A 114,195-nucleotide genomic window follows, 5' to 3' on the forward strand; every position below is an offset into this window, starting at 1 on the left:
TCCATGCCTGGGCTTTTCCATATAAAATAAGAAGATAATGGGAAGGAAGGGAATGCTAGTGTATAATTTAAAATGAACGAACATTTTGCCAGTATGGGCAGTATATTTACTCCAGCGGGCTATTTGAATTTGATTAATTTGAGAATTATTTATTTCAAAATTGCTCTTAGGGCTTCTAGCTTGCTGAAGAGCACAAATTATGGCCTCAAATAAGGTACTCCTGCAATACTCAAACCAGAATATGGGTGACCTATACCAGATTAGTTTGTGTTACTTCTTTGCTGCTGCCTATTTAATTGAATAGATGTATATTGTATATACAAGGAAGAAATGGTTTATACTTTATTACAATGGACACTTTGTGGTCTCCAACCTTGCAAGGGGGGAGATGATAAAGATTGAAAGGGCTTTTGCCCGAAACATCAATTTCGCTGCTCGTTAGATGCTGCCTGAACTGCTGTGCTCTTCCAGCACCACTAATCCAGAATTTGGTTTCCAGCATCTGCAGTTATTGTTTTTACCCAGCTGTGTGGACTTGCCATTGCCAGCATTGGTGGACAAGAAGGAACAGTTTAACTGTGCGATCCTGAGCAAACAGAGACTGTGTACCAACTCTGCAAGAAAGATGTCCTTGTGTGTGCCAAAAGACTAAATGTTGCCAAGAAAGACTTTTGCAGTAGTCAACTGCTTAAAAAATTAACAGTTAATTTACAGAACAAGTCTAAATGGTCTTTACCATGTAAAACTGTTGTGTGCCAATTTGATTACGTCTGTCCTATGGGCATCCCTGATTAAGCCTTATCCCCTTTCAGATAGATCACGTAGTAAAAGAGACAAAGGGGGATGTTTCTAGAAACCCATAATAAAAGTATTGACAGGGCATAATATCTTTTTAGTTATTACCTATCCCCACCTGCTACTTGTTTATGGACTTCCTCCAATAAATTTGCAATATCCTATCTAAATTACTACAAGGGTAAGGAATGGGGATGCGCTTATGTAAGAGTGCCTAATTTTTTTTCCTGTGCTATGATTAAATGTAATGGTCGCCACTGCTTTTCTGAAGGACCTTGCATCTCATTTATATGCCTTAATGAAAAATGTATTCCTTTTATCACTGGAATTCAAACTTTATGTGGAGAGGGTAACAACACCCACCTTCATTATGATACCCCTAACGGCACTAATATTTTCCCAATTATTGGAGGGGTATAACCATTTTGGGATGTTGACCCTGTTTCTCATCAAGAAACTCACCTCATTAGTACTGGACAATTTTCACCCTCTGCACTCAGGGCCAAATTATGTAATCATGGATTATCCACATACCCCAGGAAGTCACAAAGATAGGTCCACTTCTTACTGAGAAGGTCCCTCTATTGCCTATGCTAAACCTGGATATTTTTGGCAGTTATAATAAGGCAGCTAACTACCTTGTCCTGAATAGAGCAAGTAGTCCTCATGCCGTAACTGTAGGAACACTATTTCCAACTCCTGTTCCCTGTCCAATTACCTGGCAATGAGATCATTATTTCCTTTTTAAACATATAGTTTCTCCTGACTTCTGTGCAGAATGGAAGAATCCAAAGACCATACCAAGAAGTAAAACACACTTATATGCAGCTCTTAGTGTTCTTTCATTAGGAGAGTCCTTAAGAATTATTAGTGTTCAAGACCATAATTATCTCATTGGTGGACTCACAATTTTGGGAAATGAGACACCTGCTGCCTTAATAGAAATTAAAAGTGCTTTCAGAATTATGCCTATTTGCACAACAAAACCGATTACGTACTTGTGAAGGAAGGTGGATTTTGCATTATAGTTAAAGGAAAATGCATTATGAGGGTCACTGATCTTTTCGAAAACATTATTTGACATATTGATAATATTCACAGTTTTGTCAACCAAATGAACGAAGGTGCAGGATGGGAAGATTGAGGTTTTGGCTCATGGTACAACTGATTAATTAATATGTCTTTGTATGGTGCTATTGTTTTAATTTGTTTTTTTTTGTTGGTATTGCTATAGTTGAGAGTATTATTGTTAAATTATTAACTTCTATTGACAATATTGGTTCTTCTTTACTTAAATGCTTCTTCTTTACTTAAATCATGATGAGGAAACATCGTTGGCTGCCCGTGATTCCCTTCGGAGGAAGAGGTAGTATGGCAGTCTTTTGCTGCCATTGAATTGGATTAATTTGATCCATGCCTTTATGGTGGGGTCATCGAATGACCAAATGGGTGAATAAGGATCTAAAATTTGAATTTAGGCAACAATTATATGTAGATTTTTATTTACTCAAAATGGTTTCTCGATTTAAAAGAATACTATAAAATGGCCTGTGAACCTGTACTGCTGATTTGCAGAATTAAGCTGAAATTCAAAGATAAGAGGACAATAGAGTTTCCAAAAGCTGAATACTGACACATTAATTGACCATTTGAACTAACCTTGAACCAGTACATGGCATGACAATTTATGTAAATAAGATATCTTTTAACATAGAGCATCATTGGATTAGCCTGTCTTCAATCATGTCACCTTATTACGGTTGATTGGACCTTTCTTGGAATTAAGAACCCTTTCCCAGGAAATATCATTGGATTACCTTGCTGTAAATCATGTCACTTTATTATACGTGATTGGTCTTCCTTGTAATTAAGGCTGTACTATTTCTTAAAAAAAAAATAATGTGTAATTTTCAAATGTAATTGTGCAACTTCACCACGGAACACAGAAGCTTCAATCTCTGTGTTGCTGGATAGAATTGCTTCAAGGTACCTTAATTCAATAAACTAATGACCATTGCTTTTTGAATAGACCGCAACTGTCAATTCTTTTGACCGATCTCGAACCAAGAGGCCCCTCTTAAGGGGTCATAGATCGTCATCTGCAGTCCTCAGTTTTTTCTAGTTGCCTTAGAGTAGGTCTATCATTGCCAATCTCCAGTAGGATTAACTACACACTGGCACAAAAAGCTCTCCAGGATGCACTTTTAAAATTCCATCCTGTATAATCTTTTCACTCTAAGGTGCTCTCAGTTAGTGTTAGCAAAGTTAAAGTCCCCAACAACTATAACCCCATTTCTCTCATACCTTTCTATGATTTGCTTACACATCTGCTACTCCACCTCCCTCTGAATGTTGGAAGGCCCATAGTATAATCCCAGCGAAGTAACTGTCCCTTTTTTATTTCTAACCTCTAGCCAGATGGCTTCATTTGAAGAACTTTCAACAACATCCTTCCTCACCACTACAGTGATAGTTTCCTTTTGTCTGTAATACAATGCACCCATTTCCTTCTCTTTACTCCCTACCCTGCCTGAAACTTCAATAGCCTGGAATGTTGAGCTGCCAATCCTGTCCTTCTTTCAACTATATCTCAATGAATGCAACAATATCATATTCCTATGTGCTGATCAAGTTCATTGGCCTTACCAGTCAAGCTCCTTGCACTAAAAAAGAGACAGTTTGGTTTTCTTGACCTCCTATGTGCCATGATAAGTCATGCCCATGTCTTCTCCACCTGCTGGACCTTCCTGGCATTCCTTTTATATCTGATTGTACCTTGTTCCCAACTTGTCTACTCTGTGCTCCATCCCCCTGCTAAATCAGTTTAAAACCTCTCATCAAGGATATTGGACCCATTCCGGTTCAGGTGTAACCCATCCAGATTATACAGGTCCCACCTACCCCAGAATCTGTCCCAATGATGTAAATATCTGAAACCCTCCTTTCTACACCATCCCTTTCTACACCATCCCATTCATCTGACTCATTTTCCTATTGCCATACTCAACAGGATATGGCACTGGAAGTTTTTTTTTATTCATTCACAGGATAAGGCATCACTGGCTAGGCCAACATTTATTGCCCATCCCTAAATACCCAGTGGGCAGTTGAAGTCACATGGAGTTCAGACCAGATAAGGATGCCAGTTTCTTTCCTTAACAGACATGATGAACCAGATGGATTTTTCCTGACGATCAGTTTCATGGTTATAGGTATACTTTTAATTCCATATTTTTTATTGGATTCAAATTCCACTATCAACCATGGTTAGATTTGAACATACATTAGAACATTACTGGGACCTCTGGATTAAATAGTTTAGTCATAATGCCACTCTCCTTCCCCCTTCCATGGAGTTGAGTTCTCCTGCCATTGTGAACCGTATTAACTACAAACAATAAACTGGGAACCAATTATTCAATCTTACCCACCACTCACCAAATTAGATTTCTCTTTGTCTGTCTGTCTGTCTCTCTATTTTGAACAAACTACAAACTACAAACTATAAAAATAAGGATTTTGCGATTTCTCTCCCTCCGGACATTATTCAGTCTCTAAAGCTGGTTCCTCAGCAGCCAATTTTCTGAGTTGTGATATCACATCAGGAGCTCCAACTCTGGATTCAGCACCCTTTCACCCCCATATTCATTCCCACTCCCTCTCTCAATGTTCACCCCAGGTTCCCTCTCACTCCCTCTCCCACCACTCACCCCCCAGGGTCACCTCTCCCTTTTCCTCTCCCCCTATCACATCCCCAAGTCACTCCTCTCTCTCCCACCTCATTTACTCCCAGGGTCACTCCCCTCCTCTACCGCCCCTGCTTTGACACAGCTCGATCCAGGCCCAACTCCTGGCAGTGTGTTAAACAAGGGGTTGAAATGTTATTAGGGTTAGGTGAAAATGTGGACTTGTTGATTACAATCAGATCAGCTACAATCTTATTGAATGGTAAATTAATTTTAGTGATAGGTGTAAATGGAAGAAAACAGATCAACTCTGCTGAGAGCGAAGACAAGATACAAAAAAGACATGGAGTAGGGGAGGATGTGATTGAAATGGAGAGTAGTATTTATGTTGTGAAGTTGTTGAATTAATGTTGAACCATGAGGCCATAATGTGCGTAAGTGTAAGAAAATTCCAGGAACATCCAGGATTTCATTCATTGTGCAGGATGTGTTAATCATGGATTCTGAAGAAGGGTCACTGGATCCAAAATGTTAGCTTTGATTTCTGACTACAGATGCTGCCAGAGCAGTTGACCTTTTTCAGTAATTGCTGTTTTATTTCTGATTGCCAGCATCCGAGGTTCTTTTAGTTTATTTGTTTAGTATTTAACTCACTACCACATTTCTTCTAGGCATACCCACCTTGAAGAGGTTCTGCTCCTCTCTTGGACTAGATTTCCATTCCAATCTTTTATCTTGTTCACCATCATTAATTTTGCTGTCAGTCTTGGTGTTTGACAAGACATTTGCCAAAACCTGTTTCCAAAGCCACATCTCATTCCTCCATGACTGCCCCCAGCTCAGACTTACCCCACAAGGATTCCAACTGAAGCTTCATCCTTTGTGTTTCACATCCACCTGTGTTCTCTGTAATGTTCAACATTCCTCAGACAAATGTTCTTGCCACAACCTGAGATTGACAATTGTGCCATGTCTTGCCACTTGCACACTCTCGACCATGCTCTTCAACAGCACCACCTTGCGCTGTCCTGCCAATTCCCAGTTCCACTTCATCCTCCAGCTCACTCGATATTCTAACAAGAAACCTTTCCTTTCAGGCATTAAGAAACACAAGATGGAACAACACAATGCTAACAACAGCCCTCTGTAAATTTCCTATCCTCCCCTTCCCTCTGAACCCATTCCCTTTCCCAGCTCATAAATAAAAGCAAATTACTGCGAATGCTGGAATCTGAAACCAAAAGAGAAAATGCTGGAAAATCTCAGCAGGTCTGGTTGCATCTGTAAGGAGAGAAAAGAGTTGATGTTTCGAGTCTAACTGACCCTTTGTCAAAGTTTTATCCATCTGTGACCCCACCTCAATGAATTTTAGGCACAACATGATTAGAAGATTAGAATCCCTACAGTGTGGAAACAGGCCCTTTGGCCATACAAGTCCACACCGACCCTCCAAAGAGTAGCCCACTCATACCCGTTGCCCTCTGATAAATGCACCTAACACTACGGGCAATTTAGTATGGCCAATTCACCTGACCTGCACATCTTTGGACTGTGGGAGGAAATCGGAGCACCTGGAGGAAACCCACACAGACACGGGGAGAATGTGCAAACTCCATGCAGACAGTCATTCAGGCTGGGACCCTGGTGCTGTGAGGCAGCAGTGCTAACTACTGAGCCACCGTGCCACCCCCATCAAGATGATGTTGAACTCTTCTTTTGTTGCCTTTGCATCCGTACCCTTTTCTTTGGATAAGAATCCTCTCCCCATCCCACAGACCCCTTTACCCCCCTCCAATGCTCTCCCTCCACCTGGACCCCTCCCTCTGGCCTTTTATCTGCACTCATCATGTTAATTAAGAACTCTCGACATGACACTGGTCACCACCCCACAAGTTCCCTATGCTCACCCCTCACTCCTCTACCCTCAACCCTCAACCCCACTGTTTCGTCTGCTTCCAGGACCTACCTGCTCTCATTGCTTTTAACTTCACTGCTGTTACTCCCACGTCCCACACATGTTTGCCATTGGTTTACTTCTCTGCCAGGTTCTCCTTAACAGCTCCTCCCCTTGTTGCATAGCCATTTAAAATATCATGAAAAGGTACAGAAAATAATCAAAAGGACCAATGGAATAACAGTTGGTATATCTAGAGGACTTGAATATAAGAGGTAGAAGTCATAGTACAGCTGCTCAAAGCTCTGCTTAGACCACAAGTGGAGTACAGCAGACAATTCTGGGCTAAGACGGGTGCTCCGGTTTCCTCCCACAGTCCAAAGATGTGCAGGTCAGGTAAATTGGCCATACTAAATTGCCCGTAGTGTTAGGTAAGGGGTAAATGTATGGGTGGGTTGCGCTTCGGCGGGGCGGTGTGGACTTGTTGGGCCGAAGGGCCTGTTTCCACACTGTAAGTAATCTAATCTAATCTAAAAAACTTTGAAGGGAGAGTTTTATTGATTTAGCAAAATTATATCTGAACTCCAAAGAGTAAAGTTACAAAGGGAGATTACCCAAACTAGAAGTTGAAAGGGTAGGATTTCAAGACATTAAAGGAAACAAATAGGAGAGAGACTATTTCTAATGGTTGACAAGACTAGAAGAATTGAGCATCGTCTAAAAAGTAGAACTCACCCTTTCAGGACTCAGAAAGAAAAGCTTCTATACACAAAGGCAGTCAAAGTTTGAAAATCTCTTTCATAAGTGACTTGACTATGGATCAACTATTAATTTCAAGTTAATAACATCTCCTCCACTATCAACATACTGGTATTACCATTAACTAAAACTGAACTGAACTAGATATATAAGTACAGTGGTTACATGAGCAAATCAGAGGTTTGGAATACTGCGGCAAGTAAGTCACCTCCTGACTCCCAAAGCCTATCCATCATTTATAAAGCATAAGTCAGGAGTGTGATCGAATACTTCCCACTCTCCTGCATGAATGCAGTTCCAACAACACTCAAGAAGCTTGAGGACAAAGCAGCATCCACTAACATCCACTCTCTCTACCACCAATGCTCAGTAGCAGCAGTGAGTATGATCTACAAAATGCACAAAATTCATCAAGGATCCTAAGATAGCATCTTCCAAATCCATGACCACTTCCATCTAGAAGGACAAGGGCAGCAGATACATGTGAACACCATCACCTGCAAGTTCCACTCTAAGACACTCATTATCTTGACTTGGAAATATATTGCAATTCCTTCAGTGTCACTGGGTCAAAACCTTGGAATTCCTTCCCTTAGGACATTGTAAATCAACCTATAGCTTATGGGCTGCAGTGATTCAAGAAACAAGCTCACCACCTTCCCAAGGGCAACTAGGGACGGCAATAAATGCTGGCCAGCCAGCAATGCGCACTTCTGTCAACTAATTAAAAAAACAATGAAGGTATGTTTCTGACCAGCCATCGCCTTACAATTGGAGTACGCTCAGGGTTAGTATTGTGCGCCAACTGAGAGCACATAGGCTGCAGTGATTCAAGAAAAGGTTTCTTCTTGATCTTATTTGACTTATGAGTAATTAATTGGTTTGATATTATACATTGCACAATTATGCAGCTACCTAGATTTTCAGTAACAATTGCCTGGCTTTGTTATAATATCAATAAAAGAGCCCCATGCTCTCTTTATGAACAGCGAACATTACTAACAGGTTAAGCTGCAGCAAAGTGTACCAATCTCTCACAAACGAAAATAGAAATTGATGGAAAAGCTCAGTAGGTCTGGCAGCATCTGTGGAGAGAAATCAAAGGTAATGTTTCGGGTCCGTTGACTCTTCTTCATAGGGGTGCCAATCTCTCATTCGTCAGGAGAGGCCACAGGAGAATAATCAAACCGATTGCAAAACCAGCTTTAAATCAGTGACAGAAAAGCGGGCTAGCGTGGAAGCTTCTTTGAAACAGACCCATGTGTAAATGTTAATCAACCAATATTTGTCAGATGTGTAACCTTGGCTTCCCTTGTATTCTTAAACTTTGTTTAACCGCAAACGAATTTTCAGTTGCTCGTTGTACTGTATCAATCAGATGAGGTGACAGGTAAAGACTCAGTGGCCCTAGTATGCTGTACTTTGAGATGTGTTCTTCACAATTATTTGGAAGCTTAAATATATTCGTACCCATTTGGCGAGGGGCGACATAGAAGGGCAGAAGGAACGGGGGAGCTCTTGTGAGACCCGACACCTGATGCTGAACGATTTGGAAATTCTCTTTGTCGGAAGGCTGCAAACTGAATTGGTCGGTGAAGAGATTAATTTGAATTTGCGAGATGTTTTAACCAATAGCGCATTCTCCAGAACCACTGTTCTTATCCTTTGAAATTATCCTATTATTTGAGTTACCTATTATCTTTTAAAATTGCGTGGTGAAAATTAGTCAACAAAGTTCTTTCTTGCCAAATGACAAAATAAATACACCCGATCCGGAAATACACAGAGAAATACACCAGGGCTGTGATTGCGAACGCCCTAGTCTCCCTTGTGGTCTGAGCAGGAACTTCACCAGTTGGTGGCTGGTGTCACAACATCTAAAGGAAATCGAAACCGAAGATTAACCGGGAGAAGAAACCTCATCTTGGTCAGAGAAAATGATTTTCCAGGTGAGTTAAGATTTCATACCACATAATGTAAAACAGCGACAAGGGGGATTTTGCAGGGCGGTGGGGAAAGAGCAAAACAGGACATTGAGATTAAGGAAAATTCTATAAATAACTTGCATTTATTTAATACTTCGCAACATCTGAAGGTCTCAAAATACGTTAGAAGTAATTTTTGAAGGTGGAGTCACTGTTGAAATATAATGTGCCAGTCAAATTTGCACAAAGAGTAATGCGATAATGGTCTGATAATCTGTTTGATGTTGATTGAGAGTTAAATATTGTACAGAAGGAAAGTTCTCCTGCTCTTCTTCCATGAAGTGCCATTGGGCTTTTTACATTCATCCAAGAGGACAGATGTGAAATAAAAACAGAAAGTGCTGGAGAAACTCAGCAGGACTGACAGCACCCATGTCTCATATTACTGCTCTAATTGTCATGCCATTTAGCACAGAGACAAAGTCAGGAAGCTTGTCATGGTTGTCAACAGGCATCAGCCCAGATGACGGCAATAGCCTTTGCCCAAGGGATCTTAGCACAGAATGTCAGAAGCAACTCTGAACTAGTGTAGAGAATGTTTGGTGCAGTCAGAGCCAGGATCCTATGAAGAGCTGAGTGACGGTCAGTGCACCACCTGTCTTGACAGGTCATTCTCAATGATTGCTTTGCATCAGTGTTCAGTGAGGAATGGGAGATGATGAATGCTGAGATTAGACATAGTTTGTTTACTCTGGATCACGTTGGAATAAGGAGGGAAGATGTGTTGGGTAGGCTAAAGGATATTAAGGTGGACAAATCCCTAGGGCCGGATGGGATCTATCCCAGGTTGCTGAGGGACGTGAGAGAGGAAATAGCTGGGGCCCTGACAGATATCTTTGTAGCATCCTTAAACACAGGTGAGGTGCTGGAGGACTGGAGGGTTGCTCACGTTTATTTTAGATTGCTTACAGTGTGGAAACAGGCCCTTCGGCCCAACAAGTCCACACCAACCCACCGAAGCGTAACCCTCCCATTCCCGTACATTTACCCCTTTACCTAACACTACGGGCAATTTAGTATGGCCAATTTACCTGACGTGCACATCTTTGGACTGTGGGAGGAAACCGGAGCACCCGGAAGAAACCCGTGCAGACACGGGGAGAATGTGCAAACTCCACACAGTCAGTCGCCTGATTCGGGAATTGAACCCGGGTCTCTGGCGCTGTGAGGCAGCAGTGCTAACCACTGTGCCACCGTGCTGTTGTCCCCCTGTACAAGAAGGGTACTAGGGATATTCCAGGTAACCTGTGAGCCTGACGTCAGTGGTGGGAAAGTTGCTGGAGAAGGTACTGAGGAATAAAATCTATTTATATTTGGAAAAGAATGGGCTGATCAGTGATAAGCAACATGGTTTTGTGCAGGGGAGATTGTGCCGTACCAACTTAATTCTTTGAGGAAGTTACCAAGTTAATAGATGAAGGAAGGGCTGTTGATGTCACATACATGGACTTTAGTAAGGCATTTGATAAGGTTCCCCATGGTAAACTAATGGAGAAAGTGAAGTCACATGGTGTGCAGGGTGTTCTAGCTCGGTGGATAAAGAACTGGTTGAGCAACAGGAGGTAGAGAGTAGTAGTCAAAGGGAGTTTCTTGAAATGGAGAAAGGTGACCAGTGGTGTTCCACAGGGATCAGTATTGGGGCCACTGTTGTTTGTGATATACATAAATCATCTGGAAGAGGGCATTATTGGTCTGATCAGTAAGTTTGCAGATGACACGAAGATTGGTGGAGTAGCAGAAAGCTTAGGGGACTGTCAAAGAATACAGGAGAACATAGAGAGACTGGAGAGTTGGGTGGAGAATTGGCAGATAGAATTCAATCCAGGCAAATGTGAAGTGATGCATTTTGAGAAGTCTAATTCTAGAGTGAACTATACTGTAAACGGAAGAGCCTTGGGAAAGGTTGATGAGCAGAGAGATCTGGGAGTTCAGGTGCATTCTACCATGAAGGTTGCTGCACAGGTGAATAGAGTGGTCAAGAAGGCATATGGTATGCTTGCCTTCATCAGACAGGGTATTGAGTATAACAGTTGGCAGAGCATGTTAAAATTGTACAAGACATTAGTTCTGGTCACCACATTACCAAAAGGATGTGGGCGCTTTGGAGAGGGTGCAGAGAAGGTTTACGAGGATTTTGCCTGGCATAGAAGGTGCTAGCTATGAAGAGAGGTTGAGTAGGTTAGGCTTGTTTTCCTTAGAAAAAAGGAGATTGAGTGGGCCTGATTGAGGTCTACAAATCATGAAGGGTATAGACAGGGTGGATAGAGATAAACTTTTTCCCAGGGTGAGGGATTCAATAACAAGAGGTCACGCATTCAAGGTGAGAGGTGAAATGTTTAAGGGGGATATGCACAGCAAGTACTTTACACAGAGGGTGGTAAGTGCCTGGAATGCGTTGCCAGCAGATGTAGTAGAGGCAGGCACGTAGATTCATTTAACGTGCATCTAGTCAGATGCATGAGTGGGTGGGGAGTAGAGGGATACAGATGCTTAGGAATTGGGCAATAGGTTTAGAGAGTGGATTTGGATTGGCTCAGGCTTGGAGGGCCTGTTCCTGGGCTGTAAATTTTCTTTGTTCTTTGACTGGCTTTAGGAATTGGGGTGGGTGAGGGTTAGGGTGAGTGAGCAAAGATGGCACAGTTAATAGTGAGAGTGGGAAAGCATGAGTCCTGGTGGGAGATGGGTGCAGAAACTGAGAGGGTGTGAGGATGAGATATCAAAGATGGTGGCACTTATCCTGGCAGAGTGGAGAAGGACATTGACCTTCCTACAAGGTTGGGCATTCTCCCAGAAGTTAACGCTGCACCCTTAAATCAGGCCTGGATGGATCTGGTGCCATTCCTGGTCTTGGGGGAGGAGAAGTCCTGCCTCTGCCCACCCAATCCACAAGGAGCTCCAGGTCGTTGCCCACAAAGTGAGCACTGTTGTCCCTCCCATCTGCCATGTCCCAAGCAAATGTCAAGAACATTGCAGGGTAGCTCCAGACTGGCAGTGCTTACCCAGGTACACAATGGGATTTTAAAGATGGTGCGGGTACAATGGATGCTGGTGAATTCTGGGATATAATCGACAGGGCATTGCTCCAAGAACAGTGCCTGGTAAGATGGGTTAGAAATCAGATGTAAGATACAATGCCAAGGGGTTGCGTAGGAAATTTATGAAGCATGTTTGGTAAGGTCGGGTGAGAAAGTTCACAGGGTGTTGCAGCGAAAAATCTGATGCAAGCCCACTTAGCCAAAAAAAGTAAGGTTCATTGTGGTTCTGTTTGCCGAGCTGGAAATTTGTGTTGCAAACATTTCGTCCCCTGTCTAGGTGACATCCTCAGTGCTTGGGTGCCTCCTGTGAAGCCTGTATCGACGTCCCGCTCCAAGCCCATATCCCCTCCCCGCTCCAAACCCGTTTCCTCGCCCCGTTCCAAGTCCGTATCCACGCCCCACTCCAAGCCCGTACCCACGCCCCGCTCCAAACCCGTATCCACGCCCCGCTCCAAACCTGTATCCACGCCCCGCTCCAAACCCGTAACCCTGACCTGCTTCAAACCCATATCACCACCCCCCTCCAAGTCCGTATCCCATCCCTGCTCCAAGCCCGTATCCACTCCCCGCTCCAAGCCCGTATCCCCTCCCCCTCCCCCTCCAAGCCCGTATCTATGCCTCGCTCCAAGCCCGTATCCACACCCAGCTCCAAGCCTGTATCCCTGCCCCATTCCAAACCCGTATCCCTGCCCCATTCAAACCCGTATCCACATCCCGCTCCAAGCCCATATTCCCGCCCCGCTCCAAACACGTATCCACGCCCCGCTCCAAACACGTAACCCCGCCCTGCTCCAAACCTGTATCCCGGCCCCGCTCCGAGCCCGTATCCCGGCCCCACTCCGAGCCCATATCCCGGCCCCGCTCCAAGCCCGTATCCCGGCCCCGCTCCGAGCCCGTATCCCCGTCCCGCTCCGAGCCCGCATCCCCGCCCCGCTCAAAACCCGTATCCAAGCCCCGCTCAAAACCTGTATCCATGCCCCGCTCCAAACGCGTATCCCCACCCCTCTCCAAGCCCATATCCCCGCCCTGCTCCAAGCCGGTATCCCCGCCCTGCTCCAAGGCGGTATCCCCGCTCCAAGCCCTGTATCCCCGCCCCGCTCCAAGCCCGTATCCCTGCCCCCTCCAAGCCCGTATCCTTGCCCCACTCCAAGCCTGTATCGACGTCCCGCTCCAAGCCTGTATCTATGCCCCGCGCCAAACCTGTTTCCCCGCCCCGCTCCAAGTCCGTATCCACGCCCCGCTCCAAGCCCAAATCCACGCCCCGCTCCAAGCGCGTAACCCTGACCTGCTCCAAACCCGTATCCCCACCCCGCTCCAAGCCCGTATCCCCACCCCGCTCCAAGTCCGTATCCCATCCCTGCTCCAAGTCCGTATCTCATTCCTGCTCCAAGCCCGTATCCACTCTCCGCTCCAAGCCCATATCCCCTCCTCCTCCAAGCCCGTATCTACACCTCGCTCCAAGCCCGTATCCCTGCCCCATTCCAAACACGTATCCACATCCCGCTCCAAGCCCATAATCCTGGCCCGCTGCAAGCCCATATCCACACTGCTCCAAGCCTGTATCCCCTCCACGCTGCAATCCCATATCCCCGCCTCACACCAAGCCAGTGTCCACACCCCGCTCCAAGCCCATATCCCCTTCCCGCTCTAAGCCCGTATCCCCGCCCCGCTCCAAACCCGTATCCCGGCTCCGCTCCAAACCCGTATCCCAGCTCCACTCCAAACCCGGATCCCCGCCCCACTCCAAACCCGGATTCCTGCCCCACTCCAAACCCTGATCCCCTGCCCGCTCCAAACCCGTATGCCATCCCCGGTCCAAGCCCGAATCCACGCCCAGCTCCAAGCCCGAATCCACGCCCCGTTCCAAGCCCATGTCAACGCCCCACTCCAAGCCCATGTCAACGCCCCGCTCCAAACCTGTATCCACGCACCGCTCCAAGCCCATTTTCCCACCCCGCTCCAAACCCGTATCCACGCACCGCTCCAAGCCCGTATCCCATACCCGCTCCAAGCCCGTATGCCATCCCTGCTCCAAGCCCGTATCCACACCCCGCTCCAAGCTCGTATCCCCGTCCCGCTGCAAGCCCGTATCCAGTGCTCCAAGCCCATATCCCCGCCACGCTCCAAGCCGTGTCCACACCCCGCTCCAAGCCCATATCCCCTTCCTGCACCAAGACCATATCCCCGCTCTGTTCCAAGTCCGCGTCCCTGCCCCGCTCCAAGCCTGTATCCCCGCCACGCTCCAAGCCCGTAACACGCCTCACTCCAAGCCCATATCCCCGCCCCACTCCAAGTCCGTGTCCCCGCCCCGCTCCAAACATGAATCCATGCCCCGCTCCAAGCCCCATCCCCTCCCCGCTCCAAACCCGTACCCACGCCCCGCTCCAAGCCCGTACTCGCGCCCCACACCAAGCCCGTGTCCCCGCCCCACCCCTCTCTAAGCCCGTATCCACGCCCCACTCCAAACCCGTATCCATGCCCTGCTCCAAACGCGTATCCCCACCCCGCTCCAAGCCCATATCCCTGCCCTGCTCCAAGCCCGTATCCCCGCCCCACTCCAAGCCCCGTATCCACACCCCGCTCCAAACCCCTATCCCCGCCCCGCTGCAAGCCCGTATCCATGCCCCGCTCCAAGCCTGTATCCCCTCCCCGCTCCAATCCCGTCTCCCCGAACCCAAGTCCGTATCCACGCCCTGCTCCAAGCCCGTAACCCCGACCTGTTCCAAATCCGTATACCCACCCCCTCCAAGCCCGTATCCCCGCCCCACTCCAAGCCCCGTATCCACACCCCGCTCCAAGCCCGTATCCAAACCCCACTCCAAGCCCGCATTCCCGCCCCGCTCCAAGCCCGTATTCCCGGCCCGCTCCAAACCCGTATCCCCATCCCGCTCCAAGCCCATATCCACGCTCTGCTCCAAGCCCGTATCTCCGACCCCTCCAAGTCCGTATCCATGCCCCGCTCCAAGCCTGTATCCCCTCCCTGCTCCAAACCCGTTTCCCCACCCCGCTCCAAGCCCGTATCCCCACCCCGCTCCAAGCCCATTTCACCACCCCGCTCCAAGCCCGTAACCCCGACCTGCTCCAAACCCGTATCCCCACCCCGCTCCAAGCCCGTATCCCCACCTCGCTCCAAGCCCATATCCCCACCCTCCTCCAAGCCCGTATCCCTACCCCGCTCCAAGCCCGTATCCCCTCCCCCTCCAAGCCCGTATCTACGCCTCGCTCCAAGCCCGTATCCACACCCCGCTCCAAGTCCGTATCCCATCCCTGTTCCAAGCCCATATCCCCACCCCGCTCCAAGCCCGTATCCCCGCCCCGCTCCAAGCCTATATCCCCGCCCCGCTCAAAACCCGTATCCACTCCCCGCTCAAAACCATATCCACGCCCCGCTCCAAGCCTGTATCCCCCCTCCGCTCCAAACCCGTATCCCAGCTCCAGTCCAAACCCGGATCCACACCACGCTCCAAACCCGTAACCCCGCCCCACTCCAAACCCATATGCCATCCCCGTTCCAAGCCCGAATCCACGCCCAGCTCTAAACCCGTATCAACGCCCCGCTCCAAGCACATGTCAATGCCCCGCTCCAAATCCGTATCCCCGCCCCGCTCCAAGCCCGTATCCCCGCCCAGCTCCACACCCGTATCCCCGCCCCGCTCCAAGCCCGTATCCCCGCCCAGCACCACACCCGTATCCCTGCCCCGCTCCAAGCCTGTATCCCCTCCCCGCTCCAAACCCGTATCCCATTCCCGCTCCAAGCCCTTATCCCATCCCTGTTCCAACCCCGTATCCACGCCCCGCTCCAAGCCCGTATCCCATACCCGCTCCAAGCCCGTATCCCACCCCTGCTCCAAGCCCGTATCCACGCCCCACTCCAAGCCCGTATCTACACCACGCTCCAAGGCCGTATCCACATCCCGCTCCAAGCCCGTATCCCTGTCCCCTTCGAAACCCGCATCCACGTCCCGTATCCACGCCCCACTCCAAACCCGTATCCACGCCCCGCTCCAAGCCCGTATCCCATACCCGCTCCAAGCCCGTATCCCATCCCTGTTCCAAGCCCGTATCCCATACCCGCTCCAAGCCCGTATCCCATCCCTGCTCCAAGCCCGTATACCATCCCTGCTCCAAGCAGGTATCCCATCCCCGCGCCAAGCCCGTATCCCCTCCCCCCGAAGCCCATATCCCATACCCACTCCAAGCCCGTATCCCATCCCTTCTCCAAGCCCGTATCCACACCCCACTCCAAGCTCGTATCCCCGCCCCGCTCCAAGCCCGTATCCACGCCCCGCTCCAAGCCCGTATCCCCGCCCCGCTCCAAGCCCATATCCCCGCCCCGCTCCAAGCCCGTATCCACGCTCTGCTCCAAGCCTGTATCCATGCCCCGCTCCAAGCCCGTGTCGACTGCTCGCTCCAAGCCCGTATCGACTGCTCGCTCCAAGCCCGTAACCCCGACCTGCTCCAAACCCGTATCCCTACCCCGCTCCAAATCCGTATCCCCTCCCCCAAGCCTGTATCTATGCCTCGCTCCAAACCCGTATCTCTGCCCCGTTCCAAACCCGTATCCACATCCCGCTCCAAGGCCATTTCCCCGCCCTGCTGCAAGCCCATATCCCATACCCGCTCCAAGCCCGTATCCACACCCCACTCCAAGCCCGTATCCCCGCCCCGCTCCAAGCCCGTATCCATGCTCTGCTCCAAACCTGCATCCACCCCCCACCAAGCCCGTATCCATGCCCCGCTCCAAGCCTGTGTCGACTGCTCACTCCAAGCCCGTAACCCCGACCTGCTCCAAACCCATATCCCCATCCCGCTCCAAGCCCGTATCCCCACCCCGCTCCAAGCCTGTATCCCATCCCTGCTCCAAGCCCATATCCCTGCCCCATTCCAAACCCGTATCCACATCCCGCTCCAAGGCCGTATCCCCGCCCCGCTGCAAACCCGTCTCCAAACTGCTCCAAGCCTGTATCCCCTCCACGCTGCAATCCCGTATCCCTGCCTCACTCCAAGCCCATAATCCTGCCCTGCTCCAAACCCGTATCCACGCCCCGCTCCAAGCCCGTATCCTGGCCCTGCTCCAAACCCGTATCCACGCCCCGCACCAAACCCGTATCCACGCCCCGCTCCAAGCCCGTATCCCATCCCTGTTCCAAGCCCGTATCCCATACCCTCTCCAAGCCCGTATCCCATCCCTGCTCCAAGCACGTATCCCATCCCCGATCCAAGCAGGTATCCCATCCCCGCTCCAAGCAGGTATCCCCTCCCCAAGCCCATATCCCATCCCTGCTCCAAGCCCGTATCCCCGCCCCGCTCCAAGCCCGTATCCCCGCCCCGCTCCAAGACCGTATCCCTGTCCCCTTCGAAACCCGCATCCACGTCCTGCTCCAAACCCGTACCCACGCCCCACTCCAAGCCCGTGTCCCCGCCCCACTCCTAGCTCGTACTCCCCCCTGCTCCAAGCCCGTATCAACGCCCCACTCCAAACCCGTATCCATACCTCGCTCCAAACCCGTATCCGCGCTCCGCTTCAAGCCCATATCCCCACCCCGCTCCAAGTCCATATCCCATCCCTGCCCCAAGCCCGTATCCCATCCCTGCTCCAAGCCCGTATCCCATCCCCCAAGCCCGTATCCAAACCCCGCTCCAAGCCCATATCCCTGCCCCATTCCAAACCCGTATCCACATCCCGCTCCAAGGACGTATCCCCGCCCCGCTGCAAGCCCGTCTCCAAACTGCTCCAAGCCTGTATCCCCTCCACGCTGCAATCCCGTATCCCCGCCTCACTCCAAGTCCATAATCCTGCCCTGCTCCAAACCCGTATCCACGCCCCGCTCCAAGCCCGTATCCTGGCCCTGCTCCAAACCCATATCCAAGCCCCGCACCAAACCCGTATCCACGCCCTGCTCCAAGCCCGTATCCCATCCCTGTTCCAAGCCCATATCCACGCCCCGCTCCAAGCCCGTATCCCATACCCGCTCCAAGCCCGTATCCCATCCCTGCTCCAAGCACATATCCCATCCCTGCTCCAAGCAGGTATCCCATCCCCGCTCCAAGCGGGTATCCCCTCCCCCCCCAAGCCCGTATCCCCGCCCCGCTCCAAGCCCGTATCCACGCCCCGCTCCAAGCCCATATCCCCGCCCCGCTCCAAGCCCATATCCCCACCCGCTCCAAGCCCGTATCCACGCCCCGCTCCAAGCCCGTGTCGACTGCTCGCTCCAAGCCCGTATCGACTGCTCGCTCCAAGCCCGTATCGACTGCTCGCTCCAAGCCCGTATCGACTGCTCGCTCCAAGCCCGTAACCCCAACCTGCTCCAAACCCGTATCCCCACCCCGCTCCAAGCCCGCATACCCACCCCGCTCCAAGTCCGTATCCCATCCCTGCTCCAAGCCCGTATCCACGCCTCGCTCCAAGCCCGTATCTCTGCCCCGTTCCAAACCCGCATCCACATCCCGCTCCAAGGCCATTTCCCCGCCCTGCTGCAAGCCCGTCTCCAAACTGCTGCAAGCCTGTATCCCCTCCACGCTGCAATCCCGTATCCCGCCCTGCTCCAAACCCGTACCCTGCCCCGCTCCAAGCCCGTATCCCCGCCCCGCTCCAAGCCCGTATCCCCGCCCCGCTCCAAGCCCGTATCCCCGCCCCGCTCCAAGCCCGTATCCCCGCTCTGCTCCAAACCCGTATCCCCACCCCGCTCCAAGCCCGTATCCCCGCTCCGCTCCAAGCCCGTATCCCCGCTCTGCTCCAAGCCCGTTTTCCCGCCTTGCTCCAAGCCCGTATCCCCGCCCCGCTTGAAGCCTGTATCCACGCCCCGTCTCCTAGCCCATATCCCCGCCCTGCTCCAAACGCGTATCCACGCCCCACTCCAAGCCCGCATACAGCCCCCCTCCAAGCCCGTATCCATGCCCTGCTCCAAGATTGTACCCACGCCCCGCTCCAAGCCCGTATCAACGCCCCACTCCAAACCGGTATCCATACCTCGCTCCAAACCCGTATCCGCGCCCCGCTTCAAGCCCATGTCCCCGCCCTGCTCCAAACCCGTATCCCCGCTCCGCTCCAAGCCCGTTTTCCCGCCTTGCTCCAAGCCCGTATCCCCGCCCCGCTTGAAGCCTGTATCCACGCCCCATCTCCTAGCCCGTATCCCCGCCCTGCGCCAAACCCGTATCCCCGCTCCGCTCCAAGCCCGTTTTCCCGCCTTGCTCCAAGCCCGTATCCCTGCCCCGCTTGAAGCCTGTATCCACGCCCCGTCTCCTAGCCCGTATCCCCGCCCTGCTCCAAACCAGTATCCCCGCTCCGCTCCAAGCCCGTTTTCCCGCCTTGCTCCAAGCCCGTATCCCCGCCCCGCTTGAAGCCTGTATCCACGCCCCGTCTCCTAGCCCGTATCCCCGCCCTGCTCCAAACCCGTATCCACACCCCGCTCCAAACCCGCATACAGACCCCTCCAAACCCGTATCCACACCATGCTCCAAGCCTGTATCCACGCCCCGCTCCAAGATTGTACCCACGCCCCACTCCAAGCCCGTATCCCCGCCCCGCTCCACGTCTGTATCCCTGCCCCGCTCCAAGACCCTATCCCCATCCCGCTCCAAACCCGTATCCATGCCCTACTCCAAACGCGTATCCCCACCCCGCTCCAAGCCCATATCCCTGCCCTGCTCCAAGCCCGTATCCCCGCCCCACTCCGAGCCCCGTATCCACACCCCACTCCAAGCCCGTATCCACACCCCGCTCCAAACCCCTATCCCCGCCCCGCTGCAAGCCCGTCTCCAAACTGCTCCAAGCCTGTATCCCCTCCACGCTCCAATCCCGTTTCCCCGCCCCGCTCCAAGTCCGTATCCACGCCCCGCTCCAAGCCCGTAACCCCGACCTGCTCCAAACCCGTATAACCGCCCCCTCCAAGCCCGTATCCCCACCCCACTCCAAGCCCCGTATCCACACCCCGCTCCAAGCCCGTATTCCCACCCCACTCCAAGCCCGTATCCCCATCCCACTCCAAGCCCATATCCACACTCTGCTCCAAGCCCTCCAAACCCGTATCCATGCCCCGGTCCAAGCCTGTATCCCCTCCCCGCTCCAAACCCGTATCCCGACCCTGCTCCAAGCCTGAATCCCCACCCCGCTCCAAGCCCGTTTCCCCACCCCGCTCCAAGCCCGTAACCCCGACCTGCTCGAAACCCGTATCCCCTCCCCCTCCAAGCCCGTTTCCCCACCCCGCTCCAAGCCCGTAACCCCGACCTGCTCGAAACCCGTATCCCCTCCCCCTCCAAGACCCTATCCCCATCCCGCTCCAAACCCGTATCCATGCCCTACTCCAAACGCGTATCCCTGCCCCGCTCCAAGCCCGTATCCCCGCCCCGCTCCAAGCCCGTATCCCCGCCCCGCTCCAAGCCCGTATCCCCGCTCCGCTCCAAACCCGTATCCCCACCCCGCTCCAAGCCCGTATCCCCGCTCCGCTCCAAGCCCGTATCCCCGCTCTGCTCCAAGCCCGTTTTCCCGCCTTGCTCCAAGCCCGTATCCCCGCCCCGCTTGAAGCCTGTATCCACGCCCCGTCTCCTAGCCCATATCCCCGCCCTGCTCCAAACGCGTATCCACGCCCCACTCCAAGCCCGCATACAGCCCCCCTCCAAGCCCGTATCCATGCCCTGCTCCAAGATTGTACCCACGCCCCGCTCCAAGCCCGTATCAACGCCCCACTCCAAACCGGTATCCATACCTCGCTCCAAACCCGTATCCGCGCCCCGCTTCAAGCCCATGTCCCCGCCCTGCTCCAAACCCGTATCCCCGCTCCGCTCCAAGCCCGTTTTCCCGCCTTGCTCCAAGCCCGTATCCCCGCCCCGCTTGAAGCCTGTATCCACGCCCCATCTCCTAGCCCGTATCCCCGCCCTGCGCCAAACCCGTATCCCCGCTCCGCTCCAAGCCCGTTTTCCCCGCCTTGCTCCAAGCCCGTATCCCCGCCCCGCTTGAAGCCTGTATCCACGCCCCGTCTCCTAGCCCGTATCCCCGCCCTGCTCCAAACCCGTATCCCCGCTCCGCTCCAAGCCCGTTTTCCCGCCTTGCTCCAAGCCCGTATCCCCGCCCCGCTTGAAGCCTGTATCCACGCCCCGTCTCCTAGCCCGTATCCCCGCCCTGCTCCAAACCCGTATCCACACCCCGCTCCAAACCCGCATACAGACCCCTCCAAACCCGTATCCACACCATGCTCCAAGCCTGTATCCACGCCCCGCTCCAAGATTGTACCCACGCCCCACTCCAAGCCCGTGTCCCTGCCCCGCTCCTAGCTCGTATTCCCGCCCCACTCCAAGCCCGTATCAACTCCCCACTCCAAACCCGCATCCATACCTCGTTCCAAACCCGTATCTGCGCCCCGCTTCAAGCCCATGTCCCTGCCCTGCTCCAAACCCGTATCCGCGCCCCGTTTCAGGCCCATGTCCCCGCCCTGCTCCAAGCCCGTATCCACGCCCCAAGCCCGTATCCACGCTCTGCTCCAAACCTGTATCCACGCCCCTCTAAGCCCGTGTCCCAGCCCACTCCATGCACATGTCCCCGCCCCGTTCCAAGAACGTATCCCCGCCCCGCTCTAAACCCGTATCCATGCCCCGTTCCAAACCCATATCCCCTCCCTGCTCAAACTCGTATCCCCACCCCGCTCCAAGCCCGTATCCCCACCCTGCTCCATGCCCGAATCCCCGCCCCAAACCCGTATCCCCGCCCCGCTTGAAGCCTGTATCCACGCCCCGCTCCATGCCAGAATCCTCGCACCACTCCAAGCCCGTATCCATGGCCCGCTCCAAACCCGTACCCCACCCCGCTCCAAGCCCGTATCCCTGCTCTGCACCAAGCCCGTTTTCCCGCCTTGCTCCAAGCCCGTATCCATGCCCCGCTCCATGTCCATATCCCAGCTCTGCTCCAAACCCGTATCCCAGCCCCGCTGCAAGCCCGTATCCCAGCCCCGCTGCAAGCCCGTATCCCAGCCCCGCTGCAAGCCCGTATCCCCACCCCACTGCAAGCCCGTATCCCCACCCCACTGCAAGCCCGTATCCCCACCCCACTCCAATCCCGTATCCCCACCCCGCTTCAAGCCCGTATCACCTCACCCTCTGAGCCCATATCCCCGCCCCGCTCCAAACCTGTATTAGATTAGATTACTTACAGTGTGGAAACAGGCCCTTCGGCCCAACAAGTCCACACCGACCCGCCGAAGCGCAACCCACCCATACCCCTACATCTACCCCTTACCTAACACTAGGGGCAATTTAGCATGGCCAATTCACCTGACCTGCACATCTTTGGACTGTGGGAGGAAACCGGAGCACCCGGAGGAAACCCACGCAGACACGGGGAGAATGTGCAAACTCCACACAGTCAGTCGCCTGAGGCGGGAATTGAACCCAGGTCTCTGGCGCTGTGAGGCCCTGCTCAAAGCCCGTATCCATGACCCGCTCCAAGCCCGCATCCCCGCCCCGCTCCACGTCTGTATCCCTGCCCCGCTCCAAGACCCTATCCCCATCCCGCTCCAAACCCGTATCCATGCCCTACTCCAAACGCGTATCCCCACCCCGCTCCAAGCCCATATCCCTGCCCTGCTCCAAGCCCGTATCCCCGCCCCACTCCGAGCCCCGTATCCACACCCCACTCCAAGCCCGTATCCACACCCCGCTCCAAACCCCTATCCCCGCCCCGCTGCAAGCCCGTCTCCAAACTGCTCCAAGCCTGTATCCCCTCCACGCTCCAATCCCGTTTCCCCGCCCCGCTCCAAGTCCGTATCCACGCCCCGCTCCAAGCCCGTAACCCCGACCTGCTCCAAACCCGTATAACCGCCCCCTCCAAGCCCGTATCCCCACCCCACTCCAAGCCCCGTATCCACACCCCGCTCCAAGCCCGTATTCCCACCCCACTCCAAGCCCGTATCCCCATCCCACTCCAAGCCCATATCCACACTCTGCTCCAAGCCCTCCAAACCCGTATCCATGCCCCGGTCCAAGCCTGTATCCCCTCCCCGCTCCAAACCCGTATCCCGACCCTGCTCCAAGCCTGAATCCCCACCCCGCTCCAAGCCCGTTTCCCCACCCCGCTCCAAGCCCGTAACCCCGACCTGCTCGAAACCCGTATCCCCTCCCCCTCCAAGCCCGTATCCACACCCCGCTCCAAGCCCGTATCCCTACCCTGCTCCAAGCCCGTATCCCATCCCTATTCCAAGCCCGTATCCACTCCCCGCTCCAAGCCCGTATTCCCTCCCCCTCCAAGCCCGTATCCCTGCTCCATTCCAAACCCGTATCCACATCCTGCTCCAAGCCCGTATCCCCGCCCCGCTGCAAGCCCGTATCCCCTCCACGCTGCAATCCCATATCCCCGCCTCACTCCAAGTCCATGTCCACACCCCGCTCCAAGCCCATATCCCCTTCCCACCCTAAGCCCATAGCCCCGCCCTGCTCCAAACACATATCCATGCCCCGCTCCAAGCCCGTAACCCCGCCCTGCTCCAAACCCGTATCCCGGCCCCAATCCAAGCCCATATCCTCGCCCCACTCCAAGCCCGTATCCCCGTCCCGCTCCAAGCTCGTTTCCACGCCCCGCTCAAAACCCGTATCCATGCCCCGCTCCAAGCCCGTATTCCCCCTCCGCTCCAAACCCGTATCCCCGCTCCGCTCCAAACCCGTATCCCAGCTCCACTCCAAACCCGGATCCATGCCACGCTCCAAACCCGTAACCCCGCCCCACTCCAAACCCATATGCCATCCCTAGTCCAAGCCCGAATCCACGCCCAGCTCTAAACCCGTATCAACGCCCCGCTCCAAGCCCATGTCAATGCCCCGCTCCAAATACGTATCCCCGCCCTACTCCAAGCCCGTATCCCCGCCCAGCTCCACGCCCTGCCCCGCTCTAAGCCGGTATCCCCGCCCCTCCAAGCGCGTATCCCTGCCCCCTCCAAGCCTGTATCCACGCCCCACTCCAAGCCCATATTCCCGCCCTGCTCCAAATCCGTATCCACGCCCCGCTCCAAGCATGTATCCCCTCCCCGCTCCAAGCCCGTATCCCGGCCCTGCTCCAAGCCCGCATACAGCCCCGCTCCAAACCCGTATCCCCGCCCCGCTCCAAGCCCGTATCCACGCCCCGCTCCAAGCCCGTATCCCATCCCTGTTCCAACTCCGTATCCACGCCCCGCTCCAAGCCCATATCCCATACCCGCTCCAAGCCCGTATCCCATCCCTGCTCCAAGACCGTATCCATGCCCCACTCCAAGCCCATATCCCCTCCCCATCCAAGCCCGTAGCTACACCACGGTCCAAGCCTGTATCCACATCCCGCTCCAAGCCCGTATTCCTGCCCCCTTCAAAACCTGTATCCACGTCCCGCTCCAAGCCCGTATCCCATTCCCGCTCCAAGCCCGTATCCCATCCATGTTCCAACCCCGTATCCACGCCCCGCTCCAAGCCCGTGTCCCATACCCGCTCCAAGCCCATACCCACGCCCCACTCCAAGCCTGTACTCGCGCCCTACTCCAAGCTCATGTCCCCGCCCCGCTCTAAACCAGTATCCACGCCCCGCTTCAAACTCGTATCCATGCCCTGCTCCAAGCCCGTATCCACACCCTGCTCCAAGCCGGTATCCACGCCCCGCTCCAAGCCCGTATCCCATCCCTATTCCAATCCCGTATCCCATCCCTGTTCCAATCCCGTATCCACGCCCCGCTCCAAGCCCGTATCCCATCCCTGTTCCAATCCCGTATCCACGCCCCGCTCCAAGCCCGTATCCCATCCCTGTTCCAATCCCGTATCCATGCCCTGCTCCAAGCCCGTATCCACACCCTGCTCCAAGCCGGTATCCACGCCCCGCTCCAAGCCCGTATCCCATCCCTGTTCCAATCCCGTATCCACGCCCTGCTCCAAGCCCGTATCCCATACCTGCTCCAAGCCCGTATCCCATCCCCGCTCCAAGCCCGTATCCCATCCCCCCCAAGCCCATATCCCATACCCGCTCCAAGCCCATATCCCCTCCCCACTCCAAGCCCGTATCCACGCCCCTCACCCCTGACCCTGGAGTCCGAGCCTCTGGCCAAAAGAACAGTAAAATGCTGGGAGTCAGAAAGAATAATCGAAATTGTCAGTAAGTCTCGGCAGGTCTAAGGTCATGTGTCGACAGTGTTAATATTTTCAGGTGCAGTGACCCTGCAGATTAATTTTACTTTGGTCAAAGTGCATTCTGGGAACAATCGATTCCGACCAAACAAATTACCCATAGACCCGTGCGACATCATTCGTCCGCACCGGAAGTACTCTCTTCCCTGAATGCTGATTGGATATTTGTGTGGAGGTCAGGTGGTGCTGCTGCTCCTGCTGGGAAAACGCACGGGCCATTTCCGGTTAGTGTGGGTGCGAATCTGGAATTTTACCCAAAGGACGGACGAGTGGCCGCGGTCGCTGGAGACTGAGGAAAGTCCCAGGGTCGGCGGTGGTGTTGTGTGTGTCTTGTGTCGGTGAGTGTGCGGCGGACTCCCCTTCTCTTTCCAACAGGGTCCGGCTTATTGAAGCCCAGGGCTGTGTGAGCCGAAGCTCTGATTAACGCCGGGGTTTACGTGGAGTTTTGCGTTAGGCCGAGGCCGAAATTAACGCCGAGTTTTTGCACCAGGATCTACCCTCCGGGGCTGATCAGGCTGATTTTTCTGTTTGTGACGGCGCGAGTGCGCAACAATGTGGAAATATCTCTCTCCTGGCTGTCCTGAAAACTCCTCCTTGGTTTACATCCACGGAAAACGGATTTTGTGTTTGTACGGATCAGTCTGACCCTGAGTCTCTTCATTATTGGTAAATGCTGCTGGGTTTTCAGGTTAAACTCTTGGGTTTTCGGCAGATGATTTTTCTGTAAATCAACCTCACAGATAACTAACTTTGGCACATGGTTAATACACTGATTTTCAGCAAACGGGTTGTAACTGTGATACCTTTGGGACATTTCGATTAACCAAGTTCATTCCTTCCACAGAAGTGACATTTACCAGTCATGATCTCGATTCTGTGTAAATGATCTGTTACTGAGCAGAATGAGCATTTGGCCCATTGTGTGTCCCACCATTCAACCATGGCTGAGGTGTTTCCCAACATTTTCCTGTATTCTCTGTGTAACAAACCAAGAACCTATCTGTCTCTATCTTAAATCTGCTCCGTAGGCTGGTCTCCACAGTCTTCTGCGTCAATGAGTTTCCACAGATTTATCACCTTCTGGCAGAAGAAATCCTCTTCATTTCAGTTCTAAAGTGTCATCCCTTCACTCTGAGGTTAGTCTCAGTGTTCTGTAAGTTTCAATCAGAATCTGTCTCTTTCCCCCCCCCCCCCCAATATCTCATCGTCTTAATTTCGTCCTCTTATCGCAACTACTGCGAGGAGCCTGTACGTAACTCCATCAGGGTAATTTACCCCACAGATTCTACTTGTTTACAATTCTGTGACTTCTTTCTATCAATTTAATTTTACTTACTAACCAACAAGACAACCCTGTCCTTTCAATAGGATGCATATATCTGGACACAGACTATCCAAACAAGATTGCAAAGCCCCAATACCTAGCAAAACTGTGTTCTCCAGCATTCAATTATGCAAACATTCAATTATCTGAACAAAATACTCTCCACCTGTGTTATTTGGATAATCGAGATTCCTCTATTTGGTTCTCAGCCGTGATCCCCTTCAGACATGCCTTTGTGATACCTGCAATATCACACTTGCCAATTTCAATCTGTGCTGCCAGCTCATTCACCTTGTTTTGTGTATGGTCTGCATTTAAGTAGAACACCCTTGGTCCTATGTTGACTGTTCCCATCCTCATAGTTGAACCTTATCTGCTGAGCCTGAAGTTAGATTCCTGATCCTTTCTGTACTCTAACCCGGAAACTTTAATAACCTCTGCTGAAACCCACCCCACCCTTTTTCCATAATTTTCCATGCAACTGAACACACCAATCCACAATTTAGTTTGAAGCCCTATCCATAGCCTTAGTTATGTGATTCACCAGGACTTTGGTCCCAGCATGATTCTGGTGGAGCCCATCCTATCAGAGCAGCTCCCTTCTTCCCCAATATTGGCACCAGTGTCACATGAATTCAAACATGTTTCTCCCACATCAATCTCTGAGGTACAAGTTTCTTCTTGGACTTTGTGACCCTGTGGCAATTAGTTCATGGCTCAGGTAGTAATCCAGATATTATTTCCTTTTTGATTCTGCTTTTTAATCCTGCTCATATTCCCTCAGCAGAACTTCTCTCCTCTTTCTTCGTGTATCATTTGGTATCTATGTGGACTATGATAACTGGATCTTTCCTCTCCCAGTCCAGGTTCCTCTGCAGACCAGATGAGTTATTCTGAAGCTGGTCACCAGATCGGCAACACAGTCTTCAGAACTGTCAATTCTGAACTATCTATTCCCTTGATTATGCTATCTCCTCCATCTTGAATGGTTCCTTGGTCCATGGTGCTGTGGTCAGTTTGCTCCTGCACCCTATATCTCTGTTCTCATCCACTCTGGGAGTTGGATTGCTGGAAAAACTCAGCAAATCTGGCAGCGTCTGCAAAGAGAAAGCACAGTAAATGTTTCGGGTCCAGTCACTCTTCAGAACAAAAAATATAAAACCTATCTGCATCCACCTCTCACTGTTTTGTGTCATCTGCAAATTTGCTGATATTATGTTTAGTTCACTTATCTAAATCACCTTTTATTCATTCATCGGATGTGTACATCGCTGGTTTACCAGCATTGCCTGTCATAATTGCCTTTGAGAAGTTGGTGGTGAGTTGCCTTCTTGAACCTTTGCAGTTCCCATGTTGTGGGTTGATCCATTAGGCGAGGAAATTCCATGATTTTGACGCGGTGACAGCAAAGGAACAGTGATATATTTGCAAGTCAGGATGTTGAAGACTTGGAGGGTGGTGGTTGTTCCCATGTCTTTGTAGATGGGAATTGTTGTGGGCATGCTGTGTAAGGATCTTTTGAGTTTCTGCAGTGCATTTTGTGTATGGTATACACTACTGCTACTGAGTCTGTGTGGTGGAGTGAGTGGATGTTTGTGGATGTGGTGCCAATTGAGCAGGCTGCTTTGTCCTAGATAATGTCATGCTTCTTGAGTATTGTTGGAGCTGCATCTGGGAGGTTATGGCTAAGTAGTATTGTCACTGAACTATTAATGTGGAGGTCCAGGTAATGTTCTGGGGACCCAGATTTGAATTCTGCCACCCCAGATGGTGGAATATGAAATCAATAGCTATCTGAAATTAAGAGTCTAACGATGACCATGAATTGCTAATTGTCAGAAAACCCATCGGGTTCACTAATGTCCTTTAGGGAAGGAAACTGCCATTCTTACCTGGTCTGGCCTACATGTGACTCCCATACACACTGCATTGGGTGTTAATTGCTCTGTCAGTTAGGGGGTCTAGTCAGTCATGCCCTAATTTTGTTGATGAATAAAGCAAAAAATAGTGCTGAATATTGTGCAATTGTTGATGAACAGAACAACACACTTCTGACTTTATGATGGATGGAAGGTTATTGTTGAAGCAGCTGTAGACGATTGGGCCTTGATCGTGACCCGAGGAACTCCTGCAGAGATGACCTGGAAATGAGTTAACTGACCTCCCACAATCATGACCATCTAGTTAGCCAGATGTGACAACGACCAGTGGACATTTTTTCTTCCCCCTAATAAGCATTAATCCAGTTTTGCTAAGGCTCCTTGAAGCCATTCTTGGTCAAATGCCCTTGATGTCAAGGGCAGCTGCTCTCACCACAGCTCTTCTGTCCATGTTTGAACCAAGGCTGTAATGAAGTCAGGAGCTGATTGATCTTGTAGAACCCAAGCTGGGCGTAACTGAGTCTAGATTAGAGTGGTGCTGGAAAAGCACAGCAGTTCAGGCAGCATCCGAGGAGCAATAAAATCCCGTATTCCTGATGAAGGTTTCCAGCATCTGCAGTCATTGTTTTTACCAGGGCGTAACTGAGCATGTTGTTGCTGAGCTGATTCTACTTGATGAAAACTCTGACACCTTCCATCACTAGTGATTGAGGGTAGACTGATGGGGCCATAATTGCCTGGTTTGGATTTGTCCTGTTTTTTATGTACAGGACATTCCTGGGCAATTTTCCACATTACGATGTAGATGTTCGTGTTGTAACTGTACTGAAAGGTCTTGGCTAGGGGAGCACAGTCTTCATTACTATTGTCGGAATGTTGTCAGGGCCCATAGCTTTTTTGGTATCCACTGCCTCCGATTGTTCTTTTAATATCATATGGAGTGAATTGAATTGTCTGAAGGACTGGTATCTACAATGCTGGGGGCCACTGGAGGAGGCTGAGGTGGATCATCCACTTGGCTAAGAATGCTTCAGCCTTGTGTTTTGTGCTATTGTGCTGGGTTGTTCCTTCATTGAGGATGGGGATGTTTGTGGAGCCTCCTCCAACAGTGAGTTGTCTCATCATCCACTGCCACTTGTTACTGATTTTGGCAAGCATGCAGAGCGTAGATCTCATCCATTGGTTGTGGGATCACTTAACTGTGTCTATCACTTGCTACTTATGCTGTTTGAAATGCAAGTCATCCTACTGGTGGCTTCACCATTTTGGCACTTCATTTTCAGGTGTGCCTGGTGTTGCTCCTGGCATGCCCTCTGCACTTTACATTGAACCAGAGTTGATCCCTGGCTTGATTGTAATTGTTGAATTAATTAGATTAGATTACATTACAGTGTGGAAACAGGCCCTTCAGCCCAACCGCCCCGTCGAAGCGCAACCCACCCATACCCCTACATCTACCCCTTACCTAACACTACGGGCAATTTAGCATGGCCAATTCACCTGACCCGCACATTTTTTGGATTGTGGGAGGAAACCGGAGCACCTGGAGGAAACCCACGCAGACATGGGGGGGGGGGGGGGGGTATGCAATGCCATGAAGTTGTGCTAGAATGCAGTTCTGCTGTTGATGGCCCATACTGTCTCATGGATGCCAAGTCTTGAGTTGCTGGATCTGTTCATCGGTCTATTTAGCATGATAATAGTTCCACACATCACGATGGAAAGTATTCTTAATGTGAAGGAGGGACTTCCTTCCCACAAGGGTGATGTGATAATCATGGATATATCCATGTGCAGCCAGAAGATTGATATGGATGAGATGAAGTTTTTTTTCCCCTACCCTCACCAAGTGCTACAGACCCAGTCTAGCAGCTGTGTCATTAAAGTCACGACCACATTGATCAGTAGTGCTGCTGCTGAGCTGCTGTTTGTGGTGGACAATGAAATCTCCCACCCAGAGTGCATTTAGTATCCTTGCCATGTTCAGTGTCTCCTCCATTGCTCAACATGGAGTACTGATTCATCAGCCGAGAGAGAACATTACATGATAACGAGCAGGAGGCTTCCTTTATCCTGCCTATGTTTAACCTGAAGTCATGAGACTTTGTGGGATTCAGAGTCAATGTTGAGGGCTACCAATGCAACTCCCTGCTGACTGTGTATATTATTGTGCTGCTACTTCCACTGTATCTGTCCCAGCAGACAGCTGGGGTCCAAGCACTGATCCCTGTTGTGGAATAGGAAGGCTTTAAAAGGATATTGGCCAAATGCTGGCAAATGGGACTAGATCAGTTTAGGGTATCTGTTCGGCACAGACAAGTTGGACCGAAGGGTATGTTTGTGTTGTATAACTCTATGACTGTAAGAATAATCAGATGGTTATGGTAGGGGATTTTAACTTTCCAAACAAAGATTGGGACTGCCATAGTGTTGAGAGTTTAGATGGAGAGGAATTTGTTGAGCGTGTACAAGACAATTTTCTGATTCAGTATGTGGATGTACCTACTAGAGAAGGTGCAAAACTTAATCTACTCTTGGAAAATAAAGCAGGACAGGTGACTGCGGTGTCAGTGGGGGAAGACTTTGGGGCCAGCAACCATAATTCTATTCATTTTAAAATAGTGATGGAAAAGGATAGACTAGATGTAAAAGTTGAAGTCCTAAATGGGAGAAGGCCAAACTTGACAGTATTAGGCAAGAATTTTCAAAAGTCGATTGGGGACATATGTTTGCAGGTAAAGGGATGACTGGAAAATGGGAAGCCTTCACAAATGAGATATCTAGAGTCCAGAGACAGTATGTTCCTGTTAGGGTGAAAGGCAAGGCTGGTAGGTGTAGGTATACTGAATGACTAACGCAATTGGAGGTTTGGTTAAGAAAAAGCAGGAAGCATATGTCAGGTATAGACAGCAGAGATAGAGTGAGTCTTTAGAAGAATATAAAAGTAATACATAAGAGGGAAATCAGGAGGGCAAAAAGGGGACATGAGATACCTTTGGCAAATAGGGTTAAGGAGAATCCAAAGGGATTCTGTAAATGCACTAAGGACAAAAGAGTAACTAGGGAGAGAATAGGACCCCTCAAAGATCAGCAACGCAGCCTGTGTATGGAACCTCAGGAGATGTGTGTTTTGCATCAGCATTTACTGTGGAGAAGGACGCAGAAGGTACAGAATGTGGGGAAATAGATGGTGACATCTTGAAAAATGTCTATTACAGTGGAGGTGGAGCTGGATGTCTTAAAACACGAAGGTGGACAAATCCCCAGGACCTGATCAGGTGTACCCTACACCTTTTGCGGGAAGCAAGGGGAGTGATTACTGGGCTCCTTGCTGAGATACTTGTATATTCAATTGTAACAAGTGAGGTGCTGCAAAAAGTGGAGGTTGGCTAACGTGGTGCCATTATATAAGAAAGGTGATGAAGAAAAGCCAGTGATCGAAAGGTTGGTGAGCCTGACATTGGTGAAGGTTAAATTGTTGGAGAGAATCCTGTTTTACATCCTTTTGGGAAGGCGAGGACTGGTTAGGGGTAGTCAATACGGCTTTGTGCACGGGAAAGCATGTCTCATGTACTTGATTGTGCTTTTTGTAGAAGTAACAAAGAGGATCGATGAGGGCAGAGTGGTGGACGTGATCTATATGGACTTCAGCAAAACGTTTGACAAGGTTCCTCATGGTAGACTGGTTAGCAAGTTTAGATCACATGGAACTCAGGGACAACCATGTGGGACGAAATGTCACTACATCTTGGTTTGAGATTTTGTGAGGATAAAGCATCTCCTGAATGGTCTGGCCTTAATTCTCAGACTAAGCGCCCTAGATCTAGAATCCCCAACCAGTTGAAATAGTTTATCTTTATCTAACCTGCATCTTTCTGTTAACATCTTGAAGATTTCGATTAAATTATCCTTTAACCTACTGAATGCTAAAGAATACAGATCTAATGAATTTAATCTCTCCAAACAACCTAACCTCAGGAGTCCAGGTAACATTCTTGGTCATTATTGTTCATGGTATATATAAATGATACAGAAGAAAATGTAGTAAATGTAGTAAGGGGTTGTAGTAAGATTGCAGATGACATGAAGATTGACAACCACCCAGCCAATGAAAAGGAACGTCTTGGGTTACACAAGGATATGGACAGGTTAGCTCCATGGGCACAGCAATGGCAGATAGAATTTAACTCTGAAAAGTGTGAGGTGATGCATTTTGGAAAAAGTAGCAATACGAGGGTGTATACAATGAATGGCTGGATTCTAGGAAGTTCAGAGGAACGGAAAAGTTTTGGGTACTTATCCACAAATCCCCAAAGGTGGCAGGATAGGTTAATAGGGGAGGTCGTTGAGACATAAGGACACTTGTCTTTATCAGTTGCGGCATAGATTAGAAGTGCAGGGGGGTTATGTTGGAGCTGTACAGGACTTTGGTTAGGCCACAGGTGGAGTACTGTGCACTGTTCTGGTCGCCACACCATAGGAAGGATCGAGATGCACTGAAGGGGATGTAGATGAAATCCACCAGGGTGTTGCCTGGGATGGAGCATTTCGGAGAGGCTGCGTTAGCTCAGGCAGTTTCATTTGGAGCAGATTAGGCTGAGGGAGTACCTGACTGATGTGAATAAGATTTGAGGGGCATGGACAGGGTTGATAGAGAGCAACTGTTCCCCTTTAGTTGCAGGTTAAATTTCAAAGAGGCATTATTTTAGGTGAAAGGCAGGTATTTTAGAGGGGATTTGAGGAAAAATGTTTTCACCTAGAGGATGGTGAGAATCTGGAATGCACTGCTTAGGAGTGTAGTAGAGGCAGAAAACCGCTCAACCTTTAAAACTGACTTGAATGAACACTTGAAATGCCATAATAAGCAAGGAATTGGACCAAGTATTCAAAGTGGAAAGTGGAACTAGAGTAACTTTGACGTAGTTTTTGGTCATTACGTACTCAATGGACCAAAGAGTCTCTTCTGTACTGTATAATAAGGGAAGAAAAAAAGTTTATTTTTCTCCAGTGACCAAAGTATACTAAATCTTTGATAATCTCAGCTTCTACTGTATAGGCAACCTTTACAACTGTAACATTAATATTTAATAAAGGATAACTTTAGAATTAAAATTCCTCTTCAAACTATTCATTTCTCCATACAAAGGTACTTCTGCATAGTTATCAAAATGGCTGACTGAAATATTTGAAATAATTCAAATTTTAAAATGTAATTGAATTCTAGTGGGTAATTGCTTTTCCTTTTGTTTCTGTGTAGGTTTTTAACGTAAGCCATGAAGAATCAAGATTCTGAAAGTGGGTTCAGTCCACCTGCTGATGGTCATGAGGGTATAATGGTTGGTGGTTTATCAGCTGAAGGGGCAGATATTGTTGGCAGAGAGGATACTCTGGATGTTGCTCAATCTACTGGACCTGAAACCAATTATGAAATTTGCAAAAAATCAGATGATCAGAATGGGCTTGATCCAAACCATGATAATGCAAGCACCAGTGATGACATACTGAATGGAACAAATGCGGGAGATAGCAGTGAGTCATTAGTTGTTCAAAATCCTTCTGCTGTAAATGGCTTGCATAATCTCCCAACTGAACCTTCAACAGCTGATGTTTCAGATGAGCTTAGTAGACAGCTTGAAGACATACTGAACACATATTGCTGCAATCTGGCTGAACAGGGTTCTACTGTACAACCTGAGGAATCACCTGAAATGGAAGAAGCAGAAAAATGTGTTAATAGAGAGTCTCTGACAAATGGTGTGCGGGAGATTGTATGTGGGGGGATAAGTGAAGACATTGAAAAAGCTGTGAAGGCAGAGGCTCGTGTGGAAGATGTGAAAGAAAATGGAGATATTCCTAACAACAAGGATCAGAAAAAAGCTCCAGAAAAGAAGAAAGCCAAAGCATTAGGTAAGTCAGTCGAGGATAACAGCAACATGTTTAATTAGATTTCGTGACTTTTCTCTTTTCACTTTTCTGTAATTAGTTTAATACATTTTCTAGTATTTGTAGTAATCCAATCAATATTGTATTTCAAATAATCCTGAAATGTAGAATAACAAATAAGAGAATGAAATTAGGTGGCCCCATTGAAGACCCTTAGGACCAATAGACCTTACCACCTCTAGCGAATCAGGACAGGACTTGTACACTTAATGGTAAGGTCCTGGAGAGTGTTACCAAACAAAGAGATCATTGGTGCAACATTGAGGTCCTTGAAAATGGGACAGTGAAGGTATGCTTTTCTTTACAGGACATTGGTTAGGCCACTTTTAGAATAATGTGTGTTATTCTGGCCTCCCTGCATTGGAAAGATGTTGTGAAACTTGAAAGGGTTCAGAAAAGATTTACAAGGATGTTGCCAGGATTGGAGGATTTGAGTTTATAGGATGAGGCTGAAAAAGCTGGGGTTATTCTCCCTGGAATGTTGGAGTTTGAGAGGGGACTTATAGAGGTTTATAAAATCATGAAAAGAATGGACAGGGTAAATAGCCAAGAGCTTTTTCCCAGGGTAAAGGAGTTCAAAACTAGAGAGCATAGGTTTAAGATGTGTATATACTGTGGAAACTCACTAGCTATGACTTTTGCCATCTGTGGTCTTTCATTTGAGTCATGGGATGTGGGTGCTGTTGGCTAGACCAGCATTCTATTCTCCATCCCTAGTTACCTCTTCAGAAGGTAGTGGGGAATTGTTGCCTTGAACCACTGCAACCCATTTGGTGTAGGTAGTCTGCCAAAGCCGTTGGAGGGGCAGTTCAGATATTTGACCAGCAACACTGAGGAAAAGATGATATATTTCCAAGCGTGAACAGACAATTTCGCGCAAGGACAAATTCTCTTGTCTGAGGCTACAAGTGGAATCCACATGTATGGCTCCAGAGGATTCAGTTCTGAGAGTCAGCCAGCACCCACCCTCCTCCCCACCCCCTCCCGCCCCCCCCACAAAGCTGTGATGACCCCTCTCATTCTGTAAGAGGACAGGCATGCAATTGATACTGCAGTGAGTCCTTTTAGCAGTGAAATGTTTAACCCTTGGGTCCCCAGTATGTCAGGAAAAAGAAGTAAAAATGGGACTGACCCCAATGTGGCTTTCTGACTTCCTCATCACTGCATTGGAAACGCGCTGCTTCAGTATCTGTGCAATTATGAATGGTGCTAAATGTCTTGAAATCATCTGAATGTCCTAGCTCCTGACCTTGAATTGGTGGGAAGGTCATTAATGAAGCAGCTGAAGATGCCTGGGCTGAGAACATTACTCTGAGGAACTCCTGCAGTGATGTCCTGGAGCTCCAATGTTTGACCTCCAAAAACCACATGCAACTTCCTTTGTGCTCAGAGTCTAACTAGCAGAGAATTTAGCCCCTGATTCTGATTGATTCTCTTTTTTGCTGAGGATTCTTGATGCCACACTTATTCAAATGTAACCTCTATCAATGTAGTCACTCTGGAATTCAGCTCTTTTGTCCATATTTGAATTAAGGCTGTATTGAGGTTAGGAGCTGAGTGATCTTGGTGGAGCTTAAACTGCGCATCAGTAAGCAGTTTATTGCCAAGCAAGTGCTGTTTGATCGTGCTATTGATGACATGTCCTGTCACTTTTTATTGATAATCAAGAGTGGACTTATGAGGTGGTGATTGGTGATGCCGGATAATCTTGCTGCTTGTACATACCTGGCCAATTTTCCATATTGTCTCAGTGTCTTGAGAAGTGTCCACTCAACACTTCTGGCTGAAGATTTTTGCAAAACTTCACCCTTATCTCTTATACTGATATGCAGGGCTCCCGCATTGAGGATGGCGATATTTGTGGAATTTCTTCCTCCAGTGAGTTAGTTGTCCACCAATATTCAGGACTAGAATGTTTGGATCAGAATTGGTGTTTGTGAGATTGCTAAACCGTGTCTGTCACTTGCTACTTGTCTAGCTACACTGGCTTCATATCTCATTTAAATATACTTGCTACCACTTGCGTAAGAATGTGAGAAATAGGAGCAGGAGTGGAAGATCTTAAGGCTGCCTGCTATTCTCTAATATTATGGCTGTTGCAGACCTCAACAATTTCTTTCCAGCTCATCCTATACCTCGACTCATCTATTTCAAAAATTTGTCTGCATCCTCTTTAAATATTTTGTGATTTAGTTTCCACACACTCTTTTTGGTTTAGAGAATTTCAAAAATTCACAACCCTCTGGGAGAAAAAAACCTTTGCACCTCCTTTTTAAGTGAACATCTCTTTACTCTGTAACTTTGTCCCCGACATTGAGGTTCATCCACTAATAGAAACCTATTCTCAACGTAGCATGAGAGCAGAGATGAGGCCCTTCAGCCCATCGAGTGTGTACTGATCTATCTACACTAATCTCAACTCTCCAACACTTGGCCCATAGTCTTGAATAGTACTTTTCAAAAGCTGCTGAAGTTTCCTTTCTCTTACCCTTCCAGGCAGTGCATTCCAGATTCCCACCACCTTCTAAAAGATTTTTCCTCAAATCTCCTTGAAGCCTCCTGTCCTTCAGTCTAAAATTATGCCCCCTTGTTATTTACTCTTTCACTAATGTGGACAGCTGCTTCCTATCCACTCTGTCCATACCCTTCTTAATTCTATACACCTCCATCAGATCCCCCCTCAGCCTTCTCTGTTCTAAAGAAAACAACCTGAGCCTGTCTTCAGCTAAGCTGCTCTATCCCAGACGACATCCTGATGAACCTCTGAATCCCTCCAGCACATCCATCCTTTGGTGAGGTGATGAGAGCTACTTTATGGTTGTGGACGGAAATAGAGAAAGGGCTATTTTTTAAAAAGTGAGGATAGTGTAAGGGAATACTGCACATTTTACAAGTATGTTACTTATTTTTGTTCAAGTGGGGAAAGGTTAGTTGCAAATGAGCTGGCACCAGGTGGTGCATGTGAAGTAAGATTCAGCCAGCAGCAAGTAGCTGATTTGGTTTATGGAGTTGTGACCAATTGTCAATGACGAGGCCTTCTGTCTGCCAACAACTATGCGATTGGCTCTCAGCTGGCTGAGCAGCTTTTGTGTGTGAACAATATAGCCAGAGCATTCAGACTCCTGAAGCAGAGTTGATGTCCTTTGCAGTCTTTCCTTGTGACATAGAGTTGGTTAACTCATTTGGAGTTATACATCGCATCATCCTCCAATGTTTCTATCACCTACAAACAGACCCCACCACCAGAGAGATGTTTTCCTCCCCACCCCTATCACCTTTCCATAAAGACAGTTCTCTCTGTGACTACCTCATCAGGTCCATAACCCCCCGCCCCACCCCCTCTCTCTCAAAAACCCACTCCCCTCCTAGTACCTTCCCCTGCCACTGCAGTACCAATGCCCACACCTTCCCTCACCTCCATCCAAGGCCCCAAAGGAGCCTTTCACATCCATCAAAGTTTCACCTGCACTTGCACACGTCATTTGCTGTATCCGTTGCTCCCGATGCGGTCCCTTCTTCATTGGGCAAAACAGGACGCCTACTGGCAGAGCACTTCAGAAAACACCTCCGGGACACCCCCACAAATCAACCCCACTGACCCGTGGCCAAACACTTCAACTCCCCCTCCCAATCTACTGAGGACATTCAGGTCCTGGGCCGCCTCCATTGCCACTCCCTTACAACCCGAAGCTTGAAGAAAGAGAATGCCTCATCTTCTGCCTCAGGACCCTCCAACCCCAGGGCATCAATAAAGATTTCATCAGTTTCCTTATTTTCCCATCCCACACCTTACCCCAGTTCCAACCTTCCAGCTCAGCACTGTCCCCATGACCTGTTCCATTTGTCCATCTTCCTTCTCACCTATCCGCCCCACTCTCCCTTTTGATCTATCACGTCCATCCCCACCTCCATCCACCTATTGCGCTCTCAACTACCTTCTCCCCCCCCCCCCCCCCCCCTCCCATTTGTCTCTCCAACCCCGAGGCTCCCAGACTCATTCCTGTTGAAGGGCTTTTGCCCAAAACGTCGATTTTTCCTGCATCTCTGACGCTGCCTGACCTGCTGTGCTTTTCCAGCACCACACTCTTGATGCTAATTCATTTGGATGGATATCTGTTTTGTTAGGCAGTGATGCCAATAGCATGTGCTAAATTTTCATGCTGGCTCAGGTTGCCATAAAGGCATCTGCTTTTCAACCTCTGCACTCACCTAAACTGTGGTGACCCTCAGGGTAAACTGCTACAGTTGTCTGTTTAATTGGAGAACAACCCTATGGTATGCTTAGGTTATGACAACATCATTTGTTTACCTTTGTGCCATAGGTTTCCACATTTTCCTATTATTTGGTTAAACCCTGCCTTCCTGCACTAGTGTGGGCCATCTCATCTATCTATACAACCCCTATTTGACCCAGTACTGGAATGAATATGTGGATTATCAGATCAGCTATTGTGATAACTCAGGAAGCACAACTTGAAAAGAGCGTTGTTTATTGTTGAACCTCAAAGTAGGGCCACTACACATGGCAGACCCGTCCCTTTATATTTTTTGTTTATTTTTAATGTCTGGAAGTGTTATGCAATGGACTGGCTTTCCCACCACCAAATCACTGCAACATGATCTTAAACCATTAACAGCCACCAGTAAGTCTCTCTCTTAGCCAGTTAGAAACTTATATGCAAAACCCAGTACAGACAAGGCACCTGCATCTGCTTTATGGTTTATGGATACTTTCTAATCAGCCTGTTCAGTGATGTTATTGCACATCTCCGAAGCTGGTGGGACTTGAACCTGGGCTTCCTGATTCAGAGGCATGGAAACTGCTACCATGCCACAAGAGTCCCTACTGGGTCTGCTTTATAGATATTTTCTAATCAACCTGTTCAGAGATCTTGTGACACACTCCTGGAACAAGTGGGACTTGAACTTGAGCCTCCTGGTTGAAAGGTAGGGTTACTACCACTGTACTACACAAATGCGATCAAATGGCTTTCCCACCACCAAATCAGTGACTCTTTTTTTGTTTTAACTACTAATTGCCACCAGTAAATTACCCATGTAGCCAATTAGAAATTTACATGCAAAACCTATTACGGGCAATGTATATCATCAAAGTGTGGAGGCGGTAGAGTCAGAAGGGTCTAAATCAAAGTGAAGTAGGGGGAGGAAATATCTCCTGAGGTGCCACCTTTCTGTAAAGGCATCAGGAGCATTGGGCACTGCATGCTCCCCCTCCAGTGACACCAAAGCATGAGCATAACTTGTGCTGGGTCTGCTTTATTTTGTTTTCCTTTTTTTCCTTCTAGCTGGATATGTTATCACACACAACCAAGCAGCTTTCTCACTATCGAATCACCATGACTTAGTTTATTGTGTTTAACCAGTAGTCATCCGTGCAGCCAATTAGACATTTACATGCAAAGCCCATTATGGGCAGTGTAAACTATCAAGTGAGAGGGACAGGGTAGGGAGAGCAGAAAGAGTCTAAATCAAAATGGGGTTGGGTGGAGAGAATAAAGCTCTGTATGCCCCATGGTACCCATCTCTTTCGAAAGACATTGAGGGTATTAGTGGACACTGTAGGCTCCCTCTCCAGTGACTCCCAGACACAAACGTAACCTCAGGTATAGCCTTGGTATATTACCGGGCAGGCTATTGCTTGTTACCCAGGAAACCCATACTCAGTGAGTTTCAAAGAGAAATTAATTAGTAATGCCAAAGAACCTTGTCAGGGCTATTACAGTTGTGATCTAACTTTGTGGCAGAGCAGACTCAATGGGCCGATCGTCACGAGTGTGGTGCTGGAAAAGCACAGCAGGTCAGGCAGCTTCTAAAGAGCAGGAGAATTGATGTTTTGGGCATAAGCCGTGATGAAGGCTTTGTCCAACTGAGTCATACTTTTGGACATTAATCCAGTCGAAGATACCACATAAGATGCAAATTGCTTTGCTAGTGTGGACAAGAATGAGCAACAAAAATGTACAAGGAAGAGAACAGAGGTGTCATACAATCACTGGAGGTGACCCTTGACTATGATCTCCAGCATCTGCAGTCCTGCCTTTCTCCTCATTGGGACGAATGGCCTGGGTCTCCTTCCATGACTTATGGTATTCATCGCTCTAATTTTATGTACCTAATTACAATTTGCATGGGTTGCAGGTAGATTGTAATCTTCGCGGTTCTGCATCCTAATTTAGTTCCTAGCGTATGTAAGTTATTGTCCTATCCTTAATTTATTATTGAATTATATTATTCGGTTATTTATGCTGCCTTTTATATATTTTATGGACTTTACCGCCAATATATGTACTGTTAAAATCAGAGAAGACCTCAACCACTTAGAGACTAGCCAAACAGCTTGTTCCTTTACCTGTAGTAGAACTAGAACCAGTCCAATCACCTCCAGTGATTGTGTGACACTTCTCTGTTCTCTTCCTTATACTTTTCTTTTGCTCATTCTTGTCCTGGTACACTAGGAAAGCAATTTGTATTTTACGTGGTATCTTCAACTGGATTAATGTCCTAAAGTGCTACTCGTTTGGCCTCAGCATCCACCTTTGTCCAACTAAGGTAAGTATTGGCACGGATAACAAAACCTTTTGGTAAAGATAGTGGACTTTGTCAGAGAGGTTTAAGGAGAAAATTCTTATCTTTTGGATGAAATTGTTTCAAGACACTTGTGTTAGTAGAATTAGAAGAGGCCAGAGTCAACAGAATGCAGAATCGTCTGAAGACTGTAAGTTTAGAAAATTAGAGTTGCTAGGTGACAGAATTGGATGGGGAAAGACTGTGAAGGCATTTGAACATAAGGCAGAAAAGTTTCAACTTGAGGCATTTAGTAGATATAAAACTGATGTTGTTCAGTATAAGCGGGCCAGGAAAATGTTAGCAGAGTTTTAGTTGAGTTAAAAGTTTATGGAGATGATTGCTTTGTCAGACCTGGTGGTGACAAAATGTTTCTTTTTTTTAATTTAATTTTCTATTTTTGATTTTTACCAATGTAATGTTTTTCCTGGAACTTTAACTTGATTGTATCTATTTATTTTAGCCTTCTCTCCAAACGTAAGGCTAAGAATTAGTTTGCTTAAGGCCATAAATGTAGATGATAACGAGGGAATGAAGTGCTGATCCTTGCACAGTTTCACTGATTATCTTCTCCTTGTGATTACACTGTTGCCTATATACATATCTCACTCCAGTTACGTGTCTGTCTTTGCAACAGTCGTCAGTTTAGTGATTGCATGGAGGGAGGGTGAAGAGTAACAAAACTTTGTTTTGAGGAGGTCAGCTTGCCAAGGCTATACTCTCTCCAAAACATTACACTTTGTCAAAGTTTATTTTTGTTACTTTACTTTTGTAAATGATACATGCATGTAGTGCATTAGGTGTGTATGGTAGTTGCAAAGAACTCTTCTCCCCCTGCCCCCCAATCTTCACCTACTTGATGCAATGGTGAGTTTCCAAAGAGATGTATTCTGCCTCATTGCCTGTGTTTTGTATGGTTAATTGTGACATTATCACACCTGATCCAGAAGGAACTCTGAAACTAATGGATTCACCATGTGAGGTGTGCTTTCTGATTCAACAGTGACGTATGTTTGTACTTATGTTGCTTCCAGGATTTATTACAATGCTCATACTGTTAAGAACATGGAAAATAGGAACAGCAACAGCAATAAGCTAATTGGCCCCTCAAACCTGCTTGCCTGTTCAATAGGATCGTGGGAAATCTAACACTTCTCACGAGCACTTTGCTCATAAGCCTTAGATTCTTGTTGAGTAGGGAAACTATCTCTCTCAGCCATAAATATACACAAGGACTCTTTCTCCACCCCCCCTGCCCCCCCCCCCCCGCCCCCCACAGCTCTCTGTTCCAAGGAATTCTAAATATTCTCAACCCTCTGAGAAAGGACAGTGCTTCTCTTCTCATTGGTGCCCCTTTGTTCTGTGTCTGTTTTCTACAAGCCCGAGACACACTCTCGAAGGGAACACCCTTCAGCGTTTACAATGTAAAAGCCCCTTAAGAATCCAAGAATTCTTCTAAATTCCCATGAGTAGAGTCCCAACCTGTGTTTGTAAGGCAATCGTTCCATAATGGGGATTGTCTGAGTGAACTTTTCTTTTAATTCATCCACAGGATGAAGGTGACGCTGGCTAGACCAGCATTTATTGCCCATCCCTAATTGCCCAGAGGTCAGTTCAGAGTCAGACAGTGTTGTGGGGCTGGCTGTACATATCGGTCAGACCAGATAAGATGGCAATTTGCGAAAGGACTTTAGTGAATGGGTTTTCTGATCATCGACAATGAATTCATTGTCATGATTAGATAATGCCATCACCTCCCTTTTTCTGAAGTACCTCCAAGGAATTAATATCTTTCCTTAAATAAGCACACCAAAACTGCTCTCAGTACTCCAGATGTGGTCCCACCATCATTAAGATTGCCCTACTCTTATGCCTGAACTGCCTTGAAATAAGGACCAACATTCCTTTAGTCTCTTTGGCTATGGGCTTTCTTTCTTTTATGTACAATGTACTCCCAAGTCTCTTTGTGTTACAACTTTGTGCAGATTTTCTCCATTTAAATAACACTCTTTAGATTAGATTAGATTAGATTACTTACAGTGTGGAAACAGGCCCTTCAGCCCAACAAGTCCATACCGCCCCGTCGAAGCGCAACCCACCCATACCCCTACATCTACATCTTCCCCTTACCTCATACTACGGGCAATTTAGCATGGCCAATTCACCTGACCTGCACATCTTTGGACTGTGGGAGGAAACCTGAGCACCCAGAGGAAACCCACGCAGACACGGGGAGAATGTGCAAACTCCACACAGAGAGTCGCCTGAGGCGGGAATTGAACCCGGGTCTCTGGCGCTGTGAGGCAGCAGTGCTAACCACTGTGCCACCGTGCCGCCCACCCGGGTCTTCTTTAGTTCACCCATCCAAATTAAACAACTTCACATTTTCTCAAACATCCCTTTTGCCAACTTACTTAACCTTTCAATAACTCTCTGTAAAATCTTCGGTTCCCTTTCACAACTTGGCCTTTTCGTTATTTTTGTATTGTCTGCAAATTTGCCAACAGTACATTCACTTCCTTTCTCCAAGTCATTAATGCATATTGTAAACAGTTATAATCCCACACTGATCCCTGTGGACCCCAGTGGTTACAAGTTACAAGCCTGGGAAAAAACCCCTTAGCCCCACTTTGTTTCCTGCCCATGATCCAATTCTTGATCCATGCCAATACATTGCCTCCAACGCAATGGACAGCTATCTTGTGACTATGCATTTTGTGAAGTGCCTTGTCCTATGCCTCGTGGATGTGCAAATGCAACGCATCCAGTCACTCTTTCATCCCATTTCCCCCCTCAGTCAAAGCAAAATGCTCAGAGGCACAATTTAGCTTTACCTTCTTCATCTTTATTCTGGGCCCTGGAGGGAGAGAGAACGATCACCCATATGTGCAGGTTCATGAATTCACGGTTTCTCTGGATCAGCGGTTTCTCTGGATCAGCAGTTTCTCAATGAGCTATGTGGTTATTTTACAGGGAGGAATATCCAGATAAGGCAACATAAATATTAATTGGTTGACCATTACAATCAACAAGTGTCAATAGTAAAGATTAAGCCATCGGCGGTTACACAATGAATAACTGGCTTCACATAATGAATACTTTTCTCCTTGTTAAACTGACCTCAGACTGAATGCTTGCAATATTGTTAAATGGCTTGACAAAATGAATGCTTTTCCATCTTGTTAACCCATTACCCTTACCTGCAGCACCCCATTGTTAACTAAGTTCTTATCTGATCTGAGTCATGCTAAACTGAAACTCATGTTTCACAAAACTCAGAACTTAATTCTTTCCCTGCCTCCTTATACCCTATATTCATTCTCAACTCCAGTCCCTTGAAAAATAAATGAGTCAGACACTTTCATTTTCATGAAGCCCTGCTGACTCTGCTTCATTAGATTATGATTTTCCAAATATTCTGTTACTACTTCCTTAACACTTGGTCCTAGAGATGTACAGCTTGGAAACAGACCCTTTGGTCTGTCCTTGCTGACTAGACATCCTAAATTAATCTAGTCGCATTTTCCCACACTTGGCCCTTATTCCTCTAAACCCTTACTATTTATGTACCCATCCAGATGTCTTTTAAATGTTGTAATTGTACCAGCCTCCACTACTTCCTGTGGTAACTCATTCCCTACAAGCACCACCCTATGTGTGAAAAGATTGCTGCTTAGGTGGTTTTTAAATCCTTCCCCTCACGCTAAACCTATGCCTTCCAATTCTGGACTTACCCACCCTGAGGAAGTGACCTTGTCTATTTACCCTATCCATGCCCCTCATGATTTTATAAACCTTTATAAGGCCAGCCCTCAGCCTATTCAGCCCCTCTTTATAGCTCAAACCCTCCTACGCTGACAACATCCTTGTAAATTGTTTCTGAACCCCCCTCACAATATCCTTCCTATAGCAGGGAGTTGAGAATTGTACACAATATTCCAAAAGTGACCTAACCAATGTCCTGTACAGCTGCAACATGACCACTCAACTCCTATACTCAGTGCTCTAACCAGTAAAGGCAAGCATACTAAATGCCATCTTCGCTATCCTATTGACCTGCAACTCCACTTCCAAGGAACTCTGGACCTGCACTTCAAGGTCTCTTTATTCAGCAACACTTTGCCAGGATCAAGTGTATAAGTACTGATCTGATTTGCCTTTCCAAAATGCAGCACCTCACATTTATCTAAATCAGTCTGCCACTCCTGAGCCCATTGGCCCATCTGATCAAGATCCTGCTGTAATCTGAGGTAACCTTCTATGCTGTCCACAACACATCCACTTTTGGTGTGATCTGCAAACTTACTAACCATACTTCCAATGTTCACATCCAAATAATTTATATAAATGGCTAAAAGCATTGGACACAGCACCGATCCTTGTGGCACACCACTGGTCACAGGACTCCAGACTGAAAAGCAACCTTCCACCACCACTCTGTCTCCTACCTTTCAGCCAGTTCTGTATCCAAATGGCTAGTTCTCCCTATATTCCATGAGATCTAACTTTGTTAACCAGTTTCCCATGAGGAACCTTGTCGAACACCTTAATGAAGTCCGTATAGATCATGTTCTGCCACTCTGCCCTCGTCAGTCCTCTGTTACTTCAAAAAGCTCGATCAAGTTATTGAGACGTGATTTCCCATGCACAAAGCCATGTTGATTATTCCTAATCAGTCCTTGCCTATTCAAAAGCATATAAATCCTGTCCCTCAGGATTCTTCCAACAACTTGGCCACCATGGATGTCAGGCTTACCAGTCTTTAGTTCCCTGACTAATCCTTACTATCATTCGTAAATAATGGCACCACGTTAGCCGACCTCCAGTATACCAGCACCTCACCTGTGACTATCAATGATCCAAATATCTCAGCAAGAGGCCCAGCAATCCCTTCTCTAGCTTGCCACAGAGTTCGAGGGTACATCTGATCATGTCCTGAGGATTTATCCATCTTTGTGCATTTTAAGATATCTAACACCACCACTTCTATAATATGGACATTTTTCAAGATGTTACTGTCTATTTCTCCACATTCTGTATCTTCCATGTTCGTTTCCACAATAAAAACTGGTGCAAAATACCAGTGTAGTGTCTTCCTCGTTGTTGTGGTTCTGTTCGCCAAGCCGGGAATTTGTGTTGCAGACGTTTTGTCCCCTGTCTAGGTGACATCCTCAGTGCTTGGGACCCTCCTGTGAAGCGCTTCTGTGATCTTTCTTCCGGCATTTATAGTGGTTTGAATCTGCCGCTTCCGGTTGTCAGTTCCAGCTGTCTGTTGCAGTGGTCGGTATATTGGGTCCAGGTTGATGTGCTTATTGAATCTGTGGATGAGTGCTATGCCTCTAGGAATTCCCTGGCTGTTCTCTGTTTGGCTTGTCCTATAATAGTAGTGTTGTCCCAGTTGAAGTCAGGGATGACAAGCAACATGAATAAAATTGCACGCAATATTCCAACAGTGGCTGAACCAATGACCTGTATAGCTGCAACATGGATTAGTGGTGCTGGAAGAGCACAGCAGTTCAGGCAGCATCCAACGAGCAGCGAAATCGACGTTTCAGACAAAAGTCCTTCATCAGGAATAAAAGCAGTGAGCCTGAAGCGTGGAGAGATAAGCTAGGAGGGTGGGGGTGGGGACGGGGACAGAGTAGCATAGAGTACAATGGGTGAGTGGGGGAGGAGATGAAGGTGATAGGTCAAGGACAAGAGGGTGGAGTGGATAGGTGGAAAAGAAGATAGGTCAGACAAGTCCGGACAAGTCAAGGAGACAGTGCTGAGCTAGAAGTTTGAAACTAGGATGAGGTGGGGGAAGGGGAAATGAGGAAACTGTTGAAGTCCACATTGATGCCCTGGGGTTGAAGTGTTCCGAGGCGGAAGATGAGGCGTTCTTCCTCCAGGCGTCTGGTGGTGAGGGAGCGGCGGTGAAGGAGGCCCAGGACCTCCATGTCCTCGGCAGAGTGGGAGGGGGAGTTGAAATGTTGGGCCATGGGGTGGTTTGGTTGATTGGTGTGGGTGTCCCGGAGATGTTCCCTAAAGCGCTCTGCTAGGAGGCGCCCAGTCTCCCCAATGTAGAGGAGACCACATCGGGAGCAACGGATACAATAATTGACGTTTCAGGCAAAATGCCTTTATCAGGAATAGAGGCAGGGAGCCTCCAGGGTGGAGAGATAAATGGGGGGTGTGGGGCTGGGAGAAGGTAGCAAAGAGTACAGTAGATGAATGGGAATGGGGAAGGAGGTGATAGGTCAGAGGGGAGGGTGGAATGGATAGGTGGGGAGGGAGATTGGCAGATAGGACAGGTCATGAGGACAGTGCTGAGCTGGAAGGTTGGAACTGGGGTAAGGTGGGGGGGAGGGGAAATGAGGAAACTGGGAAGCACCTTAAATGAATCTACAGTGCCTACCTCTGCTAGCAACGCATTCCAGGCACCTACCACCCTCTGTGTAAAGTACCTTCCGCTTAAATCCCCCTTAAAGTTTTCACTTCTCACCTTGAACGCATGATCTTGTTATTGAATCCCTCACCCTAAGAAAAGGCTTATCGCTGTCTATCCTGTCTGTACCCTTCATGATTTGGAGATGCCACTGTTGACTGGGGTATACAAAGTTTAAAAATCACACAACGCTAGGTTCTAGTCCAACAGGTTTAATTGGAAGCACCACCTTTCGGAGGGCTGCTCCTTCAGGTAGTTGTGGAGTACACAATTGTAAGACACAGAATTTATAGCAAAAGTTTAGTGTGATGTAACTGAAATTATACATTGACAAATACATGGATTCTTTCGGTTTTTGAGCAATGTACAATGTAACTCTGCTAGTACAAATTCACCCTACAAACGTATGTATGTGTGTCTGGGGTCTGTGGGGGTGGGGGTGTTTGTGAGAATCAGTGTATGAGTGTAAAGGGGTCTAAGTGTATATGTGTCTCTGTAGGAGTGTGTCTGTGTGCCCCCGTGTGCGCGCATACCAGCATGTACGGGAGTGTCCGTGCGCACATGTAGTGCACTTGTGATCACTTGTAGTGTGACATGAAGCCAAAGTCCCGGTTGAGGCCTTCAGGACAGGCAGCAGTGAAAAGTGGCCGAGCAGAGGCTGATAGCTAAGATTGGTACCCATGGGGAGGGCCTCAACCGGGACCTTGGGTTCATGTCATACTACTGGTGAGCACCATTGCACTATACACACACAGACACTCCTAAAAAATATATATATCTCCTGCGCACGAGCATGCACATGTGCACATATATGTTCGTGGGTGAATTTGTACTTGCAGAGTTACATTGTACTTTGCTCAAAAAACACATGTATCCATGTAAAACTCTGTTAACTAATTTTTTAGATTAGAATCAGTCCAAACATTATGGCAAGACAACAGCACCAGGGGGCAAACACCGTCAACATATTATCTTGGCTGACACCAATTGTTAAAGTTAACCTGAGAATGTAACTTTTAAATAAAGTTTTGTAATTTACATATGAAAGGAGTGAAACTGACATGGTCATTCTAACAGATGAGAGACTTAACAAACAATCAAGGCATTTTTCAATGTATAATTTCAGTTAAATCACACTAAACTTTTGCTATAAATTCTGTGTTTTACAATCGTGTACTCCACAACCTTCTGATGAAGGAGCAGCTCTCCGAAAGGCAGTGCTTCCAATTAAACCTGTTGGACTGTGACCTGATGTTGTATGATTTTTAACTTTATACCCTTCATGATTTTGTCAGGTCTCCCCCCACCCCCCCCCCCCCATCTCCTTTTTTCTAATGAAAGTGATCCTAACCTATTCAACCTTTCTTCATAGCACCTTCCATAACATGCAGCATCCTCGCCTCAGGCGACTGACTGTGTGGAGTTTGCACGTTCTCCCCGTGTCTGCGTGGGTTTCCTCCGGGTGCTCCGGTTTCCTCCCACAGTCCAAAGATGTGCAGGCCAGGTGAATTGGCCATGCTAAATTGCCCATAGTGTTAGGTAAGGGGTAAATGTAGATGTAGGGGTATGGGTGGGTTACGCTTCGGCGGGGCGGTGTGGACTTGTTGGGCCGAAGGGCCTGTTTCCACACTGTACGTAATCTAATCTAATCCTCGTAAACCTTCTCTGCACTCTCTCCAAAGCATCCACATCCTTTTGGTAATGTGGCGACCAGAACTGTACACGGTATTCTAAATGTGGCTGAACCAATGTCTTGTACAATTTTAACATGACCTGCCAGTTCTTATACTCAACACCCCGTCCGATGAAGGCAAGCATACTATATGCCTTAACCATTCTATCCACCTGTGCAGCAACCTTCAGGGTACAGTGGACCTGAACACTCAGATCTTTCTGCTCATCAACTTTTCCCAAGGCTCTTCCGTTTCCAGTATAACTCGCTCTAGAATTAGACTTTCCAAAATGCATCACCTCACATTTGCCAGATTGAATTCCATCTGCCACTTTTCCGCCCAACTCTCCAGTCTTTCTATAGTCTCCTGTATTCTTTGACAATCCCCTATGCTTTCTGCTACTCCACCAATCTTCGTGTCATCTGCAAACTTACTGATCAGACTAATAATGCCCTCTTCTACATCATTTATTTATATTACAAATAACAGTGGCCCCAATACTGATCCCTGTGGAACACCACTGGTCACCTTTCTCCATTTCGAGAAACTCCTTTTGACTACTCTGTCTCCTGTTGCTCAACCAGTTCTTTATCCACCTAACTAGAATACCCTGGACACCATGTGACTTCACTTTCTCCATTAATTTACCATGGAGAACCTTATCAAACACCTTACTAAAGTTCATGTATATGACATCAACATTTTCCTTCATCCATCAACTTGGTCACTTTCTCAAAGAACTCTAAGTTGGTAAGGCACGATCTCCCCACACGGAACATGTTGCCTATCACTGATAAGCCCATTCTTCTCCAAACATAAATAGATTTTATCCCTCCGTACCTTCTTTAGCAACTTTCCTACCACTGACGTCAGTCTCACTGGTCTGTAGTTACCCGGAATGTCCCTACTACCCTTCTTGTACAGGGGGACAACATAATCAACCCTCCAGTCCTCCGGCCTTTCACCTTATTTAAGGATGCTACAAAGATATCTGCCAGGACCCCAGCTATTTCCTCCCTCAGCAACCTGGGATGGATCCTATCTAGTCCTGGGACCAACACATCTTCCCTCCTTATGTCAGCATGATCCAGAGTAAATAAACTTCTATCTATAATCTCAGCATTCTTCACCTCCTGTTCCTCAGTGAACACTGATGCCAAGTATACATTGAGAATCTCACTCATTTTCTCAGGTGCGACGCACAACCTTCCTTCCTTATCCTTTAATGGACCAACCCTTTCTCTGGTTACCCTCTTGCTTCTTATATAAGAATAAAAAGCCTTTGGATTTTCCTTAATTCTGCTCGCTAAAGTTATTTCATGACCCCTTTTACCATGCTTGATTCCTCGTTTAAGATTCGTCCTACTCTCCCGATATCCCTCCAGGGCCTGTTCTGTTCTTAGCTGCCTAGACCTTATGTACACTTCCCTTTTCCTTTTGGCTAGTCGCACAATTTCTCCTGTCATCTACGGTTCACAAATCTTTCCTATCCTTTTTTCAAAAGAACATGCCTATCCTGCACAATCTTTAATCTATCTTTGAAAGCCTCCCACATATCAAATGTAGACTTTCCTTCAAATAGCTGTGTCCAATTTACATTCCCCAGCTCCTGCCTAATTTTAATATAATTGGCCTTGGCCCAGTTTAGTACTTGTCCCTTAGGAGACACACTCATCTTTGTCTACAAGTATTCTAAAACCTACAGAATTGTGGTCACCATTGACAAAGAAATCCCCCACTGCAACTTCTACCACCTGGCCTGGCTCATTCCCCAACACCAGGTCCAATATGGCCCCTTCCCTCATCGAACTATTGGCATACTGCTATAGAAAACTTACCTGGAAGCTTCTTACAAATCCTGCCCATCCAGACCTCTGATACTAAGTGTATCCCAGTCAATGTTGAGAAAACTAAAATCTCCCATCACCACCACCCTGTTGCCTCTACATCGTTCCATAATCTGTTTACTTTTTTTGTCTTCGACCTCTCGCTCACTGCATCGGAGGCCTGTAATACAGCCCCACCAATGTAACTGCACACTTCTTATTTCTCAGCTCCACCCAGAACGCCTCACTGCTCAAGCCCTCCATAGTTTCCTCCTTTAGTACAGTCGTGATATCATCCCTGACCAGCAATGCAACTCCTCCCTCATAGTGCATAAGAAGTGCAAAGCATGCAATTTACAATGTAATAGAAGAATGATTAAATAGTAGACATTTTTCCAGCTTCAATTTGAAGTCATGCAAAGAATTTCAGATGGGAAAGAGTCCAATCATACTGCATTAAGGAGCTTGATTGTTTGGGGGAAGAAACTGTTACACAGTCTGGATGTGATAGACTAAGTGCTCCAGTATCTTCTGCCAGATGGCAGGAAAGAGTAGAGTTTGAATAAGGGGTGTGTGGGGTCTTCGACAATGCTGATGCCGAGATAAGAGGAATGAAAGGGTAGAGGAAGGGCTAGAAAGGGAGTCGGGTTTGGGAAGGGAGGTTATTTGAAATTGGAGAAATCACTGTTGAGACCTCTAGTCTATCAACTGTCCAGGCAGAAGATGAACTCATGTTCCTCCAATTTGTAGTCTGATTTGCTGTAGCAGCGGAGGAGGCCGAGGGTGGTCATGTTGGAGAGGGAATGGGAAGGGGAACTAAAATGGGCTGTGACTGGGAGGTCAGGTTGGCCCCTGTGGGCCCAGCTGAGTTGCTTGGTGAAACGCGCCATTTATGTTTGGCCTCACCGATTGTGACAATGCTGCTCCTTTTAACAAGGGGGTTGTGTTATCTTTGGGTTTCTTTAAAAAGGTTTGTATGAGTCAGAATTGCATAAATGTTTGCGTTTATCTACTTGAAAAGGCTTTCAGGTTTTAAAAAAACACTTGTACAATGAAAGAGGTGTGGCTAGTTCTCCCAGCTCAGCTTTTCTCTGGTTTGGTTTGTTTTGGTTTTAGCAGTCTGGCTATTCGGTGGTGTTGGTCAGTTGTTAGCTGGGAATCCAAAAGAAACAGCTACATGGAAGAAGGTGTTCCGTGCTGAATCTCTCTCTGCCCTCACTATCTCCTGTAAGACCGTGTTTGGTTTTACCATTTTCGCCAAGGGGTGTTGATGGTGATTTGGAACAGCATCGTTCGGTTGGAATAGTCTGTTGGGTTTTCAGATAGGTTACGTTATTCTGTATTCTACTCTTTTTTTTGTTTGTGTTTAATGCAGTACTCTGTAAATGAGTTTGGTTTTGTTTAAAACCAAGGGGTTTTGACCAGCTGCATCACTCCTCGAGTATCCATTTTACATCTCCTCGAAACAACTAGAAAAGTTAAGGGTCTGGGCTACCTTGAAATGTTTTGAGGGGTCTGGCGTGGTCCCTTACACTGTTGTAGAGAAGGCCACATCGGGAGCACTAGGTTGGAAGAGAGGCATGTGAACCTCTGTCTCACCTGGAAAACTTGTTTGGGGCCCTTTATGGAGATGAGGGGGTTGGTTTGCCAGCAGGTTTTGCATCTTTTATTGTTGCAGGGGAAGGTGCCTCTGGATTCTGGGGGTTGGTGGGGAGAGTGGCGTGAACCAAGGATTGGTGAAGGGAATGGTCTTTGCAGAAGGCAGAGAGAGGTGGGGGGGGGGGTGGTGTAGTGGTGTAGTGGACTGGGGAATGGAGGAGATGCAGAGGAGGGCTGTATGGATGACAGAAGGGGGGAAGCACGTTATTCAAAATAGGTGGACATCTGGGATGGCTCGGACATGGAATGTCTGAGCTGATGTGATGGAGGTGGAGGATTTGGGAAAAAATGATGGAGTTCTTACAGGATACGCAGAGAGTTGTGAATGCATGGAATGCGTTGCCAGCTGTGGTGGTGGAAGCAGAGTCATTAGGGACATTTAAGCGACTGCTGGACATGCACATGGATAGCAGAGAGTTGCGGGTGCGTAGGTTATGTTACTATATTCATGGGCCAAAGGGCCTGTCCTGTGCTGTCCAGATAGTTATAGGCACCAATAGGTTTACAGTAAATTTCCATCTGTAGACTGTCACCAGAGATGGAAACAAAGATTAGAGTGGTGCTGGAAAAGCACAGCAGGTCAAGCAGCATCGGAGGAACAGAAAAATTGACGTTTCAGGCAAAAGCCCTTCTTCGTTCCTGACCTGCTGTACTTTTCCAGCACCATTCTAATCTTGACTCTAATTTCCAGCAGCTGCAGTGCCCACTTTTGCCATAGAAACAAAGATGTTGAGCAAGGGGAGGGAGGTGTCTGAAATAGACCAAGTGAATTTAAGGGTGGGTTGGAAGTTGTGGGCGAAGTCAATGAACTGCTCCAGTTCAGCTTGGCTGCAGGATGCAGCACCGATGCAGTTATCGATGTAACGGCAGAAGAATTGGGGCACAGTGCTTGTGTAGGTACTGAAGAGGGACTGTTCGATGTAGCTGACAAAGACCCATCCAGTCCCCTTCCATCACTACCTCCTCTGCCTCACCAAACTGTCCTCACCCTCAATAACTTTAACTTTTCCTTCAACTTTTGCCATTTTCTCCAAATCCAGGAGTGGCCTTGGACATTTGGATTGGCCCTAGCTACACCTCCCTCTTTGTCGGGCGCTGCCTGACCTATTGTGATCTCCAGCATATTTTTGTTTCCAATACAGATTCTGCATCAGCAGTAACTTGCTTCTGTTTAGCAATGTGTTCCTCTGATGTATCCTGGTATTTCTTCTCTGACTAGTACATGGCACGGTTTATAATCCTGAGATCATTACATTTTGAGAACCTCCCTTTTAGCTTGCTTCCTAAATCCCTATATTCAACTTTTAGAACCATGCCCATTGTTAACCAATGTCATTGGTACCAATGTGTACCATGACCACTTTTCGCCCTCCCTTTTCAAAATGTCATGTTGTCGCTCTGAGACATCTTTAACCCTTGCATCAGGGAAACAGCATACCATCCTGGAATTTTGTCTGTGGCTACAGGGACACTTGTCTATTTCCTTACCTAATTGAATTTGCTACCTAATTGAATTTGCATATCATAAAGAAGCACTCAAAACAAAATGCCAGCATCTTCTAGAGTCTAGTTGCCTGTAGGAAGATCTTCAGTGAGCTGTAGGTGCCTTAACACTTTCAGGCATAGGAGCAGAAGTAGGCCAATCAGTCCATTGATTCTGTGCTACCATTTGGTGAGATCATGGCTGATCTGACAATCCTGTGACTAGTGGTGTGCCACAAGGATTGGTGCTGGGCCCACTGTTTTTTGTCATTTACATGAATTATTTGAAAGTGAATATAGGAGCTATGGTTAGTAAGTTTGCAGGTGACACTAAAATCGGAGGTGTTGTGGACAGCCAAGAAGGTTACCTCAGATTACAACAGGATCTTGACCAGATGGTCCAATGGGCTGAGAAGTGGCAGATGGAGTTTAATTCGGATAAATATGAGGTGCTGCATTTTGGGAAAGCAAATCTTAGTAGGACTTAGACACCTTAATGGTAAGGTCCTAGGGAATGTTGCTGAACAAAGAGACCTTGGAGTGCAGGTTCATAGCTCCTTGAAAGTGGAGCCACAGGTAGATAGGATAGTGAAGATGGTGTTTGATATGCTTTCTTTTATTGGTCAGAATATTGAGTACAGGAGTTGGGAGCTCATGGTGTAGTTGAACAGGACATTGGTTAGGCCACTGTTGGAATATTGCGTGCAACTCTGGTCTCCTTCCTATCGGAAAGATGTTGTGAAACTTGAAAGGGTTCAGAAAAGATTTACAAGGATGTTGCCAGGGTTGGAGGATCTGAGCTACAGGGAGAGGCTGAACAGGCTGGGGATGTTTTCCCTGGAGCGTTGGAAGCTGAGGAGTGACCTTGTAGAGGTTTACAAAATCATGAGGGGCATGGATAGGATAAATAGACAAAGCCTCCCCTGGGGTTGGGGCGTCCAGAACGAGAGGGCATAAGTTTAAGGTGAGATGGGAAAGATATAAAAGAGACCTAAGGGGCAACTTTTTCACAGAGGGTGGTAAAGTGTATGGAATGAGTTGCCAGAGGAAGTGGTAGAGACTGGTTCAATTGCAATATTTAAAAGGGTTTGGGTGGGTATATGAATAGGAAGGATTTGGAGGGATATGGGCCGGGTGCTGGTAGGAGGGACTAGATTGGGTTGGGATATCTGGTCGGCATGGATGGGTTGGACCGAACGGTCTGTTTTCATGCTGTACATCTCTATGACTCTATTGACTCTATTACCTCGAGTACAATGGGATCTTGGTCAGATGGGCCAGTGGGCCGAGGATTGGCAAATTGAGTTTAATTTAGTTAAATGTGAGGTACTGCATTTTGGCAAAGCAATTCGGGGCATGACTTATACTCTTAATGGTAAGGTCCTGTGGAATGTTGCTGAACAAAGAGACCTAGGAGTGCAGGTTCATAGCTCCTTGAAAGTGGAGTCGCAGATAGATAGGGTAGTGAAGAATGCGTTTGGTATGCTTTCCTTTATTGGTCAGTGTATTGAATACAGAAGTTGGGACTGTGCAGACATTGGTTAGACCACTTTTGGAATACAGTGTGCAATTTAGGTGTCCTTGCTATCAGAAGGATGTTGTGAAACTTGAAAGTGTCCAGTAAAGATTTACAAGGATATTGCCAGGACTGGAGAGTTTGAGCTATAGTGAGAGGCTGAATAGGCTGGGGTTGTTTTTCCTGGAGCGTCAGAGGCTGAGGGGTGACCTTGTAGAGGTTTATAGAATCATGAGGGGCATCGATACAGAAAATTGACAAGGTCTTTTCCCTGGGGTTGGGGCTCCAAAACCTAAAGGGCAGAGGTTTAAGGTGAGAGGAGAAAGATTTAAAAGTGATCTAAAGGACAACTTTTGCATGCAGAGGGTGGAATGAGCTGCCAGAAGATGTGGTGGAGGGTGGCACAATTACAGCATTTAAAAGGCATCTGGATGGGTATATGAATAGGAAGGGTTGAGAGAAATATGGACCAAGTGCTGGCAAATAGAACTAAATTAGGTTAGGATACCTGGTTAGCATGGACGAGTTGGACTAAGGGTCTGTGTCTGTGCTGAACGTCTCCATTGAGAAGAAGCTACTGATATCAAACTTTTTAGGTTCTTGCTCGTGTGTAAAAATTTGTAATACCATTTATGCCAAGACAAACGTCCAATCTTACTTATAAAACTTTAAATATATAGTAAACCACTGATAATTAAAAATAATATCTTTTAGGAATGTGCTGAATGCCTAATCATATGGTGGTTGTGCCTTGAATTAAAATAGCTGTAGCAGTTTTCTCTCCACAGATGCTGCCAGATCTGTCGACTTTCTCCTGCAATATCTGCTTTTGTTTATTTCAGCTTTAGCAAGCTCTGGACAGCTTATGGAACCTTACTTAGGAGCCATGTATCTGGGTTTTGGAAAAAGAAAAGTTGCATTAAAACAAACAGGGTATCTTGTCATTGAAATGAGACATGGAACAGGATTTTGTACTGTACTCGAATCAGCTCATTTAGTCTTGAAGTCACTTTGAACTAAGGCTAACGAAGAATATAAGCTTTTAGACAAAATCTAATCGGCCTACCTGGGCATGTTTTGACACCTCAGGTATGGTTTGAACCTAGACCTTCTGGACCAGGGGCAGGGGCTTTATTATTTCATCACTAGATTCTAAGAATACAGCGTTTATGCTGATTAGTCATGAAGTCCTATTATTATTAACACTAAGTAATGAAATGGGCAGATCACTTGACAGATCAACTGTAGCTCCTTTTCAGAACTGTAATTGTTGTTTGCTTTTATTTGTTTAAAAAAAGGTTGTTATTTAGTGCATTGGACACTGTAGCAGGTTAAAATGTACATAGACAATTCTGTTAATTGTGTCTTGTAGCAGAACTGTGTGTAAACGTTGTTTTGAAATGTCAGAGTAAGCAGTTTTAATATCCTTTCTAACAAATGTTTGCCTATTTGAACCTGTATTTGTGTATATATGAACAGAAATTGAAGGCTCTATCTCCAGGACTATACCACTTGTTCTTTTTAACCTGCACACTTCAGTGTGGGGTTTCAAACTTAAATGTTCTTTCTGACTTTTATATTTAATAACTTTATTGAAAAGCTTTTTCAGCAATGGTATTTCAGACTTCTTTTTACATCTGTTAAACTGAAATATTAAATTGCCTATTGGGGAATCATTGGAACAAAATTGTTTCCATTTCTGATTAGTTGGCACTTTCATAAAATGAAACTAACTTTATTAAATTCATTGATAACTTGTAATGTTTTTATTTCTATAAACTTTGTGTCTCTTTGTTTCACTGTATCAGATGTTGTAAAATAAACTCAAATTCAACACTCATTTCTGGAATGATTTTTGAGCAGTTTTCACTGTTGACTCTGGAAGAATGGCTTTCATCTAAATACAAGCATTTTTAAAATAGACCTCTGGGAAAACATGAATTCCTGCAGTAAGTCTTATGCATGTAGAAATACTCTTTCAGTATCTCTGCAGACCAGTTACAACAATTTCTTTATTTCTGGTTTCTCCATTTCAGTTTTCCTTTTTAATCTCTAACTCAAAACATTTTATTATTTTAAGCAAATCTGCTGTAACTTGTATGCTATTTAGTGTTTTGTGGAAATTTACTGAAACATTGCTCAGGATTGATCGGGTACAATTTAATTCCTAAAGAAAATATGATTTGTATTTCATCTAATGTTTTAAAGTTAGATCTTAAAAGGATAAATTAATAAAGTGCAAGATCATATAGTTCATACTAATCTTACCATGCATTTTTTTGAGTAGTATTAACATGGCTTTTGAAAAAGATTAGGAGAAAGTGAGGACTGCAGATGCTGGAGATCAGAACTGAAAAATGTGTTGCTGGAAAAGCGCAGCAGGTCAGGCAGCATCCAAGGAGCAGGAGAATCGACGTTTCGGGCAAAAGCCCTTCATCAAGCTTATGCCCGAAACGTCGATTCTCCTGCTCCTTGGATGCTGCCTGACCTGCTGCGCTTTTCCAGCAACACATTTTTGAAAAAAATTATTAGTTAACGGGTATATTAAGGGCAAAAGTGAGGACTGCAGATGCTGGAGATCAGAGTCTAGATTAGAGTAGGGCTGGAAAAGCACAGCAGGTCAGGCAGCATCCGAGGAGCAGGAAAATCAATGTTTCGGGCAAAAGCCCTTCATCAGGAACCACACCGAGTGCAGGAAGAAGAACGTGTTTGAAATTATTTTCGTTCATTGATTTGCTCTTGGAAAATATGTAGCGCTTTAATGATATGATTATCTTTTTGCAGGAAAGGAAATAACATTGCTGATGCAGACACTGAATACTTTGAGCACCCCAGAGGAGAAGCTTGCTGCACTTTGCAAGAAATATGCAGACATGGTCAGTTCAAAAGACTTATAAGAATTGAGACATGCAGCTCCTTGCAGAGTTAAAAGTAAAATTCTGTTCTGAAGTTTTTTGTTTTTGTTTAAAAGCATAATCTAAATCTGCATAACGGATAAAGATGACTTGGACATTTGTGTTCTCATATTACAAATAGTAGTTTGTGTACATTAGCCCCATTGTGCATTACCTGTGAAAAGTGCACTTTTGGTTTGTTAATCTTTGAGTAACCATGTTGTCATTGACAAATAATAGCTCATTCTAACAGGAATCACAGAAGTGTTATGGTGTATAACGAAGCTGTTCAGCCCATTATGCCTGCAGCAGCTGTTCAAACAAGCCTGATTACCAAGTGCTGATCTCCTGCTTTTTTCCCCATGTCCTTGCACACTATTTTCTTCCAGGGAATCATCTGATGCCATCTTGAATGTCTGAATTAAACCTTCATCACATAACTAGGCAGTACATTCCCTACCCTAACTACTCATAGAATCCTAGAGTTTACAGCACAGAAACAGATCTTTTGGTCCAACTTGCCCAAGCTGACCAGATATACTAAATTATTCTAGTTCCATTTGTGAGCATTTAGCCCTTAACCCTCTAAACCCTTTCTATTCAAGTACCTAACTTAGATGCCTTTTAAATGTTGTTATTGTACCAGCCTGCACCACTTCCACTAACAGCTTATTCCATGCATTCACCACCCTGTCCGTGAAAAGGTTGCCCCTTGGGTCTCTCTTATATCTTCCCCTTTCACCTTAAACCTATGCCCTTGAGTTTTCAACTCTCCTTCCATGGGGAGAAGATTTTGGCTTTTCACTGTATTCGTGCCCCAATGTCTCTTTGTTCTGCAATATTCCCCAGGACCCTACCATTAAGTGTATTAAATCCTTCCCTGATTTGCCTTACCAAATTGCAACACCTCACATTTATCTAAATTAAACTCAATCTGCTATTCTTCAGCCCATCTGATCAAGATCCCATTATGCTCTGAGGTAACCTTCCTCACTGTTCACTACACCACCAATTTTGGTGTCATCTGCAAACTTACTAACCATTCTTCCTATATTCACATCCAAATTATTTATGAAAGTGACAAAAAGCAGTGGACTCAGCACCAATCCTGCTCTGGTCACAGATCTTCAGTCTAAAACAACTCTCTACCACCACTATCTGTCTCCTACCTTCAAACCAATTTTGTATCCAAATGGCAAGCTCCCCCCTGATCACTTCACTCTTGCTTGTTATGCACATTATTTGAAGCGTTTGTGTCCGATGTCTGTTAGCTGGCAGTTTTGTGATGCACGTTCAATCTCTGCACTGGCTGTGGTCACCATAAAGGTTCGACCTTCTCAACTTCACCAGAGATGTGGTGACCCTTGCACCAGTTATCTCTCTCTAATGAAAGACTAGCCCTATGCTCCTCTGGGACTATGGCAAATTTACCTTTTAAATCTATGCTGTCTTGTTCTTTTTACATATGGGAACAATTTTTCTCCCTATGCTCCAACCAGTGATGTCTATCAGTCTGAGAGCTTGAGATAGATCCACCTCAGATTTTGAAAACCTATATCAAATATCCTCTTAGGTGCAATCTATCCAAAGAGAACAATCTCAAGTTCTTCAGTCTGTCCTCTGAACTGAACATCTTCGTTACTCATGTTCGTCATCCCCAGAACCATTCTTGTAAGATCACTTCAGCACTGTCTCCAATGCATTCACGTCCTTCCTATAATGTAGTTCCCTGGACTGAAGGCTTTCAACTTAATTTTTAATGAGTGCAAGATGCTAACAGATAACTGCTGTCCCTTTTTAGGCATGATTTGGAGATGCTGGTGTTTGACTGGGGTGTACAAGGTTAAAAATCACATAACACCAGGTTATAATCCAACAGGTTTAATTGGAAGCACCAGCTCTCGGAGCACTGCTCCTTCATCAGGGTGGTTGTGGAGTATAAGATTGTAAGCCCCAGAATTTGTAGCAAAAGTTTACAGTATGATGGATGTAACTGAAATTATATATTGAAAAAGACCTGGATTGTTTGTTAAGTCTCTCTCATCTGTTGGAATGATCACGTTGGTTTCAGGTTTTTCATATGTAAGTTGCAAAATTCTTTTTAAAAAAGTTACATTCTCAAGTGAACTTTAACAATTGGTGTCTGTCAGCCCAGATAATGTATTGAAGGAGTGATACTGTCTGTGCTACAACGTTTAGACTAATTCTAATTTAATAAATTAATTTACAGAATCTTACATGGATTCATGCAGTTTTTGAAAGATGTAAAATGTAAATCGGCAAGTACAAATTCACCCCACAAACTTGTGTGTGTGTGGCGGGAGGGGGCATGGTGTTGAGTGTCTGTGAGAGAGTGGGTGCATGTATGAGTGAGAGTATAAACGGATAGAAGTCTGTGAAAGGGTGCATGTGTTTCCGAGCAGAGGCTGATAGCCAAATTCGGTCCCCATGGGGATGGCCTCAGCTGGGACCTTGGGTTCATGTCACACTACAGGTGACCCCAAGTCCTATATATACACACACGTGCACAAACACTCAGATATGCAGAGACGTGCACTCTCTCTGACGTGCAGAGGCGTGCGCAGAGATTTAGACCCATTTATACTCACACGCACCCCTCTCTCACAGGCACTCTCAACACCCCCCCCCCCCCCCCCCCCCCCACCCCGTCACCACCACCACCACATGCGCATACGCACATATGCACGCATAAACTTAAAAGTTTGTGGGGTGAATTTGTACTTGTAGAGTTACATTTTACTTCTCTCAAAAACTGCATGAACCCATGTAAATTCTTTTTTTTAAGGTTAGAATCAGTCTAAACATTGTAGTACAGACAGTATCACACAGAGGAACTCACACCTTCAATACATTATCTGAGCTGACAGACACCAATTGTTAAAATTCACTTGAAAATGTAACTTTCTAAAAAAAGATTTTGCAATTTAGACATAAAAGATCTGAAACCAAAGTGGTGAATGTAACAGATGAGAGGCTTAACAAACAATCCAGGTCTCTTTTAATGTATAATTTCAATTACATCACACTGTAAACTTTTGCTATAAATTCTGGGGCTTACAATCTTATACTCCACAACTGCCAGATGAAGGAACAGTGTTCTGAGAGCTTATGCCTCCAATTAAATCTGTTGGATTATAACCTGTTGTTGTGATTTTTAACTTTGTATTCCCTTTTTAGAAAATCTTCAACAATGCGAATAGCTCTGTCAGCTTTGCATTGAATGTACCAAAAGTAACTGAAACATTGTCCATTTAAGCTGACAAATTTCTGTGTAGTTGTTCTCAGCCTCTGAATTTGTATACTGCAACAGCCCCAAATTATTATGATTGTTGTATATAATAACTTGGGGGAAAAAACTTGATTTCCCAATGATCAACTTTTAAAGAAGCACACAAGGTTTCAAGTTTTAAGCATCCTACTGTAGCAAACTAAAATCAACATCAGTTAGATGTCACTGAATAGACAACTTGCATTCTGTACTCCCCTTTACCTTCAGTTAAAGAAACCATATTAACTTGATCTATTTGCAATGGTTGTATACTTAACAACTGTATCTTTAGTAAACCGTCTTACTGCACTAGTCATGGTTAGGTTGGCTTATGTTGTGTAAAGCTGAAGTTGTAAGTACTTAAGCAAAATGGTATTTTAACAAATTGAATTGCAAAATTAGTCACTTTCTATTAAATTTATCCTAAGATTTGGCGTTTTTCAATTAACTCGTTTGAGCTTTCTGCAGCTTGAAGAGCACAGAAATACTCAAAAGCAAATGAGACTTCTACAAAAGAAGCAAACGCAGATCATCCAAGAGAAGGATCACCTTCGGAATGAGCACAGCAAAGCTATTCTGGCACGCAGCAAGCTAGAAAGTCTATGTCGTGAGCTGCAACGCCATAATCGAACTCTTAAGGTATTATAAATTCAGTTACTGTAAATTTGTGTACAGTTGATACCTTTTGGGTGCTGTGTGCGGATAGGCTCTGTGGCTAAAAACGTTGTTTTTTTGCTTAACTTAATATTTAAGTTTTGCAGTTTTGCCTAATTGCATCGTAATTGCAGTTCCCTCAGCTGTAACTCTTGCCCAGTGGTATACACCTGTCCCTTTCTATCACTATATTAAACATAACAGAATTGTGATTGCTATCACCAAAGTGCTCACCTACTTCCAAGTCTAACACTTGGCCGGGCTCATTACCCAGTACCAAATCTAATGTGGCTTTGCGGAAAAAGTGAGGACTGCACATACTGGAGATCAGAGCTGAAAATGTGTTGCTGGAAAAGCGCAGCAGGTCAGGCAGCATCCAAGGAGCAGGAGAATCGACTTTTCGGGCATGAGCCCTTCTTCAGGAAATCAGAGTAGGGGAATGAAGGTGAGGCCTCTGCCGAGGACTGACTTCAGACTCCCTACTTCAGATTTCCTGAAGAAGGGCTCCTGCCCAAAACGTCGATTCTCCTGCTCCTTGGATGCTGCCTGACCTGCTGCGCTTTTCCAGCAACACATTTTCAGCTCTGATGTGGCTTCGCCCCTTGTTGGCCTGTCTACATACTGGGTCAGGAAGCCCTCCTGCACACACTGTACAAAAACTGACCCATCTATAGTATTCTTACTGTAGTGTTCCCAGTCAATATTTGGAAAGTTGAACTCCCCCATGACAACTGCCCTGTCTCTCTCACTCCTATTGAGAATCATCTTTGCTATCCTTTCCTCTACATCTCTGGAACTATTTGGAGGCCTATAGAAAACTCCCAACAGGGTGACCTCTCCTTTCCTGTTTCTAACCTCAGCCCATGCTACCTCAGTTGACGAATCCCCAAACATCCTTTCTGCAACTGTAATACTGCCCCGGCCCCCACCCCCACCCCCTGTTTTACCATCTTCTCTGTTCTTACTGAAACATCTAAATTCTGGAACCTGCAACAACTATTCCTGTCCCTGCTCTATCCATGTCTCCAAAATGGCCACAACATCAAAGTCCCAGGTACCAACCCATGCTGCAAGTTCATCCACCTTATTCCGGATGCTCCTGGCGTTGAAGTAGACACACTTCAAACCAACTTCTTGCTTGCCGGTGCCATCTTGCGTCCCTGAAACTTGATTTCGGATGTCCCTGCTCTCAACCTTTTCTATACTTGAACTACAATTTTGGTTCCCATCCCCCTGCTGGATTAGTTTAAACCCACCCCAATAGCATTAGTGAATTTCCTCCCCAGGATATTGGTACCCCTCTGAATCAGATGAAGACCATCCTGCTTGTAAAGGTCCCACGTACCCCAGAAAGTGCCCCAATAAAGAATCCAAAACCCTCCCTCCTGCACCATCCCTGTAGTCAAGTGTTCAACTCCTCTCTCTCCCTATTCCTTGCCTCACTAGCACGTGGCACGGGCAACAAACCAGAGACAACAACTCTGTTTGTCCTAGCTCTAAGCTTCCATCCTAGCTCCCTGAATTTCTGCCTTAAATCCCCATCTCTGTTCCTACCTATGTCGTTGGTGCCTATGTGAACCACGACTTGGGGCTGCTCCCCCTTCCCCTTAAGGATCCCAAAAACATGATCAGAGACATCACGAACCCTGGCACCTGGGAGGCAACACGCCAACCGTAAGTATCTCTCGTCTTCACAGAACCTCCTATCTGTCCCCCCTAACGATGGAGCCCCCAATGACTACACGATGCAAGGAAATAGGTGTTTCCTTGCATCTTAACATTGCACTTTTGTAAACTGTTATTTCCAACTTTCCCCAATTGTGTTTGCAGTGTAGGTGTCAATTTTCACAGGCAATCTTTTGTTCTTAGACCCAGGTTCAAGTCCCGCCTCAGGCGACTGTCTGTGTGGAGTTTGCACATTCTCCCCGTGTCTGCATGGGTTTCCTCCTACAGTCCAAATATGTGCAGGTTAGGTGAATTGGCCATTCTAAATTGCCCATAGTGTAAGGTGAAGGGGTAAATATAGGGGAATGGGTCTGGTTGGGTGCGCTTTGGCTGGTCGGTGTGGACTTGTTGGGCCGAAGGGCCTGTTTCCACACTGTAAGTAATGTAATCTAATTCTTCCCATATCAAGTCTGTCCAGTCTCATCGAGATTTTATGAGATCCTCCTTTGTTCTTCTAAATTCTAGTGAGTACAAGCCCAGTCATAGAGTTCAGATTGTAAGTTTGCTCGCTGAGCTGAAAGATTTGTTTTCAGATGTTTCGTCACCATACTAGTTAAAAGATCATTGAGCCTCCGGTGAAGTGCTGGTATTATGTCCCACTTTCCATTTGTGTCTTGGTCTCTTAAGGTGGGTGATACCATTTCTGGTTCTTTTTAGAGAATGGTAGATGGGATCCAAATCGATGTGTTTATTGATGGAGTTTGGTTAGAATGGCAGGCCTCTAGGAATTCCTGTGTGTGTCTCTGTTTAGCTTGTCCAAGGATGGATGTGTTGTCCCAGTCGAAGTGGTGTCCTTGTTTGTCTGGATGTAAGGATACTAGTGATAGTGGGTCATGTCTTTTTGTGGCTAGTTGGTGTTCATGTATTTTGGTGGCTAGTTTTCTGCCTGTCTGCCCGATGTAGTGTTTGTTACAGTCCTTGCATGGTTTGTACACTGATTTTGTAAAAGACATTCGTTTTGCTGATTGTTTGTATAGGATCCATTAGGTTCATCAGTTGCTGTTTTAAGTATGTTGGTAGGTTTGTCAGCTACCATGATGCTAAGAGGTCTGAGTAGTCTGGAAGTCATTTCAGAAATGTCTTTGATGTATGGTAATGCGGCTAGGGTTTCTGGGTGAGTCATGTCTGCTTATTTGGGTTTGTTGTTGAGAAATCGATGGACTTTGTTTATTGGGTACCCGTTCTCTTGAATATATTTTTCTTCTGCTGTTCATAGTTCCTGAGTGCTGCAGTGTGTTGTGGCCCATTGAAATAATGTCTGATGCAGCTTCGTTTATAGGTGTGGGATGATTGCTTCTGTAGTTAAGTATTTGGTCTGTGTGTGTTGCTTTCCTGTAGATACTGCTTTGAAGTTGTCCATTAACCGTTCGTTCTACTATGACATATAGGAATGGGAGTCTGTTGTCGTTCTCTTCCTCTATTGTGAATTTTATGCCTATAAGGATATTGTTGTTGATGTAGGTTTCCTCTAATTTGTTCTGCTTTGTGATGACAAAGGTGTCATTCGCGTATTGGACCCAAAGTTTGTGTTGGATACAGCACTAGTATCCTCACGTACAGACGAACAAGGACACCACTTCGACTGGGACAACACATCCATCCTAGGACAAGCTAAACAGTGGTGCACACAGGAATTCCTAGAGGTCTGACATTCTAACCAAAAATTCTAACCATTCTAACCAGGCTTCTGAAGAAGGGCTCATGCCCGAAACGTCGATTCTCCTGCTCCTTGGATGCTGCCTGACCTGCTGCGCTTTTCCAGCAACACATTTTCAGTTCTGATCTCCAGCATCTGCAGTCCTCACTTTCAACCCACCTTAAGAGACCAAGACACACAAATAGAATGTGGGACATAACACCAGTGCTTCACCAGGTCACTGATGATGTTACCTAGTATGATGACAAAACATCTGAAAACAAACGTTCTAGCTGGGTGAGCAAACTTACAATCTGAACTTCAACCTGAGCTACAAATCTTCTCGAAAATTGCAATCATAGAGATTACAGCATGGAAACAGATCCTTTGGTCCAATGTATCCATACCGACCAGATATCCTTACCTAATCTAGTCCCATTTGCCAGCACTTCGCCCATATCCCTTTAAACCCTTCCTATTCATATATCCATCCAGATGCCTTTTAAATGCTGTAATTGTACCAGCCTCCACCTCTTCCTGTGGCAGCTCATTCCATACACACACCACCCTCTGTATGAAAACGTTGCCCCTTAGGTGCCTTTTGTATCATTTGCCTCTCACCATAAACCTATGCCCTCTAGTTCTGGATCACGTTAGTTAATCTCCAGTCTTCCAGCACCTCACCTGTGACTATTGATGATACAAGTATCTCAGCAAGATGCCCAGCAATCACTTCCCTAACTTCCCACAGAGTTCTAGGGTACACCTGTTCAGAACCTGGGGATTTATCCACTTTTATGCACTTCAAAACACCCAGAACCACCACCTCTGTAGTATGGACATTTTTCAAGATGTCGCCATCTATTTCCCCGCATTCTATATCTTCCATGTTCTGCTCCACAGTAAACACCGCAAAATAATCATTTAGTATATCCCCTATCTTCTGTGGCTCCACACATCGGCTGCCTTGCTGATCATTGAGGGGCTCTATTCTCTCCCTAGTTACCCTTTTGTCCTTTAATGTATTTATAAAATCCCTTTGGATTCTCCTTAATTCTATTTACCAAAGCTATCTCATGTCCCCTTTTTGCCCTCCTGATTTTCCTCAAGTATACTCTTACTACTTTTATACTCTTCTAAGGATTCACTGTATCTTTCCTGTCTATACCTGTCATGTTTCCTTCCTTTCCTTAGCCAAAGCCCCTCTTTCTCTAGTAATCCAGCATTCCCAAAACTTACCCATTGTCGTTCCTTTTACCTTAACAGGAATATACAGTCTCTGGACTCTTGTTATCTCATTTTGCAGCCATCCCTTTACTTGCAAACTTCTGCCCCCAGTCAGCTTTTGAAAGTTCTTGCCTAATACTGTCAAAATTAGACTTCCACCAATTTAGAACTTCAACCTTTAGATCTGGTCTATCCTTTTCCATCACCATCTTAAATCTAATAGAATTATGGTCACTAGTCCCAAAGTGCTTCCCTACTGACACCTCAGTCACCTGCCCTGCCTTATTTCCCAAGAGTAGGTCAAGTTTTGCACCTTCTCTAGTAGGTACATCCACATACTGAATCAGAAAGTTTTCTTGTACACACTTAATAAATTCTTCTCCATCTCAACACTTAACACTATGGCAGTCCTAGTCTGTGTTTGGAAAGTTAAAATCCCCTCCCATAACCACCCTATTGTTCTTACAGATAACTGAAATCTCCTTACAAATTTGTTTCTTAATGTCCAGCTGATTATCAGGGGGTCTGTAATACAATCCCAATAAGGTGATCATCCCTTTCTCATTTCTCAGTTCCACCCAAATAACGTCCCTGGATGTATTCCCAGGAATTTTCTCCTTAAGTACAGCAGTAATGCTATCCCTTAAGTCCCTGCCAGTACAGAGGAACCTTGATTATCCAAATACCAATTATCAGAAAATTGAATTATCCGAATGAGATCTCGAGGTCCTGATAGAAACATTACATCAAAGACATGTTTCTAACAGTGATCGCGTCTTTTGTTTACAGGATTAAACAGGCACCATCTCCAAATGACTTCTCTGTCTGTCTGTCTCTCGGGTGTACCCACACCCCTATTCCCCAGATAATCTCTCCAACATTACCCTGTACAGGGCAAAGGTGGAACCTGTCAAAAAGTTGCAGTAAGAAGTTGTGTCTGTGTGTGCGCATGCTACTTAGAGACTTACCCCACAAAGGCAGCAGCAGTCTTACTGTTAGTGTCCAGTCCGGCTGTCCAGGAGAGGGGGTGGATATGGATGGGGTTGGGGGCACGGATGGGGCAGGTAGGGGCAGTGATGGATTGGGTTGGGGTGTTGGGGGCAGGGGGCGGTTTTGGATGGGGTCGGGGTCAGGGGCAGGGGGACGGGTGGGGGTGTAGTGTTGCGGGGGGGCGGTTTTGCACAGGGGTGGGGCTAGGGCAGGTGGGCGGTGTTGCACGTGGACAGGAGTGGGGGTCCAATGTTGCATAGGGTGGGGGATGTTGTTGCACGGGGTCGCGGGCAGGGTTAGGAGTGGGGCCTCATGCTCTGTGTGCTGCTGCAGTCTCCTGAATGAGGAGCAGACTTCAAAAACTCTGAGCCCCAGAGGAAAGGCATTTAATCGATTATCCGAACAAAATTCTGCCTGCCCGTCACGTTCGGATACTAGAGGTTCCCCTATATTAGTCCCCTTCCAATTCAGGTGCAATCCTTTCTCCTTGTACAGGTCAATTCTATCCCAGAAGAGATTCCAATGATCCACAAATGTAAACCCTTCTCCCCTGCATCAGTTCTTCAGCCACGCTTTCATCTGCTCTATCCTCCTATTCCTGCCCTCACTAGCTCATAGCATGGGTGTAATCCAGATATTAGTATCCTTGAAGACCTCCTTTTTAAATTACTGCCTAACTTTCTATATTCTCCCTTCAGAATCTCATCCTTTTCCCTTTCTGTGTCGTTATTTCCAATATGTACAAAGACCTCCTGCTGGTCCCCCTCCACTTTGCAGACATTCTACACTGTCTCTGAGATATCCTTGGTTTTGGCACCAGGGAGGCAACACACCATTCTGATTTTTCGCTGCTGGCCACAGAAATATCTGTCTGTGCTTCTGACTAGAAAACCCTCTAACACAATCGATCACTTGAAACCCAACGTACCCTTGTTACATTAGAGTCAGTCTCGATACCAGAAACTTGGCTGTTCGTGCTGCGTTCCCCTGAGAGTCCATCACCCCCTACATTTTCCTACATTTCCTATACTTGTTTGCAATGGGGATAGTTACAGAAGACTCCTGAACTACTTGCCTATCCCTCCTACCTTTCCTGAAGTTAACCCATCTATGTGACTGTATCTGCAACTTTTCTCCCTACCTATAACTACCATCTATCTCCCCCTTAGTTCTTGTAAATTCCTCATTGTCTCTAACTGCATCTCCAACCAATCCATGCAATCTGGTAGGATTTGCAGCCAAAGACACTTCCTGCAGACTTATCATCAGTAACATGGCAAATCTCCCTAAACTTCCACATCCGACAGGAAGAGCATATCATTCTACTAAAGGCCGTCTTCGCTCCTTCACAATCTACAAACCCAGAAAATAGCACCATCTTATTGCTGTAAAAGAAGAGCAGAGTTCCAGGGTAACTTAATACTTATGATTTCTATTTCTCAAATTTAATCGAGACCGATCTCAATAAAACATATAATCAAGAAAGAACCCACTCTACTCACTACTGTAGACTTACAGCAAGGTTATACATTAAAATCTATGCTCTCCCACACCGGTTCCTACAAGGTGAATTTCACTGTTTGTTAATTTTTTCTATATGCACTCCAGTGTCTAGAGGTACATGAACTCAAACAGCAAAGGCAGTAACTGCGCAGATTCACTACGGTGACTTTCTCTTTTGCCCTCACTAACCATATGGTCTCCTTCTTTTATCTGTGTTCCTCCTTTTAAAATTGCCGTTGTTTTGATCTTTTTTCCCCAAACTAATCTAGTTTTTCCTCATTTGTCATATGTCAGCCCTGCCATCCTGGAAATCAGTCTAATGAACTTTCTCTGGACTCAAAGAACAAAAAATATTTACAGCCCAGGAACGAGCCCTTCGGCCCTCCAAGCCTGATCTGATCCAAAACTACTGTCTAAACCTGTCACCCAATTCCTAAGCATCTGCATCCCTCCTGCCCCCCACCTACTCATGCATCTGTCCAGCAGCATCTTAAATTAATCTACTGTGTTGCCTCTGCTACCTCTGCTGGCAACGCATTCTAGGCACCTCTGTGTAAAGTACTTGCCACGTGCATCCCCCTTAAACTTTTCCCCTCTCACCTTGAAAGTGTGACCTTGTTATTGAATCCTTCACCCTGGGAAAAAGCTTATCTCTATCTACCCTGTCTATACCTTTCATGATTTTGTAGACCTCAATCTCCTTTTTTCTAATGAAAAAACCCTAACCTACTCAACATCTCTTCATAGCTAGCACCTTCCATACCAGGCAGCATCCTCATAAACCTTCTCTGCACTCTCTCCAAAGCGCCCACATCCTTTTGGTAATGTGGTGACCAGAACTGTACACAATATTCTAAATGCAGTCAAACCTTGTACAATTTTAACAGGACCTGCCAGCTCTTATACTCAATACCCTGTCAGATACCATATGCCTTCTTGACCACTCTATCCACCTGTGCAGCCACCTTCAGGGTCCATTGTACCTGAACTCCCAGATCCCTCTGCTCGTCAACTTTTCCCAAGGCTCTTCTGTTTACTGTACTCCCTCAATAACAAGAATGTCCTTCCTCTAGACTAGGAGACCAAAACTGGGCACAGTACTCAATGTGTGCCCTCATCAAGGCCCTGTATAACTGCATAAAGTCATTCCTATTCCTATGCTCAAATCCTCTCACCAGCATGCCATTAGCTTTTCTTTTCTAAATATTTTCCAGGATGTTGGATCTTCTCACTATGAGGGAGTCAAACCTAGACTTGGTCCAGTTTCATCTAGAATCCTAGCATACATTAATGATTGGCCTTTAGACAGAAAACCAAGAAAAATAATAAGTGGGTCAGTCTCTCATTGTCAGGCTGTGACTAGTTGGGGTCCACAAAGGTCAGTATGTTGGCACCAGCTGTTCACAATATATATCAGTATTTTGGAGGTGGGAACCAAATGTATTATTTCCCAATTTGCAAGATAATACTAAATTAAATGACATTTTATAGCAACTGCAGGAAAGTTTAGTTGGACTTAGTGAATAGTCAAGAACATAGCAGATGGAATCTAATGTGGAAAACATGAGATTGTCCACTTCGGCAGGAGAAGTAGCTGTGCAGTGTATTTTTTTTTGAGGTTAGAAAGTGTAGATGTAGAAAGGGACCAAGGTGCCCTCGTCACATCCACTGAAGTTGAACATGTAGATGCAACAAGTTATTCGGAACTCTTATTAGAATGTTAGTCTTTATTGCAAGAAGGTTTGAGTCCAGAAATAGTGAAGTCTCATTTCAGTTGTAAAGGAGGTTGGTCAACTGCACCAGGAGTAGTGTGTGCCAGTTTTGACTCCTGATCTCAGGAAAGATATCATTATCATAGAGGGAGTGCAACAAATGTTCACCAGACTTATTGCTGGCCTGACAGGACTGTCCAGTGAAGAGAGATTAGCAAAATGGACCTGTATTCTCTGGAGTTTTGAAGAATAAGAGATAATCTAGTTAAAACTTACAGAATGCCTAAAGGGCTAAACAGTTTAGATGCAGATAGGATGTTTCCCTGGTTGAGGAGTCTAAAACGAGGGCACAATTTAAATATATGAGGGGTGTCATTTAGGTTTGCGATGAGGATAAGTTAATTTACTTCAAGGGTTGTGAATCTTTGGAATTCTCTACCACTGTAGTCTGTATTGGGTTGGTGTTTCAGCACATTTAAGGTAGAGATTGATATACTTCTGATTATCAGTGCAATACAGATTTGAGATTGGAGTAAGTAAAAGGCATTGGAGTGTTTGAGCAACCATGATTGCATTGAATGATGGGGTAGGCTGAACAGGCTGAATGGCTTTCCACTGTTCCTATGTTCATAATAAAGGAAATTATACCAAGAAATTATTTCCTTCGGTTTATGTTAAGTCTCAGTTATTGTTTCTAATAGTCAGTTTGGTTTTGCAACAGTCCTGCAGTGCTCATCATGGGTCTTCAATGATTCCACTCATTACAATCCCTCACCATGTCGTTTTTGTTCAGTTGTTTTGCAATTCATAGTATATGCAAGTCTGAAATTGTTGTCCTAGGTACCTTGAGCTATCGTTGCCTAAATATAAAAATTATTTGACATATATTGCTTCACTTTCCCCTTGTAACTGATGAGCCTTTACCATTAGGTTCTCAAGTATAGTTCAAACATAAATTTGCTGATGCATCCTTGAGGCCTTAATCTCGAGCATTAAGTAAAACTTCATACTGGTTCAAGGCATGAAGAGCTTAATTTACTGGAGCTGAAGCTGCATTTGATTTTCTGACACACTCCTAATTTGAGCCTTGTAGATGATGGACAGGCTCTGGTTTGATTTTCTCTTCCTGGAGATCGTCAATGTCTGGCATTTATGTGGCACAACTGTTACTTGGCACTTAGCATCACAAAGTCCTTGTAGAGAGAGGAGGAGAACTTCAAGCTAGGCATCCTTGGAAGAGGCTTTGCAATTCCTGATGAATGGTTTTTGCCCAAAATGTCGATTCTCCTGCTCCTTGGATGCTGCTTGACCTACTGTGCTTTTCCAGCACCGCATTCTAACTTAGCATCACAAGTCTGAATGTTGTCCAGATCTGGATGCAAGTTGCTTCAGGATACCAAGGAATTGTGAATTCTGACCATGGTATAAACATCAATGAACAACCCCATGTCTCACCTTAGGATGGAGAAAAGGTCATTGCTGAAACAATTGAAGAAGACTTTTTCCAAGGACATTACCCAGAGCATCATCCTGTGATTGAGATGATTGACCCCCAGCAACTGTGAACGCCTTCTTAGTGCTAGGTATGATTCCAACAACTGAAGTTTACCCCAGGATTCCCATCAAGTTCAGATGAATATAACAGAACATACAAATTAGGAGCAAAAATAAGCCATGTGACTCTTAGTCATTCAGTAAGATCATGGCTAATCTATCTGTATTCTGAATAACACATTCTCATCTCCTCCTGATGACCTTTGTTTCCTTGCCTATATATCTATATATTTCAAAAATATTTAATGTCCACTGCCTTCTATGGAAGTGTGTTCCAAAGAGTGTCAAACTTTTAAGAGCAAAAAAATGTTCCCCTTACCTCTGTCCCAAAAGGGAGACTCCTAATTTGAAAACAGTGCCTGATAGATTTGGATTCACCCACAAGACGAAAACATCTTTTCCATGCCCACTTGTCAAGACCATTCAGGATCTTATACATTTTCAATCAAATCACACCTCACTTTCCTAAACCCATCATATTGTAAAGTAGCAGATGTAACTTCACTACCCAAGAAAGCAGGTAACTACAGGCTAAACCTGCATCACGGGGAAAATGCTGGAATCTCATGTTAAAGAGATTATAGTGGAACATTTACTTGGAAAATCCCATTTCAGTCAGGCAAAGTTAACACTGTTTTGAGAACAGGAAATGGTATTTAACTAATTTATTTGTGCTTTGAGGAGTTGACACACAATGTGGATGGTGTATAAGAAGTCCTGACTTATGGTTGTGTTTCTGAAAATTGCATAGGAACTTATGTTAAAACTGGAATTAGGTATCGTGGATCTTTCCTTATCAGAAAACAGATATTAATATACTGCATCCTGTAAGTAGAAATGCTTTTACATAGTTAAATTTCTATGTTAGTAACTGAAATTACCTATTTTGCTTATTTTAAAAGATTATTTTATTTTGTAACTTCTTTCTTAGTAATTGCTGCTCACTGCCAATTCTACATCTCATTCCCTGATACTCTTGGTTGTTGTGGATCTTTCTGCTCTTGGCCCTGCAAGTAAGTAGAAAGCCAGCAAGAGAGGGACAGTTCTTGATCCAATATTTAGCAATGAGCCCAGGCAGGACGAAGGCATATCAGCAAGGGAGCATTTTGGAAATGGTGACAATATCAGTTAGAACTGCAGATCATAGGGAGCTTGGAGTGCATGTCCATATCACTGGTGACAGATTAGGTAATAACGTGGATAAGAAGGCGTATGGGATACTTATCTTTATTAACTGAGATATAGAGCACAAGTGCAAGGAGGGTACGCTGGTACTAAAAAATGGTGATTAGGCCACAACTGAAGGACAGTGTGCAGTTCTGGTCACCTTATTATAGGAAGAATACAATTGCATTAGAGGGTGTAGAGAAGATTTACCACAATACTGGCTGCATTGGAGAGTCAGAACTATGAGGAAAAATTAGATTAGCTGGGGCAGTTTTCCTTGGAGCAACAAAGGTTGAGAAGGGACTCAATAGAGGTGTACGAGATTATTAGATGCATAGAGTAGCTAGGAAGGCTATTTTTCCATTAGCAGAGGGGTCAAGAACCAGAAGACACAGATTTAAGGAAAGATGTAGAAGGTTAAGAGGAGATTGAGATGAAATATTTTCACTAAGGAGGTGGAAGTCTCAAACTCAATACCTGAAAGGCTGGTTGAGTCTGAAATTCTTGTAACATTTAAACAATATTTAAATATTCACTTGTGTTGCCCTAGCTTGCAGGCATATGGGCCAAAAGCTAGAAAATGGGACTGATGTATTTGGATCTTTGTTGATCAGCACAAGTATGATGAGCCAAATGACCTCCTTCTGTGCTGTAAACATCTCAGCCAAAATCCAACCTGACCAATCAGTGTCTCATCAACAAAGTGATGGAAGTTTTGGTCCAAGGTAATGAGGTGACACTTGCTGAATAATAACCTGCTGATCATGCACAATTTGGGTTCATTCAAGGCCACTCAGCTCCTGATTTTCATCACAGCCTTAGTCCAAACATAAACAAAAGAATGACCAGTGGTGTTCCTCCCAGACCACTGCTGGGACCCTTGTTGTTTGTGGCATGTATATAAATGATTTGGAGGAAAATGTAGGTAGTCTGATTCGTAAGTTTGTGATAAAACAAAGTTTGGGAGAGCTGCAGATAGTGATTGGGAATGCCAATGGATACAGCAGGGTACAGGCTGGAGACTTAGGTGGAGAAATGGCAGATGGAGTTTAATGTGGCTGAATGCAAGATGATACATTTTGGAAGATCTTGTGCAGGAGGGAATTTTGCGTTAAATGGCAGAACTCTTAGTATCAGCATACAAAGGGATCTAGGCATATAGGTTCACAGTCCCCTGAAAGTAGCAACATAAATGGATAAAGTGGTTGTAGGAGCAAAACCCTGTGACTTGGGACAAAAACTCAGGAGGCAGGCAGGATTCAGGCACATGGCAGTCTTTATTCTTATTCAAGTAACAACTGGTTAATGCCAGGAGCGGGTCAAAGACTTCCCTCAATCTGGCCTCGATAATTTTTTGGCTCCGATCGGAGGAGAGCTCAATGACACATTCTGAATTTCGGTGAGTTACAACACTTTGTACATTTTGTGCTACAATAATCACATACAACCTGGTCAGTGTGTCCTTCTCTTATTCTACATATGCAAACCTATGAACACACATAATCAATGATGGGCACTCATATAGACAGTCCCACATTCTCATGATCTCATTGTGTTTAACAGATATTGTAATCACCAGGCCTTGATCTTCCTATGCATTCTGTTAATTAACATTCCAGAGTTACTGACTATATTCCTTTGGACATGTTCCAGACTTGTTTATCTCTAAGGGCTGCTTGAATTTTATTTTTCATTGTATTCCATGTACTAACTCTATCATCAAATTCTGTAATTTCTCATATTTTCCCACTATCCCAGTTTTAATATATATATATATATAATATGGACGGTTGGTTCTAGCTATCTGCTGTAAGATTTGTAATATTGATTTCTATTATAAAGTTTTGCGGATAAATCTATTTTGTACAGGATTTTGTCAGGCATCGTTTTAGAGATAAAGAAAGTGTTTCCAGAGACTAAATAACTTTCACATCTATGTCTGAATGTATTCCCCTAATACTTCTGTTATATTTTGGTTGTATATGTGTATCCATAATTATGTTGAAATCTGTGATTATCTGAAGAAGCTTTAACTAGAACCTATTGCTTGATGTTGTGAATAACTTCAAAGAAACCGCTGATTACTTCAAAATAACTTCAGCTGTTGTTTTCACAGCTGCATGATAAGTTAGGCTGACTGTCTCATTGACTGAGATTTACACCCTGTGTTCCAACTGACGCTATTCACCTAATGGGACAACATCCTTTCATTAATGAAGATGTAATCAATCACTTGTCGTGGTTTAGTGAACTTGTATCTATCCTTAGACATCTTATCGAACTGTCTCTGGCTTTTTGTGCAGGGCCTTCTATTCATTTGAAGTAGCCCTGTTCAAAGGTATCATTTGTGTTTCACTTAAATGCTGGAGCAGCTGTTTAGTTCTTTTTATCAGCCATTTTGTCCTTCAAATACAGGCAGCCCTTAGTGATCAAGGAGGCATATGGCATGCTTGCCTTCATCAGTAGCGGCATAGAGAAGAATAATTGGCAAGTCGTGTTGCAGCTGTATCACAATTTAGTTAGGCCACATTTTGAATATTGTGAACAGTTCTCGTCTGCCACACCACCAAGTGGATCTGTAGGCTTTGGAGATGGTGCAACAACAGCTTACCAGGATATTGCCTGGTTTGGAGGGTATTAGCCATGAGATTGGACAGACTTGGTTTGTTTTCCCTTGAATGCTCAAGGATGAGGGGCAACCTGAGACATGTTTACAAAATTGAGGGTTGAATAGAATGAATATTTGGAGTCATTGTCCCAATTTAGAAATGTCAGTCATAAGGGGGCATAGATTTAAGGTAAAATGGGTTACGTTTGAAGGAGGTGAGAGGCAGGTCTTTGTATACAGAGTTTGGTAAGTGCCTGGAATGCACTGCCAGAGGAGCTGGTGAAGGTAGGTGCAGTAGCAACGTTTAAGAGGCATCATGGCAGATGTGTAACTAGGCAGTGAGTAGATGAATGCTGACAGCATAGAGGAAGAAGGTTTTCAGCTTAGAAAGGCATAATGTGTCAGTACAGTTTTGGTGGGCTGAATGGCCTATTCCTGTGCTGTACTGCTCTTTGTTATTTGACTCCTGGCTCAGAGGTAGGGACACTGCCTCTGCACCACATGAGGCAAACATCAAAAAAGGGGAGACTTGACCAACTTAGCACTGTGGTGTTATGGCTTGAGCAAGCTACATGCTTCATTAAAATTTAGGTCAGGATTTGTCCTTTCAATGTTCTGTGTTGTCCTTTTGTTTAATTCATTCACAGGATGTGCATGTGCTAGCCATCCTAACCCATTCCTCTTAGCCCAAAGGGCAGCTAAGAGTCAACCATATTGCTGTGGGTCTGAGTTACATGTAGGCCAGACCAGATAAAGCTCCTAGATCCCTGAAGGGCATTCATGAATAAGATGGGTTTTTAATAATAATTGACAGTGGTTGTTTGATCACCATTAGACAAACTTTTTAATTCCAAATTTTATTAAATTCAAATTTCATCATCTATCATGGAGGGATTTGTTCATACCCTTTATGATCTTTTAAATCTCTATAAGATCACTCATCAACCTCTGACACTCCAGGGAAACTAGCCCTGACTTATTCAGCCTCTCCCTGTAGTTTAAACTCTCCAACCCCCGCAACATCCTTTATAAATCACTTCTGCATCCTTTTAGGTTTAACAACATCTTTCCTATAGCAGGGGAACCAGAATTGCATGCAGTATTCCAAAAGTGGCCTAACCAATATCCTGTACACCCTCAACATGACTTCCTGACTCCTGTACTTAATGCACTGACCAATAAAGGCAAGTGTACCAAACAACACCTCCACTACCTTGTCTACCTGTGACTCTGCCTGCAGTTCAAGATCTTTGTTCAGTAACACTCCCCAATACTATGAGATTAAGTGTACAAGTCCTGCCCCGATTTGCCTTACCAAAATGCAACACCTCACAGTTATCTAAATTAAATTCCACAGCCTATCAGCCCAACTGATCAAGGTCCTCTTGCGCTTTGGGGTAACCACCTTCACTGTCTACTACACGACCAATTTTGGTGTCATCTGCAAACTTACTAACCATACCTCCTGCATTCACATCTAAGTCATTTACATAAATGACAAAAAAACAGTGGACCCAGCACTGATCCTTGTGACACACGTCTGGACAGAGGCCTCTGCAAAAACACTCCACCATGACCATCTCCTCTCACCTTTCCCCCCCTCCCTAAAAAAAAGTCTAAAATTAATGATGTTCTGCAACCTGTTTATTGTGTAACCAAAATACTGTTCAGTATAGTAAAATAGTTGTATTTGCTGAGGTGTGTAATAAAAATAATCTTTTCTGCATGATGTCAGCTTTTGATACCCCAGATGATTTTGGGTATTCTCCATATTAGCAACAATTATTCTAGTCTCTGAGCTATTGGCTGAATTTTGCTGTCTATATGTAATATGATATGAAATGTGCACTAAGTAAAGCCAGACTGCGCAATTACGTCCTTGTCATTTTGCTGAGCGAAATAGTGAAACATTAGACTTTTTGTCAATATTGCAAAACGTTCCCACAGGAAGAAGGGGTTCAACGTGGAAGAGATGAAGAAGAGAAGCGCAAAGAGATCACTTCTCACTTCCAGGTCACTCTAAATGATATCCAGACACAAATGGAACAACATAATGAAAGGAATTCCAAACTGCGCCAGGAGAACATGGAACTGGCAGAGAAACTGAAGAAACTGATAGAACAGTATGAGTTGAGAGAGGAGGTAAGAAAAATAAACAGCTAAAATTATGCTTACTGGAACAAGTGCAAATACTGGACTGAATTTATCATTAACCTTGTGTAAAATTTGACCCCTGACCAAAAATTCCTTAGCTTTTCATAAACTCATGCTTGTTTTGGGAGTTGGGTCAGTGGGAGCAATCTCGTGATTCTTTTCACAACTGCTGTTTTCTCAATCAGAAATAGGTAACCTGGGATAGCAGTTCTCTGCTGAATTCAGAACCATGGCTAGCAATTACTGAAACTGTCACTAGTGTCAGTTCCCTAGAAATGCAGGGTTTTCAATCCCTCACAATGTTATCCATGTATATGTTGAGCCCTTTTCATCTTGAAATTTTGTCTTAAACTCTTACGCAAGTGCAAATGGTGAAATGTAAAGTAACCATCAGTCTTTACTTGTATTTGTTCAAAAGATATAATTTTGACTTGCAGCATAATAATAGATGATAAAGGCATGAGCTGCATATTACCTAACTATTACTGGTGATTATCACACATTGCCTTGTGTATTATCTGTTCTCTTCCTCGTTTAAAAATTTAAACATTGAATACAAAGAAGCCATTTTTCATTCTTTACTGTTTCCAGGCTGTAGGATCTAGTTAGTCTACTCCCTTATGCCCTGTAAACTGTAAAGTTAGATTGTCTTGTCTTCAAATTGCTTGATGAAAACCAGCAACTAAGAGGATAAAGAATTTTTGTTGGAATGGTTACCAATTTTCACGGCAGTTGTCTGCATGTTATGCAAATGTTTCTTAGCTAGGATTACCTCCTTCATTTTGTATAACTATATGTAGAGTTGAAAATCAAGTTTACACAAGATGGCCCAACTTGTGTCAACACAATTAGATTGCCAGCTTGAGTTGGAAATACTCCAGGACGTGTCAGTGGAAATAAGAAGTGGATGGAGAGTGAGGTCACTGCACTGGAGAGTGAAGTGGGACGATATAGACGAGGTAGGCCCAGTGGTGAAAGATGGCACCTGAGGATCAGTGACTTCATTGATTGGGTCTGGGGCTGGCAGTGAAGGAAGGCATCACAGCAGCGTTGAAATGGGCACACTGTTTCTCAGTGTGTCTGGTGGAGGTGAATTGGCCCAGTTGGCTCAGACCTCAAACATAAATGGGCTTCTTATTAAGCTACATCTTTTTGATTTTCCTCTTATTCTTAAACTATCAAAATGGTGCCATATTCTGGTGAAGAATGAAAGAATTTCACTCTATTTGTAACTCAGCACCGTGGAGTTCGTAATTTGAATGTCATCCAGTAAGTTTAGGCAATAGGATCCCCCCCAACAGATTAACAAACTACCAAGATTGTCTCTTTAAATTCATTCACAGTCTGCAGGCATTCAAGATGCAGCCTGCAATACCAGCAAAAACTGCAATATATAGGGGAAAGCATGAGTGTTTTGCCATTTTAGCGAAGGAACTTGCAACCCAAGCCACCTCCAGTTAAAATAATGACAGGTTTGCAATTCCAGCATTGATGTTCAACCTGAAGTCAAAATCAGATTGGTGATCAGTTGTGAAGCTTAACCTCACCAACCATCACTTGTGTGGTGTTCCTTCCAATCTCCACAATCACCACTTGTACCTGAAATGTCTGAGTGCCAAATGCAGCTTTTTGATGAAGCAGTGATGTTCTTCTTTCAATCTGGTATCCTAGACTTGTTGCTCAAGTGTCATATTTACTACACTGGGGAGACCAAACACAGACTGCGTTACCACTTTGTGGGAAATCTCTTCAGTTCCCTAAGTATGACCCCAATCTTTTGGCAGATTGCCTTTGCAGTGCATGAGCTTGCTAACGTTCTGTCCTAGGCCTGCTGCAGTGTTTCAGTGGAACCCAATACAAGCTGGAGGAACAGCATCTAATGTTTTGCTTAGACACTGTGCAGCCTTCAACATTTAGTTCTGCAAATTGAGATTGTGAACTCTGTCTGCTGTTTCAATATCCCTCCCCCACCCTAACTCCCCAAACTGTCAGTCTTTTCTTTTAATGATTTTGCTTTTAATCAGAGTTGACCTTTATTCTGTTATTAACACACCTCGTGGACCAGCGTTGCTTCTAACTTTCTTACCAGCTGAGCAGACCTCCGAGACCCCTGTGCCCTGGTGACTTCTAGAACTGGAAGTCAATGCTGCTATCAATGTGTCAATGCCAATCACCATGTGCATAATACTGGAGAGATTTGAGGGAATATTGCCCTGGTCTAATGCTTTGTCTGTTTTCATGATCACCTCTTTTGTATCATTTGCTGCTCCTCCTTCAACATCATAGAACCACCACAATTCCATTTTGCTTCAATTCTGAAGAATCATATTGGATTCTCTGTTTCTCTGCCAGATCTGTTAAGTTTCTGTTTCCAGTAAGCTTTCAGGCAGAACAAATGAGGGTACGGTACAAGACCAATTAGCCAACATATAACAACAGTAGTTTTCTAATTTTATCTGGGAATTGGAAAAACAAGCACCTAAAATCCAAAGAAAGTACTCCAGTATAGCAATGTTTGCTCAAATGAACGATACTGATGTAGCACTGGTTTGCAATAGTATTCATGGAGCGACCAACCAGTCACAGTAGTAACATGGAAATGACATGCGATGGCATTAGCATATTTGGGAACTCATCAGTTGATTTCACATCGTTCTGGCTTCAATGTTTGACAAAAGTATCTGTTCACAGCATATTGACAAGGTATTTAAGCACAAAGACCTGCAGCAGCAACTCATTGACGCCAAACTCCAGCAAGCACAGGAACTGCTGAAAGATGCAGAGGAGAGGCACCAGAAAGAAAAAGAATATGTGAGTTGTTAAATTTAGTCATCTTTTGCCTCCATCCTTCCATTCCCCAAATCCACTGGTATTTAAGAGGTTCCGGAAGGAACATGTGGGAAGAGTAGAACGATTGAGAATAATCCCACAATATTGAACAACAGCAGAGTTTCATTGATGAAGGATGGTAAAGTTGTCAGCTTCCATGAAAAATATGGTTAAATGGTCAGTCAAATTAGATGCTATTTCACATAGGAGAGCAGAAGCCTAATTGGAGATGTTCAAGATCAGTGTCCAGGAAGTGGGTTGAAGGAGATGAAGTTATCTGTACTACTAAGGATCCTTGATTAATGCCTTGTTTCAGGAGAGGAAGGAAAGGCCAATAGTGTTTCTTCTCCAACTAGTTTTGAAGGTAATATATTTCATTTGTACTCAAGTTTGCAGACCCAGGACATGAGGGAGGGAAAATGGGAATAACGTCAAATAGAAAAAACAGAATTGGAAAAAGGGTTTAGTTTGGAACAAGCATCACAAGTTCATATAGATATTCATTGCAATTCATCCTTTTATCTTCAATTGCAGTTGTTAAAGGAGACAGTGGAGAGCCAAAGGATGTGTGAGCTCATGAAACAGCAGGAAGTTCATCTAAAACAGCAGGTATGGTCCTTGTTGAGTATTTTTTGACATGACTAAAGGTGTTTTTAACACAATTAGTAGACAGAAAAGCTAAAGAGAATACAGTAAATTCTTTCATTGTATCAAATGAGTAAATGTGGTGTGGATGATGAAAATTGGCAAGAGTAGAACAATGGTCATATGTGCAATTCCCAAAAATGATCTATTAAATTGATGATTATGAAGAGTTAAGAACTCTATGCGCTACAAATGCTGAACTGCTTGTCGAATTAAGGTAGTATTGAAGGAAAAATAAAACCACAATGCATTTGGATGATATTTACTTAAGTTAGATGGTTAATTAATGCAAAGGACTTGGAAAGTACCTTGACATTTGCTTTGCTATTTTGAATGTACACCAAATGGAAGCGTTTAATGAAGTTTCAATAACTTGGTCTCTTGGTGACATTATTCTATGATGAGAGGTTTAAAATTTCTCAAATGTTATGCTGCAAAAGAGACCGCTCAGCCCATCTTATTTGCACCAGGTCTTCAAACGAACATCATTATTTAGTATCGATCTCCTGCTTTTACCACACATCCTTGCACATGATTTCTATAAAAAGCAATGGCAAATTCTACCCTGTCAACCCTGCAAAGTTCTCCTTAACCTGAGCTAATGGTAAAATTGTAAGAGTTTTCTCAGATTAGTCAAGCGACAGCAGACCTATTCAGCAGAGATGGGGGTACTGTAGGATGGAGTTGCCCTAGGAGTCCTCAACATTGACTTTGGATCCCATGACGTCTTGTGGCATCAGTTCAAACATGGGCAAGGAAGCCTCTAGCTGATTACCACGTATTGCACCCTATCAGCTGATGATTCTGCTCCTCATGTTGAATACCACATGGAGGAGGCACTAAAGGTGGCAGACATGCAAAATATCTGTGCCTGGGGGAATTCCATGCCTACCAACAGAAGTTACTGGGCAGCAGCACTACTGATCGAGCTGGCCAAGTCCCAAAGTACATTGCTGTTAGATTAGGTCTGAGAGAGGTGGTGAGGGAACCAACAAGAGGGCAAAACATACTTGTCCTCATCCTTGACAATCTGCCTGCCCGAGACATTGAGTACAACAAGCAAGTTATGCTGCAGCTTTATAGAGCTTGAGTTAGGTCACACTTGGAATATTGTGTACAGTTCTGGTCACCACACTACTAGAAAGATGTGGAAGCTTTGGAGAAGTTACAAAAACGGTTTACCAGGATGTTACCTGGTATGAGGGATTTTCGCTATGAAGAAAGTTTGGCTTGACTGGATTTGTTTTCACTGGAGTGCAGGAGGTTGAGGGGCAACTGATGGAGGTTTATAAGATTGTGAATGGCATGGATAGAGTGGAAAGTATGGGGCTTTTTCCCCAATGTGGAGAGGTCAATTACTAGTGGATACAGGTTCAATGTGCAGGGAGGAAAGTTTTAAAAAGATGTGTGATGCGTATTTTTCACACAAACTGTGTTGAGTGTCTGGAACGCGCTGACAGAGGTAGTGGTGGAAGCAGACACAGTAGCAGTATTTAAGAAGCACCTGGGCAAAGACATAAATAGGAAGGAAATAAAGGGATATGGATCCTGTAAGTAGATCATAAAACATAGAACTTTATAGCACAGTACAGGCCCTTCAGCCCTCAAGGTTGCATCGACCTGTGAAATCAACCTGAAGCCCATCTATCCTACACTATTCCATTTTCATCCATATGTTTATCCAATGACCATTTAAATACCCTTAAAGTTGGCGAGTCTACTACTGTTGCGGGCAGGGTGTTCATGCCCCTACTACTGTGAGTAAAGAAACTCCCTCTGACATCTGTCCTATATCTATCACCCCTCAATTTAAAGCTATGTCTCTTTATGCTAGCCATCACCACTTGAGGAAAAAGGCTCTCACTGTCCACCCTATCTAACCCTCTGATTATCTTATATGTCTCAATTAAGTCACTTCTCAACCTTCTCTCTAATGAAAGCAGCCTCAAGTCCCTCAGCCTTTCTTCATAAGACCTCCATACCACACAACATCCTAGTAAATCACCTCTGAACCCTTTCCAAACTTTCCACATCCTTCCTGTAATGCGGTGACCAGAGCTGTACACGATATTCCAAGTGCAACTGCACCAGAGTTTTGTACAGCTGCTGCATGACCTCGTGGCTCTGAAACTCAATCCCTCTTCCATTAAAAGCTAATGCACCATATGCTGCCTTCACAATCCTATCAACCTGGGTGGCAACTTTCAAGGATCTATGTACTTGGACACAGAGATCTCTCTGCTCAACTACACTGCCAAGAGTCTTGCCATTAGCTCAGTAGTCTTTATTCCAGTTGCTCCTTCCAGAGTGAATCGCCTCACATTTTCCACATTAAACTCCATTTGCCACCTCTCAGCCCAGCTCTGCAACCTGCATATGTTCTTCTGTAACCTGCAACATCCTTCAGCACTGCCAACAACCCCACCGAACTTAGTGTCATCCACAAATTTACTAACCCATCCTTCTATGCCATCATCTAGGTCATTTATAAAAAGGACAAACATAAGTGGCACCAATACACTACTAGTAACTGAACTCCAAGATGAACATTTCCCATCAACCACCACCCTCTGTCATCTTTCAGCTAGCCAATTTCTGATTCAAACTGCTAAATCACCCTCAATCCCATGCCTCCGTATTTTGTGCAATAGCCTATTTGTGGGGAATCTCCTCAAACACCTTACTGAAATCCATACACACCACATTAACTGCTTTACCCTCATCCACCTGTTTGGTCACCTTTCAAAGAACTCAAAGTTTGAGGCACAACCTACCCTTCACAAAACTGTTGACTATCCCTAACCAACTTATTCCTTTCTAGATGATGATAAATCTTATCTCTTATAACCTTTACCAAGGCTTTACCCGCAACTGAAGTACGGTTCACTGGTCTATAATTACCAGGGCTGTCTGTACTCCCCTCCTTGAACAAGGGGATGACATTTACTCTCCTCCAGTCTTCTGGCACTATTCCTGCAGACATTGACAACATAAAGATCAAAGTCAAAAGCTCTGAAATCTTCTCCCTGGCTTCTCAGAGAATCCTAGGATAAATCCCGTCCGACCCAGGGGACTTATCTATTTTCACACTTGGCAGAATTGCGAAAAAAAAAACCTCCTTGTGGACCTCAATCCCATCTAGTGTAGTAGCCTATGTCTGTGTTCTCCTCGACAACATTCTTTTTCCAGTGTGAATACTGACAAAAATATTCATTTAGCACTTCCCCTGTCCCCTTGGACTTCACGCACAGCTTCCCACTGCTATCCTTGATAGGTATAAGGCTGGTACTGTTTCTCGACGATTGTACGACAAAGCACAGTACAGGAACAGGCCCTTCAAATCACTAAGCCTGCACTGATATATGATGCCTTCCCTCTATTCTCTGCCTAATCATAGACCTGTCAAGATGCCTCAAAGTTGTTTTTGTGTTGTCTCCTGGTTCTCCAGCATTCTCCAGGCACTTGCACCCTCTGAGTAAAAAAGCAATTGCCTCTTGCATCTCCTTTTTTAACTTAGCTCCTTTACCTTAATTATGTTCACTAGTAAGTAATATTTCTAACCACAGCCCATACTACTCAGTCGGCAAGTCCTCAAATGTCCTTTCTGCCTTGACTTAGTAACATACTAGGTATGTTACTGTCCTTGACTTAGCAAGTTTTGAGAGGATTTGTAGCTCAGGTTGAGGTCTGGATATAGGTTTACTCGCTGAGTTGGAAGGTTCATTTCCAGACGTTTCATCGCCCTACAGCAAACCTACATCCAGAACTGTCCTTGACTAACAACATTGCCTTCCCCTCCTTTATCATCTTCTCTGTTCTTAGTGAAACATCTAAATCCTGGAACCTGCAACAACCATTCCTGTTCTTCTTCTATCCATGTCTCTGAAATGGCCACAATATCGAAGACCCAGGTACCAAGCCATGCTGCATGTTCACCCACCTTATTCCATACTCTCCTGCCATTGAAAAGGACACACTTCAAACCACCTTCCTGCCTGCCAGTGAACTCTTGCAATCGTGAAACCATATTTCTAACATCACTACTTTCAACCCCCTGGACACTGGAACTACAATTTAGGTTCCCATCCCCTTGCTGAAATAGTTTAAACCCTCCTGAATAGCATGAGCAAGTGAAGACAGTTTTATTATGGAAGACCAAAATGTGTCGACGTAGTTTTGGAGGGCTGAAGAGTCGGTACCTGTGCTGTATTGTTCTTTGTTCTTAATGATAGTCAACACAGTTTTGTGAAGGATAGGTTGTGCCTCACAAACTTTGAGTTCTTTGAGAAGGTGACCAAGCAGGTGGATGAGGGTAAAGCAGTTGATGTGGTGTATATGGGTTTCAGTAAGGTATTTGATAAGGTTCCTCAGGGTAGGCAATTGAACAAAGTATGGAGGCTTGGGATTGAGGGTGATTTAGCAGTTTGGATCAGAGATTGGCTAGCTGAAAGAAGACAAAGGGTGGTGATTGATGGGAAATGTTCATCCTGGAGTTCAGTTACTAGTGGTGTACCACAAGGATCTGTTTTGGGTCCACTGCTGTTTGTCACTTATTTATAAATGACCTGGATGAGGGCATAGAAGGATTGGTTAGTAAATTTGTGGATGACACAAAGGTCGGTGAAATTGGTGGCAGTGCCAAAGGATGTTGCAGGTTACTGAGGGACATAAGTAAGTTGCAGAGGTGGCAAATGGAAAAGCGTGAGATGATTCAATTTAGAAGGAGCAACAGGAATAGAGAGTACTGGGCTAATTGTAAGATTCTTGGCAGTTAGGATGAGCAGAGAGATCTTGGTGTCCATCTATACAGATCCCTGAAAGTTGCCACCCAGGTTGGCAGGGTTGTTAAGGCAGCATATGGTGTGTTAGCTTTTATTGGAAGAGGGATTGAGCTTCGATGCCAGGAGGTCATGCTGCAGCTGTACAAAACTCTGGTGTGGTCGCACTTGGAGTATTGCGTACAGTTCTGGTCACTGCATGATAGGAAGGGTTTGGAAAGGGTTCAGAGGAGATTTACTCAAATGTTGCGTGGTAGGAGGGAAGGTCTTATGAGGAAAGTGTGAGGGACTTGAAGCTGGTTTCGTTAGAGAGGAGGTGGTTGAGAGGTGATTTAACTGAGACATAGAAGATAGTCAGAGGGTTTAGATGGAGCGGATAGTGAGAGCCTTTTTCCTTGGATAGTGATGGCTAGCACGAAGGGACGTATCTTTAAACTGAGGGGTGATAGATATAGGACAGATATCGGAGGTAGTTTCTTTACTCAGAATAGTAGAGGCGTGGAACAACCTGCTTGCAACAGTTGTAGATTCGCCAACTTTAAGGGCATTTAAATGGTCACTGGATAAACATATGCATGAAAGTGGAGTAGTGTAGAATAGATAGATTGGTTTCACAGGTCGGCACAACAAGGTTCTGTATTGCGCTGTAACGTTCTATATTCGATCTTCAGCTGTTTTATCAATTACTTTCCCTCCATCATGAAAGTCATAAGTCAGAGTGTTCACTGGTGATTGCACCATTCAGCACCGTTTATTATTCCTCAGATTCCGAAACAGTTCATGCCCAAATTCAGCAAGACCTGAACAATTTCCAAGTTTTGACTAAAAATAAGACAATAAGCCATAGGAGCAGAAATCAGGCCATTCAGCCCATAGAGTCTGCTCCGCTATTCAATCATGGCTGATATGTTTTCAACCCCATTCTCCCACTTTCTCCCCATAACCCTTGATCCCCTTGATACTCAAGAACCTATCCATCTTAGTCTTAAATATATTCAATGACCTGGCCTCTCAGCCTTCTGTGGCAATGAATTTCATAGATTCACCATTCTCTGGCTGAAGAAGTTTTTCCTTATCTCCGTTCTAAAATGTCTTCCCTTTACTCTCAGGTTATGCCGTTGAGTCCTAGTCGCTCCTACCAATGGAAACATCTTCCCAACACCTACTCTGTCCAAGCCATTTAGTATTCTATATGCTTCAATTAGAACACCCCCCCCCCCCCCCCCCCCAACCCCCATCCGTCTAAACTCCATTGACTATAAACACACAGTCCTCAAATGTTTCTAATATGTTCAGCTTTTATTCCTGGGACCATTCTCATGACCCTCCTTTGAATACGGTGTAGGGCCAGTACATCCTTCCAGAGATATGGGGCCCAAAACTGCACACAGTACTCCAAATGTGGCCTGACCAGAGCCTTATGGAGCCTCAGAAGTACATCTCTGCTTTTGTATTCAAGTCCTCTCAAAATAAATGCCACATTCATAAAAAAAATGTGCAAGTAACATTCATGCCAGACCAGGATCGTCTCCAATAAAATAGAATCTAATCATCTTCCCTTGATATTCAATGGCATTACCATCACTGAATACTCTACTATCCACTTTCTTAGGTTTTATCATTTGACCAGAAACTGAACTGGGCCAGCCGTATAAATACTATTGCTACAAGAGCAAATCAGAGGCTAGGAGTGACTAACTGTCAACTCCAACCTGATTATTCAGCGCCTGACCTCCACCTACAAGGCACAAGCCAGGAGTGTGATGGAATACCCCCATTTGCCTCCAAAAACACCTAAGAAGCTTGACACTATCGAGGACATAGCAGTTGGCTTGATTGGCACCATATCCACAAACGTCCATTCCCTCTACCATTGGTACTCAGTAGCAGCAGTGTGTACCATCTGTAAGATAGACTGCAGAAATTCACCAAGGCTCTTTGGCAGCACTTTTCAAATCCACGACAACTTCCAACTGGAATGATAGGGGCATTCAGTGCATGGATGCATCACCAGCTGCAAGTTTCCCACCAAACCAATCACCACCCTGATTTGGAAAGATATTACCATTCCTTCACTAACTGGATCAAAATCCTGGAACACCCTAACACTTTTGGGGATTACCCATAGCATGTGTTTTATGGTAGTTCAAAAGATAGCTCACCACCTTCTCAAGGCCAACTAAGGATGGGCAATAAATGCTGGTCCAGTCAGCAAAGCTCACATCCGAGAATGAACTTCAATTAAAGGTAAAACATAGTCCTATCTATCGTGAATTTTGAGATGCCGTAATCACCTTCCAGTAAAATGGTGGTGGAAAAGGGTTTCTAAGCCTGGTCTTGTCCGCTTTTTGTTTTGTTTCTTTTATTTTATTCTGTCTCATCTCGTTTCATTTTCTCTTTTATTTTACTTCCTCCTTGTTGAAGAGCTTGGTTATGGTGAGTGAGCCCAGTGCAGAAACATGGCGGCGCCATCATTGGAGGCATGTTTGGTTTCCTGGCAGTGTCTGCATCCATCACAGATTCATGGAGACAGATGCATATTTGGGTCCAGGATGAGACCCGGCTGGAACGGCAAGGTGGGCCTGAAGTGCACTTGTGGCAGTGGTGGAGTAAAGTTTTGGCCAGTGCGGTACCTAGCAGCATTGGTGGGTTCCAACGAGGACTCAGTGATGTGAGTGTTAGTGGAGGCCAGGTGGCGCTGAAGCATAGCGACTCTCATTGCAGCGCCAACACTGTGAGGAGACTTGTGCCTGACCCCACCAGGCCTGTGGCCCATAGCAGAGCACTGAACAAGAACTGTAAAGTTTGACACTTTTTCTTTATTTTTCTGCCTTTATATTCTATATTTTGGTTTATTTTTCTGTGTTTTAAGATGGCGCAGAAGAATGGTGACACTACACAACAGTTTTCATTGTATTTTGTAACAAAGTCCACATGACAATAAATAAATCAAAGCATTATATCCTGAATGTTCTACTGTTGATAATGATCCACCCCTCAAATGGAAACAATGATATTCATGGGTCTTTGCTTGTTTGCAGGTATACTCAGTCGTAATGCAAATTTTTATAAACTATATACATCCTGTGATATCAATAAGATGGATTTCTCCAAATCTCCTCTTGCCCTTTTTTCTTTCCAACACACCCCAGTATCTCTGCTTACAGTCCATTCTTTTGAACCTTACAGGGAACAGCTATTTCTTTTAAAAAAAAACTTACACATGCACGTTAACTGAATGTTAATTCAGCAAAGAAAATAATTGCTACAAAATTGATGTTAATATTGAGGAAATGCTGAGAAATTTTTAAGAATATTCACATGCAATAAGAAGGATCTGAGAGCCAGTTCTACTTGCAGTTCCAATGCTTTGTTTATGCAGCTTTTTTTTTTACTGCTTTGTATTTTATCAGCTGGCATTATACACTGGAAAGTTTGAAGAATTCCAAGCTACACTTTCAAAAAGTAATGAAGTTTTCACAACCTTCAAACAAGAGATGGAAAAGGTACAGGTTACTTTGTTGAATTTTTTAATATTTTAAATTTTGAGGGGCTGTGTAACCATCACCTTGATCACCAACCCTCCTCCAAAACACCATCTGTCTTCAACATGCGTACCTTTTCCTATACACTGCTAGTTCTGAAGAAGGGTCACTGGACCCAAAACGTTAACTCTGATTTCTCTGCACAGATACTGCCAGACCTGTTGAGATGTACCAGTAATTTCTGTTTTTCTGATTTCCAATACCTGCAATTCTTCTGTTTTTTATTATGTTTATTATATTTTTAATATGAACCCAGGGCATGGATACGTGTCTGGGACTGAGATATTCTAGCCCTTTCAAAAACATGGTTGAGGGAGGGACAGGACTGGCAGCTTAATGTGCCAGGGTACAAGTGCTTTAGGTGAGACAGATGGTGGAAAGAGGGGAGAGGGAGTTGCATTTTTGATTAAGTTGAATGCTATAGCAGTAATCAAAGATGAAATAACTGAAGGGTCATCCAGTGAGACTTTGTGGGTGGAACTAAGAAATAAGAAGGGAATGGCAACGTTATTGGGGTTGTACTAGGCCCCCAAATAGTCAATGGGACTTAGAGGAACAAATAAGCAGGGAGTTATGCAACCCACCTTCCAGAGCAGTCCATCACATGGAATCTTATCAAAAGCCTTACTGAAATCTATCACCCTGCCCTCATTAACCTTTGTAGTCACTTCAAAAATGAACTGTAACTAATCTGAGGCATGATCTCCCATGCACAAAGCCATGCTGACTACTCCTAATCAAATCCTGTCTTTCCAAATGCGTGTATATCTTATCTCAGAATCTTTTCAAGTAACTTACTCACCACAGATGTTAAGCTTACTTGTCTATAGTTCCCAGGCTTTCCTTTGCAGCCCTTCTTGAATAAAGGCACAGCATTCACTACCCTCCAGTCTTCTGGGACCTCACCGATGGCTAACGACAATGCAAAGATATCAGCCAGGGCCCCCGTGCAATTTCTTCTCTAACCTCTTGCCATGTTCTTGGTTATACCTGGTCAGGGCAAGGAGGTTTATCCGCCCTCATACGTTCTAAACATCCAATACCACTTCTGCTGTGATATGGACTGTCCAAGATATTAGCACTAACTTCCCCAAGTTCCCACTTCTTTGTCTTTTTCCATGGTAAACACAGAGGAGACATATCAATTGAAAACCTCGCCCATTTCCTGCGGCTCTACACATAAATGTCCACTTCTGTCCTGGAGGGGCTCTATTCTCTCCCTAGTTATTCTTTTTCCTTTAATATACTTAAACTACCTCTTTGGATTCACCCATTTCTTCTCAGCCAAGACTAGCTCGTGTCTACTTTTCGCCCTCCTGATTTCCTCCTTCAGTGAACTCCTGTATTCCCTGTATACCTCCAGGGAATCCTTTGATCCCAGCTGCCTGTACCTGAGTCAATGCTCCTTTTTTCTGATCAAAGCCTCAATATCTTTTGTCATTCAGGGTTCCCTATTCCTGCCAACCTTGCCCTTCACCCTCACAGGAACATATAAAGCCCTTGAACCACTGTTAAAGGCCTCCCACTTGACAGAGGTCCCTTTGTCTGTAAACGAATTACTCCAATCAACCCCTGCAAGGTCCTGTCTAATTCCATCAAAATTCATCTTGCCCAAACGTAGAACTTGAACCTGTAGACCAGTTTTGTCCCTCTTTAAAACTATTTTAAAATTAGCAGAACTATGGTCACTGGTCCCAAAGTGCTCCCCTACTGTTCCCTGCCCTGTTTCCCAAGAATAGGTCACATTTTGCCCCTTCCCAAATAGGATCCTCTATATATTGCTCAAGGAATCTTTTCTGAATGCACTTAATAAATACCACCTTATCTAAGCCCTTAATGCTCTGGCAGTCCCAGTCTATATTAGGAAAATTAAAATCCACTGGCAAACTGGATACAAAATTGGCTAGATGGTAGAAAGCAGAGATTAATGGTGGAAGGTTGCTTGTCGGACTGGAGGCCTTTGACTAGTGGAGTGCCTCTGGGGTCAGTGCTGGGCCCATTGCTGTTTAGTTATCCATCCATGGCATGAATAGTAAGTTTGCAGAAGACACTAAAATACAAGGTTTTGTGGACATTGAGGAAAGTTATCAGAAATTGCAGCAGGACCTTGTCATCTTGGGAAATGGGCTGAGAAGTGGCAAATGGAGTTTAACATAGATAGGTGTGAAGTCTTATATTTTTGGTAGGCCTTAAGGAGTGTAGTGGAACAGTGGTTTCTTGGAGTTCAGGTTCACAGTTCTCTGAAAGTGGAGTTACAGGTGGGTAGGGCAGTGAAGGTGGCTTTTGGAGCACTGGCCTTCATCATTCAGGGCATTGACTATAAAAGTTGGGAAGTCATGTTGCATGACATTGGTGAGGCTGCACTTGGAGTATTTGGTCACTTTGTTATAGGAAGAATATTATTAAATTGGAAAGAGTGCAGAAGAAATTTACAAAGATGTTGCCTGGACTTCATGGCCTGAGCTTTAGAGAGAGATTGGACAAGCTAGGATCTTTCTGTTCAGAGCATAGGCGACTGAGGGAGGACCTTTATAGAGGCGTCTAAGATCATGACAAGCATGGACAGGGTGAATGCAGTCAGTTTTTGTCCCAGGATTGGGGAAATCAAGGACTAAAGAGTATCAGTTTAAGGTTAGAGGGGAAAGAATAAAAGGGAACCTGAGGCTGGTATGCATATGAAATGAGCTGCCAATGGAACTGGTTGAGGTGGGTACATTAACAACATTTAAAAGACATTTGGGCAAATACATGGATAGGAAAGGATTTGAAGAATATGGGCCAAGTGCAGAGAAATTGGGTTAGTGTGGATGGACATTTTGGTCAGCATGGCCCAGTTTGAGCCAAAGGGCTTGGTTCAGTGCTGTAGGACTCTATAATTCTGTGTCTACTCGATTTGTTACCTTATTTACTTTCCCAAAGCCCCTTTGAATTCTGAACATGTTTAATCTTTTAACATGCCTGTAAAATACCCTGGAATGTTTTATTAATAGTTGTTAGCCACCTGTGTTTGATAATGTAAATACTAACATTTTTCTAAGGGTTTCAGGCCCAAGAGGACTTTGGTGAATTGTAATATCTCTATTCACACCCTGGCTGAAATCCACTGACTGGGCTCAGACTTGGATTTGAATCTAGGAATCTTTTAGTTTGTCATCGTAGGATTCTGCCTTTATGTTCTGAATTAAGTTGATATTTATTACTTTGTGCTAATGTAAAGAAAAATGGCAAATGCTTGTTGATAAAATTCACCAGACTGTGATTACTGCAATTTTGAATCAACATGCAAGACACCCCTCTCACCTGTGAGAGCAAGAAAATTGAACAATATAGCAATTTTAGCCTGCTTTACATGGAATCACAGCTTCCAGCTTAATGCTCCACATTATTAATGTACAGTATTTCAACACTTGTGTACATTTCTCATTTATAAAACATTTTTCCCATTTTCTTTCGATCAGATGACAAAAAAGATCAAAAAGCTGGAAAAAGAGACCACCATGTATCGTACCAGATGGGAAAGTAGCAATAAAGCACTGCTGGATATGGCAGAGGAGGTTGGCCATTCATTATTTACAGTTTGAGCTAATCTGTTAAATACTTGTTCAGTCTTAATTTTCTACAATTGACTTTGTGTAATTCTTGGTGTGTTGCTTTTTTTGGGTGGGGGGTAAGAATTTTTACTTGTAGCTCAAATTATACAGCCAAACTGATGGAACGTATCTCTTCATTTGTAGCATCTGCATTTAAAATCAGTCAGACAAATGTCATAGACATTTATAGCTTGGGTAGAGGCCACATTGCTGATTGGCCCATGCTGCTTTCCAGTCAGCATCTCATTGGATCCCTATCATCTTCTAAGCTTATTTCTTTCAAGTGCCCAAACAATTAGGACAAAAACTCAGTTTGGCTTCCACCAGCACCACTTAATTCCTGACCTCATTACAGTTTTGAATAAAAGAGCTGAACTCCAGAGTTGAGGTCAGAGCGATCATCCTTTATGCTGAATTGGCATTCAACTACATGTGTCCTCATGTAGTCCTTGCAACACTGTGGTTGTTGGAGGTCAGTTATCTAAGCTCCAGGACAATTATGCCAGAATTCCTGAAGGTAGTCCTTGTCCCAACCACCTTCAGCTGCTTCACCAACGACCTTCCTTTCATCATGACATTAAAACTTAAGATATTTGCAGATTGTACAATCTTCAGCACCATTCATGACTCTTTAAATACTGACTTCTCTAAAACAGGACAAAAGGGATCAACGGAAATGGAGCAAAAACAGGAATAGTGTACTGAGTTGGATGATCAACTATGATCATAATAGCAGTGCAGGCTTGAAGAGCTGAATGGCGTACACCTACAATACAGCTACATCTGCAATATTCTGTTTCTGTGCATCAATTTTTGCCCACGCGTCAGTCATGAGCTGATAGTTGACCTGTTATACATGTTCTACTTAAGTTCCAGGCAGTAGCTGTTTCCAACAAGAGAAAAATCAACATTGCCTTGATGTTCAGTGACATTGCCATCACTGAATCAATGCCATCAGAATCCTTGAGGTTTACATTGAACAGAGCTGAACTGGACCAATCACATAAATACTGTGTTTACAAGAGCAGACAGGGACAAGGGCTTCTGTCATAATCCACCTCGTGACTCCACAAAAGCAGTCCTCTATCTTCAAGGCATGCGTCAGGAGTGTGGCATAGGAATACTGTCCACGTGCCAGGATGAGTTTACATTAGTAACACTCAGAGAGCTAATGCCATCCAAAAGAAGGCAGCCAGCTTTTAAAAATTAATCTGTGGAATCTGGACATCCCTGGTTAGTCGGCGTTTATTGTCCTTCTCAAGTTGCTTTTGAAGATGATGGCAAGCTGCCTTCTTGAACCAGTGTAGTCTACCTGCTATGGGTTGGTCCATAGTATCCCAGTATAGGAAATTCCAGGATTTTGAACCAGCTTCAGTGAAGGAATGGCAATACATTTCCAAGTCAGGATGGAGAGTGGCTTGGAGGGGAACTTGCAGGTGGTGGTGTTCCCATGTTTATGATCTGATCTCATTTGATTTATTGTCACATGTACCAAAGTACAGTGAGAAGCTTTGTTTACAGCAGTATAGGTAGATCATAATCAGGAACGTACAGTGAAAAGAAAATCTTGGACAGAGGCATATAGGTCACATTGCACAAGATGTGTGCTAGGCAAGATCAATATTAATAAGATCAGCTAATTTCAAGGTAGAGAGTCCAATTACCCCAGCCTAATAATGGCAGGAAAGAAATTATTCCTGAACTGCTGGGGTGGTAGGTGCATGTGTGTGTGGGTCTTTGAGGTTGGCAGCCTTCCTGTGACACGGAACCTTGTAAGTGGAGTTCATGGATGGAAGGTTAACATCTGTGATGTGCACACAACTGTCTGTAGTTTAAGGTCCAGGGCAGAGTGGTTGCCAAGCCATGCCATTATGCAACCAGGCAGTATGCTTTCTGTGGTGCATCTGTAGAAGTCGGTGAGGGTTCTTAACGGCATGCAAAATTTCCTGAACTTCCTGAGGAAGAAGAGGCATTGTTATGCCGCCTTGACCATTGCATCTACGTGATATATCCAGGGCAGGCTGTCAGTTATTGTCATTCCTAGGAACTTGAAGCATTCCACCTTCTCATCTTCTGCCCAACTGATGCAGAAATAGAGGTTGTTATCATTACACCACGTTGCCAAGGCCTCACACCACCACTCTGTGTGAAGAACCTACCTCTGACATCTCACCTAAACCTTCCTCCAATCATCTGAAAATTATGTCCCCTCGTGATGGCCATTTCTGCAATGGGGAAAAGGTCTCTGGCCATTCACTTTATCTATGCCTCTCATTATCATGTACACCTGTCTCGTCACTTCTCATCCTTCTTTGCTCCAATGAGAAAATCCCTAGCTCCGTCAACCTTTCTTCATAAGACATGCCCTCAAGTCCAGGCAGCGTCCTGGTAAATCTCCTCCGCATCCTCTAAAGCTTCCCATTCTTCCTGTAATGAGGTGACCAGAACTGAACACAATATTCGAAGTGTGGTCCAACCAGGGCTTTGTAGAGCTGTAACATAACCTCGCAGCTCTTAAACTCAATCCCCCTGCAAATGAAAGCCAACACACCATACGCCTTCCTCACAACCCTATCAACCTAGGTGGCAGCTTTGAGGGATCTATGGATTTGGACACTGAGATCCCTCTGTTTCTCTACACTGCCAAGAATCCTGCCTTTAACCCTGTAATCTGCATTCAAATTTGACCTTCCAAAATGAATCACTTCGCACTTTTCCAGTTTGAACTCCATCGGACACTTCTCAATCCAGCTCTGCATCTTGTCAATGTACCTTTGCAAACTACAACAGCCCTCCACACTATCCACAACTCCTCCAACCTTCATATAATCGGCAAACTTACTAACCCACCCTCCCACTTCTTCTTCCAGGTCATTTGTAAAGATCACAAAGAGCAGAGGTTCCAGAAGCTCCAGACTGAATTATTTCCATCTACTACCACCCTCTGGCTTCTATAGGCCAGCCAATTCTGTACCCAGACTGCCAAATTTGTAGCCACTGTGGCAGGTTTAGTTGTGTTTCTGGTCAGAGGTAACCCCAAAGATGTTTTGGAGTTGGGGAATTCAGTGATAGTAACACCATTGAATGACAAGGGGTGGTGGTTAGATTGACTCTTATTGAGATGTTCATTGCCTGGTATTTGTGTGGCATAAATATTACTTGCCGTTTGTCAAACTAAGCCTGGAGTTTGTCCAGATCTTGATGCATTTGAACATAGGCTGCTTCAGTATTTGAGGAGTTGTGAATCTTGCTGAACATTGTGCAATCGTGCATGAACATCCCCACTTATAGCCTTATGATGGAGGGAAGGTCATAGATGAAACAGCTCAGGTGGTTGGGCCTAGGACATCACCCTGAAGTACTCTTAGAGGTGTCCTGGAGTTGATATGAGTGACCTCGAACAACCATGACCATCTTCCTATGTGCCAGGTATGTCTCCAACCAGCAGAGAGTTTGCCCCCATACCCATTGATTCCCATTTTGCTAGCCCTCTTGGTTGGAACCCTATTTGCCACCACCAACATTCGAGTCCCTCACCATTGACACTGTGTGTACAGTCTATAAGAGATGTACTGCAGTAACTCACCACTAACACATTCCAGACCTATGACCACTACCAGCTAAAAGGGTAAGGAAACCAGATATATGGGAACACCCCCGCCTACAAATTCCTCTCCAAGCCACTCACCATCTTGACCTGGAAATATATCACTGTTTTGTCATTGTCATTAGGCCAAAATCCTGGAAGTTCCTCATTAATATCATTGTAGTGGTTTCTACACTCCAAGGACTGCAGTTCAAGAAGCTTAACTCACCCCTGCAATTTCAAGGGGAATTAGGGTTGGGCAATAAATGCTGGATTAGCCAATGACACCCAGACCCTGTGAACAATTTTTTTAAAAAGTAGAATTGGTGGTAGAATAGGCCTAACAGATTCCCATTACAATGAAATATAGGAGCAACAGCCATGGAACTCTAGGAAAGTTCAGGACTGGACAAAAAGCAAATGAGCTTTTAACTGGTACAAATGGAGCAAATCAACAGCAGCAGGGATCTTAAAGTAATTTGTATATCAAGGGGAAGGTGATAACTCTGGAAAGAGTAGAAACAAAGGCAGCAATCTATGCGTGGAGCTGGAGGATTTGTCATGGTGTTAAATTATAACTTCAAATCTGTCTTCATTTTGGATGTAGGTACAGGATTCAGGAAGCGGGGCTTTGCTTCTTGAGTAGTTTGACATAAGAAATGACTAGGTACTGGAGATTTGTGTGGCCTTAAAAATGGACAGGTAGAAGGCTGTTTGTGCAGCTGGACCCTGTTCAATGGTGATCAGTAATGAATCTCTTATTGTTCATGATGTATATAAACAATACAGAAGAAAATGTACTGGGATGATAAGTTTGCAGATGACATGAAGATTGGCAGGATGGTTGGTAAAGAAGGTGGTCTTGGGTTATAGGGAAATGTAAGTGGATTGGCCAGATTGGGCAGATCCTCCATCAGATATGCCAGTAGCAAATGGTATTTAGCCCTGATAGGTAAGGAGTACTCAGTGAATGCCATGAGATTGGGAAGCTTAGGCAGACATTGGATCTTGGGGTGCTTGTCCATTAATCCCTGAAGATGGTTGACAGATGGGATGCTTGTCTATATCGGCTGTGACATAGGTTATAAGAATAGGGAGGTTATATTCTAGCTCTATGGGACTTTGGCTAGGCTATAGCTGTACAATTCTAGTCACTGCACTATTAAAGGGATGTGATTACATTGGAGGGGTGCAGAGGAGATTCATCACAATGTTGCCTGTGACAGATCAGGTTAGCAGTGGAGAGAGGCTGAAGAAACGTAGATTGCTTACTTTGGAGCAGAGAAGACAGAGAGAAACTGATTAGGATATATTGGATTAAGGGGAATCAATAGCGTGAATAGGAAACAGCTGTTCCCATTAGTTGAAGGGTCAGTAACAAGTTTGCTTCAATTTACAGTGAGGGGTAGGAGGTTTAGAGAGGATTTGAGGCAAACATTTACACAGTGTGGTGGGAATCTGGAATGATTGCTTAGGAATGTGGGAGAGGCTGGAAACATCTCAACCTTTAAAATGTTCTTGAATGAGCACTTGAAGTATCACTGCATTCAAAGCAATGGACCAAATATTCAAAGTGAAAAGTGTGATAAAAGTAAATTTGGGGTAGTTTTTTTGTTGTTGTTGAGGTGGGAAATATCATAACATTCAAGTCTATGGGCCAAGTGCTGGAATATGTGACTATAGTGTTTTGTTAGGCTTGAAGGGCCAAATAGCCTGTTCTGCACTTTGTGATTCTATGACTCTACATATAATAAATATTCACTCCCTCCACCTCCAATGCTCAGTAGCAGCAGTATGTGCCGTTGACAGATGTACTGTTGAAATTCGCTAATGGCTCTTTGGATACCACCTTCCAAGCCCACAAACACTTATCTAGAAGGGCAAGGGCAACACGTACATGGGAAACCACCTGCAAGTTCCCCTCCAGGTCACTCCATCATTCTGACTTAGAAATATTTTGCTGTTTCTTCAGTATCATTGGGTCAGAATGCTTGAACATCTCCATTCCCACACCCTCGACAGCCCTGTGGGTATACCCACAGACTGCTATGGTTCAAGAAGGCAGCTCACCACCACCTTCTCAATGGTAGTTAGGCGTGGGACTCAAATTCTGGCCCAGCCAGTGACACCCACATTCCATGAATGAATAAAATAAACATACCTGGGGATGGTGATGGAGGAAACTAGGACATTAGCTGTAAAGTATGATTAATTGAGTGTGGCTGTCAGACTGTCAATCTCAATGATTACATCAGTGTTCGCTGAGGAAAGGGATATGATGAATGTTGAGATTAGAGATAGGAGTTTGCTTGCTCTGGATCATGTTGACAGAAGGAGGGAAGATGTGTTGGATAGGCTAAAGGATATTAAGGCAGACAAATCCCCAGGACTGGATGGGATCTATCCCAGGTTGCTGATGAAGGCGAGAGAGGAAATAGCTGGGGCCCTGACTGATATTCAAAGTTTGTGAGAAGATTTGTAGCTCGGGTGCTCGTTGTTGTGGTTCTGTTTGCCGAGCTGGGAACGTGTGTTGCAGACGTTTTGTCCCCTGTCTAGGTGATATCCTCAGTGCTTGGGAGCCTCCTGTGAAGCGCTTCAGTGATCTTTCCTCCAGCATTTGTAGTGGTTTGAATCTGCCGCTTCCGGTTGTCAGTTCCAGCTGTCTGTTGCAGTGGTCGGTATATTGGGTCAAGGTCGATGTGCTTATTAATTGAATCTGTGGATGAGTTCCATGCCTCTAGGAATTCCCTGGCTGTTCTCTGTTTGGCTTGTCCTATAATAGTAGTGTTGTCCCAGTCGAATTCATGTTGCTTGTCATCTGCGTCTGTGGCTACTAAGGATAGCTGGTCGTGTCGTTTCGTGGCTAGTTGGTGTCTTGCGGATTCAAACCACTACAAATGCTGGAGGAAAGATCACAGAAGTGCTTCACAGGAGGCTCCCAAGCACTGAGGATGTCACCTAGACAGGGGACAAAACATCTGCAACACATTCCCAGCTCGGCGAACAGAACCACAACCCTGACTGATATCTTTGTGGTATCCTTAAACACTGGTGAGGTGCCGGAGAACTGTCAGGTTGCTATTGTTGTCCCCCTGTACAAGAAGGGTACTAGGGATATACCAGGTAACTACAGACCAGTGAGCCTGACGTCAGTGGTGGGAAAGTTGCTGGCGAAGGTACTGAGGGATAAAATCTATTCTATTTTGAAAAGAATAGGCTTATCAGGGATAGGCAACATTTGTTTTGTGCAGGGGGATCGTGCTCAAAGAACTTAGAGTTCTTTGAGGAAGTAACCCAGTTGATAGACGAAGGAAGGCATGTAGCTGTCACATACATGGACTTTAGTAAGGTGCTTACTAAGGTTCCCCATTGTAAACTAATGGAGAAAGTGAAGTCACATGTGTGCAGGGTGTTCTAGCTCGGTGGATAAAGAACTGGTTGAACAACAGGATACAGAGTAGTAGTCAAAGGGAGTTTCTCAAAACTGAGAAAGGTGACCAGTGGTGTTCTGCAGGGATCAGTGCTGGGGCCACTGTTGTGGATCTGGAAGAGGGCATTGTTGGTCTGATCAGTAAATTTGCAGATGACACGAAGATTGGTGGAATGGCAGAAAGCTTAGGGGACTGTCAAAGAATACAGGAGAACATAGAGACTGGAGAGTTGGGCTGAAAAGTGGCAGATGGAGTTCAATCCAGGTAAATGTGAGGTGATGCATTTTGGGAAGTCTAATTCTAGAGCAAACTATACTGTAAACGGAAGAGCCATGGGAAAAGTTGATGAGCAGAGAGATCTGGGTGTTCAGGTCTATTGTACCCTGAAGGTGGCTGCACAGGTGGATAGAATGGTCAAGAAGGCATATGGTATGCTTGCCTTCATCGGACGGGGTATTGAATATAAGAGCTGGCAGGTCCTGTTAAAATTGTACAAGGTTTGACTGCATTTAGAATACTGTGTACAGTTCTGGTCGCCACATTACCAAAAGGATGTGGGCGCTTTGGAGAGGGTGCAGAGAAGGTTTACGAGGATTTTGCCTGGTATGGAAGGTGCTAGCTATGAAGAGAGGTTGAGTAGGTTAGGATTGTTTTCTTTAGAAAAAAGGAGATTGGGGGTGACCTGATTGAGGTCTACAAAATCATGAAGGTTATAGGCAGGGTGGATAGAGACAAGCTTTTTCCCAGGGTGAGGGATTCAGTAACAAGAGGTCATACTTTCAAGGTGAGAGGGGAAAAGTTTAAGGGAGATACACGCGGCAAGTACTTTACTTGGAAGGTGTTAGTTGCCTGGAACGCATTGCCAGCAGAAATAATAGAGGCAATCACGGTAGATTCATTTTAAGGTGTGTCTCAACAGATGCATGAGCAGGTGGGGAGCAGTGGAATACAGATGTTAGGAATTGGGTCATAGGTTTAGACAGTGGATTTAGATCGACACAGGCTTGGAGGGCCGAAGGGCTTACCCCTGGGCTGTAAATTTTCTTTGTTCTAATGCTAATTTCATCTGCGATAGTTCACACAATTTTGCTACCAGTCCTAGATATTAATAAGAAGAAGGGAGGGTGTGTCTTTGTCATTTCCAGTGTGTAGATTGATTCTAGGTAAAGCATCTGGTTTTATTTTGGAGTTCCATATGGGCTAGACAGGGTAAGGATGGCAGATTTTCTTCCTAAAGAGTATCAGTGAGCCAGACTTGTTTTTACAATAAGCTGGTAGTTTTATGGTTGCCATGATTGAGACTGGCTTTTATCTACAAGCTACTGTAGTGAGATTTGAACTTGCAACCCAGAGCTTTAGTCGCTGCCTCTAGATTGTTTCCCTTGTTCAAGAAGGGGAGTAGGGATAACCCGAGTAACTATAGGCTAGTGAGCCTCACTTCTGTTGTGGGCAAAGTCTTAGAGAGAATTGTAAGGGATAGGATTTATGAACATCTGGATAGGAATAATGTGATCAAGGATAGTCAGCATGGTTTTGTGAAGGGCAGGTCGTGCCTCACAAACCTTATTGAATTCTTTGAGAAGGTGAATAAGGAGGTGGACGAGGGTAAAACGGTAGATGTGGTGTATATGGATTTTAGTAAGGCGTTTGATAAGGTTCCCCATGGTAGGCTACTGCAGAAAATACGGAGGTATGGCATTGAGGGTAAGTTGGAGGTTTGGATTAGGAATTGGCTGGCTGGAAGAAGACAAAGGGTAGTATTTGATGGTAAAGGTTCATCTTGGAGTGCAGTTACAAGCGGTGTTCCATAAGGATCTGTTTTGGGACCATTGCTGTTTGTCATTTTTATAAATGACCTGGAGGAGGGGCTTGAAGGTTGGGTGAGCAAGTTTGCGGATGATACGAAAGTCGGTGGAGTTGTTGACAGTGAGGAAGGATGTGGAAGGTTACAGCGGGATATAGATAAGTTGCAGAGCTGGGCAGAAAGGTGGCAAATGGAGTTCAATGTGGGTAAGTGTGAGGTGATTCACTTTGGTATGAGTAACAAAAAGATGGAGTACTGGGCTAATGGTCAGATACTTGGTAGTGTCCATGTACACAGATCTCTGAAAGTTGCCACCCAGGTAAGTAGTGCGGTGAAGAAGGCATATGGCATACTGGCTTTTATTGGTAGAGGAATTGAGTTCCGGAGTCCTGAGGTCATGTTGCAGTTGTATAAGACTCTGGTGCGGCCGCATCTGGAGTATTGCGTGCAGTTTTGGTCGCCATACTATAGGAAGGATGTGGAGGCACTGGAACGGGTGCAGAAGAGGTTTACCAGGATGTTGCCTGGCATGGTAGGAAGATCGTATGAGGAAAGGCTGAGGCACTTGGGGCTGTTTTCATTGGAGAAAAGAAGGTTTTGGGGTGACTTGATAGAGGTGTACAAAATGATTAGGGGTTTAGATAGGGTTGACAGTGAGAACCTTTTTCCACGTATGGAGTCAACTATTACGAGGGGGCATAGCTTTAAATTAAGGGGTGGTAGGTATAGGACAGATGTTAGGGGTAGATTCTTTACTCAGCGGGTTGTGAGGTCATGGAATGTCCTGCCAGTAGCAGTGGTGGACTCTCCCTCTTTATGGGCATTTAAACGGGCATTGGATAGGTATATGGAGGATAGTGGGTTAGTGTAGGTTAGGTGGGCTTGGATCGGCGCATCATCGAGGGCCAAAGGGCCTGTACTGCGCTGTATTCTTCTATGTTCTATTGCGAGTCCAAATTATTCTGTATGCTACCTGCCATGAGGCTCTTGTGTGTAAAATCAAAACTGGGTTGAAATATGGGACCTTGACCATTGTAACTGTGGCCTGGGACAATTTATTGGTATTGCTGTAGCTTACTTTTGTTTCTCTTCGTCCTTCTCTTTGAGGCATGGAGTACATATGAGTTATGTGGAAATGATCTTTTACTGCCCAGAAGTAGCAAACCCTATCCTCTTTTGCAATATTTTTAACATAGCAACATAGTTTTATTTACCTGCCTTTTTAATGTTAAACCTAGAAAACCCTGCGTGACAAGGAATTTGAAAGCCTTCAAGTAAAGATTCAGCGCTTGGAGAAATTGTGTCGTGCTCTTCAGACTGAAAGGAATGATCTGAACAAAAAAGTTCATGACCTCAGTGTTCAGTCAACTCCACAAGATGGCAACAGCAAAGAGATTGGGGAAAAGGAAGAAGATATGCAATCCGTAAATAAAGTTTCCCCAGATAATCAAAGCAAAGATTACACTGCTGATGTTTCTGCAAAGGCTGATTGCCCAACTCAAGAGACTGTGCACTCAACTGAAGTTTGTGTTTGTGTGACCAAGGAGGTACAGCCACCCATGTTTACACATAGTCAAGTGGAAACTAACATTGAAGCTTGTAGCATTCAGTCTGAAGTATTACCATTCAGCAGCTCTGTGGAGTAACTTATTGCCCCTGTAGGGAGGGAGAATATGAACAGAAGGGCACATCTAAATATTGCTGTAGTCCAAAATCCCATGTACTAACTGAAAGCACTATGGTTCATAAAGCTCAGATTTCTATGTTTTGGATGAAAGTATTATTCATTAATTAGTGACATATTAAGTTAGTTATCTTGAAGGCTTAATGACGGTCAGAATCTGTTTTACCAGATAAATGAGAATTTTAAGTGAGGGAAAAGTGTTGGATTGCTTGTATGCAAAGAAAGGAAGCGATCAGAAAAGATTAGAGACTTCATGAAAGAAGATAACCCAATTGAAATTCAGACCATTTTTCCTGGCAAAGTTTTAGAAGTCTATTTATAAATTCCTTATGATGATTGCAATTTGTTGCCCTCTGTTATATAAGTAATTGTTATGTCCTTTGGAGGGCATGAGCGGCCCTTCAGTTCCTTTCATTTTATTAATCCCTGTTACCAACTGCAGTTGATCTGTTCACTTGCTGTTCTCAATCACCGGTGTTGCTCCTCAGTCAATTAGAAGGCATGCAAGTGAAATGGCAAAACTTGGCTTCTTCCCCCCCCCCCCCCCCCCCCATTTAATGGTATGGTAGTGGAAGTGAACCTGGCAGAATGACAGGGAAGGAGGAAGAGTATGAATTGAATCTGTGTCTCAAATTTACCAACTGCTGCATTGTACTTTTTTAAATTAACTTTGCAGCTGATCACGTTTGAGTTGCAAAATATACTTTGACAGGGGGCTTAAGAAGAATAAATAGCTTGGGGCATGTCTGTTGAAAGATACTTTGCTGAGACAAATGTGATTCAATATTAAATTTAATAGTGAAGTTGGGCATATCACTGTCAAAAAGCCTTTGAGGGCATGTTCTTTGCGAATCAAACTTTGTATGAAGAAGTAAAATAGTTCCATAATCAAAACATGTTTTTAAAACCATCTTTACACTTGGCATTTTTCTTGCATTCACATAAGCTTGTTTCCATATACTTCATGCAATATCCTTTTTAGATGAGGGTTCAAACAAGACTTTTTTTTTAAAATGACAGTCTCAATATGTCTCAAGTAAAATCTCTGCCTTAACTTTTTAATGCAGATTTTTTTCTGTGAAGTTTATAATTCCAAATACTACCCATATGGATAGTGCTTATGACATTGACTTTTTGAAAGACCTGATTAGTGATAATTGATGTAGCCATACAATGCTGATAAACCTGTGACCATTTCATAGAATTGTGTAATGACATTTTTCACATATGATCTTCAGTTTGTTCTGAAGCTTCCATTGTTAAAGATTTTTGTTTTGAGAACCTCTATCACTGATGTATGGTGTTGGTTTTCCCTTGTAACCACAATATTGGCTACCAAAGAAAATCTTTCATAATACTTGGCATCCAAAGTGCTAGTAACTGAATTGTAGAGGATTGTGATGCAAAATCTCTTACATTGCACAAACTTGATTTATTTCATTATATTGAAGAAATGCTGGACCTTTTGGAGTTTCTCTATGATTGTCTAGGAATTAATTTTGAAATTTTCTTTAACAGATCCTCTTTCACACACACACATTGGTGCTGTTGGATTATTTGCTGTTAAAGTTTGATATGTTTACCAATAAGTTTTGGATAGTTTGGGCCTATTTCATATCATTCTAACCTTTAACATTTTGTGGATTGATGCAATTTAAAATCTCCAGACGATTGAACATTAGTTCCAGGGAATCTTAAAGAAAATACCAGAACCTTCACTTTACTGTCAAAGCATAAATGAACTTCTCTCAGGAAGTAATAACTCTTTTCCATTTAATGAGAAGTGCGATAACTTTTCATTTCCCCTCAGGTTTCTCAATGTGTTCCTGTCATTTTGCTTGGAATGGGGAGGATAAAGTTGCATCAGTGCTTTCTACCCGTAGATAATACTGCTATGTAAACATACTGTAACACAGATCTACTACAGTTAGGTGTGATTAATGAGCTCAGTAGTTTTACAAAATTCTTTAAGAATTTGATTCAGCATGGTTGCTAAAATGTGTTGAAATCATGTCAATGTTTGGGTTCCCCTTCAAAGGGATAAAACAACCAAAACTGTCAAGAAAGTAAAGATCGAGAGAGAGAAAACCTATTTCTTTAGCACTGTGTTTTTAAAGAACTTGGTTCCCTGGTCCAGTTTAATGGTCAGAGTGGAATACAGTTACGGAGAAATTAAACATGATACTTGGCAGTGATCATTTCAGCCTGTATATTGGACCGGTTATCATTCAGTAAATGATCTTACACGATTTCAAAATGTTATAAAACATCTCCCAAGTATTATGAAAATTAATTAGAATGGAAAATTAAGTTATAAAAAAGCAATTTCAGTCAGAAACAGCAATTTAAGAAATACTAACCTAATAATGCATTATCAAGTTGGAAGGTAGATGGAATGCAGTGCCAAGATTTTGATATTTATGCATATATTCAATGTGTATTTCATCAGAATCAGTCATCACATTGTAATGTAAGAATGCATGCTACTTAGTCCACTCCTTGTAAGGTACCTGGTGTATATTTGTATGTATGTGTATGTATGCAGTTACTTTGTACCATGTGTGCGTGTTACAATTGAACAATTACAATTCACTTTTTTAGAAATGTTACCATTAACCTAAAGCTGGTCCATTCAGTGATGACAAAATCTCTCCTATCATTCCAACCACTATCATTAGTATGTCTGTGTTATCTGACGGGCGAAATCAGTATAGTGTGTGTACCATTCAATCAGTCCATAGAATTGGAATGTTTCCTCCTCTCAGGAACCAAAACACAATGCTGAACATTGTAATTTTCAATAAATTTATTTGAGAACATTGTATTGCCATCTGTGCTAATCACCTCTCAATTACCTTCACACTGTGATAAATTAATAACTGCACAGTCTTGATATTTTCCTTGAATGTTGCCATAAAAATTCAAATACAATTTGCTTAACATAACTGAATGATAATGTGTTTAGGTTATGTGAAACTCAATTTCTTTGCATTGAGCATAACCAAGTGTGGAACAAAGATGGTTTATTTAACCATTGCTGATCAATCCATTACCCCTGCACGAACCAGAACCTGAGTTGTCCCTTCCCAAAAAGGATTATTCGCACCGAATTAAAAGTAGTATTTCATCCTGTATCATACTGCATGTCTGTGACCCTTTGCTCATTAAAAGATTCATCAACAAGCAATAGAAATTCACTGCTGAGATGTTGCTTAATATTCATATGAACAGAGACTTAATTGCAAAAATTACTGCAATGTGGTGTATCATTTTGATTTTTTAACTAATCTTTGGAATATTGTCCCTGAGAGTATATAGGTGTAAGTTTTGCTTAGATTTTAGTTCACCAATCTAATATGTAGAAAAGGTAGAGCATGCAACTAATCTTGACCTTTTAAGTGGATTGTCACATTTGCTTCAGAAAATGAACATCTCCAATAATTGATTTCATCAGAGTCATATTTTGCATTTTGATTCATTTAAATTTGAGTTTTGTGGTCCTCGGCATTTGGGCAGTTGTTTCATTTGTTGCCTGTCCCTATTTGAATTGTGAATATGCCTTTAATATTATGAGTTTGCTGAGCTAATTCAAGGCACTGAATCAACTGCCACAGTATGGATTACAGTTTCATTCCGATCACATCTGGTAAAAGACACCCTTCCATTCACTTATGAAAGTTAGTTTGTTTTAAGTAGTCATTCTTTTTCCTCTGGTCACAAAATGATAAAATTTATTGAATTTACCTTTAATTACTTTTCATGATAGAATTTGACTTGTGCATCACTGAACTGCACATCCAGTACTAGAATTATTACACCACTGTAATCACATGATGAGCAATTGAACCTTGAAGCAAAATGATATCCATCCTAAGGTTTTGGAGATAAAAGAGAGAATTTACATCAAACCATTTATCAGATGTTCTCTGTACAAGACCTTTTTAAAAACAAAAGCCTGAACGATGTAAGGGTTTCTGGGCTTTATTGAGATAGGTGAAGCTGATTTTAAAATGCACTAAATACAGCTGTCTCTGTATTAATAATGTTTTCCTTAAGTTACTAAAGCATGAGAGTAGGAAGGATACTTTGTTATTTAATTTTGGCAGATTACAGTTTTGTGTTGAGGAATCCGTACAATATTTTGAAATAAGACCATTGTGCCAGTTTGTCGAGGAAAATGATTTAACTTTGCTCCTTTCTCAGATATTGTCTGGGGAAAATAGGAATCCCAGCATTCCAGTTGTAAACAAAGACTTATAGATGGAAATGAATATTTAGAACAGATAACTGTTCACAATGTAATTTCTTTCCCAGTCAGATCAATATGATCAGGGCCTTGTCCTAGACACTGCAAGGGTTTTGAAGTAAGCACTTGACCAAATGCGACATACTTCTGATATTTCATAAACAAGATTCTGATGATCTTTCATGTTCACAAATTAATTCTTAAATTGAATTTGTTCATAGAGTCATAGTATTATACAACACAGAAACACAGTCTTTGGTCCAATTCATCTGTACTGACCAGTTTTCCAAACCGATCTAGCCCCATTTTCAGCATTTGGCCCATATCCCTCTAGACCTTTCCTATTCATGTGCCCAACCAGATGCCTTTTAAATGTCGTAATTGTACCAGCTGCCTCCACCTCTGGCAGCTAGTTCCATGCACGCACCACCCTCTATGAAAAAGCTGCCCTCAGGTCCCTTTTAAATCTTTCCTCTTTTGCCATAAATCTATGCCCTCTAGTTTTGGACTCCCCTACCCTGGAAAAAAGATCTTAGCTATTCACCCTATCTATGCCCCTTATAATTTTATAAACCTCTCCACCTCTGCTCCACGGAAAAAAGCCCCAGCCTATTAGATAAGCACATGGATGATTTTGGGATAGTGTAGGGGGACAAGCTGAGAATAGTTCATAGGTTGGTGCAACGTGAAGAGTCGAAGGGCCTGAACTGCGCTGTATTGTTCTATGTTCTGTTGAGCCTGTCCCTATAGCTTAAATCCTTCAACGCTGGCAACATCCTTGTAAATAGTTCTGAACCCATTCCAGTTTAACAGCATCTTTTGCATGCAGTACAGTATACCTAAAACGGCCTCACTAATGTCCTATACAGTTGCAACATAACATCGCAACCCCTATACTCAGTGTACTGATACAAAACCTCCCCCTGTCACTTGAGGTTTTAACTTCATCACAGAGTCCTTCAAGTTCAGCTTTGATGCTTAGATTGAAATGCTTTTTATGAAATAATAATGGAATGTAAGTGCACTGTCGGCAAGAACAATTAATTCGATTGATGTAATTTATGCCTGACCACAATAAGGAAATAACTCCAATGGCTATCAGATCAATTTGAGAAGGGAGCTTAAAGGCTGTAAAATCATAGAGAGGAGTTGTGACAATCCGATCAGCCAGCCATTATTTTGTCAAATAGCAGAGCAATTGAGGGTCAAATGGCTTACTCCTAATTGCGTTCTCATGATAATGTAGAGAACCTTAGTTTTTGACCACATCCCTGAAGATGGCGAGACAGTTACATAAAATTGTCAGAAAGGCACATGGGATCCTGCTTTTAATAGCACAGGATATAAGAGCAGTATGCTGCAGCGATGTAAACACTAGTTAAGCTCCAGCTTTAATGCTGTGTACAGTTCTAGTCACCACGCTGACTTCCCTAGTGCAAATGTGTTGTGGATTTACACTGATGTTGGTAGGTCTGGAGGAATTTAGTTATAAAGAAAGATTGTCCAAGGGCTATTTTCTTCATGAGAGAAAGCTGGGGAAAATCTAATTGAAGTATCTAAAAATAAGGGATTTGGATAGAGTGGATCAGAAGGCTCAAGTTCCCTTGGTTGAGAGGGGTCCATAACTGAGATGTGTAGATTTATGCTAAGACTTAGGTGGGAGCATTCTTCTCACCCAGAAGGTGGTGGGAATCTGGAACACACTGCCTCAAAGGGTGAAAATCCTCATTTAAGAAAAATACTTGGGCATCTACTTTCTATTCTAGAATGTGTGGTTAGACTAGAAGGTTCCTCGTCAGCCAGCATGGACACTGTGGGCCAAATGACCATCTTCCTGTTGCATATTTCTATAAATCTATCCTGTTAGAAGTTTAATTTTCTTAGCTACCCTAAAGAGTTTTTTTTTTGCCCCAAGGTGACCGCAAATAATCTACACAGTGCTAATTGTAATAATCCTATTTTCTCAAAACAATTGCATGTATTCTTAAGGATAGAATTAGTTATTTGAAATATTTTGTAGAAACCAGAAACATAATTGATGGCAATTTAACTTTTATAAGTTCCATTATCTTCTGGTATACATGAAAATCAATATAGTGTCAGTCAACACTTGAAGTTGTATCAATGTTGAGCTTGATGTATTTGCAATGTTGAAACATTAACTATTTCATGATGCACTAAGATAATTTGGCCTTTAATCTGTAATATAAAATCCAATAAAGGTGTATCTCATCACTTGTTTGTTATTTATTTTATTGTCATATGTATCTAGAAAGGTATAGTAAAAGTGTCCCCACAATACAGTATCATTTGAGTTACAAAAAGAGTAAAAATAACAAAAATAAAATGGTATTGCTGAGTGGAATGGGAACCAGGTTGTACTCTGAAAGAAACTGTTGTTATTTCAATTCATTTTACTGTTCCTCATGCTACAGAAATCTTCAAGATCCTTCTCATTCCCAAATCCATAAAAGTATTCTTCCAGTCACCTAGCCCCCTATGGCATAAGGATGGGTACCTGAGATTAATGTTTACAGTTCCTGCAGTTGTTATCTGTGAATTGTCATGACTCCAAATTGATATGGTTGTCCACAGCAAGAAATGCCTTCCTTAAGGGGGGCAGCTGAAGGAAAAAGTAGAAATGCAAGACTGATAATTACCCCTGTACTCACAGTTGGTTTGAATCTGAAATAGAGTTCAAAGCTCCCCAATTGTATCTGTGTGACTTTAATAAACATGGCCATGATTCACCTCGGTGGAAACATTGGGAATAACCAATACAAATGCAGCGCGAGCATGTTCACTGTGGCCTCATTATAACAACTCTCCTCTACCAATGACTTATTCAATATCACATGGAGTCATCCTAAATCAAAGCATTGGCACCTGCTGGATTATGGCATTACACAGGTCAGAGGTCTGGGACTGAATTTTCTCAAAGTTTTTTCAATTTTGGTGAGTTTCTTGTCGGGCTCTTCTCAGTGATGTCCTGTGAGTTATGTAATTCTCCACAACTCACCTCATTAAGCATGCACCACAGCTTTACACTTACATATTATTGTGCACTCACTGCTACCAGAACTTCCTGGGTTTTCCGCTGTTGGGGCCACATTGAAATTCCCAGCTCTGCACCAGATCAATTACTGCCATCCAAGACTAACCTTTCACACTTGTGTGGAGAATTGCCTCACCGATGGCTGACAGTCCCTCATCCAGAGCTGTGTTCAGGTGACTCAAGCGGATGGATCAAAGACAGTCTGTGTGAGTCCAGTGAAACTAGGGGGATGGGAGGGCGAGGGGGATCAGGATGGCTGGTGTTGCAGTAAGGAAGTTTCCATAGTGCTATTTTAAGTTTTAAATTAGATTGCATTTATAATCAATTCCTTCCTTTATCGGTTTCTTGATTGTCCTTTGCTGAATTGTAAAAATATCCAATCTTCAGATATATTATGATTTCTGGCCACCAAGTCTTTTCTTCTAATCTTATACAGTGCTTTAACTTCGTTTACCAATCATGGTTGACAGATCCTAATCGGGTTTTTGCATCTTGAATGAATGTACTTTCTCAATCCATCTCAACCAATTTGTGACTTGGACTTTCATAATTTTCCTTATTAAAATTTAACTCCTTTGCTTCAGAATGAAGTCCACACTTTCAAACTTTGTGTAAAATTCTATCATATGAAGGTTACTCTTTCTTAAAGGCTCTTTAACAACAAAAGTATTTATTAGTTATTTCTCATTACCCAATACTAGATCTAAAATACCTGTATCCTGAACACACAGCTCTAGAAAACTGTACCTAACATGTTCCAGAAACTCATTCTCCACAGTATTAGTGCTCAACTAGAATGTGGTCGACACCATATGCTTCTCTCATCTGATTAATAGAGTCACAGAGGTCACAGCACAGAAAAAGGCCCTTTAGCCTATCAAATCTGTGGTGGTCAAAAACAACCGTCTATGTATTTTATTCCCATTTTCCAGACTTAGTCCATAACCTTGTATACTTTGGCATCGCAAGTGCACATCTAAACACTTCTGAAATGTTATGATTTGGAGATGCTGGTGTTGGACTTGGGTGTAAAAGTTTCAAAATCACACAACACCAGGTTATAGTCCAACAGGTTTAATTGGAAGTAGACTAGCTTTTGGAGCGACGTTCCTTCTTCAGGTGATTGTGGAGGGCTCGATCGTAACACAGAATTTATAGCAAAAATTTACATTGTGAAGTAACTGAAATTATACATTGAAAAATTCATTGTCTGTTAAGCCTTTCATCTGTTAGAATACAGTGATAGTTCCACTTTCATGTGTAAATCACAAAACCTTTTTTTTAAATTTGCATTCTTGGGTTAGCTGTTAACAATGGTGATAGCTAGACAATATGTTGAAGGTGTTAGCCCCCTGTGTTCTCTGTCTGTGTCATGATGTTTAGATTGATTCTAATATAAAAAGTGAGATAACGGAGTTTTACATAAATTCATGCAGTTTTTGAGCAAAGTACAAATTCACCCCCAAAATGTGTGTGCATGTGGGTCTGTGTGTGTGTGTGTGTGTGTGTGTGTGTGTGTGTGTGTGTCTGGGGTGGGGGTTGTGTGTGAGGAAGTGTGTGTGTGTGTGTGTGTGTGTGTGTGTGTGTGTGTAGTGAGTGCAGAGTGTCTTAAGTCTGTGAGGGGCTGCATGTGGGAGTGTGGGTGTCTATGTGCGCGTCTGTGTGTACCTGTGTCCATGTGTATGTGAGAGTGTGTGTGTGTGTGTGTATAATGCAATGATGATCACCTGTAATGTGACATTATCCCAAGGTCCTGGTTGAGGCCCTCCCTATGGGTACTGAACGTAGCTATCAGCCTCTGCTCGGCCACTTTTCTCTGCTGCCTGTCCAGAAGTCCACCTTGGAGGATGGTCACCCAAAGGTCCGAGGCTGAATGTCCTGGACCACTGAAGTGTTCCCCAACTGGGAGGGAACCCTCCTGTCTGTTGATTGTTGTGCGGTGCCCATTCATCCGTTATCGTAGCCTTCGCTCGGTTTCCCCAATGTACCATGCCTCCAGGCATCCTTGTCTGCAACGTATAAGATAGACAACGTTGGCTGAGTCACATGAGTACCTGCCATGTACAAGGTGGGAGGTGTTCCCACGCGTAATAGTGGTATCTATGTCCATGATCTGACACGTCTTGCAGCGTCCACGGTGATAGGGTTTATGAAGATGTCCTGAGAGCCAGGCAGTTTGCTACGAACAATGATCTGTTTGTGGTTTGGCAGTTGTTTAAAGGCAAGTAGTGGAGGTGTGGGGAAGGTCTTGGTGAGGTGCTCATCCTCATTGATAATGTGTTGCAGGTCATG

The 114,195-nt window shown here is 44.6% G+C and overlaps 1 protein-coding gene across 1 annotated transcript; it reads left to right on the plus strand.

Moving 5' to 3' along the window:
• The first annotated feature begins 25,472 nt into the window (after positions 1–25,472).
• Positions 25,473–111,083, plus strand: LOC140453340 (alpha-taxilin-like). The gene is made up of 10 exons (XM_072547886.1): positions 25,473–25,620; positions 33,744–34,393; positions 58,382–58,473; positions 62,249–62,419; positions 78,504–78,698; positions 81,402–81,521; positions 82,074–82,148; positions 90,376–90,468; positions 93,966–94,061; positions 104,157–111,083. Exons 2-10 carry the CDS (start codon positions 33,760–33,762, stop codon positions 104,562–104,564), a joined length of 1,884 nt encoding a protein of 627 aa, XP_072403987.1. The 5' UTR covers positions 25,473–25,620; positions 33,744–33,759; the 3' UTR covers positions 104,565–111,083.
• Positions 111,084–114,195: the final 3,112 nt, after the last annotated feature.

This window comes from Chiloscyllium punctatum, chromosome 27 (assembly GCF_047496795.1).
Source record: "Chiloscyllium punctatum isolate Juve2018m chromosome 27, sChiPun1.3, whole genome shotgun sequence".
In the NCBI taxonomy this organism is placed as follows: Eukaryota; Metazoa; Chordata; class Chondrichthyes; order Orectolobiformes; family Hemiscylliidae; genus Chiloscyllium; species Chiloscyllium punctatum.

Excerpts from the sequence above, each read along its gene's own strand:
- LOC140453340 (XM_072547886.1), top strand. The coding sequence starts at position 33,760 with ATGAAGAATCAAGATTCTGAAAGTGGGTTCAGTCCACCTGCTGATGGT. Across the intron at positions 34,394-58,381 it reads GAAGAAAGCCAAAGCATTAG|GAAAGGAAATAACATTGCTG; the intron begins GTAAGTCAGTCG and ends ATCTTTTTGCAG. Across the intron at positions 82,149-90,375 it reads AAGTTCATCTAAAACAGCAG|CTGGCATTATACACTGGAAA; the intron begins GTATGGTCCTTG and ends GTATTTTATCAG.